The sequence below is a fragment of the Salvelinus alpinus genome, chromosome 11, assembly GCF_045679555.1.
Source record: "Salvelinus alpinus chromosome 11, SLU_Salpinus.1, whole genome shotgun sequence".
NCBI lineage: Eukaryota > Metazoa > Chordata > Actinopteri > Salmoniformes > Salmonidae > Salvelinus > Salvelinus alpinus.
This window is the reverse complement of record NC_092096.1, coordinates 8,308,380-8,452,558: the sequence shown is the minus strand read 5'-3', so window position 1 is coordinate 8,452,558 and position 144,179 is coordinate 8,308,380. Positions and strand designations below refer to the sequence as shown.

The 144,179-nt window shown below is 45.5% G+C and overlaps 3 protein-coding genes across 36 annotated transcripts in view; 2 read left to right on the top strand and 1 right to left on the bottom strand.

The window, feature by feature from the left end:
- wif1 (wnt inhibitory factor 1) overlaps window positions 1-27,498 on the bottom strand; it is a 51,217-nt gene extending 23,719 nt beyond the window's left edge. The window contains exons 1-6 of one of the 2 annotated variants that reach the window (XM_071331655.1): window positions 27,179-27,497; window positions 26,822-26,961; window positions 16,152-16,260; window positions 14,497-14,637; window positions 3,581-3,676; window positions 1,959-2,054 (exon numbers count right to left, since the gene is read on the bottom strand). In XM_071331655.1, the coding sequence (XP_071187756.1) occupies window positions 1,959-2,054; window positions 3,581-3,676; window positions 14,497-14,637; window positions 16,152-16,260; window positions 26,822-26,961; window positions 27,179-27,326 (730 nt within the window). In that variant the 5' untranslated portion in view covers window positions 27,327-27,497. Of the gene's footprint in view, window positions 1-1,958; window positions 2,055-3,580; window positions 3,677-14,496; window positions 14,638-16,151; window positions 16,261-26,821; window positions 26,962-27,178 lie in introns of both variants that reach the window. The other variant, XM_071331656.1, reaches the window with a different exon arrangement.
- A 1,644-nt stretch (window positions 27,499-29,142) lies between these two features.
- Window positions 29,143-65,106, top strand: lemd3 (LEM domain containing 3). The gene is made up of 11 exons (XM_071331654.1): window positions 29,143-30,796; window positions 36,088-36,128; window positions 39,160-39,229; window positions 40,591-40,750; window positions 41,517-41,662; window positions 49,141-49,345; window positions 53,580-53,758; window positions 55,300-55,381; window positions 57,381-57,486; window positions 57,920-57,998; window positions 58,625-65,106. The coding sequence occupies exons 1-11, from the start codon at window positions 29,245-29,247 to the stop codon at window positions 58,801-58,803; spliced, it is 2,799 nt and encodes a 932-aa protein (XP_071187755.1). The 5' UTR covers window positions 29,143-29,244; the 3' UTR covers window positions 58,804-65,106.
- Window positions 65,107-75,653: 10,547 nt separating this feature from the next.
- Window positions 75,654-131,799, top strand: msrb3 (methionine sulfoxide reductase B3). Of its 33 annotated transcripts, none has more exons than XR_011666801.1 (11): window positions 75,658-76,039; window positions 85,209-85,346; window positions 100,013-100,121; window positions 110,919-110,996; window positions 111,708-111,736; window positions 117,284-117,463; window positions 129,053-129,150; window positions 129,413-129,795; window positions 130,193-130,226; window positions 130,260-130,293; window positions 130,360-131,799. XR_011666801.1 is itself a non-coding variant. In XM_071331648.1 (8 exons), the coding sequence occupies exons 2-8, from the start codon at window positions 87,327-87,329 to the stop codon at window positions 129,629-129,631; spliced, it is 789 nt and encodes a 262-aa protein (XP_071187749.1). In that variant the 5' UTR covers window positions 75,657-76,039; window positions 87,212-87,326; the 3' UTR covers window positions 129,632-131,799. The 33 variants fall into 33 exon arrangements, 8 of the variants coding, with proteins under 8 accessions (XP_071187749.1, XP_071187747.1, XP_071187748.1 ...); XR_011666800.1 differs by having other exon boundaries at window positions 129,413-130,159; window positions 130,426-131,799; XR_011666803.1 differs by lacking the exon at window positions 130,193-130,226 and having other exon boundaries at window positions 130,426-131,799.
- The last annotated feature ends 12,380 nt before the right edge of the window (window positions 131,800-144,179 follow it).

Below are 144,179 nucleotides of genomic sequence, written 5' to 3'. Positions count from 1 at the left end.
CACTAGCCACTTTAAACTATGCCACTTTATGTTTACATACCCTACAGTACTCATCTCATATGTATATACCGTACTCTATACCATCTACTGCATCTGCCATGCCGTTCTGTACCACCACTCATCCATATATCTTTATGTACATATTCTTTATCCCTTACACTTGTGTGTGTGTAAGGTAGTAGTGTGGAATTGTTAGGTTAGATTACTGTTGGTTATTACTGCATTGTCGGAACTAGAAGCACAAGCATTTCGCTACACTCGCATTAACATCTGCTAACCATGTGTATGTGACTAATAAAATTTGATTTGATTTGATTTGATTTGAACACCTCCATCATAGGCATTCCTGTCTTTTCTGTAGATGTTATATCCCTGTATTGCTACTGCTGTATTATCAAAGGAATTATCTAAGTGAGTCTCAGAGATGGTTAATATATGAATGTTATCAGATTATTTGTTGCCAGTTATTGATCTCATAAACCTTATTTCTAAGGGTACAGTACATATGATTAATAACATAATAATAATAACATCTCTCTCACTCCTACCCAGTCTTTTGGGAGGGAGGGTGGACAATGATCCTGTTGTAGTGGATGTAAACAATGTCCCCACGCTCTCTGACAGCTTTCACGGCTGCGATAAGTTCTTTTCCGTCTCTGGTGTACAGCTTAGGAGAAGTCCTCGTTAAGAAAGATGTTTTGTTCATCTCAAGTTCTTGGCTCTCTCCAGGACAGCCATCTTGTCCTTATACCTCAGGACCCTGACCACATATCGGCCTGGGTCTGTCTCCTGGGCTGGTTACAGGTGTTCCAGACCTGTGGGCGTGGCTCCACCTCAATCTCCCCATGATCCATCTGCAGCTTTTAAAGTGATCATTTGTCTTCCTTTCTCCTCAGACTTGTCCCAGTGATGTGAAGACTATGGTATGCCATCCACAACGATGTTATTTCTCCTGGATTTGTCCCTCTAGATATTTTCCCCGGCCATCTGTAATAATGATTCCACAGAGAGTGCTGATGTCATCACATGTGAACTTACAGTTTGTTGTCATCTTGCTGCAAGTCTCTTTCAGGACATCCAGCTCTCCCTGCGAGAACTGAAAACTGTTCTTAACGTCCTGGACCTCTCTGGTCAGATCATCTTAACGTCCTGGACCTCTCTGGTCAGATCATCTTAACATCCTGGACCTCTCTGGTCAGATCATCTTAACGTCCTGGACCTCTCTGGTCAGATCATCTTAACGTCCTGGACCTCTCTGGTCAGATCATCTTAATATCCTGGACCTCTCTGGTCAGATCATCTTAACATCCTGGACCTCTCTGGTCAGATCATCTTTTTATTTATTTATCATCTCTGTATTTGGACAAAGTTCTTGGAAGCTATTTTCCTGTTGTTGTAACATCTCTGCTTGATATTTTCGGTCGTTTAAAAGATTCTTCAACCTGTGAAAGAGAGACACTACTGTCCTCGGTGGTACTCTCGCCGGCCTTGGTTTTGGATGCCATGGTAGCAACGTAGGCTAATGTTGGTACTCCACGCAGTTCCAGACAGGACAGTTCGCAAGGCAGATGGAGACGGCAACAAACAGCAGGGATTTAGACAGCCACAAGCCACAAGGGCTAACCACGTCGCGGGCTGTGTTCAAGTTTTCAGGAAACCTTGCTAACTTGCTAGCTAGTTAGCAGCTCGGCTAGCTGCTACGCCAAGCAGCTCTATAGACTTTTGGAGGATCCCTGGACAGATAGTAGTGGTCCCAGACACTGATGCTAACCGCGTTGCGGAATCCCCCTCTCAAAAGGTAGCTAGTAACCAAACTTCATCAATAGAACCCCTTTTCAGAGACTTTCAAAACAACAAACCCGAGCTCGGTTGGAGTTCGTTGGTCCCCAGTGGTGAATGAGGTGTGTTTGTCCGGGGCTACGAAATGTGTACTGTGTCCATGTTTCAGGTGAGTGTACCTTTGTCACAGCTGTCTCCATAGTAACCAGGTGGGCAGATGCACACCCCTGGACTCATACACAGTCCACCATTCAGACACCTGGGAGAGCAGAGGGCTGGGGGGAGAGCGGAGGAGGACAGGAGAGGAGAAAAGTCTATGTCAGAAACCTCAAGTATTTAATTCACTGTCAGCTGCTTGTAAACCTTCACCCTCAACACTACATTCATTTAATTCACTGTCAGCTGCTTGTAACCCTTCACCCTCAACACTACATTCATTTAATTCACCGTCAGCTGCTTGTAACCCTTCACCCCTCCAACACTACATTCATTTAATTCACCTTCAGCTGCTTGTAACCCTTCACCCCTCCAACACTACATTCATTGCGGTAATAAATGTTTCACTTAGCTCTGCCTGTGGAAGGCACTAAAGAGCCTTACTACTGTTGAGTCTTTGCCAAGAATGAATATCGTAATCACAATGTCTCAAGACCCGTCGACACCAAAATAAAACGCAGGCGTTTTCACAGAACACTTCTCTTAAATCCATGGTCTACTCTACGTGCCTCAAAGCCGCTACACGGTCCACATAGCGGACGTTCCTCTGCGTAACTCTCTGCGTAGTCCTACGTACTTTTTTGCGGCTTCATTTTTTGGGGGGGGGGGGGAGCGAGGCAAAAGGAGCTCCGTAGCCCTGTTTGAGTAGACTGTGAAATCCCTGTGGAGAGTCCTTACTGTTCATATGATACCAAGACAACAGAACCAATCATTTTTCTCCACCCCCTCAGTCAGTGTGTAGCTGGACAGTCTCTCTCTAACCTCTTTAAAGCCTTAAAATAGATGGAACACATGTTCGTTGCCACCCAACCAGCCTGCTGACACTGACATGATTGTTTTTCTGTTCTGGAAAACATTTCAAATAAATTTGCTCTCCGTTTAACTAGTCTGGATGGAGCCTGTTTAACCAGTGCTTTGTAAAAAAAAAAAAAATGTTCCATGATGTTTTTTAGTTGTGGTGCCTTGAGGCAACGTTAAGCCTCCACAAACATAACCTTTTACAGATTCGTTAATACATTTAAATGCAATGCGGTGGTTCTGTTGTTGTCTGAAAATTATAGGCCTGCCTGAGCAGGGTTGGTGTGTGTCATAACTGTGAAACAACACACAACCTCTATTCTTATTACTATTATATATATTATATTATTATATATTATTATTATTATTATATTATATTATTATATATATATTATATATTATTATTATATATATTATATTATTATATATATATTATTATTATTATTATATATATTATATTATTATATATATATTATTATTATTATTATTATATTATTATTAACTATATTATTATTTATATTCTCTTTCTCTAGCCATTCATTTCATTAAGGTTGTATCCTTTTTGTTGTTGTTGAGAAATTCCAGGAAATGAAGAAGATATTCCACCCAGCATTGATGTGGGACAAGGAGAAGGAAAAAAACACAAAGAAAATCATTTTAAAATGTCATTCTATAGATTGAGCGACTCAAGCTATTGCGTTGACTGTGTGCCGTGTAGTGTACATCGATATGGTAATGATGGAAGATAGATGGAATGGCTTGGATGTACAGATGAGACTAAACGTACCTTTCTCGCAGTGAGGCCCGTAGAAACCATCCTGACATTCACACACCTGTCTCTCGTTGCAGAACCCACCGTTACGACAACCACCTGGACATTTAGCTGTGGAGAGAGAGAGAGGAGGGGAGAAGAGACAGAGAGACAGAGAGACAGAGAGAGAGAGACAGAGAGAGGAGGGGAGAAGAGAGAGAGAGGGGAGAAGAGAGAGAGAGAGGGGGGAGAGAGAGAGAGACGGGAGAGACAGAAGAGAGAGAGAGAGAGAGAGAGAGAGAGAGAGAGGGAGAGAGAGAGAGAGAGAGAGAGAGAGAGAGAGAGAGAGAGAGAGAGAGAGAGAGAGAGAGAGAGAAAGGGCAAAGAGAGACGGAAGAGAGAGAGAGACGGGAGAGACAGAGAGAGAGAGAGAGAGAGAGAGAGAGAGAGAGAGAGAGAGAGAGAGAGAGAGAGAGAGAGAGAGAGAGAGAGAGAGAAAGGGCAAAGAGAGACGGAAGAGAGAGAGAGACGGGAGAGACAGAGAGAGAGAGAGAGAGAGAGAGAGAGAGGGGGGGGAGAGAGAGAGAGACGGGAGAGACAGAGAGACAGAGAGAGAGAGAGAGAACACGTGAGAAGAGAAAAGGTTGAGGCTAGTGGAGTCCTCCCTCCCTTCTTTCCTTTCTTCCTCCCTTCATTCCTTCCTTCCTTCCTTCTGTTCTTCCGTCCTCCCCCTTCCCCCTCTCTCTGACATTCTCCATAGCCTGCCATCTCAGAAGACCACTTCAAGGGAACCACATTCCACTACAGTGCAGTGAGATGCCATGGACTTGTATCCCAAATCGCACCCTATTAAATCCAAATGGCACCCTTATGGGCTCTGGTCAAAAGTTTACAGTTCCACAACAGGGCCTGGTTCAAAGCAGACAGAAAAGCAGCACTCTACAACAGGGCCTGGTTCAAAGCAGACTGAAAACCATCTCTCTACAACAGGGCCTGGTTCAAAGCAGACTGAATACCATCTCTCTACAACAGGGCCTGGTTCAAAGCAGACTGAATACCATCTCTCTACAACAGGGCCTGGTTCAAAGCAGACTGAAAACCATCTCTCTACAACAGGGCCTGGTTCAAAGCAGACTGAAAACCATCTCTCTACAACAGGGCCTGGTTCAAAGCAGACTGAAAACCATCTCTCTATAACAGGGCCTGGTTCAAAGCAGACTGAAAATCATCTCTCTACAACAGGGCCTGGTTCAAAGCAGACTGAAAACCATCTCTCTATAACAGGGCCTGGTTCAAAGCAGACTGAAAACCATCTCTCTATAACAGGGCCTGGTTCAAAGCAGACTGAAAATCATCTCTCTACAACAGGGCCTGGTTCAAAGCAGACTGAAAATCATCTCTCTATAACAGGGCCTGGTTCAAAGCAGACTGAAAACCATCTCTCTACAACAGGGCCTGGTTCAAAGCAGACTGAAAACCATCTCTCTACAACAGGGCCTGGTTCAAAGCAGACTGAAAACCATCTCTCTATAACAGGGCCTGGTTCAAAGCAGACTGAAAATCATCTCTCTACAACAGGGCCTGGTTCAAAGCAGACTGAAAACCATCTCTCTATAACAGGGCCTGGTTCAAAGCAGACTGAAAACCATCTCTCTATAACAGGGCCTGGTTCAAAGCAGACTGAAAATCATCTCTCTACAACAGGGCCTGGTTCAAAGCAGACTGAAAACCATCTCTCTATAACAGGGCCTGGTTCAAAGCAGACTGAAAACCATCTCTCTATAACAGGGCCTGGTTCAAAGCAGACTGAAAATCATCTCTCTACAACAGGGCCTGGTTCAAAGCAGACTGAAAACCATCTCCCTACAACAGGGCCTGGTTCAAAGCAGACTGAAAACCATCTCTCTACAACAGGGCCTGGTTCAAAGCAGACTGAAAATCATCTCTCTACAACAGGGCCTGGTTCAAAGCAGACTGAAAACCATCTCTCTATAACAGGGCCTGGTTCAAAGCAGACTGAAAACCAGCTCTCTACAACAGGGCCTGGTTCAAAGCAGACTGAAAACCATCTCTCTACAACAGGGTCTGGTTCAAAGCAGACTGAATACCATCTCTCTATAACAGGGCCTGGTTCAAAGCAGACTGAAAACCAGCTCTCTACAACAGGGCCTGGTTCAAAGCAGACTGAAAACCATCTCTCTACAACAGGGCCTGGTTCAAAGCAGACTGAAAACCATCTCCCTATAACAGGGCCTGGTTCAAAGCAGACTGACAACCATCTCTCTACAACAGGGCCTGGTTCAAAGCAGACTGAATACCATCTCTACAACAGGGCCTGGTTCAAAGCAGACTGAAAACCATCTCCCTACAACAGGGCCTGGTTCAAAGCAGACTGAAAACCATCTCTCTATAACAGGGCCTGGTTCAAAGCAGACTGAAAACCAGCTCTCTACAACAGGGCCTGGTTCAAAGCAGACTGAAAACCATCTCTCTACAACAGGGCCTGGTTCAAAGCAGACTGAATACCATCTCTCTACAACAGGACCTGGTTCAAAGCAGACTGAAAACCATCTCTCTACAACAGGGCCTGGTTCAAAGCAGACTGAATACCATCTCCCTACAACAGGGCCTGGTTCAAAGCAGACTGAAAACCATCTCTCTATAACAGGGTCTAGTTCAAAGCAGACTGAATACCATCTCCCTACAACAGGGCCTGGTTCAAAGCAGACTGAATACCATCTCTCTACAACAGGGCCTGGTTCAAAGCAGACTGAAACCCATCTCTCTACAACAGGGCCTGGTTCAAAGCAGACTGAAACCCATCTCCCTACAACACAACATGAAGGAGAAGCCTTTGAGGTGGGAACGGAAGTCAGAGCTGTCAAACGATCCTTCTTAGGTCTGGAGATCCATCGGCGTGTGAGGAACCCTTGGGTGCGTCCATAACGGCACCCCTATTCCATATATATTAAGTGCACTACTTCTGACCAGAGCCCTATATAGGGAATAGGGGAGCCATTTGGGACAGCACCTTAACACGGGCACCCAGACAACATGTGGCCAGAGACACAATAAGAAGACAATATCTGTGGCCCAAATAGCACATGATCCCAATTTAGTGCACTACTTTTGACCAGGTCCTGTAAGACTCTGATTAAAAGTAGTGCACTATAAAGGGAATAGGGTTCCATTTGGTATGTACACAAGTCACACCAAGACTCACTGAGACAACAGTTACAGAACAAAACTGGCACGACTTCTCAGACTTGTCCTTCCTTTGACAATTTCCTTCACTGTGTCGACAAACACAAGTGGGTGTCCAGGGGATTTGTGTTTGGTAAGACTTTTCCCGCGAACGCTGGCAACAATATCGATTCTTGTTTACGTTAAGGGAAAGCGGATGAAATGGCACGGCCTCTAGTCAAAAGTAGTGCTTGTCTCATTCACTTATGCGACGAGACCCATCAGGAGAAAGAGACGGAGGGATGAGTCTGGTTTCAGTTAGCTCAGGATTCACTCTATCCAACACAAGGGGCAGAGGAAGGGATGAGTCTGGCTTCAGTTAGCTAAGGATTCACTGTATCACTCTATCCAACACAAGGGGCAGAGGAAGGGATGAGTCTGGCTTCAGTTAGCTCAGGATTCACTGTATCACTCTATCCAACACAAGGGGCAGAGGAAGGGATGAGTCTGGCTTCAGTTAGCTCAGGATTCACTGTACCACTCTATCCAACACAAGGGGCAGAGGAAGGGATGAGTCTGGCTTCAGTTAGCTCAGGATTCACTCTATCCAACACAAGGGGCAGAGGAAGGGATGAGTCTGGCTTCAGTTAGCTCAGGATTCACTGTATCACTCTATCCAACACAAGGGGCAGAGGAAGGGATGAGTCTGGTTTCAGTTAGCTCAGGAGTCACGGTATCCAACATGAGGAACAGAGGAAGGGATGAGTCTGGTTTCAGTTAACTCAGGATTCACTGTATCCAACATGAGGAACAGAGGAACGGATGAGTCTGGTTTCAGATAGCTCAGGATTCACTGTATCCAACATGAGGAACAGAGGAAGGGATGAGTCTGGTTTCAGATAGCTCAGGATTCACTGTATCCAACATGAGGAACAGAGGAAGGGATGAGTCTGGTTTCAGATAGCTCAGGATTCACTCTATCCAACATGAGGAACAGAGGAAGGGATGAGTCTGGTTTCAGTTAACTCAGGATTCACTGAATCCATTAGGTGAACAATAGGTAAGTAAAGAAATAAAAACAACAGTAAAAAGACAGTGAAAAATAACAGTAGAGAGGCTATATACAGTAGAGAGGCTATATACAGTAGAGAGGCTATATACAGTAGAGAGGCTATATACAGTAGAGAGGCTATATACAGTAGAGAGGTTATATACAGTAGAGAGGCTATATACAGTAGAGAGGCTATATACAGTAGAGAGGCTATATACAGTAGAGAGGCTACATACAGTAGAGAGGCTATATACAGTAGAGAGGCTATAACAGTAGTGAGGCTATATACAGCAGAGAGGCTATATACAGTAGAGAGGCTATATACAGCAGAGAGGCTATATACAGTAGAGAGGCTATATACAGTAGAGAGGCTATATACAGTAGAGAGGCTATATTCAGTAGAGAGGCTATATTCAGTAGAGAGGCTATATACAGTAGAGAGGCTATATACAGTAGAGAGGCTATATACAGTAGACAGGCTATATTCAGTAGAGAGGCTATATACAGTAGAGGCTATATACAGTAGAGAGGCTATATACAGTAGAGAGGCTACATACAGTAGAGAGGCTATATACAGTAGAGGCTATATACAGTAGAGAGCCTATTTACAGTAGAGAGGCTACATACAGTAGAGAGGCGACATACAGTAGAGAGGCTATATACAGTAGAGAGGCTATATACAGTAGACAGGTTATATACAGTAGAGAGGCTATATACAGTAGAGAGGCTACATACAGTAGCGAGGCTACATACAGTAGAGAGGCTATATACAGTAGAGAGGCTATATACAGTAGAGAGGCTATATACAGTAGACAGGTTATATACAGTAGAGAGGCTATATACAGTAGAGAGGCTACATACAGTAGCGAGGCTACATACAGTAGAGAGGCTATATACAGTAGAGAGGCTACATACAGTAGAGAGGCTATATACAGTAGCGAGGCTACATACAGTAGAGAGGCTACATACAGTAGAGAGGCTATATACAGTAGACAGGCTACATACAGTAGAGAGGCTACATACAGTAGAGAGGCTACATACAGTAGAGGCTACATACAGTAGCGAGGCTATATACAGTAGACAGGCTATATACAGTAGAGAGGCTATAGAGAGGCTACATACAGTAGAGAGGCTATATACAGTACAGAGGCTATATACAGTACAGAGGCTATAAAAGTAGCGAGGCTACATACAGTAGCGAGGCTATATACAGTAGCGAGGCTATATACAGTAGAGAGGCTACATACAGTAGAGAGGCTATATACAGTAGAGAGGCTATATACAGTAGAGAGGCTATATACAGTAGAGAGGCTATATACAGTAGAGAGGCTATAAAAGTAGCGAGGCTATATACAGTAGAGAGGCTATATTTATTTATTTTTTATTTATTTAACCGTTATTTTACCAGGTAAGTTGACTGAGAACACGTTCTCATTTGCAGCAACGACCTGGGGAATAGTTACAGGGGAGAGGAGGGGGATGAATGAGCCAATTGTAAACTATACAGTATACAGTAGTAGAGAGGCTACATACAGTAGCGAGGCTACATACAGTAGAGAGGCTATATACAGTAGCGTGGCACTATGTAGGGAATATGGAGCCATTTGGGACACAGTTCACTGCGCCTTAGCTGTCATAAAACCTTTTGGACTAATTTTGATTTAAACAGCTAGATTTGACACCACATCCCACATTGGGAAGGAGGAAAGGTCACGGAACATTACAGCTGGTTTATGAAGTCTGGTTTGGTGTCGCTGCTTCCTGTAACAGATATGAAGTGCCCTAAGCTGGTATAATTCCCTGCTACAGCGGGGCCTGGAGCTGAGGTCCACACCTGGTCTTTGACAGGGCTTGTCTGGTGAAATGGAACCAATTTAACAGTAACTAAACTGCAAACCCCCATCCATGTCTATATAGTACACCAACCCTGTCTATATAGTACCCCAACCCTGTCTATATAGTACCCCAACCCTGTCTATATAGTACCCCAACCCTGTCTATATAGTACCCCAACCCTGTACCCCAACCCTGTCTATATAGTACACCAACCCTGTCTATATAGTACCCCAACCCTGTCTATATAGTACCCCAACCCTGTCTATATAGCGCCCCAACCCTGTCTACATAGTACCCCAACCCTGTCTATATAGTACCCCAACCCTGTCTATATAATACCCCAACCCTGTCTATATAGTACCCCAACCCTGTCTATATAGCGCCCCAACCCTGTCTACATAGTACCCCAACCCTGTCTATATAGTACCCCAACCCTGTCTATATAGCACCCCAACCCTGTCTATATAGCACCCCAACCCTGTCTATATAGCACCCCAACCCTGTCTATATAGTACCCCATCCCTGTCTATATAGTACACCAACCCTGTCTATATAGTACCCCAACCCTGTCTATATAGTACCCCAACCCTGACTATACAGTACCCCAACCCTGTCTATATAGTACCCCAACCCTGTCTATATAGTACCCCAACCCTGTCTATATAGTACACCAACCCTGTCTATATAGTACCCCAACCCTGTCTATATAGTACCCCAACCCTGTCTATATAGTACCCCAACCCTGACTATATAGTACCCCAACCCTGTCTATATAGTACCCCAACCCTGTACACCAACCCTGTCTATATAGTACCCCAACCCTGTCTATATAGTACCCCAACCCTGTACACCAACCCTGACTATATAGTACCCCAACCCTGTCTATATAGTACCCCAACCCTGTACACCAACCCTGTCTATATAGTACCCCAACCCTGTCTATATAGCACCACAACCCTGTCTATATAGTACCCCAACCCTGTCTATATAGTACCCCAACCCTGTCTATATAGTACCCCAACCCTGTACACCAACCCTGTCTATATAGTACCCCAACCCTGTCTATATAGTACCCCAACCCTGTCTATATAGTACCCCAACCCTGTACACCAACCCTGTCTATATATTACCCCAACCCTGTCTATATAGTACCCCAACCATGTACCCCAACCCTGTCTATATAGTACCCCAACCCTGTCTATATAGTACCCCAACCATGTACCCCAACCCTGTCTATATAGTACCCCAACCCTGTCTATATAGTACCCCAACCCTGTCTATATAGTACCCCAACCCTGTCTATATAGTACCCCAACCCTGTCTATATAGTACCCCAACCCTGTCTATATAGTACCCCAACCCTGTCTATATAGTACCCCAACCCTGTCTATATAGCACCCCATCCCTGTCTATATAGCACCCAACCCTGTCTATATAGTACCCCAACCCTGTCTATATAGTACCCCAACCCTGTCTATATAGCACCCCAACCCTGTCTATATAGTACCCCAACCCTGTACACCAACCCTGTCTATATAGTACCACAACCCTGTACCCCAACCCTGTCTATATAGTACCCCAACCCTGTCTATATAGTACCCCAACCCTGACTATACAGTACCCCAACCCTGTCTATATAGTACCCCAACCCTGTCTATATAGTACCCCAACCCTGTCTATATAGTACCCCAACCCTGTCTATATAGTACCCCAACCCTGTCTATATAGTACCCCAACTCTGTCTATATAGTACCCAAACCCTGTACCCCAACCCTGTCCACATAGAACCCGAACCCTGTCTATATAGCAGTCCTGGTTTGTGAACCCAGGGGGTTATGTGCCTGGTCTGTAGTCCTGGTTTGTGAACCCAGGGGGTTATGTGCCTGGCCTGTAGTCCTGGTTTGTGAACCCAGGGGGTTATGTGCCTGGTCTGTAGTCCTGGTTTGTGAACCCAGGGGGTTATGTGCCTGGCCTGTAGTCCTGGTTTGTGAACCCAGGGGTTATGTGCCTGGTCTGTAGTCCTGGTTTGTGAACCCAGGGGTTATGTGCCTGGCCTGTAGTCCTGGTTTGTGAACCCAGGGGTTATGTGCCTGGTCTGTAGTCCTGGTCTGTGAACCCAGGGGTAATGTGCCTGGTCTGTAGTCCTGGTCTGTGAACCCAGGGGTAATGTGCCTGGTCTGTAGTCCTGGTTTGTGAACCCAGGGGGTTATGTGCCTGGTCTGTAGTCCTGGTGTGTGGGGTTATGTGCCTGTGTAGTGGTGGGGGGGTACTGGTGCGTGTGGTGGTGGGGGTACTGGTGTGTGTGGTGGGGGGTACTGGTGTGTGTAGTGGGGGGGTACTGGTGTGTGTGGTGGGGGGGTACTGGTGTGTGTAGTGGGGGGTACTGGTGTGTGTAGTGGGGGGGGGGGGGGTACTGGTGTGTGTAGTGGGGGGGGGGGTACTGGTGTGTGGTGGGGGGGTACTGGTGTGTGTAGTGGGGGGGAGGGTACTGGTGTGTGTGGTGGGGGGGTACTGGTGTGTGTAGTGGGGGGGTACTGGTGTGTGTGGTGGGGGGGTACTGGTGTGTGTAGTGGGGGGGTACTGGTGTGTGTGGTGGGGGGGTACTGGTGTGTGTAGTGGGGGTGGTACTGGTGTGTCTCTCCTGTTCCAGCCTCAATCTGCAGCTGGCAGAGTTCCCATGACATCATGCCCTAGCTATGGCTTTTGTCCTGGACGCTGATTGGCAGGTAACTTCACTCCCCTCTCTCCTCCCCTGGTCACAAAGCCCCTCCCCCCTCTGCCTCCCCCATTAGGACAAGGCTTTAAACATGAGAGCACCAGGAAGACATGACCTCCACACACACACACACACACACACACACACAAACACACACACACACACACACACACACACACACACACACACACACACACACACACACACACACACACACACACACACACACACACACACACACACACACACACACACACACACACACACACACACACTCAAACACAGGAAGTGAGCAGACAGCAGCTAGTAGCCCCTCTCCACTGAGCTCTGATCCATTCCAGCAGGACAGGAACATATGGCCCGTGTCCCAAATGGCATCCTATATCCTATATAGTACACTAACACCCACAGAGTTCAGGTCAACAGTAGTGCACTTTATGGGGAATAGGGTTCCATTTTGGATGTAGACCCTAGTAACATATGGATCTATAGATCTACCATGGGATGTATTTACCCTCCACCCTGATGATGAAGGACCATGATCACTGATCTATACATCCTGCTGTCTCTATACATCCTGCTGTCTCTATACCTCATGCTGTCTCTATACATCCTGCTGTCTCTATACCCCTCTATACATCCTGCTGTCTCTATACATCCTGCTGTCTCTATACCTCATGCTGTCTCGATACATCCTGCTGTCTCTATACATCCTGCTGTCTCTATACATCCTGCTGTCTCTATACATCCTGCTGTCTCTATACCTCTAAGTTCTACCTCTGCTAAATCAGACAGGGTAATGTTATAATATCCAGTCAGCAGCAGAGGTAGAACTAAATCAGACAGGGTAATGTTATAATATCCAGTCAGCAGCAGAGGTAGAACTAAATCAGACAGGGTAATGTTATAATATCTAGTCAGCAGCAGAGGTAGAACTAAATCAGACAGGGTAATGTTATAATATCCAGTCAGCAGCAGCAGAGGTAGAACTAAATCAGACAGGGTAATGTTATAATATCCAGTCAGCAGCAGCAGAGGTAGAACTAAATCAGACAGGGTAATGTTATAATATCCAGTCAGCAGCAGAGGTAGAACTAAATCAGACAGGGTAATGTTATAATATCCAGTCAGCAGCAGAGGTAGAACTAAATCAGACAGGGTAATGTTATAATATCCAGTCAGCAGCAGAGGTAGAACTAAATCAGACAGGGTAATAATATAATATCCAGCCAGCAGCAGAGGTAGAACTAAATCAGACAGGGTAATGTTATAATATCCGGTCAGCAGCAGAGGTAGAACTAAATCAGACAGGGTAATGTTATAATATCCAGTCAGCAGCAGAGGTAGAACTAAATCAGACAGGGTAATGTTATAATATCCAGTCAGCAGCAGAGGTAGAACTAAATCAGACAGGGTAATGTTATAATATCCAGTCAGCAGCAGAGGTAGAACTAAATCAGACAGGGTAATAATATAATATCCAGCCAGCAGCAGAGGTAGAACTAAATCAGACAGGGTAATGTTATAATATCCGGTCAGCAGCAGAGGTAGAACTAAATCAGACAGGGTAATGTTATAATATCCAGTCAGCAGAGGTAGAACTAAATCAGACAGGGTAATGCAGACTGAGAGCTAGCCAATCATCTCTGACGATGCTGAGAGCTAGCCAATCATCTCTGGTGATGCTGAGAGCTAGCCAATCATCTCTGGTGATGCTGAGAGCTAGCCAATCATCTCTGGTGATGCTGAGAGCTAGCCAATCATCTCTGGCGATGCTGAGAGCTAGCCAATCATATCTGGTGATGCTGAGAGCTAGCCAATCATCTCTGGTGGTAATGAGAGCTAGCCAATCATCTCTGGCGATGCTGAGAGCTAGCCAATCATCTCTGGTGATAATGAGAGCCAATATTCTCCACTCCTCTCCTCTCCTCTCCTCTCCTCTCCTCTCCTCTCCTCTCCTCTCCTCTCCTCTCCTCTCCTCTCCACTCCTCTCCCCCACTCTCCTCTCCCCTCCTCTCCACTCCTCTCCCCTTCTCTGCTTTCCTCTTCTCTGATCTCCTCTCCCCCCCCCCCCTCCTCCCCTCTCACCTCCTCTTCTAGTAGACCATTCAAAACAGAGGTAACATGTTCAAAGTGTAAATGAAACTCTGGGAGCTGCATCCTCACCTCTCTGGCAGGTCTTGAAGAAGATGGCGTTGTGAGGTGTCCTCAGGATGATGTTCCCGCCGGCGTCCATGACCAGTATGGTGACCTCAAACGCTGCTACGCCATCCTGGTCTCCTAAACACGGGAAGCCCACCTGCACCACTTAAAACACAGAGAAACATCATATTACAACGCAGTAATCAGTATGCTGAGTATGGCTGCTTTCAGGCTATTATGACTGGTTTCAAGCATTATGACTGATTTCACGCTATTATGACTGATTTCACGCTATTGTGACTGCTTTCAGGCTATTATGACTGCTTTCACGCTATTATGACTGATTTCACGCTATTATGACTGATTTCACGCTATTGTGGCTGCTTTCAGGCTATTATGACTGGTTTCACGCTATTATGACTGCTTTCAGGCTATTATGACTGCTTTCACGCTATTATGACTGATTTCACGCTATTATGACTGATTTCACGCTATTGTGGCTGCTTTCAGGCTATTATGACTGGTTTCAAGCATTATGACTGATTTCACGCTATTATGACTGATTTCACGCTATTGTGACTGCTTTCAGGCTATTATGACTGCTTTCACGCTATTATGACTGATTTCACGCTATTATGACTGATTTCACGCTATTGTGGCTGCTTTCAGGCTATTATGACTGGTTTCACGCTATTATGACTGCTTTCAGGCTATTATGACTGCTTTCACGCTATTATGACTGATTTCACGCTATTATGACTGATTTCACGCTATTGTGGCTGCTTTCAGGCTATTATGACTGGTTTCACGCTATTATGACTGCTTTCAGGCTATTATGACTGCTTTCACGCTATTATGACTGATTTCACGCTATTATGACTGATTTCACGCTATTGTGGCTGCTTTCAGGCTATTATGACTGCTTTCACGCTATTATGACTGCTTTCACGCTATTATGACTGGTTTCACGCTATTATGACTGCTTTCAGGCTATTATGACTGCTTTCACGCTATTATGACTGATTTCACGCTATTATGACTGATTTCACGCTATTGTGGCTGCTTTCAGGCTATTATGACTGGTTTCAAGCATTATGACTGATTTCACGCTATTATGACTGATTTCACGCTATTGTGGCTGATTTCAAGCATTATGACTGGTTTCAAGCATTATGACTGATTTCACGCTATTATGACTGATTTCACGCTATTGTGGCTGATTTCAAGCTATTGTGACTGATTTCAAGCTATTATGACTGATTTCACGCTATTATGGCTGATTTCACGCTATTATGGCTGATTTCAAGCTATTATGACTGATTTCAAGCTATTTTGGCTGATTTCAAGCTATTATGACTGATTTCACGCTATTATGGCTGATTTCAAGCTATTGTGACTGATTTCAAGCTATTATGACTGATTTCAAGCTATTATGACTGATTTCAAGCTATTATGGCTGATTTCAAGCTATTATGACTGATTTCAAGCTATTATGACTGATTTCAAGCTATTATGACTGATTTCAAGCTGTTTGACTGTAGTGGCCTGTGTGGTCTAGTGGTTAGCGCTGGGCTGCTGACTCACTCTCCTCCACTCTTTCCTGCTTGTTGTTCAGTCTCATGTGTTCAATAAACAACACCACTGAGAAGGTAGCATGGATTCACCGGCTCCTGTCTCACCTGAGGGCCGACGTGGTACAGAGCCCAGGAGAGGAACGTTGACCGTGGGGTTGTCCATGATGTCCAGATCCATGGAGCGCAGAGTCTGGAACTCATAGAAGTACTCTGCCTGCAACACACATGAACGGAGAACAGCTGATGTCTCAGAGAAGAACTCTGCCTGCAACACACATGAACGGAGAACAGCTGATGTCTCAGAGAAGAACTCTGCCTGCAACACACATGAACGGAGAACAGCTGATGTCTCAGAGAAGAACTCTGCCTGCAACACACATGAACGGAGAACAGCTGATGTCTCAGAGAAGAACTCTGCCTGCAACACACATGAACGGAGAACAGCTGATGTCTCAGAGAAGAACTCTGCCTGCAACACACATGAACGGAGAACAACAGCTGATGTCTCAGAGAAGAACTCTGCCTGCAACACACATGAACGGAGAACACAGCTGATGTCTCAGAGAAGAACTCTGCCTGCAACACACATGAACGGAGAACAGCTGAACAACTATTGACATGTGGTCTCTCTCTCTAAATGACATGTGGTTTTGCTCTCTAAATGACATGTAGTCTCTCTCTCTAAATGACATGTAGTCTCTCTCTAAATGACATGCGGTCTCTCTCTCTAAATGACATGCGGTCCCTCTCTCTAAATGACATGTGGTCTGTCTCTTTAAATGACATGTGGTCTCTCTCTCTAAATGACATGTGGTCTCTCTCTCTAAATGACATGCGGTCCCTCTCTCTAAATGACATGTGGTCTGTCTCTTTAAATGACATGTGGTCTCTCTCTCTAAATGACATGTGGTCTCTCTCTCTAAATGACATGTGGTCTCTCTCTCTAAATGACATGTGGTCTCTCTCTCTAAATGACATGCGGTCTCTCTCTCTAAATGACATGTGGTCTCTCTCTCTAAATGACATGTGGTCTCTCTCTCTAAATGACATGCGGTCTCTCTCTCTAGATGACATGTGGTCTCTCTCTCTAAATGAGATGTGGTCTCTCTCTCTAAATGACATGCGGTCTCTCTGTCCAGATGACATGTGGTCTCTCTGTCCAGATGACATGCGGTCTCTCTCTCTAAATGACATGCGGTCTCTCTGTCCAGATGACATGTGGTCTCTCTGTCCAGATGACATGCGGTCTCTCTCTCTAAAAGACATGTGGTCTCTCTCTCTAAATGACATGTGGTCTCTCTCTCTAAAAGACATGTGGTCTCTCTCTCTAAATGACATGCGGTCTCTCTGTCCAGATGACATGCGGTCTCTCTCTCTAAATGACATGTGGTCTCTCTCTCTAAAAGACATGTGGTCTCTCTCTCTCTAAAAGACATGTGGTCCCTCTCTCTAAATGACATGTGGTCTCTCTCTCTAAATGACATGCTGTCCCTCTCTCTAAATAACATGTGGTCTCTCTGTCTAGATGACATGTGGTCTCTCTGTCTCTCTTGTCAAGTGATTGGGGAGGCATGGCAGAACACACACAGGGGGGAAAAAAAGAGAGAGCCCAGAACAGAGAGATGAAAGAGGGAGAGAGGAAAGGGGAGACAGCGATGTTCCCTCTATGCAGTGAATGCTTCCCAGTGTTAAAGCGTTTGATGAAGGGAAAGGTACACAAGGCTGGCAGAGGGAGAGTAGGCTAATCCTGCAGCTGAATGGTAATAACCAACACAGATAACTCTCCACCATGCAGCCTTTCATGCCCCAGGCTTTTGTTCCTAAGCCTCGCCGGCTGCCTTTGAAGTACAGGGGTAACAGAACCCAGGAAAGAGAAGGGCCCTCTCTCTGTATCTCTCCCTCTCTCTCTCTCTCTCTCTCATTTGCCGACTCAACATGCCATTACCGGATTACGATCTCTGTATGTTTAGTGTGTGTGTGTGTTTTGTGTGTGGACGTGTTTAACTATTCTTGTGGGGACCAGAAGTCCCTACAAGAATAGTAAACGAACAAAAAGTTGACCAGCTGGGGACATTTTGTTAGTCCCCACAAGGTCAAATGCTATTTCTAGGGGGTATAGGGTTAAGGTTAGAATTAGTGTTCGGGTCAGAATTACGTTAACGGTTAGGAGCTATGGTTAGTTTTAGAGTTATGGGTTAGGGAAAATAGGATTTTGAATGGGACTGAATTGTGTGTCCCCACAAGGTTAGCTGTACAAGACTGTGTGTGTGTGTGTGTGTGTGTGTGTGTGTGTGTGTGTGTGTGTGTGTGTGTGTGTGTGTGTGTGTGTGTGTGTGTGTGTGTGTGTACACAGCGCTGGCTTGGAGGGAGCTGGAAGCTTTGGTCCGTTCCGCTCTCTGCCGTTCTCTGTAATTTGCTGTCACCAGAGATGATCTCATCAGGAAGAGAAATTGGTCATTACTTTGACTAAAATAAGTTTACAGTTTATTATGGATGTCAACACACTTGTTGCAGTCTCCCACAATGGGGATTTCTGTATGTGGATTCCTTGTTTTAACTTATAAGAGAATTCTCCCATCCTCCTCACAAACCACTAGCTCTATCAGAAGAAGAAGATGAAAATGAAGAAGACACAAAGAAGAAGACGAAGAAGGCAAGAATTGAGAAGAAACAATAAGAATCTAAAAGACAAAGAGGAGAAGAAGGGGGAGAAGAAGAAGGCGAAGAGGAGAAGAGGGTGTGCAGAGGAGAAGAAGAAGAGGGTGAACAGGAGGAGGAGAAGAGGGTGAACAGGAGGAGGAGGAGAGGGTGAACAGGAGGAGGAGAAGAGGGTGAACAGGAGGAGGAGGAGAGGGTGAACAGGAGGAGGAGAAGAGGGTGAACAGGAGGAGGAGGAGAGGGTGAACAGGAGGAGGAGGAGAGGGTGAACAGGAGGAGGAGGAGAGGGTGAACAGGAGGAGGAGAAGAGGGTGAACAGGAGGAGGAGGAGAGGGTGAACAGGAGGAGGAGGAGAGGGTGAACAGGAGGAGGAGGAGAGGGTGAACAGGAGGAGGAGGAGAGGGTGAACAGGAGGAGGAGGAGAGGGTGAACAGGAGGAGGAGGAGAGGGTGAACAGGAGGAGGAGGAGAGGGTGAACGGGAGGAGGAGGAGAGGGTGAACAGGAGGAGGAGGAGAGGGTGAACAGGAGGAGGAGAAGAGGGTGAACAGGAGGAGGAGGAGTAGGTGAACAGGAGGAGGAGGAGAGGGTGAACAGGAGGAGGAGGAGAGGGTGAACAGGAGGAGGAGAGGGTGAACAGGAGTAGGAGGAGAGGGTGAACAGGAGGAGGAGGAGAGGGTGAACAGGAGAAGGAGAGGGTGAACATGAGGAGGAGGAGAGGGTGAACAGGAGGAGGAGAAGAGGGTGAACAGGAGGAGGAGAAGAGGGTGAACAGGAGGAGAAGAGGGTGAACAGGAGGAGGAGAAGAGGGTGAACAGGAGGAGGAGGAGGGGGTGAAGGGGAGGAGGAGGAGAGGGTGAACAGGAGGAGGAGGAGAGGGTGAACAGGAGGAGGAGAAGAGGGTGAACAGGAGGAGGAGAAGAGGGTGAACAGGAGGAGGAGGAGAGGGTGAACAGGAGGAGGAGAAGAGGGTGAAGAGAATGAGGAGGAGAGGGTGAAGAGGAGGAGGAGGAGAGGGTGAACAGGAGGAGGAGGAGAGGGTGAACAGGAGGAGGAGAAAAGGGTGAACAGGAGGAGGAGGAGGAGAAAAGGGTGAACAGGAGGAGGAGGAGAGAGTGAACAGGAGGAGGAGGAGGGGGTGAAGAGGAGGAGGAGGAGAGGGTGAACAGGAGGAGGAGGAGAGGGTGAACAGGAGGAGGAGAAGAGGGTGAACAGGAGGAGGAGAAGAGGGTGAACAGGAGGAGAGGGTGAACAGGAGGAGGAGAAGAGGGTGAAGAGAATGAGGAGGAGAGGGTGAAGAGGAGGAGGAGGAGAGGGTGAACAGGAGGAGGAGGAGAGGGTGAACAGGAGGAGGAGAAAGGGGTGAACAGGAGGAGGAGAAAAGGGTGAACAGGAGGAGGAGGAGAGGGTGAAGCGGAGGAGAAGAGGGTAAAGAGGAGAAGAGGGTGAAGCGGAGGAGAAGAGGGAGAAGAGGAGGAGGAGAAGAGGGTAAAGAGGGTAAAGAGGAGAAGAGGTTGAAGAGGAGAAGAGGGTGAAGAGGGTAAAGAGGAGAAGAGGTTGAAGAGGAGAAGAGGGTGAAGCGGAGGAGAAGAGGGTGAAGAGGAGGAGGAGAAGAGGGTATAGAGGAGAAGAGGGTGAAGAGGAGAAGAGGGTGAAGAAGGTAAAGAGGAGAAGAGGGTGAAGGGGAGGAGAAGAGGGAGAAGAACATAAGGGGGTGAAGAGGGTGATCTTTCTAGAAGAATGAATGGCACCGTGGTCCAGGCGCCTCCCACCCAGGGAGCGGTGAGGTCATGGCTCTGTGACCTCATAACAATGTAACGCGTGGCCCCTGGGATTCCTCCTGACAGAGACACCCCCTTCATGTCGCAGGGGAACAATGCACTCTCAACACAAGGGTCTGTGTCCCAAATGACACCCTATTCCTTGCTCTGGTCTAAAGTAGTGCACTATATAGGGAATATGATGCTATGGGCTCTGGTCAAAAGTAGTGCACTATATAGGGAATATGATGCTATGGGCTCTGGTCTAAAGTAGTGCACTATATAGGGAATAGGGTGCCATTATGGACACAGACAATGTTTCCGATCTCACTTCCTATGGATGTAGGTGAAATGCCACAATCCAAACGATGATAGTTATTATTGTCAGACGACAATACTGGTGCCTTAAAACCATTTCAAGATTATCATTCACTCATGATTCAGAAATGATATGTCACGCTGCAGTTTCGCGGGGCCCCTCCGCAGAACAGTGACTCAAATATTTTTCCCGAATAACACAAAATATTGACTCCATCGGTGACTGAGTTGACAACGGTTACTCAAAACAGACATGTTACAAGTTCAAAACAAACATGAGTAAAATATGGAAAATGATTTATTTGAAAATCCCCAATAGAAACAACCGGTCTATCAGATCTTTCAACCCCCTGGTGTTTCTTGGCTAGTTCCATCGTTTTGTTCACATGCTAGGTTCTTCTTCAATATTAGTTTGAGTTTGCTGCAACTCTCTGCTGCTAGCGAAGAGACACGGAGATTCTCATATCTGACACTGACACAGAGTGCTGTTACCACGGTAATGGTCCGTCCATTAATACTTAACAGTCGATTGACGCCGCCGTGTGTCGATCTAATTAACATAATACCAAAAATCCCCATCAAAACCCATCAATTTAAAATAAAGAGATATCTTTTTTTTTGTTGCATTTGATACGTCTCAATCTACCGCATCCGCCGATGTCGCACTTCCGCATCCGCGATGAAAGGTGGCAGAGCTCGAGCGGTGTTTATCAGACAGGACACATCCCCAAAATCAGTCTTCTCACAAACGTCTGTAGTGTCAGAACGGGTTGGCCTACAAAACTAATATGACCACTTTTTTGGAAAGATGAGACTCTCACGAACACGATGGTGTTCACAAGTGACTCGTCTGAAGGAACCTGGTACCGGTTTCAAAAATGAATGGCAGTATGGAGGTAGTTTCATGCCAACAAAAATATATATACTGTATATACTTCGTGATATTTCTTATGTCTCCTAGATATAGGACAGACACTTCAAAACCTTATTCCTTATGATTTATTTTTTGACTGTCTGTTTATGAATGTGTTATGAAATGCATTTATATGGGCTATAGTATTAAAGGCCAAAATTATATATTTTATCAAATAATAATTCATTAATTAATTATACCCCAAGACAAAAGATTGAAGTGCCTTTGAACTGGGGTTTTTCACTCTCAACAGTTTCCCGTGTGTATCAAGAATGGTCCACCAGCCAAAGGACATCCAGCCAACTTGACACAACTGTGGGAATCATTGGAGTCAACATGGGTCAGCATCCCTGTGGAATGCTTTCGACACCTTGTAGAGTCCATGCCCTGACAAATCGAAGCTATTCTGAAAAAAAGGGGTGTAACTCACTATTAAGAAGATGTTTATAATGTTTTGTACTCTCTATGGCAACAAAAAAAATCCGTCCTGTATAAAAAAAATATGAGTGGCTGGCAGATTTAAAAAAAAATCTACCTGCCTCAGAGTCTGCTGGCGTACCGCCGTTTCTCTGGACCCCGTAAGGTATATAGACTACCTGAACCTGCATGACACGAGCCGACCTCGCACTCTCTCCCAGCTTGGGTAGAAAGTTGTGCGTAAAACTAGTCTATTAATGACAAACAGTAGTTAGTCCAGCCTCAACGCACCGGCTCATTATGGATTGTTTCATTATGCAGTGCACTACAGCATCTATAGCTATTTACCATACCGAGATGCTATTTATAAACCTTTTATAAATATTCCACATCAAAAAGCTTAACAATGAGGGAAAAAGTAGCCGGCTTGAGGATAAATTCAGACACTATTTACTGTTGACCTCAGTGGGTTTTGTCTGGCTAATAGCCGACACAAATGGGCTGCAATATTCAAGGTCAATTAAATTAAATCAAATTAAATCCAACTTGAGAGATCTGAAGCCTCCTTTTTTTTGTGTGTGCAAATGTTTTCACCACAGCTTTTAGGTCCAGGTTGTGGACCCGACTGTTTTCTATACTGAGTATTGCCACCCCAGACAGTCTTTCCAGAGGCATTGTGCATTATAGGTCCATTTAAACTTAGTCTTGAATGATGCATGCCAAGATATAACAGAGATAAGGGACTGTTGATATTGTAACCACACAACTCAAACATCGGTTAACCGGATATGAACCAAATCGGGTTTTTTTGTTTGTTGGTTCAGTCCCTCAAGAACTGTTGTCTGCTAAAGATGATAATCTGTGTGCATCTGCCAATGTATTGGCTGTTCAGTATCCAGACGACCTGTCCCCAGAGCTACCTATACACTTCATGTATTTCCATAACGTGTTGAGACCAGCAATTAAGGAGAATGAGAGTCTCAATTATTACCGATGTTACAGAACTGCTGTACTCCAAATCCCTTCTGCCCACTTTCCCCTGATGTTGCTATGACAATCAAGCTGTTTCCTTTCTTCCCCCTCCCTGTAACTGTCGCAGCTGCGGAGAGATCGTTTTCTAAACCGAAACTCATTTAGAACTAGGCTTGTCTAAGAAGCGTTAGGCTCTCGGTCTGATATGGGCTGTAGAACACCTGAGTAAGCTTCCCTCACTGCACTGGCGTCTTCATAGCTTTGATCACGACATTCATCTGATATCCCCTTATACTTTCAATCAGTTTCCTTTTTCACTGTTTCAGTCACATTCCTGAAACAGAAGAAACATACACTTGGCTTCCTAGTACATATGGAAATTAAAAAAGGTATATGAATTACTTTTTCGGAAGGTTACTGTCAAAATGATTTATTAATTTAAAAAAATAAAATAATTAGACCGATAACATTCGAATGGGCCCCCAGAGCTTGTGGGTCCCCTGCCTTGAATAAAAGATGGCTGCCGTTTCATGGGCTCTTAACCAATCGTGTTCTTATGTTTGTTTTTTCGTTGGTTAAGAGCTCGTCAGTAAGCAGTTTCACTGTAAGGTCTACCTACACCTGTTGGTTAAGAGCTCGTCAGTCAGCATTTTCACTGTAAGGTCTACCTACACCTGTTGGTTAAGGGCTTGTCAGTAAGCATTTTCACTGTAAGGTCTACCTACACCTGTTGGTTAAGGGCTCGTCAGTAAGCATTTTCACTGTAAGGTCTACCTACACCTGTTGGTTAAGGGCTCGTCAGTAAGCATTTTCACTGTAAGGTCTACCTACACCTGTTGGTTAAGGGCTCGTCAGTAAGCATTTTTACTGTAAGGTCTACCTACACCTGTTGGTTAAGGGCTCGTCAGTAAGCATTTTCACTGTAAGGTCTACCTAAACCTGTTGGTTAAGAGCTTGTCAGTAAGCATTTTTACTGTAAGGTCTACCTACATCTGTTGTATTCGGCGCACGTGACATTTGATTTGAGGGTGATCCACAGGTGTCTGGTACGCCAGTGAGTGTCTGGTGGACCAAAAAGTATATATATACTGTATATATACTATACAGTACCAGTCAAAAATGTGGACACACCTACTCATTCAAGGGTTTTTCTTTATTTTTTACTATTTTCTACATTGTGGAATAATGGTGAAGACATCAAAACTATGAAATAACACATATAGTAACCAAAGAAGTGTTAAACAAATCAAAATACATTTTATATTCTTCAAAGTAGACACCCTTTGCCTTGATGACAGCTTTGCACACTCTTGGCATTCTCTCAACCAGCTTCATGAGGTAGTCACCTGGAATGCATTTCAATTAACAGGTGTGCCTTCTTAAAGCAAGAACAGCTCAAATAAGGAAAGAGAAACGACAGTCCATCATTACTTTAAGACATGAAGGTCAGTCAATCTGGAAAATGCCAAGAACTTGGAACGTTTCTTCAAGTGCAGTCACAAAAACCATCAAGCACTATGATGAAACTGGCTCTCATGAGGACAGCCAAAGGAGAGGAAGACCCAGGGTTACCTCTGCTGCAGAGGATAAGTTCATTAGCTTTACCTGCACCTCAGATTGGAAAGGAAGATCCAGAGTTACCTCTGCTGCAGAGGATAAGTTCATTAGAGTTAACTGCACCTCAGAAATTGCAGCCCAAACAAATGCTTCACAGAGTTCAAGACACATCTCAACATCAACTGTTCAGAGGAGACTGCGTGAATCAGGCCTTCATGGTCGAATTGCTGCAAAGAAACCATTACTAAAGGACACCAATAAGAAGAAGAGACTTGGTTGGGCCAAGAAACACGAGCAATGGACATTAGACATGGAAATCTGTCCTTTGGTCTGATGAGTCCAAATTTGAGGTTTTTGGTTCCAACTGCCGAGTCGATGAACAGATGATCTCTGCATGAGTGGTTCCCACCGTGAAGCATGGAGGAGGAGGTGTGATGGTGTGGGGGTGCTTTGCTGGTGACACTGTCTCATCTATTTAGAATTCAAGGCACACTTACCAATCATGGCCATCACAGCATTCTGCAGTGATACACCATCCCATCTGGTTTGTGCTGGGACTATCATTTGTTTTTCAACAGGACAATGACCCAAAACAAATCCAGGCTGTGTAAGGGCTATTTGACCAAGAAGGAGAGTGATGGAGTGCTGCATCAGATGACCTGGCCTCCACAATCACCCGACCTCAACTCAATTGAGATAGTTTGGAATGAGTTGGACAGCATAGTGAAGTACTCAGTATATGTGGGAACTCCTTCAAAACTGTTGGAAAAGCATTCCAGGTGAAGCTGGTTGAGAGAATGCGAAGAGTCTACAAAGCTGACATCAAGGCAAAGAATGGCTACTTTGTAGAATCTAAAACATAACATATATTTTGATTTAAAACTTTTTGGGTTACTTATTTCATACTTTTGATGTCTTCACTATTATTCTACAATGTAGAAAATAGTAAAAAAAAAATAAGAAAAACCCTTGAATGAGTAGGTGTGTCCAAAACTTTGACTGGTACTGTATATAAATAAATGAATGAATAAATAAATAAATATATATATGGCTCAATGTATTTGAACATAAAAGTGGGTACATTTGCATCCTCATTACATTATTATCATCAATAGTTTATAACCGTTTTATTTGTGTTATACATAAATGTCAATATTGTCCAATGGCCTCAACAACAGGTTACCAAATCACTTATAGGAGAGAGAAGACTTGTTTGCAAGGCATTTTTTTTGTGTGTGTAGATAAATACAATAATTTTGCCACTGCATTGACTGTTATTGCTAAAGCTGTTCTCGTAACAGAGCTTATGAACAAGGACACCTCATTGCACAAAGCGATTCCAAATGGAACCTTCTTACCCTTCTCAGTTCCAATAAAGAACGCGGGATGGGTCTGGCACGCGTCTGAGAATTTGACCAATGTTTTCAAAAGCGCAGATGGACCAGATGTTTGGCACATGTCCTAGACGCGGCCTAGCGGCGCCCCGGCGCTTTGATCCGTGGCGGCAGGTCCACGACACCGACATGTAAAATACCGCAAGAGATGGGAATTAGAATATTACAAAAAGGAAACTGGTTAGAGAGCTCAAGCTCTTTTAAAATCACTCATCTACTGCTACCGCGCGCATAGGCTTCTTTTTAAACCTCCAAAAATGGCGTAGTTGTTTGATCAGAATTGGGTCTTTGATGTTGGGAAAGCGTGAGAAACAATCGTTCAGAAGAAATGTGGACTCGTTTTTGAATGAAGGCTTAAGTGTGGGGGATAGTCAGTGGCTCTTGCCTAGTTTAGGCTCTTGCCTAGTGTATTGATCTTTACCGAGAAAATAATTTCAAAGACATTCTTCATTTGAAGTTCGTTTTTTAAAATGCATAATGCGGTTAATCAATGCATACTAAACATTGGCTATTAACCTATCGATTCAAAATAATAAGAAAAACAACCTTAATCATTATTTTCTAAAAACAAAATGAATTGCAGCCTTTTCGCCATATAGAATTGCGCCCTAGGCACCGCGTTGCGCACTGGCTACAATTACGCGCATGTTCTCAGATCAATAGCCTTTGATATAGCCTATCGATGATCACTAAAAGTATTACAATAAATGGAATCAAATATACACATTTTCCTCTTTTCAAATGAAAGTAGGCCTATAGGCTACTGTGACCCTATCACCGTCTCCTACCTGTTCAGTCGCTTGCCAAGTGAAGTTGACGTTCTGGATATTGACAGGTATCGCAGGCATCCTCTGCTGGGCCTTTCTGAAGTCAGTTGTGAATGGAGCCATCTTTCCCTCTGACACGATCAAGATATCCTCCTCAAAACCTGCACAGTAACGCACACTGACATTTCAACAAGAGCATTTAAACACATGCGAAAGCGCATGGGTGTCTACAAAAGTTGAACTCAGTCCAATATAATAAGGGGTCACAGTGTATGGAACTCATCCCTTTAAAGTTACAATCCATCTTTTCTATGCACATTTAAACTAATTCAAGTGACACTGTAACATTGGATTCATTAAAAAATAAACGCTACTTACCAATTAGGATTCTGGCTTGGTTGGCATCAATCCACATGTAGAAACTTCCCTGCTGCTCCTGCGCAGCTTTGGACATCAAACCACCCAAAAGTAGAAGAAAGCACGTTTTGATGGGGGACAGAAAAACAGAGTCTGTCTCTGTAGCCATCCTGAGTTGCAGCCTCTCAAATCTAACCCTTTAAATTGTAAATGTATCTCCGTTCGGTCTCCTCGTAGTTAAATTGTGTGTCTGTGCATATGCTGGTTTAGCCACTGTACTCAAGTCTGGTATGCCGTGAGTGAGCCTCTTTCATTGACAGTGAGACGCCTGTGCTACCTCGCAAGCTACTTGTACACAGCGGGCGCTGCAGGGTGGATGTGTGGCCACACGGTGGCGCAGTGGGACATGGGAAGTAAAGAGTTGGTGCGCATTTAGTTAGGCTTTGCCTGCCTATTGATTCATGCGGTAGGAAGTAAATGGCGTAACATTTTGACAAACAACTGGCACTATAAATACATATTTATCGGTCTGAGTAGTGGTGTAATCTTTCCCTGATTAAAAAAATGGTTTTACCCACACATCCGTTTTTCTGATGAATCCCAGTAAAATAAACATAACAATCATTATAAATTATAGCCTACAAAATATTCACATGGTGATGAGAGTTGCATGATGTAGCTGGCGAACCTATTCTCTGAAACAAAAATGTGTTTGTTGCATTGACTCAATTCAAGCCTCCAGAATAGGAAGAGGAAGGGGGGGGGGGGGACCGGGGGGGCGGGGCTTCAAGACAAATCATCTTCCTGTGTGGTCTTTGTCTTATAAGGCCCATAAACTCTCCAAGATAAACACTTCAGATTGTGGTATTTCACCTGGTGCCCATATTCTAAAGGATGGTACTCGTCTGGGATATTAGAGTGGAAACGGGCGAGAAATGCAGAAATGCCAGACATGTGTTATTTTATTGCATTCCAACAGAGTTTTGTCAATGAGAATTGGTGTTATTCATGATTAAATAATTTCAAATCAATGTCATTAGATTACCGAAGAACAAATGCCATAGGCTACACTGAGTATACAATGATTTTTTTTCCATTCGTTTTTATTATATATTTTCATTAATTAATGACTTGCCTAAATGAAGGTTACATAAAAAAAATGTATATATATATTTTTTCCCATAATAAACTCCTACAATAGAATGTTTCAAACCAGTAGCCCTACAACTTGTATTAATCATGAAATTCTTATTTGTGAACTTCAAATGAATTTAGACTATCTTTCCTACAACCCTATTCCACACATAATCATACCCTCACCTGGTCTAAAGGTGACATGACATGCATACAGTATGTAAGGTGACAAGACAGTCTCATACAGTATGTATGCACACATTATATATAGACGTTTTATATTGTATTATTGACTGTATGTTTATTTATTCTATGTGTAACTCGGTGTTGTTTGTGTCGCACTGCTTTGCTTTATCTTGGCCAGGTCACCGTTGTAAATGAGAACTTGTTCTCAGCTAGCCTACCTGGTTAAATAAAGGTGAAAAAAAAATAAAAAAATGTACTAGGCCTTTTACCATACCGTTAGGTGGTTTATGCAAAAACAGTCTAGAGTACTCACAATAGACAATAAACAATACACTATAGATTCCTATAGACTATTACAGGAATTATGCACCGTTGGAGCTCGGCGCTTAAGTATTTCACTGTACATTGCAACTGCATCTGCGACCCTGAGTACGTGACTAAACACAAATCGAATCTACAGTAGCTAGATGCGGCTATCACCAACCATGTATTTGATTGGATCAACCTTTAGACTCCCCTACGAGGTAAACCTCCAAAATCAATATTCATGTAAAACAATGTGTTTGTAAAACGACGCATTTACAATTCTGTCAGACACTAGTTATAACCTACTATTTAGACGTGACTGTTCTTATAGCAGGTCATTGAGACGCCTGCCCCCTGCCTGTAGACAGCTTTACTTACTCAGGATACGGTTTTAATTTTTTCTGTCTGGGTCTACTATTTGTTCGTCACTTCCGTCACAGCTTTGAGTTTTTCGAGCAAAGATGGCGACGGCGCAGCTAACGGACGATGAGCTTTTCTCTGAGTTAAAGAGCTTTGGATTCATTCCAGGCCCGGTTTCCGAGAACACGAGACCGGTTTATTTGAAAAAACTAAAGAAACTACGCGAGGAACAACAACAGAAAGGAACCAGGGCGGGGAAAAACCGAAACAGTGGCAGCATCATCAACAACAGTAGCGGCGGTGGCAACGGCAGCTACACAGCGGCGGGAGCTTCGGGATTCGAAGCCAGGCCAGCTAGCCGTGACGTCAAGCACCTGAGCCCTAGCAGTCGGAGCCCCGGTGGTCGACCGGTCCTGAACGAAAAGCGAACTGGTGGAGCGGGGAAGTTCGTATTGGGCTTTAGCTCGGACGAATCGGACGTGGACGACCCGAAGAAAAAACGAGGAGCGAACCACAGCGGTAGGAGAGACCGAGGCTCCGCGTACCAACAACAACAGCAGATCAGGCCTACAACGGGAGCTGACTCCGCCACTCGAAAGAGCCTGGGAGTCGCTGTGAGTACCAGCAGCAACAACTCCTCTCCCACTGGGCTGCTGGAGGGGAGGAGAAGCGGACCCGGTTCTCTCGGCTGGGTGGACCGGGGAAAATCGAGCCTCGAGGTCTCGCGGGCCGCGGAAGTGAAGGATTACGACGAAGAGCCCGAAGAGGAAGGCGATTTTCAGGGGGAGACGGAGAGAGACAGTCGGTCTCTGAATGGGAACAGGGCGTCTTACTCACTGAACACCAGTAGTAAGCTAGTCGGAGGTTACTCGGATTCGGAAGAGGAGGAAGAAGGGGAGATATTATATGGGCAGGACCGTCAACGAGACCGGCGTTTACAGCAACACTACTCCAGACGGAGTCACTCCTCCAAGCCGTCTCCCCACAGAAGTGCCAGGGGGTCAGAGAGCGGCCAGGAAACGACTTTAGGCATGGAAATCAGGCAAAATGACACGCCTGGCGCTAGTAGGAGTCGACTAGACATGATGGGAGGCCGGGGGGAGGAGGATGATGAAGAGGAAGAGGGAAAGAAGCGAGGCCCCGGCGAATCGTCCCTGAGCGGGAGCTTGCTGCGACGCCATTACCCCAGGGGGGCCATCTACGTGTCGGCTGTGACGGGGGAGAGCGACCGCGGGAGCCCCGGGGAAAGCAGCGGCAACAATTCCCCGTCCTCCGCCTACAACAAAAACCACATCGACAGCGGGGATGGCGCCACTAGCAGCAGCAGTAGTAGCCGATTCAGCATCGGCCTGAGACCGCGATTCTCCAACTACAACAGTCTATCCGCTACTTACCGATCCAACCATTCAAATCATAGCGGTCCCAACCATGCCTACAGCCAGGCGAGTCTCAAGCAGAAGCACACGGTGCCGGAGGATGAGCTGCTCCAGCAATTCAAGCGGGAGGAGGTGGGGTCGTCCACCGGTGGTTGGGGGTTCAGCGCCCACTACCTGTCCATGTTCTTGCTCATGGCCGCCTGCCTGTTCTTCCTCCTGCTCGGCCTCATGTATCTCCGGATGAGGGGGTCTGGAGCCTCTGAGGTCGATGTTGTCAGTAAGTATCCAGCCTAGTAAATGCAACTTCCTAAACATAGCTAGCTAGTAGTGTTTTGTCTCTCAATCCAATCCATCATTCTGTAGTTAGGTTTACTGTGCAATTGTAGCATTCTATAACGATACAATTTGCTTCCAAATTGGAGTATAATATCAATATTTAAAACGGATTGATAACCAGCCCAGGTATTTTGTAATATTAGTGACTGACTGTCTAGATTCTGCTTTATACATTGCATGGCCAGACTTTTGCCTTGTGCCATGGACGTAATATGAAAACAATCTTAACAGAAGTTTTAAATTGCTACTCACATATTTTGAAATTGCTACATTTTAATTCAGGTTTGGAGACAATAAGAAGAGATGTAAAATCTATACCCTCCAGAAATGATTTTCCATAGTTTATACTACAGTACATGTGTTTTTAGTATTCTGCACAGAGTCACTCGTTGTCTGACATCAAAATCAGTTATTTGCCTCTTAATAGAAAATCGCCACAGGGAACCTAAACGTTTAGGCCTAAAAACGATGATTTCATAGGACTAATTTGGTGTGTAAAGAAGCAGGCTTAGCAGTTGTGTCCCCCCCCCCTTCAGCCATTCACACCTTCAGAGACAGGAAGTCCTACATCATCATTCTACAGCGAGGGACTCTTCTTCTTTATGGAGGGTACAGCAGACATTTTAGCATGTCAGCATAGACAGCTACCTCCATCCGTTGGCTTCCATAGCGAACTATCGGCCACTAGCCCGTTCAACCCCGCTGTGTGTGTGCTTCAGAGTATGCTCATTAGAAATGACTCGATTTAAAACCTTTTAATACAGATACTGTAGTATTGACTGTGAGCTATTAAACCTATAGACCTAAGCAAATGACTAGCATTAGCCAAATCAGCAGGTAAGATGCCTATGCCTGAAGGGAAAAGGAAACCGCACACTGCTCTTGATAGTATCACCGATATTTAATAAGATTGGTCAGATGTGCGAGTGCCTTTTTGAAAGAGTCCTATGCCTGCCTGGACACTGCAGCTACACTCTTATGCTTCCTCACAACTGCACCAGTAAGTGCTGTCAAAGCCACAAAACACATGAAATATTCAATAACCCATTCAGAAGCATTTTACAGTGCAGTTAGTTTCTCAGTTCACCTTCTCGGATAAAAAAAGAATAGGGTCCTGACTTGTTGTGGTTTGAAGGGATCGGCTACATACATGCATATATACCCCCAACCATTGTGTATTTTAGACAAATTCATGCCTACAGCTTTTCATTCACTAAAGTTAAACCGTTCACTACAGGCTCTCTGTATGGGAAGCATTTCATGTGGGGAGAGCAAGTGAGGAAGTGTTGAATAATGGAAGGTGTCTGAGATAGATAGTGGTGGTGTCAGGTCACAGCAGAGACTGGGGCAGGCCGGGGGGGAGCAGAGACTGGGGCAGGCCGGGGGGGAGCAGAGACTGGGGCAGGCCGGGGGGGAGGAGCAGAGACTGGGGCAGGCCGGGGGGGAGCAGAGACCTGGGCAGGCCGGGGGGGGAGCAGAGACTGGGTCAGGCCAGAGCAGGGAGCTGGGATTGCTTCCAAATGTCACACTATTCCCTACCGGCCCTGGTCTAACATAGGGAATAGGGTGCCAGCGGCAGGTAGCCTAGCGGTTAAGAGCATTGGGCCAGTAAGCGAAAGGTCGCTGGTTTGAATCCCCAAGCCAACTAGGTGGAAAAATCTGTCTGTGCCCTTGAGCAAGTCACTTAACCCGAATTGCTCCTGTAAGTCTCTCTGGATAAGAGCGTCTGCTAAATGACTCAAATGTTTGTAAAAATGTACATTTTAGATGCAGATGAGGAGCAGAGCAGGGAGTACAGAGTGACCGGTGATTTCCCTGTATAGGACACACACCCCAACCACACTTACTGCTGTGTTAGTAGGTGCAGCAGGCGGTAGACACAAGCTAGGTTCCTCCAGCTCCCTCTGTCTCTGTTGGATTAGACACTAGCTAGGTTGCTCCCTCTGTCCCTGTTGGATTAGACACTAGCTGGGTTCCTCCCTCTGTCCCTGTTGGATTAGACACTAGCTAGGTTCCTCCAGCTCCTGTCCCTGTTGGATTAGACACTAGCTAGGTTCCTCCAGCTCCCTCTGTCCCTGTTGGATTAGACACTAGCTAGGTTGCTCCCTCTGTCCCTGTTGGATTAGACACTAGCTAGGTTCCTCCAGCTCCTGTCCCTGTTGGATTAGACACCAGCTAGGTTCCTCCAGCTCCTGTCCCTGTTGGATTAGACACTAGCTAGGTTGCTCCAGCTCCCTCTGTCCCTGTTGGATTAGACACTAGCTAGGTTCCTCCAGCTCCTGTCCCTGTTGGATTAGACACTAGCTAGGTTGCTGCAGCTCCCTCTGTCCCTGTTGGATTAGACACTAGCTAGGTTGCTCCCTCTGTCCCTGTTGGATTAGACACTAGCTAGGTTGCTCCCTCTGTCCCTGTTGGATTAGACACTAGCTAGGTTGCTCCAGCTCCTGTCCGTGTCCTGCAGCCTGGTAAATAGAAGCTCTTCACTTCAGCAGACCGGACCAGGCTGCTGGTAGTCGGCTGATGAATGTATTGTAAGCCATGCAAATCATCCACAGAGTGAAGGGCGCTGCCAAGGAAATAGATAGAACACAATGCAAATTGCGAAATGGTGTTTGAACTGCAGACGCCCAGAGCTCTCAGTTGACCCCATTGAAATTAAATGGGTCGAACTCATGTATGAATCATATGAGTCATATAGGGGGCCGTGTCCCCAACGGGGCCCCTGTTCTAAAGTAGTGCGCTACGTAGGGAATAGAGGGCCATTATGGACGGACCCCATTGGTTCACCGGCTGTAACGTTGTTAATGTGTTAATCATAGACTGTATTAATGTAACACCCACTACTTTAATGAATGTTTTAAGATAATAATACGTCTGTGGCTGTGTGCCAAGCAGGCAGCTCATCGTGTGTGTGTGTGTGTGTGTGTGTGTGTGTGTGTGTGTGTGTGTGTGTGTGTGTGTGTGTGTGTGTGTGTGTGTGTGTGTGTGTGTGTGTGTGTGTGTGTGTGTGTGTGTGTGTGTGTGTACAATGCTCACACTCACGAGCTCACCACAGCCCTGCTAATGTTGGTCTGCATCCAGCCTCGTGTTCAGACAGTGACTCACGTGTGACTCGACCGTCTGCTCTTCTCCCTCCTCCACCCTCACTGTGACCTTCTGCTCTTCTCCCTCCTCCACCCTCACTGTGACCGTCTGCTCTCCTCAACCCTCACTGTGACCGTCTGCTCTTCTCTCTCCTCATCCCTCACTGTGACCGTCTGCTCTTCTCTCTCCTCAACCCTCACTGTGACCGTCTGCTCTTCTCTCTCCTCAACCCTCACTGTGACCGTCTGCTCTTCTCCCTCCTCCTCTCTCCTCAACCCTCACTGTGACCGTCTGCTCTCCTCTCTCCTCAACCCTCACTGTGACGTCTGCTCTCCTCAACCCTCACTGTGACCGTCTGCTCTCCTCAACCCTCACTGTGACCGTCTGCTCTTCTCCCTCCTCAACCCTCACTGTGACCGTCTGCTCTTCTCAACCCTCACTGTGACCGTCTGCTCTTCTCTCTCCTCAAGCCTCACTGTGACCGTCTGCTCTCCTCTCTCCTCACTGTGACCGTCTGCTCTTCTCTCTCCTCAACCCTCACTGTGACCGTCTGCTCTTCTCCCTCCTCCTCTCTCCTCAACCCTCACTGTGACCGTCTGCTCTCCTCAACCCTCACTGTGACGTCTGCTCTCCTCAACCCTCACTGTGACCGTCTGCTCTCCTCAACCCTCACTGTGACCGTCTGCTCTTCTCCCTCCTCAACCCTCACTGTGACCGTCTGCTCTTCTCAACCCTCACTGTGACCGTCTGCTCTTCTCTCTCCTCAACCCTCACTGTGACCGTCTGCTCTCCTCTCTCCTCACTGTGACCGTCTGCTCTTCTCCCTCCTCAACCCTCACTGTGACCGTCTGCTCTTCTCAACCCTCACTGTGACTGTCTGCTCTTCTCAACCCTCACTGTGACCGTCTGCTCTTCTCCCTCCTCAACCCTCACTGTGACCGTCTGCTCTTCTCCCTCCTCAACCCTCACTGTGACCGTCTGCTCTTCTCCCTCAACCCTCACTGTGACCGTCTGCTCTTCTCAACCCTCACTGTGACCGTCTGCTCTTCTCTCTCCTCAACCCTCACTGTGACCGTCTGCTCTCCTCAACCCTCACTGTGACCGTCTGCTCTTCTCTCTCCTCATCCCTCACTGTGACCGTCTGCGCTTCTCCCTCCTTAACCCTCACTGTGACCGTCTGCTCTTCTCTCTCCTCAACCCTCACTGTGACCGTCTGCTCTCCTCAACCCTCACTGTGACCGTCTGCTCTTCTCTCTCCTCATCCCTCACTGTGACCGTCTGCTCTTCTCCCTCCTTAACCCTCACTGTGACCGTCTGCTTTTCTCCCTCCTCAACCCTCACTGTGACTGTCTGCTCTTCTCATCCCTCACTGTGACCGTCTGCTCTTCTCTCTCCTCAACCCTCACTGTGACCATCTGCTCTTCTCATCCCTCACTGTGACCGTCTGCTCTCCTCTCTTCTCATCCCTCACTGTGACCGTCTGCTCTTCTCATCCCTCACTGTGACCGTCTGCTCTTCTCTCTCCTCAACCCTCACTGTGACCGTCTGCTCTCCTCTCTCCTCAACCCTCACTGTGACCGTCTGCTCTTCTCTCTCCTCAACCCTCACTGTGACCGTCTGCTCTTCTCATCCCTCACTGTGACCGTCTGCTCTCCTCTCTCCTCATCCCTCACTGTGACCGTCTGCTCTTCTCTCTCCTCAACCCTCACTGTGACCGTCTGCTCTTCTCTCTCCTCAACCCTCACTGTGACCGTCTGCTCTTCTCTCTCCTCAACCCTCACTATTTTTTATTTAACCTTTATTTAACTAGGCAAGTCAGTTAAGAACAAATTCTTATTTACAATGGCGGCCTACACTAGGGTAACTACACTAGGGTAACTACACTAGGGTATCTACACTAGGGTATCTACACTAGGGTATCTACACTAGGGTATCTACACTAGGGTAACTACACTAGGGTAACTACACTAGGGTAACTACACTAGGGTAACTACACTAGGGTAACTACACTGGGTTATGAAAGACCATATTTCTGTGATGTATTAATTTACTGTCTGTCATTATTGTCCCCATAGCCCCCATGTTTCAAATGTTGGATTAAAGGGGCGTGGTTGGATTATAATGTCTGTATTTTTGTTCTTTCCTCAGTTAAGAACCACCCGTTTGGCAGCGAGTTTGACAGTTCTTATGTAAGTATATTTTCTTATAATTTTGGCCCTAGTTTAAAGACCGAGTTTGTGTCGCAGTCTAGCAATCAGGACTGAACATGAACATCTGCAGACCGCCCACTGCATTCTGGGCCCTTACGAAACGGTGCTCCCTCCCACCTACACGGTGCTCCCTCCCACTACACGGTGCTCCCTCCCACCTACACAGTTCTCCCTCCCACTACACGGCGCTCCCTCCCACCTACACGGCGCTCCCTCCCACCTACACGGCGCTCCCTCCCACCTACACAGTTCTCCCTCCCACTACACGGCGCTCCCTCCCACCTACACGGCGCTCCCTCCCACCTACACGGCGCTCCCTCCCACCTACACGGCGCTCCCTCCCACCTACACGGTGCTCCCTCCCACCTACACGGTGCTCCCTCCCACCTACACGGTGCTCCCTCCACTACACGGCGCTCCCTCCCTCCCACTACACGGTGCTCCCTCCCTCCCACCTACACGGTGCTCCCTCCCTCCCACCTACACGGTGCTCCCTCCCTCCCACCTACACGGTGCTCCCTCCCTCCCACCTACACGGTGTTCCCTCCCTCCCACCTACACGGTGCTCCCTCCCTCCCACCTACACGGTGCTCCCTCCCACCTACACGGTGCTCCCTCCCTCCCACTACACGGTGCTCCCTCCCACCTACACGGTGCTCCCTCCCTCCCACTACACGGTGCTCCCTCCCTCCCACCTACACGGCGCTCCCTCCCACTACACGGCGCTCCCTCCCACTACACGGCGCTCCCTCCCACCACACGGCGCTCCCTCCCACCACACGGTGCTCCCTCCCACTACACGGCGCTCCCTCCCACTACACGGCGCTCCCTCCCACTACACGGCGCTCCCTCCCACCTACACGGCGCTCCCTCCCACTACACGGCGCTCCCTCCCACCTACACGGCGCCCCCCCCACTACACGGCGCTCCCTCCCACTACACGGCGCTCCCTCCCACTACACGGCGCTCCCTCCCACCTACACGGCGCTCCCTCCCACCTACACGGCGCTCCCTCCCACTACACGGCGCTCCCTCCCTCCCACCTACACGGGGCTCCCTCCCTCCCACCTACACGGGGCTCCCTCCCACCTACACGGGGCTCCCTCCCACTACACGGGGCTCCCTCCCACCTACACGGCGCTCCCTCCCACCTACACGGTGCTCCCTCCCACTACACGGTGCTCCCTCCCTCCCACTACACGGTGCTCCCTCCCTCCCACTACACGGTGCTCCCTCCCTCCCACCTACACGGTGCTCCCTCCCTCCCACTACACGGTGCTCCCTCCCTCCCACCACACGGCGCTCCCTCCCACTACACGGCGCTCCCTCCCACTACACGGCGCTCCCTCCCACTACACGGGGCTCCCTCCCACCTACACGGGGCTCCCTCCCACCTACACGGCGCTCCCTCCCACTACACGGCGCTCCCTCCCACTACACGGCGCTCCCTCCCACTACACGGCGCTCCCTCCCACTACACGGTGCTCCCTCCCACTGACATTAAGGTTGCTAGGTAGCTAGGCACACACTGTCCTTCGCCCCTGCCCGCGGAGCACTGCTTTCCCCCAGTTATTTTAACATTACGGCGAGGGTAATCACTACCCGGTAGGGCCACGCAAGAGTCGGGTTGGCGACACTAGCTAGTGACTTCCCAACCCATAAAGTTGATGGGAAAAGGAAACCGCACACAGCTCATACGTAAAGCTTATTAAAGAGCAGTGATACTATCAAGAGCAGTGAGCGGTTTCCTTGTTCCTTCATCTTGTTCAACTGTTACCAGGCACCTGCCTAAAAGATTGCTCCCATAAAGTTAACAGCACTGTGGGAAAGCAGTGCTCGGCAGGCGGGGTCGAAGGACCCTGTGTACCGGTGTCCCCTAGTCTAGCTCGTTAGCAGCCTCCTTCGGTGGGGTTTTTTCCCCCGGCGGTTGGCATCCAACGTTGGTGCATTAGCGCCACCTGCTGTGCTGGAGTGTGGGCCAGAGGGGGAGCTAACAGCCTCAATGGCAGTGGGCACAGCATTTTAATAAGTGAGGCGTAGTGGGCGCGTCGTGTAGTAACTGCGGTCTGCAGAGAGACATTATTGATTAGGTTTTGGCGTTGGCGGGTAAGAAGTCGTCTCTCTCACCAGCCACGTTGGCAGGTGGGTCAGGACTTCACAGTGCAAACAATATAAATAGTAAAATATGATCACATTTATAGCTAAATAAAATGCTGCAGTAGCATTCGGTCAAATTAACTTTAAAATTAAAGTCTACTTAAGTCAGACTTTGTCCTTGTATTTCTTGTCTGTTTTACATTTGTTTTGTTCACAAGCTTAGGTTGTTGTTTTCTATGTTTGAGTTTCAAGACAAGGTGCTAGTCAGACTCTCTCAATCTCACTGGCAACCAACATGACGTGGTGGCGTTACTGCGGTAACCTCCCACCCTTAAAGGGGCATCGTATTTTAGTAAAGTCACAAACTATTTCATGAAATTAAGCAACACACCACTGTCTGATTAGTAATATATTTATTGTTTAATGAACTTTAAAGCTGATCTGGGTTTTTTTGTTTGTAATTTTGGCAGAAAATCTGAGTGGCTGGTAGATATTTTGTTTGAAATCTACCTGCCACAGAGACTGGTTGACCAAAAAGTTAGTTTGAGGCTCTGCTAGCAAATACAGTGATATTGTTTATTTTTATTTAATTTAACCTTTTATTTAACTAGGCAAGTCAGTTAAGAATATATTCTTATTTATAATGACGGCCTACCAGAAGACAAAAGGCCCTCCTACGAGGGCTGGGGGTATATTGTAATGTAAAAGACTGAAAGATATATAGATTATATATAGTAGTCTACATGAAACGATGTCTTTTATACTGCCATACATGAGCATTTACCTGAAGAACATTTAATTATCTGTTTTACATTTAAATTAATTAATATATGTTTTAGCACTACATATTGTATTGACAGATGTCTGTTTTACTGAGACTAAAATCTTGACTTTATATTTTTCTGGATTTCAGAACAAGATGGAGAAAGACACCATTCTGAAACTGCTGCTCAACCTTCACGACCACCTGGCTCATATTGCTGGTACGTTTAAGAAAGGAACTTTTCGGTAGCCAGAAGAGGACAGGCAACCTCTCAGAGCCTGGTTCCTCTCTAGGTTTATAATCTCCACCTGGTACAACCAGAAGAGGACAGGCCACCCCTCAGAGCCTGGTTCCTCTCTCTAGGTTTATAACCTCCACCTGGTACAGCCAGAAGAGGACAGGTCACCCCTCAGTCTGGTTCCTCTCTAGGTTTCTTCCTAGATTCCTGCCTTTCTAGGGAGTTTTTCCTAGCCACCGTGCTTCTCCATCTGCATTGCTTGCTGTTTGGGGTTTTAGGCTCGGTTTCTGTAAAGGAATTTGTGACATGGTCTGATGTAAAAAGGGCTTTATAAATACATTTGATTGAGACTCTTCCATCCTACAGCCTTGGTTGTATGCTATGCTTAATTAGTTAGAATGTGGTGTTTTCAAATGAAGACCTCAGGGTGTATACACAGTGTTTAAACCTCTTTCCATGACTGACTGACCAGGTGAAAGCTATGATCACTTATTAAATCCACTTCAATCTGTGTAGATGAAGAGGAGACAGGTTAAATAAGGATTTTGAAGCTTTGAGACATGGATTGTGTATGTGTGCCATTCAGAGGGTGAATGGGTAAGACAGAAGATTTTACGTGCCTTTGAACGGGGTATGGTAGTAGGCGCCAGGCGCACCGGTTTGTGTCAAGAACTGCAACGCTGCTGGGTTTTTCACACTCAACAGTTTTCCTGTGTGTGTCAAGAATGGCAACCACCCAAAGGACGTCCAGCCAACTTGACACAACTGTGGGAAGCATTGGAGTCAACATGGACTTTCGACACCTTGTAGAGTCCATGCCCCAAAGAATTGAGGCTGTTCTGTGGGAAAATGGGGGGGGGGTTTAACTCAGTATTAGGAAGGTGTTCTTAATGTTTGGTCCACTCAGTGGGTGTTGTCTGATGACAAACACCTTTTTTACCTGTAATGACACTAACTGCTCAAGGATAGTTTGAAATCTCAGTGGATTACTGTTGAAATGAGGTCTGTCTCTCTTTGCCCCTCGCCCGTCTGTCTGTCTCCGTCTGTCCGCCCGTCTGTCTGTCTCCGCCCGTCTGTCTGTCTCCGCCCGTCTGTCTGTCTCCGCCCGTCTGTCTGTCTCCGCCCGTCTGTCTGTCTCCGCCCGTCTGTCTGTCTCCGCCCGTCTGTCTGTCTCCGCCCGTCTGTCTGTCTCCGCCCGTCCGTCTGTCCCCGCCCGCCCGTCCGTCTGTCTCCGCCCGTCCGTCTGTCTGTCTGTCTCCGCCCGTCTGTCTCCGTCCGTCTGTCTCCGCCCGTCTAATAACAGGTGGTTTATCTGCAGCTCACGTTAATGTTGTCCCCATCAGGCCAACATGACTGTACAGACCCGGAGCAGCAGCAGGCCAACAGGAGCCTGTCTCTGGAGGAAGCCTCTGACTATCTGGCGCAGCAGAATGAACAGTACCGTGACTGGGTTCTCCTCTCTCTGGAGTGGATCATACGGACAGGGGAGGATGTTGGCATACGGTAAATATTGTTTCTCTTCTCAGCTTCTCTGAAGTGAAGAGCATATCGGGTCGTGGTCATTAGGACACGCAGCAGAAAACAGAGATGGACATTTCATATTGACCAGGTAGTTCCTCCCTGTTTGTCTGTGTTCTTGTGTTTGGTGCCTAACCCTGTTATCAACTCCCCCCCCCCCCCCCCCACCTTTCGCTCCCCTCCCTCTCCTCTATCCCCCCTTCCTTTCACCCCCCCCTCTCTCCTCTCCCCCTGCTCTCTCTCCCTCCTCCCCCTCCTCCCTATCCCCTTCCTTTTGCTCCCCCCCTCCTCCCTCCTCCCCCTCCTCCCTATCCCCTTCCTTTCGCTCCTCTCTCCTCTCTCTCCCTCCTCCCCCTCCTCATCCCCTTCATTTCGCTCCTCCCCCTCTCAATTTCAATTCAAGGGGTTTTATTCAAGTGGTTTTATGTTAACATTGCCAAAGCAAGTGAAGTAAACAATAAAAAAATAACAGTAAACATTACTCTCACAGAAGTTCCTACAGAATAGACATTTCAAATGTCATATGTCTATATACGGTGTTGTAATAATGTGCCTCTCTCTCCTCCACCTCTCCTCTCCCTCTTCTCTCGCCCTCCTCCCCCTCCTCTCTTCTCTCCCTCTCCTCTCCTCTCTTCTCCTCTCTCTTCTCTCCCTCTCCTTTCATCTCGCCCTCTCCTTTCATCTCGCCCTCTCCTTTCATCTCGCCCTCTCCTCCCTCTCCCTCTTCTCTCCCTCTTCTCTCCTCTCCCAGGCTGATCGGGGATAACCCAGAGGAGACAGTAGCGGAGGTGAGTGAGGTGACTCGTCTGGAGTCGACCCACCCCAAGATGTCCTTCTCCTGCCGCTTCAGAAGAGCCTTCTTTACAGTCATCCACAGGGTGCTGCTCATCCTATCAGGTTAGACATGTCTCCTCTTCTTTACAGTCATCCACAGGGTGCTGCTCATCCTAACAGGTTAGACATGTCTCCTCTTCTTTACAGTCATCCACAGGGTGCTGCTCATCCTAACAGGTTAGACATGTCTCCTCTTTACAGTCATCCACAGGGTGCTGCTCATCCTAACAGGTTAGACATGTCTCCTCTTCTTTACAGTCATCCACAGGGTGCTGCTCATCCTAACAGGTTAGACATGTCTCCTCTTCTTTACAGTCATCCACAGGGTGCTGCTCATCCTATCAGGTTAGACATGTCTCCTCTTCTTTACAGTCATCCACAGGGTGCTGCTCATCCTAACAGGTTAGACATGTCTCCTCTTCTTTACAGTCATCCACAGGGTGCTGCTCATCCTAACAGGTTAGACATGTCTCCTCCTCTTCTTTACAGTCATCCACAGGGTGCTGCTCATCCTAACAGGTTAGACATGTCTCCTCCTCTTCTTTACAGTCATCCACAGGGTGCTGCTCATCCTAACAGGTTAGACATGTCTCCTCCTCTTTACAGTCATCCACAGGGTGCTGCTCATCCTAACAGGTTAGACATGTCTCCTCCTCTTCTTTACAGTCATCCACAGGGTGCTGCTCATCCTAACAGGTTAGACATGTCTTCTCTTCTTTACAGTCATCCACAGGGTGCTGCTCATCCTAACAGGTTAGACATGTCTCCTCCTCTTCTTTACAGTCATCCACAGGGTGCTGCTCATCCTAACAGGTTAGACATGTCTCCTCTTCTTTACAGTCATCCACAGGGTGCTGCTCATCCTAACAGGTTAGACATGTCTTCTGTCCTCTTCTTTACAGTCATCCACAGGGTGCTGCTCATCCTAACAGGTTAGACATGTCTCCTCCTCTTTACAGTCATCCACAGGGTGCTGCTCATCCTAACAGGTTAGACATGTCTCCTCTTCTTTACAGTCATCCACAGGGTGCTGCTCATCCTAACAGGTTAGACATGTCTCCTCTTCTTTACAGTCATCCACAGGGTGCTGCTCATCCTAACAGGTTAGACATGTCTCCTCTTCTTTACAGTCATCCACAGGGTGCTGCTCATCCTAACAGGTTAGACATGTCTCCTCTTCTTTACAGTCATCCACAGGGTGCTGCTCATCCTAACAGGTTAGACATGTCTCCTCTTCTTTACAGTCATCCACAGGGTGCTGCTCATCCTAACAGGTTAGACATGTCTCCTCTTCTTTACAGTCATCCACAGGGTGCTGCTCATCCTAACAGGTTAGACATGTCTCCTCTTCTTTACAGTCATCCACAGGGTGCTGCTCATCCTAACAGGTTAGACATGTCTCCTCTTCTTTACAGTCATCCACAGGGTGCTGCTCATCCTAACAGGTTAGACATGTCTCCTCTTCTTTACAGTCATCCACAGGGTGCTGCTCATCCTAACAGGTTAGACATGTCTTCTGTCCTCTTCTTTACAGTCATCCACAGGGTGCTGCTCATCCTAACAGGTTAGACATGTCTTCTCTTCTTTACAGTCATCCACAGGGTGCTGCTCATCCTAACAGGTTAGACATGTCTTCTCTTCTTTACAGTCATCCACAGGGTGCTGCTCATCCTAACAGGTTAGACATGTCTTCTCTTCTTTACAGTCATCCACAGGGTGCTGCTCATCCTAACAGGTTAGACATGTCTCCTCTTCTTTACAGTCATCCACAGGGTGCTGCTCATCCTAACAGGTTAGACATGTCTTCTCTTCTTTACAGTCATCCACAGGGTGCTGCTCATCCTAACAGGTTAGACATGTCTCCTCTTCTTTACAGTCATCCACAGGGTGCTGCTCATCCTAACAGGTTAGACATGTCTCCTCTTCTTTACAGTCATCCACAGGGTGCTGCTCATCCTAACAGGTTAGACATGTCTTCTGTCCTCTTCTTTACAGTCATCCACAGGGTGCTGCTCATCCTAACAGGTTAGACATGTCTCCTCTTCTTTACAGTCATCCACAGGGTGCTGCTCATCCTAACAGGTTAGACATGTCTCCTCTTCTTTACAGTCATCCACAGGGTGCTGCTCATCCTAACAGGTTAGACATGTCTTCTTTACAGTCATCCACAGGGTGCTGCTCATCCTAACAGGTTAGACATGTCTCCTCCTCTTTACAGTCATCCACAGGGTGCTGCTCATCCTAACAGGTTAGACATGTCTCCTCTTCTTTACAGTCATCCACAGGGTGCTGCTCATCCTAACAGGTTAGACATGTCTTCTGTCCTCTTCTTTACAGTCATCCACAGGGTGCTGCTCATCCTAACAGGTTAGACATGTCTCCTCCTCTTTACAGTCATCCACAGGGTGCTGCTCATCCTAACAGGTTAGACATGTCTCCTCCTCTTCTTTACAGTCATCCACAGGGTGCTGCTCATCCTAACAGGTTAGACATGTCTCCTCTTCTTTACAGTCATCCACAGGGTGCTGCTCATCCTAACAGGTTAGACATGTCTTCTGTCCTCTTCTTTACAGTCATCCACAGGGTGCTGCTCATCCTAACAGGTTAGACATGTCTCCTCCTCTTTACAGTCATCCACAGGGTGCTGCTCATCCTAACAGGTTAGACATGTCTCCTCCTCTTTACAGTCATCCACAGGGTGCTGCTCATCCTAACAGGTTAGACATGTCTTCTCTTCTTTACAGTCATCCACAGGGTGCTGCTCATCCTAACAGGTTAGACATGTCTCCTCTTCTTTACAGTCATCCACAGGGTGCTGCTCATCCTAACAGGTTAGACATGTCTCCTCCTCTTTACAGTCATCCACAGGGTGCTGCTCATCCTAACAGGTTAGACATGTCTCCTCTTCTTTACAGTCATCCACAGGGTGCTGCTCATCCTAACAGGTTAGACATGTCTCCTCTTCTTTACAGTCATCCACAGGGTGCTGCTCATCCTAACAGGTTAGACATGTCTCCTCCTCTTTACAGTCATCCACAGGGTGCTGCTCATCCTAACAGGTTAGACATGTCTCCTCTTCTTTACAGTCATCCACAGGGTGCTGCTCATCCTAACAGGTTAGACATGTCTCCTCTTCTTTACAGTCATCCACAGGGTGCTGCTCATCCTAACAGGTTAGACATGTCTCCTCCTCTTTACAGTCATCCACAGGGTGCTGCTCATCCTAACAGGTTAGACATGTCTCCTCTTCTTTACAGTCATCCACAGGGTGCTGCTCATCCTAACAGGTTAGACATGTCTCCTCTTCTTTACAGTCATCCACAGGGTGCTGCTCATCCTAACAGGTTAGACATGTCTCCTCCTCTTTACAGTCATCCACAGGGTGCTGCTCATCCTAACAGGTTAGACATGTCTCCTCTTCTTTACAGTCATCCACAGGGTGCTGCTCATCCTAACAGGTTAGACATGTCTCCTCCTCTTCTTTACAGTCATCCACAGGGTGCTGCTCATCCTAACAGGTTAGACATGTCTCCTCCTCTTCTTTACAGTCATCCACAGGGTGCTGCTCATCCTAATAGGTTAGACATGTCTCCTCTTCTTTACAGTCATCCACAGGGTGCTGCTCATCCTAACAGGTTAGACATGTCTTCTGTCCTCTTCTTTACAGTCATCCACAGGGTGCTGCTCATCCTAACAGGTTAGACATGTCTTCTGTCCTCTTCTTTACAGTCATCCACAGGGTGCTGCTCATCCTAACAGGTTAGACATGTCTCCTCTTCTTTACAGTCATCCACAGGGTGCTGCTCATCCTAACAGGTTAGACATGTCTCCTCTTCTTTACAGTCATCCACAGGGTGCTGCTCATCCTAACAGGTTAGACATGTCTCCTCTTCTTTACAGTCATCCACAGGGTGCTGCTCATCCTAACAGGTTAGACATGTCTCCTCTTCTTTACAGTCATCCACAGGGTGCTGCTCATCCTAACAGGTTAGACATGTCTTCTGTCCTCTTCTTTACAGTCATCCACAGGGTGCTGCTCATCCTAACAGGTTAGACATGTCTCCTCTTCTTTACAGTCATCCACAGGGTGCTGCTCATCCTAACAGGTTAGACATGTCTTCTGTCCTCTTCTTTACAGTCATCCACAGGGTGCTGCTCATCCTAACAGGTTAGACATGTCTTCTGTCCTCCTCTTTACAGTCATCCACAGGGTGCTGCTCATCCTAACAGGTTAGACATGTCTCCTCTTCTTTACAGTCATCCACAGGGTGCTGCTCATCCTAACAGGTTAGACATGTCTCCTCTTCTTTACAGTCATCCACAGGGTGCTGCTCATCCTAACAGGTTAGACATGTCTCCTCTTCTTTACAGTCATCCACAGGGTGCTGCTCATCCTAACAGGTTAGACATGTCTCCTCTTCTTTACAGTCATCCACAGGGTGCTGCTCATCCTAACAGGTTAGACATGTCTTCTGTCCTCCTCTTTACAGTCATCCACAGGGTGCTGCTCATCCTAACAGGTTAGACATGTCTCCTCTTCTTTACAGTCATCCACAGGGTGCTGCTCATCCTAACAGGTTAGACATGTCTTCTGTCCTCTTCTTTACAGTCATCCACAGGGTGCTGCTCATCCTAACAGGTTAGACATGTCTTCTGTCCTCCTCTTTACAGTCATCCACAGGGTGCTGCTCATCCTAACAGGTTAGACATGTCTTCCACTCTAGGAATCAACTAGAAAGGGGACTTGTTGAAAGTAAAGATCTGGTGTATTTGAGGCATCAGGTAGCCTAGTGGTTAGAGTGTAGGGGCGGTAGGTAGTCTAGTTGTTAGAGTGTAGGGGCGGCAGGTAGCCTAGTGGTTAGAGTGTAGGGGCGGCAGGTAGCCTAGTGGTTAGAGTGTAGGGGCGGCAGGTAGCCTAGTGGTTAGAGTGTAGGGGCGGCAGGTAGCCTAGTGGTTAGAGTGTAGGGGCGGCAGGTAGCCTAGTGGTTAGAGTGTAGGGGCGGCAGGTAGCCTAGTGGTTAGAGTGTAGGGGCGGTAGGTAGTCTAGTTGTTAGAGCGTTGGGCCAGTAACTGAAAGGTTGCTAGATCGAATCCCCGAGCTGACATGGTAAAAATCTGTCGTTCTGCCCCTGAACAAGGCAGTTAACCCACTGTTCCTAGGCCGTCATAGAAAATAAGAATTTGTTCTTCACTGACTTGCCTAAAAATAATGTATTCAGTTTTTTTAATGACAACCAGATAATCTCTTCCTGTAAGTATTCGTCTCTCTAGTGATTGGTCTGGTGTGGGGTGTATTCTACTATATGAAGTATCTAATCTAACCCTCTCTCTCTCTAGTGATTGGTCTGGTGTGAGGTGTATTCTACTATATGAAGTATCTAATCTAACCTTCTCTCTCTCTAGTGTTTGGTCTGGTGTGAGGTGTATTCTACTATATGAAGTATCTAATCTAACCTCTCTCTCTCTAGTGTTTGGTCTGGTGTGAGGTGTATTCTACTATATGAAGTATCTAATCTAACCCTCTCTCTCTCTAGTGATTGGTCTGGTGTGGGGTGTATTCTACTATATGAAGTATCTAATCTAACCTCTCTCTCTAGTGATTGGTCTGGTGTGGGGTGTATTGTACTATATGAAGTATCTAATCTAACCCTCTCTCTCTCTAGTGATTGGTCTGGTGTGAGGTGTATTCTACTATATGAAGTATCTAATCTAACCTCTCTCTTTCTCTAGTGATTGGTCTGGTGTGAGGTGTATTCTACTATATGAAGTATCTAATCTAACCTCTCTCTCTCTAGTGATTGGTCTGGTGTGAGGTGTATTCTACTATATGAAGTATCTAATCTAACCTTCTCTCTCCAGTGATTGGTCTGGTGTGAGGTGTATTCTACTATATGAAGTATCTAATCTAACCTTCTCTCTCTCTAGTGTTTGGTCTGGTGTGAGGTGTATTCTACTATATGAAGTATCTAATCTAACCTCTCTCTCTCTAGTGTTTGGTCTGGTGTGAGGTGTATTCTACTATATGAAGTATCTAATCTAACCTCTCTCTCTCTAGTGATTGGTCTGGTGTGAGGTGTATTCTACTATATGAAGTATCTAATCTAACCTCTCTCTCTCTAGTGTTTGGTCTGGTGTGAGGTGTATTCTACTATATGAAGTATCTAATCTAACCTCTCTCTCTCTAGTGATTGGTCTGGTGTGAGGTGTATTCTACTATATGAAGTATCTAATCTAACCTCTCTCTCTCTAGTGATTGGTCTGGTGTGAGGTGTATTCTACTATATGAAGTATCTAATCTAACCTCTCTCTCTCTAGTGTTTGGTCTGGTGTGGGGTGTATTCTACTATATGAAGTATCTAATCTAACCTCTCTCTCTATAGTGATTGGTCTGGTGTGAGGTGTATTCTACTATATGAAGTATCTAATCTAACCTCTCTCTCTCTAGTGATTGGTCTGGTGTGAGGTGTATTCTACTATATGAAGTATCTAATCTAACCTCTCTCTCTCTAGTGATTGGTCTGGTGTGAGGTGTATTCTACTATATGAAGTATCTAATCTAACCTCTCTCTCTCTAGTGTTTGGTCTGGTGTGAGGTGTATTCTACTATATGAAGTATCTAATCTAACCTCTCTCTCTCTAGTGATTGGTCTGGTGTGAGGTGTATTCTACTATATGAAGTATCTAATCTAACCTTCTCTCTCTCTAGTGATTGGTCTGGTGTGAGGTGTATTCTACTATATGAAGTATCCAATCTAACCTTCTCTCTCTCTAGTGATTGGTCTGGTGTGAGGTGTATTCTACTATATGAAGTATCTAATCTAACCTCTCTCTCTAGTGATTGGTCTGGTGTGAGGTGTATTCTACTATATGAAGTATCTAATCTAACCTCTCTCTCTCTAGTGATTGGTCTGGTGTGGGGTGTATTCTACTATATGAAGTATCTAATCTAACCTTCTCTCTCTCTAGTGATTGGTCTGGTGTGGGGTGTATTCTACTATATGAAGTATCTAATCTAACCTCTCTCTCTAGTGATTGGTCTGGTGTGGGGTGTATTCTACTATATGAAGTATCTAATCTAACCTTCTCTCTCCAGTGATTGGTCTGGTGTGAGGTGTATTCTACTATATGAAGTATCTAATCTAACCTTCTCTCTCCAGTGATTGGTCTGGTGTGAGGTGTATTCTACTATATGAAGTATCTAATCTAACCTTCTCTCTCTCTAGTGATTGGTCTGGTGTGAGGTGTATTCTACTATATGAAGTATCTAATCTAACCTTTCTCTCTAGTGACTGGTCTGGTGTGGGGTGTATTCTACTATATGAAGTATCTAATCTAACCTTCTCTCTCTAGTGTTTGGTCTGGTGTGAGGTGTATTCTACTATATGAAGTATCTAATCTAACCTTTCTCTCTAGTGATTGGTCTGGTGTGGGGTGTATTCTACTATATGAAGTATCTAATCTAACCTTCTCTCTCTAGTGTTTGGTTTGGTGTGAGGTGTATTCTACTATATGAAGTATCTAATCTAACCTTTTCTCTCTAGTGATTGGTCTGGTGTGGGGTGTATTCTACTATATGAAGTATCGTTGGAGGAGAGAGGAAGAGGAGACCAGGCAGATGTATGACATGGTGGAGAGAATCATAGGTGCTCTGAGGATCCACAACGCGTCGTGTCAGGAGAACAATGACCTCCAGCCCTACCTGCCCATCCCTCACGTCAGAGACTCCCTGGTCCAACCCCAGGACAGGTCAGTACTAACCTCCTACCTGCCCATCCCTCACGTCAGAGACTCCCTGGTCCAACCCCAGGACAGGTCAGTACTAACCTCCTACCTGCCCATCCCTCACGTCAGAGACTCCCTGGTCCAACCCCAGGACAGGTCAGTACTAACCTCCTACCTGCCCATCCCTCACGTCAGAGACTCCCTGGTCCAACCCCAGGACAGGTCAGTACTAACCTCCTACCTGCCCATCCCTCACGTCAGAGACTCCCTGGTCCAACCCCAGGACAGGTCAGTACTAACCTCCTACCTGCCCATCCCTCACGTCAGAGACTCCCTGGTCCAACCCCCGGACAGGTCAGTACTAACCTCTATACCTGCCCATCCCTCACGTCAGAGACTTCCTGGTCCAACCCCAGGACAGGTCAGTACTAACCTCCTACCTGCCCATCCCTCACGTCAGAGACTCCCTGGTCCAACCCCAGGACAGGTCAGTACTAACCTCCTACCTGCCCATCCCTCACGTCAGAGACTTCCTGGTCCAACCCCAGGACAGGTCAGTACTAACCTCCTACCTGCCCATCCCTCACGTCAGAGACTCCCTGGTCCAACCCCGGGACAGGTCAGTACTAACCTCCTACCTGCCCATCCCTCACGTCAGAGACTCCCTGGTCCAACCCCGGGACAGGTCAGTACTAACCTCCTACCTGCCCATCCCTCACGTCAGAGACTCCCTGGTCCAACCCCGGGACAGGTCAGTACTAGGGCCCTATAAAATCTGCGTTGTGGAGAAGTTGGACGGAATCATGGAATCCAGACATTAAAACGGAATTCAACAATATTCAAAAATCGATTGATCTTTAGTAGGGAATCAACTAAATGTATCGAACTCAGTAGGGAATCAACTAAATGTATTGAACTCAGTAGAAAATGCATACATTTGCCCAAGTTTATCACAAGACATGAACAAAATGCATCAATGTTTACGTGCACACTAATAATTCCATATTAAACTGATTTTATGGCAGTAATAATTCCATATTAAACTGATTTTATGGCAGTACCGAGTATGGCAACAGTGATGTAAACACCTAACTCTGCTTATCGTAATCGGCGTAAGATCAAAACTTATCCTATCTGTCCGGGTAAGCCTACGCAGATTTTTAAACCAACTGGTTTTCTGAGCAATCTTTCAAATGATCAGGACATTTCATCGGCGTTCCAGCGGTGTATTTGATGTGATCATATGCCAAGCAGCGTTACGACAAGCCTCTCTCTTACGAGCGAGTGGAGCGAATTAGGAACAACTGAACGTATGCATGTTAGAAATAGGTTTCACATACCAAACTTTGTGTCCGAACTCAGTGTTAAAAAAAAATAACATGGTCACTGCGGTAGAACGACAATTCTGATTTGGTTCTGCATTTTTTAAAGTCCCCATCAGGAAGCCTGATTTTCAGATGTGTCCATGGAAACAGGATTATTAAGGAAATCGTCCTTCTGGCAAAGCATGTGAACGTTTTTAAACTATTATATTAACCTGACTATGCACAATACTTGTATTGTGTGCGTGTAACCGTACTCAGTGACGTTTTGTATTTTCAGGCAACGGCACAGGAAGGACCCTGTCTGTGTGTGCGCGTGTTTGTCTACCACTAAGTGTAGCCGTTAGCGATGATGCTAATAATGACAACAGTCTTCTGGTAGATGGAAAGGCTTTCACAAAAAAAATTCTCAATTAAAATGTTAACTACAAAGTAGCCTATTGCCTTCCTGGCAGAATGACATCATCATTTATTAGCATCAGTCCAGTGGCCATTTTGTTTTGCAAACTGTGCCGTCACATGAGAGCGCTACACAAACATCGCTGACCAAACGATGTTCTCTGGCTGGTTCACAGGTGAATTAAAGGGTAACTACACCAAAATATCTACATTTCCCAGACTTCAAAAATGGACTCCTGATGTGATTTTTTAAAGCACTGTTTTGGACTTAGAACATCCAATATTGTTGTTTTTCTATAAATATAAATAGTGTGATCTTAGAACACTGGGAAAACTAAACCGAACAAAATGGAATTTGGGGAAGGAAACAAAATGGAATTTGGAAGGAAACACAAGTTTACAGATTTTATAGGCCCCTACAGTACAGAACCACCCTCAACTTCCAACAGAACTATCACCACACTTCATTGTTTGTGTCGATTAGCTAAGTGGTTACAGAAATGGACATGGCTTCTTGAAGTCTCTAAACTGTATGGATCTCACAGACTTTAAGAAGCCGTGGCCATTTAAACTGTATGGATCTCAGACTTAAAATGGCCACGGCTTCTAAAACTAAACTACTTTGTTGTGTTTAGGGCAGATTCTGTTGTTTAGCCCCCCGAGGAGCAATGTCAGAGAGACAAGCTATGTTAGTTTCTATTCTACCATTCAGAGAGACCAGCTATGTTAGTTTCTATTCTACCATTTAGAGAGACCAGCTATGTTAGTTTCTATTCTACCATTCAGAGAGACCAGCTATGTTAGTTTCTATTCTACCATTTAGAGAGACCAGCTATGTTAGTTTCTATTCTACCATTTAGAGAGACTAGCTATGTTAGTTTCTATTCAGAGGGACCAGCTATGTTAGTTTCTATTCTACCATTCAGAGAGACCAGCTATGTTAGTTTCTATTCTACCATTCAGAGAGACCAGCTATGTTAGTTTCTATTCTACCATTCAGAGAGACCAGCTATGTTAGTTTCTATTCTACCATTCAGAGAGACCAGCTATGTTAGTTTCTATTCTACCATCCAGAGAGACCAGCTATGTTAGTTTATATTCTACCATTCAGAGAGACCAGCTATGTTAGTTTCTATTCTACCATTCAGAGAGACCAGCTATGTTAGTTTCTATTCAGAGAGACCAGCTATGTTAGTTTCTATTCTACCATTCAGAGAGACCAGCTATGTTAGTTTCTATTCAGAGAGACCAGCTATGTTAGTTTCTATTCTACCATTCAGAGAGACCAGCTATGTTAGTTTCTATTCTACCATTTAGAGAGACCAGCTATGTTAGTTTCTATTCTACCATTTAGAGAGACCCGCTATGTTAGTTTCTATTCTACCATTCAGAGAGACCAGCTATGTTAGTTTATATTCTACCATTTAGAGAGACCCGCTATGTTAGTTTCTATTCTACCATTCAGAGAGACCAGCTATGTTAGTTTCTATTCTACCATTCAGAGAGACCAGCTATGTTAGTTTCTATTCTACCATTCAGAGAGACCAGCTATGTTAGTTTCTATTCTACCATTCAGAGAGACAAGACAGTCATAACAACGGTTTGTTTCCATTCTACCATTCAGAGAGACAAGACAGTCATAACAACTGTTAGTTTCTATTCTACCATTCAGAGAGACCAGCTATGTTAGTTTCTATTCTACCATTCAGAGAGACCAGCTATGTTAGTTTATATTCTACCATTCAGAGAGACCAGCTATGTTAGTTTCTATTCTACCATTCAGAGAGACCAGCTATGTTAGTTTCTATTCAGAGAGACCAGCTATGTTAGTTTCTATTCTACCATTCAGAGAGACCAGCTATGTTAGTTTCTATTCAGAGAGACCAGCTATGTTAGTTTCTATTCTACCATTCAGAGAGACCAGCTATGTTAGTTTCTATTCTACCATTTAGAGAGACCAGCTATGTTAGTTTCTATTCTACCATTTAGAGAGACCCGCTATGTTAGTTTCTATTCTACCATTCAGAGAGACCAGCTATGTTAGTTTCTATTCTACCATTCAGAGAGACCAGCTATGTTAGTTTCTATTCTACCATTCAGAGAGACCAGCTATGTTAGTTTCTATTCTACCATTTAGAGAGACCCGCTATGTTAGTTTCTATTCTACCATTCAGAGAGACCAGCTATGTTAGTTTCTATTCTACCATTCAGAGACCAGCTATGTTAGTTTCTATTCTACCATTTAGAGAGACCAGCTATGTTAGTTTCTATTCTACCATTTAGAGAGACCAGCTATGTTAGTTTCTATTCTACCATTCAGAGAGACCAGCTATGTTAGTTTCTATTCTACCATTCAGAGAGACCAGCTATGTTAGTTTCTATTCTACCATTCAGAGAGACAAGACAGTCATAACAACGGTTTGTTTCCATTCTACCATTCAGAGAGACAAGACAGTCATAACAACTGTTAGTTTCTATTCTACCATTCAGAGAGACAAGACAGTCATAACAACTTAGTTTCTATTCTACCATTCCAGAAAGAAGCTGAAGAAAGTTTGGGACCGGGCCGTGACCTTCCTCTCAGCCAATGAGAGCCGTATCAGGACAGAGTCTCAGCGGATTGGCGGAGCTGACTTCCTGGTGTGGAGGTGGCTCCAGCCCTCTCTGAGCTGCGACCAGATCTCACTCATCCCCTCCAAAGTCTGGCAGGGCAAAGGTAACTAACCTGTCCCCATTCCTAGCGTGCTCCCAAAGTCTGGCAGGGCAAAGGTAACTAACCTGTCCCCGTTCCTAGCGTGCTCCCAAAGTCTGGCAGGGCAAAGGTAACTAACCTGTCCCCGTTCCTAGCGTGCTCCCAAATGGTACCCTGTTCCCTATGTAGGGCACTACCTTTGACCCCAGAGCCCTGCCATTTGGGACGCAGGCCTAGTCTCTCTTAACTGGTAAAGAGTTGGTTATGGATTACAAGAGGGATGTAGCTTGCTTTTATGTGCAGCATGTAGGTTGTACATGGAGTTTGGTCTATATCAAAGTGTATTGTATTAGATTGACCAAACAACATGTACTGTAATATACTAATTATACAAAAGTATGTGGACATCCTTTCAAATGAGTGGATTCGGCTATATATATATATAAAATCGAGCACACAGCCATGCAATCTCCATAGACAAACTTTGGCAGCAGAATGTGGCACCGTCATAGGATGCCACCTTTCCAACAAGTAAGTTCGTCAAATTTCTGCCCTGCTAGAGCGACCCCGGTCAACTGTAAGTGCTGTTATTGTGAAGTGGAAACGTCTAGGAGCAACAACGGCTCAGCTGGGAACTGGTAGCCCACACAAGCTCACAAAACAGGACTGCCGAGTGCTGAAGCGTGTTAAAAAAAAATCGTCTGTCCTTGGTTGCAACACTCACTACCGAGTTCCAAACTGCCTCTGGAAGCAACGTCAGGACCAGAACTGTTCGTCGGGAGCTTCATGAAATGGGTTTCCAGGGCCGAGCCATTGGACTCTGGAGCAGTGGGAACGCTTTCTCTGGAGTGATGAATCACGCTTCACTGTCTGGCAGTCCGATAGACTAATCTGGATTTGGCAGATGCCAAGAGAACGCTACCTACCCCAAATGCATAGTGCCAACTGTAAAGTTTGGTGGAGGAGGAATAATGGTCTGGAGCTGTTTTTCATGGTTCGGGCTTCTTAGTTCCCACGAAGGGACATCTTAACAGCATACAACGACATTCTAGACGATTCTATGCTTCCTACTTTGTGGCAACAGTTTGTGGCAACAGTGAGGTCCGTACAGAAATGGTTTGTCGAGATTGGTGTGGAAGAACTTGACTGGACTGCACAGAGCCCTGACCTCAACCCCATCGAACACCTTTTGGGATGATTTGGAATGCCGACTGCGAACCACGAGCCAGGCCTAATCGCCCAACATCAGTGCCCGACCTCACTAATGCTCTTGTGGCTGAATGGAAGCAAGTCCCCCTGCAGCAATGTTCCAACATCTATGGGAAAGCCTTCCCAGAAGAGTGGAGGCTGTTATAGCAGCAAAGCGGGGACCAACTCCATATTAATGCTCATGATTTTAGAACGTGATGTTGGCTGAGCAGGTGTCCACATACTTTTGGTCATGGTAGCTTATGTCAAAAATAAGAATGTTTCTCCTGTCCCTCCTGTTACTGTCCACCTAACGTCTCTTGTCTGTCTCTGTCCATCTAACACATTTCCTGTCTCTCTCCTGTCTGTCCTCCCAGCGTTCCCTCTGGACAGGAGGAACTCTCCTCCCAACAGTTTAACACCGTGTCTGAAGATCAGAAACATGTTTGATCCAGTCATGTGAGTACCAGAGGGTATTACTAAGTCACTGTGTTCACCAGCAATCTTTAGGCTTCTGTTGGGGTTAGGGATGAGCATGCACTTGTCAGGGGACTAAAACGTTCTCTTTGTATGTCGGTATCAGCAGCTGCATAGATGTGGATGTCGACGTCGACAGACTCTCTCAGATGTGGATCACGGGCGTGGCCAAAAGTTGAAAATGACACAAATATTAATTTCCACAAAGTTTGCTGCTTCAGTGTCTTTAGATATTTTTGTCAGATGTTACTATGGAATACTGAAGTATAATTACAAGCATTTCATAAGTGTCAATGGCTTTTATTGACAATAACATGAAGTTGATGCAAAGAGTCAATATTTGCAGTGTTGACCCTTCTTTTTTCAAGACCTCTGCAATCCGCCCTGGCATGCTGTCAATTAACTTCTGGGCCACATCCTGACTGATGGCAGCCCATTCTTGCATAATCAACGTTTGGAGTTTGTCAGAATTTGTGGGGTTTTGTTTGTCCACCCGCCTCTTGAGGATTGACCACAGGGTCTCAATGGGATTAAGGTCTGGGGAGTTTCCTGGCCATGGACCCAAAATATTGATGTTTTGTTCCCTGACCCACTTAGTTATCACTTTTGCCTTATTGCAAAGGTGCTCCATCATGCTGGAAAAGGCATTGTTCGTCACCAAACTGTTCCTGGATGGTTGGGAGAAGTTGGTCTCGGAGGATGTGTTGGTACCATTCTTTATTCATGGCTGTGTTCTTAGGCAGAATTGTGAGTGAGCCCACTCCCTTGGCTGAGAAGCAACCCCACACATGAATGGTCTCATGGATGCTTTATTGTTGGTATGACACAGGACTGATGGAAGCGCTCACCTTGTCTTCTCCGGACAAGCTTTTTTCCGGATGCCCCAAACAATCGGAAAGGGGATTCATCAGAGAAAATGACTTTACCCCAGTCCTCAGCAGTCCAATCCCTGTACCTTTTGCAGAATATCAGTCTGTCCCTGATGTTTTTCCTGGAGAGAAGTGGCTTCTTTGCTGCTCTTCTAGACACCAGGCCATCCTCCAAAAGTCTTTGCCTCACTGTGCGTGCAGATGCACTCACACCTGCCTGCTGCCATTCCTGAGCAAGCTCTGTACTGGTGGTGCCCCGATCCCGCAACTGAATCAACTTTAGGAGACGGTCCTGGCGGTCCCGGACGGTCCCGGACTTTCTTGGGCGCCCTGAAGCCTTTTTCACAACAATTGAACCGCTCTTCTTGATGATCTGATAAATGGTTGATTTAGGTGCAATCTTACTGGCAGCAATATCCTTGCCTGTGAAGCCCTTTTTGTGCAAAGCAATGATGACGGCACGTGTTTCCTTGCAGGTAACCATGGTTGACAGAGGAAGAACAATGATTCCAAGCACCACCCTCCTTTTGAAGCTTCCAGTCTGTTATTCGAACTCAATCAGCATGACAGAGTGATCTCCCGCCTTGTCCTCGTCAACACTCACACCTGTGTTAACGAGATAATCACTGACATGATGTCAGCTGGTCATTTTGTGGCAGGGCTGAAATGCAGTTGAATTTTTTTTGGGGGGGGGGGATTCCGTTCATTTGCATGGCAAAGAGGGACTTTGCAATTAATTGCAATCCATCTGATCACTCTTCATAACATTTTGGAGTATATGCAAATTGCCATCATACAAACTGAGGCAGCAGACTTTGTGAAAATTAATATTTGTCATTCTCAAAACTTTTGGCCACGACTGTACATTGTATCAAGTGTTTTCCCTGGGCTAGAAGTGTCTGTCTGCATGTGATGGAACACCTATTCCAGTGGAATGACACCTGTATGTGCCACATGTACTGTCCCATCCTACCTGTGTGTTCCCGACTACCAGGTTAGAGGTGGGTTAGGACTTCTAGATGACATCTGACCCCTTTACGTGTGTGTGTGTGTGTGTGTGTGTGTGTGTGTGTGTGTGTGTGTGTGTGTGTGTGTGTGTGTGTGTGTAACAGGGAGGTTGGTGAAAACTGGCATCTGGCCATCCACGAGGCCATCTTGGAGAAGTGTTGTGACAACGACGGTATCGTCCACATCGCTGTCGACAAGAACTCCAGAGAGGTGAGTGTCTGTCACAGCGGTTATATCAAACAATGGCTGTGTTCCAAGTGGCTCCCTATTATTTTGTATACCACCCCTACCTGATCACAACACAACTGATTGGCTCAAACCCACTAAGAAGGAAAGAAATTCCACAAATTAACAAGGCACACCTGTTAATTGAAATGCATTCCAGGTGACTACCTCATGAAGCTGGTTGAGAGAATGCCAAGAGTGTGCAAAGCTGTCATCAAGGCAAAGGGTGCCTACTTTGAAGAATCTCAAATATAACGTTTTTGATTTAACACTTTAACAGCCATCTGGTTATATATCCACTGAGCAGGTGGAACATCTGGTTATATATTGCAGTGAGTCACCCTACAGACAGACTGATGTGGCTGTGTTATAACCTGTGATAGAAGAGCTCGTTAACCTCTCTCTCCTCTCTCTCTAGGGCTGTGTCTATGTGAAGTGTCTGTCAGCAGAACACTCGGGGAAAGCCTTCAAGGCGCTACATGGCTCCTGGTTCGATGGTAAATCACTATAGCAACAACACACTTGTCTTTGCCCTTCGTTGTCCTTCCATCCTCTAATGAACCTTGTTGTTACCTGCTGACTTCCCTACTGTTGACCATTTTTATCTAACCAACTGGAACAAAATCAATAGCCCTTGTTTGCTAACTTTGAGCCGATCATTGATACCGGATAAAATAGGAAGGATTTAAGAGATTTAGTCACATGGTTGGTCTTCATTGTTTCTCTCTCTCCCTACCTACCGTCTCTCCCTACCTACCGTTGTTCCCTACCTACCTACCGTCCCCCCCCTACCTACCTACCTACCGTCCCTCCCTACCGTCCCTCCCTACCTACCTACCGTCCCTCCCTACCTACCTACCTACCTACCGTCTCTCCCTACCTACCTACCGTCTCTCCCTACCTACCTACCGTCTCTCCCTACCTACCTACCCTACCTACCTACCTACCGTCTCTCCCTACCTACCTACCTACCGTCCCTACCTACCTACCTACCTACCGTCTCTCCCTACCTACCTACCGTCTCTCCCTACCTACCGTTGTTCCCTACCTACCTACCGTCCCCCCCCTACCTACCGTCCCTCTCTATCTACCGTCTCTCCCTACCTACTGTCCCCCCTCCCAGGTAAGCTGGTGACGGTGAAGTACCTGCGTCTGGACCGCTACCACCAGCGTTTTCCTCAGGCCCAGGGCTGTACCACCTCCCTGAAGCCCTCGAACACCTACATGAACACCATGTCCAGACTACGCCACCACACCAGCCCTGATAGCAGCTCTAACTCTAACTCTCTAGGCTTCTCCTGAGGGGGGAGGCAGATTACCCCAGCCTCCTCTCTCTCCCTCACAGATACCACCGCTACCAACCCAACCAGCTCCTTCTTACCCCTGTGTCACGGTCTCACCTCAACACAGGCCCCCTTCCTTCAGTCTCCCCTTAACAAGCCTCTACTGGAGGTGATGGCAGCTGGGTGGAACCGTCTGTCTCAACTCACAGGGCTGGGTGGAACCGTCTGTCTCGACTCACAGGGCTGGGTGGAACCGTCTGTCTCCACTCACAGGGCTGGGTGGAACCGTCTGTCTCGACTCACAGGGCTGGGTGGAACCGTCTGTCTCGACTCACAGGGCTGGGTGACCCGTCTGTCTCGACTCACAGGGCTGGGTGACCCGTCTGTCTCGACTCACAGGGCTGGGTGACCCGTCTGTCTCGACTCACAGGGCTGGGTGACCCGTCTGTCTCAACTCACAGGGCTGGGTGACCCGTCTGTCTCAACTCACAGGGCTGGGTGGAACCGTCTCAACAAACAGGGCTTTTTTTTCTCTTTTAAATGGGACTGACTTTTGGTTGTCCACAACCTGTCTGGACCACAGGAGTGGTGGGAGGCTTTAGACTGACAGTCCTGCAGTGTTTTTTGTTGTAAAGACCAAATCAGAGTTTTGAAAACAAAACGATGAGCTAAACTTTGGAAGACCACTTGAACAACCAATGGGCTGGGAGATTGGAGACTAGGGGGAGGTGGTCTGAGCTTTTGTACGAGGAAGCTGGAGATGTGTGATTCGCCGGAGCCGTAGACACTATTTAATTTTTGTTATTTTTGTATTACAAACTTAGCGGATTTAACAAGGAAACAAAACTTCCATTTCGTTCTAATGGCATATTTAAACAGATATGAGAGAGAAACAACCCCTTCTTTTCTCTTGTCTCCCCATCCTCTCCTCCCTCCATCCTCTCCTCCCTCCATCCATCCTCTCCTCCCTCCATCCTCTCCTCCCTCCATCCTCTCCTCCCTCCATCCATCCTCTCCTCCCTCCATCCTCTCCTCCCTCCATCCATCCTCTCCTCCCTCCATCCATCCTCTCCTCCATCCATCCTCTCCTCCCTCCATCCATCCTCTCCTCCCTCCATCCTCTCCTCCCTCCCTCCATCCTCTCCTCCCTCCCTCCATCCTCTCCTCCCTCCCTCCATCCTCTCCTCCCTCCATCCTCTCCTCCCTCCCTCCATCCTCTCCTCCCTCCCTCTATCCTCTCCTCCCTCCATCCATCCTCTCCTCCCTCCATCTATCCTCTCCTCCCTCCATCCATCCTCTCCTCCCTCCATCCATCCTCTCCTCCCTCCATCCATCCTCTCCTCCCTCCATCCATCCTCTCCTCCCTCCATCCATCCTCTCCTCCCTCCATCCATCCTCTCCTCCCTCCATCCTCTCCTCCCTCCATCCTCTCCTCCCTCCATCCATCCTCTCCTCCATCCATCCTCTCCTCCCTCCATCCATCCTCTCCTCCCTCCATCCCTTTTTTTAATGAGACTGGCTCCATGATTTTTCAAGGAGTTGAGTCGGGCTTTACATTGAAATTGCTGCATGTGTTGGTTAAAGTTAAAGCCTCTATTTAAGCTTTTGAATTTATAACATAATCTGGATTTTTATTTCCTGGAGAATGTAATCCCTTTTCTTTCTTTTGTAGTTTTTAGTCGAGCGGCGGAGGAAAGGCAGACATAAACATTTAGCCGACTGAAGGGTGGGAGTGGGTGCTTAGCTGTCAGCCTGAAATACATGTTGACTGGTTGGCTGGTGACGGTGGCTTCCTTTTGAATGAGCCGTATTCATTAAGCAAAAACCATAAGCTGTCATTTTTGTCCTGCCCACCGCTACAATACTCTTTAACATACGGACGGCATCTGATTCTGTATTCAGAAGTGGAAGCGTTTGTGAGAGATTGGGAGGATAACTTGTGATTTTGGCAGGTGGTGTTGGTGCACCCCCCCCGGGCCTACGTCTTGGATAGAAAGACTCCCTCGCTGTGGAGTTTAGAGAAGAGGGGGGGGGGCTAATAACGTGGGCGATCAGTCAGTCGTCCATTTTGTATTTTTTGGGCTTCTTTGCTTTTCTGTCTTTTTAACTCAATATTGGTGGCCGTTTTATAAGTATCTTTCCTCCCTCAAGCAGCTGAAAGCGATTCTCCCGTCAGTCAGAATAGATTCCAATGTTATATTGTTTTGAGTTCCCGTTTTTAATTAATAACTTTTTGATTGATACTGGTTCATTCTCTTATTGTTCCCGTCGCAGAGACTTCTGCTGGAACATGGGATTCTATACACACCTAGGCTTCCTTTTCCTGCATCTCATTTAGTTTCTAGTGCACTACTTTTGACCAGGGCCCATAGGGGTAGTGCACTACTTTTGACCAGAGCCCATAGGGGTAGTGCACTACTTTAGACCAGGACCCATAGGGTAGTGCACTACTTTAGACCAGGACCCATAGGGTAGTGCACTACTTTTGACCAGAGCCCATAGGGGTAGTGCACTACTTTTGACCAGAGCCCACTATATAAGGATTAAATAGGGTCCTGTTTAGAATACGTCCGTGGACAAAACATTAGGAACACCTGCTCTTTCCATGGCATGGACTGACCAGGTGAATCCAAGTGAAAAGCTATGATCCCTTATTGATGTCACACGTTAAATCCACTTCAAACGGATGTAGATGACGGGGAGGAGACGGGTTAAAGAAAGAGATTTGAGACATGGATTGTGTGTGTGTGCCATTCAGAGTGTGTGAATGGATTCCCAGTAAGACACTGGTTTAATACGTTTTGTATATATTCATGGAGGTATAGATGGAATGGAAGGTGTGTGTGTGTGTGTGTGTGTGTGTGTAGCTGTTCCATGATCCCTGCTATACAGCCCTGTGTTTCTGCTGCGTGGTAAAATGGCACACTATTCCCTACATAGTGCACTACCCCTATGGGCCCTGGTCTAAAGTAGTGCACTAACCCTATGGGTCCTGGTCTAAAGTAGTGCACTAGCCCTATGGGCCCTGTTCTAAAGTAGTGCACTACCCCTTTGGGCCCTGTTCTAAAGTAGTGCACTACCCCTATGGGCCCTGGTCTAAAGTAGTGCCCTATCCCTATGAGCCCTGGTCTAAAGTAGTGCCCTATCCCTATGAGCCCTGGTCTAAAGTAGTGCCCTATCCCTATGAGCCCTGGTCTAAAGTAGTGCCCTATCCCTATGAGCCCTGGTCTAAAGTAGTGCCCTATCCCTATGAGCCCTGGTCTAAAGTAGTGCCCTGTCCCTCTGAGCCCTGGTCTAAAGTAGTGCACTACCCCTATGGGCCTTGGTCTAAAGTAGTGCACTAACCCTATGGGCCTTGGTCTAAAGTAGTGCACTACCCCTATGGGCCCTGGTCTAAAGTAGTGCACTACCCCTATGGGCCCTGGTCTAAAGTAGTGCACTACCCCTATGGGCCCTGGTCTAAAGTAGTGCACTACCCCTATGGGCCTTGGTCTAAAGTAGTGCACTACCCCTATGGGCCCTGGTCTAAAGTAGTGCACTACCCCTATGGGCCCTGGTCTAAAGTAGTGCCCTACCCCTATGGGCCCTGGTCTAAAGTAGTGCACTAGCCCTATGGGCCCTGGTCTAAAGTAGTGCACTACCCTATGGGCCCTGGTCTAAAGTAGTGCACTACCCCTATGGGCCCTGGTCTAAAGTAGTGCCCTATCCCTATAGGCCCTGGTCTAAAGTAGTGCACTAGCCCTATGGGCCCTGGTCTAAAGTAGTGCACTACCCTATGGGCCCTGGTCTAAAGTAGTGCACTACCCCTATGGGCCCTGGTCTAAAGTAGTGCCCTACAAAGTGATGTGGGTGTCATGTCAGGTGCAGCCGGTCCTGTGTGTACAGGACCAGAGTTCAGCTGGTTTCATCTGTGAAGCTCCAGATTCCCTTTATTGGACGTTTTATACCCGTTTTATTACTACTTTGTGAGAGAGAAATCATCTGTGTCCCCAAAATGGCACCTTATTCCCTATATATAGTGCACTAATCCTATAGGACCCTGGTCAAAAGTAGTGCACTAATCCTATAGGACCCTGGTCAAAAGTAGTGCACTACCCCTATGGGCCCTGGTCTAAAGTAGTGCACTAAATAGGGAATAGGGTTCCATTTTTGGATGCGAGCAAAACCGTTTTCTTGCCATGTTGAAAAGTCATTTGACTTCTCTTTGTTTATTGTGGTTCTTTAATTGTATCCAGCCATTGTTGTTGATAAACGCAGACCTAATGTAATATTATTATAGTCGTGTCAGATATGATGCAGAGAGAGAGAGAGAAAACGCAAACCCGTTGTTTTTAGATGGAAAACGGAAATAAAATGGTGTTTAACGTTGATGCAGAAATAAGCTGATTTAAAAAAATATATATATATGTTTTTTTTGTTTAAAGTACAAGCTCCATGTGTCCTTGTCCCAAACGCCACCCTCTTTCAACCCAAAGTAGTGCTCTATTTAGGGAATAGGGTGCCAAACGCCACCCTCTTTCAACCCAAAGTAGTGCTCTATTTAGGGAATAGGGTCCCAAACGCCACCCTCTTTCAACCCAAAGTAGTGCTCTATTTAGGGAATAGGGTGCCAAACGCCACCCTCTTTCAACCCAAAGTAGTGTACTATTTAGGGAATAGGGTGCCAATACTTGCACACCCCAAGTATTCCAAGCACCTCTCGTGTCTAAATGGAGACTGTAAAGTCCTGAATGATTGCATGTGAGCTAGACCTATTAACACGTTCATGATGCTTCACGATCAAAGGATTCCACACCATTAACATTAGTTGTATTTTTGGGGGGGAGGGGGGATGCAGTGTGAAGTTGAAAGTGGGGGTGCAGTAAGTTGTACAAAACAATGCACATTTAAAAAAATATATATGTTTTTACCGTGGTGCAGTCCTGTCCCCCTGCAGCAGTTGTTGACCTGGTTGTGCCTTAACTTTGTGCTTTAAAACAAAAAAACCAGCTGGCACTGCATTACTGGAGAAAGTCTTGGGTTTATTATAGTGGTACAGTCATTGTTTAAAGGGAACGTGAGGTCAGCAAGAAAGAGCTTTATTACACATGGTGTTTTGGAAAGTTATTACTTTTTCCCCGGTCGGCCGACACCTCGAACGGGGTGTTTGTGTCCAACAATATGCTTTCCTGCACCCCCCCACCAGAGTGCGTCCTCTCATGGCACCCTATTCCCCATATAGTGCACTACTTTTGACTAGTGCACTACTTTTGACTAGTGCACTACTTTTGACTCGAGCCCTATGTAGTGCACTACTTTTGACTCGAGCCCTATGTAGTGCACTACTTTTGACTCGAGCCCTATGTAGTGCACTATTTTTGACTCGAGCCCTATGTAGTGCACTACTTTTGACTCGAGCCCTATGTAGTGCACTACTTTTGACTCGAGACCTATGGTGAATGGGGTGCCATTTGGGACTTCAGTATTTTTTTTTTTTTTTTTTTTCAAGTCATGTTGTTGTTTGGGTAGTCATTTTTAATGTTTAGATACTTTATGTGCTTACTCTCCTTCCCATTTACAGAATGACCTTTACATTCACTTTAAACAATTGTATTCCACTGCACAGAGCTGAATATGTACAAAATAAACAACGTTCAAAATGGAGGCCAGTTGTTTTTTGCTGACTGTACTTTCCTACGTGGTGCATCATGGGTAATGATCATCTTTTTATATTTTTGTAATATTGTCAACGACCGGATGTTGAATACCAGTGATGTTACCGAAGGTTGTTTTTCTTATAAGAAATTATTTTAATTGTGAGACTGTATATAGTGAGTGAGTGAATGTATATGTTAGTTTGGTCTGTGTGCGGCTTACAAAAAACACTTACGTTTTCTAGAAATACCGGTTGGAGGATTTTGGTATTTTCTGCTTATTCCCTCATAATTCCGGGTATCTTCCAACCGGCATTTCTGGGAATCTGGTTAAAAAGTTTCCCGAATTTTCTAAACCTATCTGTGTGGCTCTTCTCTACGGTTCACGGTGACGCTTGCTGCTTCGACTATCAGCTTCTCCCTCTAAATGATGTTTCTTTCTCTGATTTTTATGTATTTTATGTAAACATTGTACATTTTATACCTGTAATATGTATTATATGCAGAAGCCGTTTAATTTCTATTGTAACATTCAGATTGACCTATCACGACCTCCCCGCCTCAAGCCAGATGAAGCTAAAGTTGTCCAATAATGCCCAGATATTTAAAAGTTTCAGATGTAATTTGTCACTTAATTGTCTTGTAAAAATGGCTCTGATTAAAGTTTTTTTCATCACTGCTCTACATAATTAGACTTGTTTTATAATCAGTTGTGCAGTGAAGACTGCTGATGGTGTTGAAGTTTTGTTCCACAGCTTTCTCTCTATATCTTCTCCTATATGGAAATGGAATGTGTCCTCGCCTGTCTCTACCTCAGCCCAACGTGTCCTCGCCTGTCTCTACCTCAGCCCAACGTCTCCTCGCCTGTCTCTACCTCAGCCCAACGTGTCCTCGCCTGTCTCTACCTCAGCCCAACGTGTCCTCGCCTGTCTCTACCTCAGCCCAACGTGTCCTCGCCTGTCTCTACCTCAGCCCAACGTGTCCTCGCCTGTCTCTACCTCAGCCCAACGTGTCCTCGCCTGTCTCTACCTCAGCCCAACGTGTCCTCGCCTGTCTCTACCTCAGCCCAACGTGTCCTCGCCACCTCAGCGCCACCTCAGCCCAACGTGTCCTCGCCTGTCTCCACCTCAGCCCAACGTGTCCCTCAGTGCAGAACCTGTCCAGCAGCTGTGCCTGTGTCCACTATGCTTCCTGACCCACCAATTGAGGTATCTAAGTCGACCTACCATAAGTGGTGGGGAAAGAAGACAAAAAAAACTCGGACCAAAATGTTCCTCAAAAACAGACGATGTAGATTTGAGTCTGGGCTCCGGTGACCCATTTGAAGAATTGTACTGTATAATAATGAAATGATGTGTAATACCACAAACCATAGGGGGTCCAGACACACAGTCTGGGAAATACTGCTCTAATGAGTGGAGATGCATGGACAGTGTTGGAACCAGGGAAGGAACCAGGCTGTCCAACATGAGTCTACAGCAGTATGCTGTCCAACATGAGTCTACAGCAGTCTGCTGTCCAACATGAGTCTACAGCAGTCTGCTGTCCAACATGAGTTTACAGCAGTATGCTGTCCAACATGAGTCTACAGCAGTATGCTGTCCAACATGAGTCTACAGCAGTATGCTGTCCAACATGAGTCTACAGCAGTATGCTGTCCAACATGAGTCTACAGCAGTATGCTGTCCAACATGAGTCTACAGCAGTATGCTGTCCAACATGAGTTTACAGCAGTATGCTGTCCAACATGAGTTTACAGCAGTATGCTGTCCAACATGGGTTTACAGCAGTATGCTGTCCAACATGAGTTTACAGCAGTATGCTGTCCAACATGAGTCTACAGCAGTCTGCTGTCCAACATGAGTCTACAGCAGTATGCTGTCCAACATGAGTCTACAGCAGTATGCTGTCCAACATGAGTCTACAGCAGTATGCTGTTCAACATGAGTCTACAGCAGTATGCTGTCCAACATGAGTCTACAGCAGTATGCTGTCCAACATGAGTTTACAGCAGTATGCTGTCCAACATGAGATTACAGCAGTATGCTGTCCAACATGAGTTTACAGCAGTATGCTGTCCAACATGAGTTTACAGCAGTATGCTGTCCAACATGAGATTACAGCAGTATGCTGTCCAACATGAGTTTACAGCAGTATGCTGTCCAACATGAGTCTACAGCAGTATGCTGTCCAACATGAGTCTACAGCAGTATGCTGTCCAACATGAGTCTACAGCAGTATGCTGTCCAACATGAGTCTACAGCAGTATGCTGTCCAACATGAGTCTACAGCAGTATGCTGTCCAACATGAGTTTACAGCAGTATGCTGTCCAACATGAGTCTACAGCAGTATGCTGTCCAACATGAGTACAGCAGTATGCTGTCCAACATGAGTCTACAGCAGTATGCTGTTCAACATGAGTCTACAGCAGTATGCTGTCCAACATGAGATTACAGCAGTATGCTGTCCAACATGAGTCTACAGCAGTATGCTGTCCAACATGAGTTTACAGCAGTATGCTGTCCAACATGAGTTTACAGCAGTATGCTGTCCAACATGAGTTCACAGCAGTATGCTGTCCAACATGAGTTCACAGCAGTATGCTGTCCAACATGAGTCTACAGCAGTATGCTGTCCAACATGAGATTACAGCAGTATGCTGTCCAACATGAGTTTACAGCAGTATGCTGTCCAACATGAGATTACAGCAGTATGCAGCAGTATGCTGTCCAACATGAGTCTGCAGCAGTATGCTGTCCAACATGAGTCTGCAGCAGTATGCTGTCCAACATGAGTCTACAGCAGTATGCAGCAGTATGCTGTCATATTTCAGTCATTCAAGGAGTTGGGGTGAACACATTGATCATCTATTGTCATTGGATTGGGCCTCTTCTTCACCTCCAGAATCAAACCGTAGGAATAGAGATTATTCTAACTCTGGGCCTCTTCTTCACCTCCAGAACCAAACTGTAGGAATAGAGATTATTCTAACTCTGGGCCTCTTCTTCACCTCCAGAATCAAACAGTAGGAATAGAGATTATTCTAACTCTGGGCCTCTTCTTCACCTCCAGAACCAAACTGTAGGAAGAGAGATTATTCTAACTCTGGACCTCTTCTTCACCTCCAGAATCAAACAGTAGGAATAGAGATTATTCTAACTCTGGGCCTCTTCTTCACCTCCAGAACCAAACTGTAGGAAGAGAGATTATTCTAACTCTGGACCTCTTCTTCACCTCCAGAACCAAACTGTAGGAATAGAGATTATTCTAACTCTGGGCCTCCTCTTCACCTCCAGAACCAAACAGTAGGAAGAGAGATTATTCTAACTCTGGGCCTCTTCACCTCCAGAACCAAACAGTAGGAATATAGATTATTCTAACTCTGGGCCTCCTCTTCACCTCCAGAATCAAACAGTAGGAATAGAGATTATTCTAACTCTGGGCCTCTTCTTCACCTCCAGAACCAAACTGTAGGAATAGAGATTATTCTAACTCTGGGCCTCTTCTTCACCTCCAGAATCAAACAGTAGGAATATAGATTATTCTAACTCTGGGCCTCTTCTTCACCTCCAGAACCAAACCGTAGGAATAGAGATTATTCTAACTCTGGGCCTCTTCTTCACCTCCAGAACCAAACCGTAGGAATAGAGATTATTCTAACTCTGGGCCTCTTCTTCACCTCCAGAACCAAACCGTAGGAACAGAGGTTATTCTAACTCTGGGCCTCTTCTTCACCTCCAGAACCAAACCGTAGGAATAGAGATTATTCTAACTCTGGGCCTCTTCTTCACCTCCAGAACCAAACTGTAGGAATAGAGATTATTCTAACTCTGGGCCTCTTCTTCACCTCCAGAACCAAACCGTAGGAATAGAGATTATTCTAACTCTGGGCCTCTTCTTCACCTCCAGAACCAAACAGTAGGAATAGAGATTATTCTAACTCTGGGCCTCTTCTTCACCTCCAGAACCAAACAGTAGGAATAGAGATTATTCTAACTCTGGGCCTCTTCTTCACCTCCAGAACCAAACTGTAGGAATAGAGATTATTCTAACTCTGGGCCTCTTCTTCACCTCCAGAACCAAACAGTAGGAATAGAGATTATTCTAACTCTGGGCCTCTTCTTGACCTCCAGAACCAAACAGTAGGAATAGAGATTATTCTAACTCTGGGCCTCTTCTTCACCTCCAGAACCAAACTGTAGGAATAGAGATTATTCTAACTCTGGGCCTCTTCTTCACCTCCAGAATCAAATCTATTCTAACAGTGCTATGCTGTTCTAACTCGCTATTCTAACAGTGCTGTTCTAACTCACTATTCTAACAGTGCTATGCTGTTCTAACTCACTATTCTAACAGTGCTATTCTGTTCTAACTCGCTATTCTAACAGTGCTATTCTGTTCTAACTCACTATTCTAACTCACTATTCTAACAGTGCTATGCTATTCTAACTCACTATTCTAACAGTGCTATGCTATTCTAACTCACTATTCTAACAATTCTAACAGTGCTGTTCTAACTCACTATTCTAACAGTGCTATGCTGTTCTAACTCACTATTCTAACAGTGCTATGCTGTTCTAACTCACTATTCTAACAGTGCTATGCTGTTCTAACTCACTATTCTAACAGTGCTATGCTGTTCTAACTCACTATTCTAACAGTGCTATGCTATTCTAACTCACTATTCTAACAGTGCTATGCTATTCTAACTCACTATTCTAACAGTGCTATGCTATTCTAACTCACTATTCTAACAGTGCTATGCTGTTCTAACTCACTATTCTAACAGTGCTATGCTGTTCTAACTCACTATTCTAACAGTGCTATGCTGTTCTAACTCACTATTCTAACAGTGCTATTCTAACTCACTATTCTAACAGTGCTATTCTGTTCTAACTCACTATTCTAACAGTGCTATGCTGTTCTAACTCACTATTCTAACAGTGCTATTCTGTTCTAACTCACTATTCTAACAGTGCTATGCTATTCTAACTCACTATTCTAACAGTGCTATGCTGTTCTAACTCACTATTCTAACAGTGCTATGCTGTTCTAACTCACTATTCTAACAGTGCTATGCTGTTCTAACTCACTATTCTAACAGTGCTATGCTGTTCTAACTCACTATTCTAACAGTGCTATTCTGTTCTAACTCACTATTCTAACAGTGCTATGCTGTTCTAACTCACTATTCTAACAGTGCTATGCTATTCTAACTCACTATTCTAACAGTGCTATGCTGTTCTAACTCACTATTCTAACAGTGCTATGCTGTTCTAACTCACTATTCTAACAGTGCTATGCTGTTCTAACTCACTATTCTAACAGTGCTATGCTGTTCTAACTCACTATTCTAACAGTGCTATGCTATTCTAACTATATTCTAACAGTGCTATGCTGTTCTAACTCACTATTCTAACAGTGCTATGCTGTTCTAACTCACTATTCTAACAGTGCTATGCTGTTCTAACTCACTATTCTAACAGTGCTATGCTGTTCTAACTCACTATTCTAACAGTGCTATGCTATTCTAACTATATTCTAACAGTGCTATGCTATTCTAACTCACTATTCTAACAGTGCTATTCTAACTCACTATTCTAACAGTGCTATGCTATTCTAACTCACTATTCTAACAGTGCTATGCTGTTCTAACTCACTATTCTAACAGTGCTATGCTGTTCTAACTCACTATTCTAACAGTGCTATGCTGTTCTAACTCACTATTCTAACAGTGCTATGCTATTCTAACTCACTATTCTAACAGTGCTATGCTATTCTAACTCACTATTCTAACAGTGCTATGCTATTCTAACTCACTATTCTAACAGTGCTATTCTATTCTAACAGTGCTATGCTATTCTAACAGTGCTATGCTATTCTAACTATTCTAACAGTGCTATGCTATTCTAACTCACTATTCTAACAGTGCTATGCTATTCTAACTCACTATTCTAACAGTGCTATGCTATTCTAACTCACTATTCTAACAGTGCTATGCTATTCTAACTCACTATTCTAACAGTGCTATGCTGTTCTAACTCACTATTCTAACAGTGCTATGCTATTCTAACTATATTCTAACAGTGCTATGCTATTCTAACTCACTATTCTAACAGTGCTATTCTAACTCACTATTCTAACAGTGCTATGCTATTCTAACTCACTATTCTAACAGTGCTATGCTGTTCTAACTCACTATTCTAACAGTGCTATGCTGTTCTAACTCACTATTCTAACAGTGCTATGCTGTTCTAACTCACTATTCTAACAGTGCTATGCTATTCTAACTCACTATTCTAACAGTGCTATGCTATTCTAACTCACTATTCTAACAGTGCTATGCTATTCTAACTCACTATTCTAACAGTGCTATTCTATTCTAACAGTGCTATGCTATTCTAACAGTGCTATGCTATTCTAACTATTCTAACAGTGCTATGCTATTCTAACTCACTATTCTAACAGTGCTATGCTATTCTAACTCACTATTCTAACAGTGCTATTCTATTCTAACAGTGCTATGCTATTCTAACTCACTATTCTAACAGTGCTATTCTATTCTAACAGTGCTATTTTAACTCTATTCTAACAGTGCTATGCTATTCCAACTCACTATTCTAACAGTGCTATTCTATTCTAACAGTGCTATGCTATTCTAACAGTGCTATGCTATTCTAACTCACTATTCTAACAGTGCTATTCTATTCTAACAGTGCTATTCTAACTCTATTCTAACAGTGCTATGCTATTCCAACTCACTATTCTAACAGTGCTATTCTATTCTAACAGTGCTATGCTATTCTAACAGTGCTATGCTATTCTAACTCACTATTCTAACAGTGCTATGCTGTTCTAACTCACTATTCTAACAGTGCTATGCTGTTCTAACTCACTATTCTAACAGTGCTATGCTGTTCTAAATCTATTCTAACAGTGCTATGCTGTTCTAACTCACTATTCTAACAGTGCTATGCTAACTCTATTCTAACAGTGCTGTTCTGTTCTAACTATATTCTAACAGTGCTATGCTATTCTAACTCACTATTCTAACAGTGCTATGCTGTTCTAACTCACTATTCTAACAGTGCTATTCTATTCTAACAGTGCTATGCTATTCTAACTCTATTCTAACAGTGCTATGCTATTCTAACTCTATTCTAACAGTGCTATGCTATTGTAACTCACTATTCTAACAGTGCTATGCTATTCTAACTCACTATTCTAACAGTGCTATGCTATTCTAACTCACTATTCTAACAGTGCTATTCTATTCTAACAGTGCTATGCTATTCTAACAGTGCTATGCTATTCTAACTATTCTAACAGTGCTATGCTATTCTAACTCACTATTCTAACAGTGCTATGCTATTCTAACTCACTATTCTAACAGTGCTATGCTATTCTAACTCACTATTCTAACAGTGCTATGCTATTCTAACTCACTATTCTAACAGTGCTATGCTGTTCTAACTCACTATTCTAACAGTGCTATGCTATTCTAACTATATTCTAACAGTGCTATGCTATTCTAACTCACTATTCTAACAGTGCTATTCTAACTCACTATTCTAACAGTGCTATGCTATTCTAACTCACTATTCTAACAGTGCTATGCTGTTCTAACTCACTATTCTAACAGTGCTATGCTGTTCTAACTCACTATTCTAACAGTGCTATGCTGTTCTAACTCACTATTCTAACAGTGCTATGCTATTCTAACTCACTATTCTAACAGTGCTATGCTATTCTAACTCACTATTCTAACAGTGCTATGCTATTCTAACTCACTATTCTAACAGTGCTATTCTATTCTAACAGTGCTATGCTATTCTAACAGTGCTATGCTATTCTAACTATTCTAACAGTGCTATGCTATTCTAACTCACTATTCTAACAGTGCTATGCTATTCTAACTCACTATTCTAACAGTGCTATTCTATTCTAACAGTGCTATGCTATTCTAACTCACTATTCTAACAGTGCTATTCTATTCTAACAGTGCTATTTTAACTCTATTCTAACAGTGCTATGCTATTCCAACTCACTATTCTAACAGTGCTATTCTATTCTAACAGTGCTATGCTATTCTAACTCACTATTCTAACAGTGCTATTCTATTCTAACAGTGCTATTCTAACTCTATTCTAACAGTGCTATGCTATTCCAACTCACTATTCTAACAGTGCTATTCTATTCTAACAGTGCTATGCTATTCTAACTCACTATTCTAACAGTGCTATGCTGTTCTAACTCACTATTCTAACAGTGCTATGCTGTTCTAACTCACTATTCTAACAGTGCTATGCTGTTCTAAATCTATTCTAACAGTGCTATGCTGTTCTAACTCACTATTCTAACAGTGCTATGCTGTTCTAAATCTATTCTAACAGTGCTATTCTATTCTAACAGTGCTATGCTATTCTAACAGTGCTATGCTATTCTAACAGTGCTATGCTATTCTAACTCACTATTCTAACAGTGCTATGCTAACTCTATTCTAACAGTGCTGTTCTGTTCTAACTATATTCTAACAGTGCTATGCTATTCTAACTCACTATTCTAACAGTGCTATGCTGTTCTAACTCACTATTCTAACAGTGCTATTCTATTCTAACAGTGCTATGCTATTCTAACTCTATTCTAACAGTGCTATGCTATTCTAACTCTATTCTAACAGTGCTATGCTATTGTAACTCACTATTCTAACAGTGCTATGCTATTCTAACTCACTATTCTAACAGTGCTATGCTATTCTAACTCCCTATTCTAACAGTGCTATGCTATTCTAACAGTGCTATGCTGTTCTAACTCACTATTCTAACAGTGCTATGCTGTTCTAACTCACTATTCTAACAGTGCTATGCTGTTCTAACTCACTATTCTAACAGTGCTATGCTATTCTAACTCACTATTCTAACAGTGCTATGCTATTCTAACTCACTATTCTAACAGTGCTATGCTATTCTAACTCACTATTCTAACAGTGCTATGCTGTTCTAACTCACTATTCTAACAGTGCTATGCTGTTCTAACTCACTATTCTAACAGTGCTATGCTGTTCTAACTCACTATTCTAACAGTGCTATGCTGTTCTAACTCACTATTCTAACAGTGCTATTCTAACTCACTATTCTAACAGTGCTATTCTGTTCTAACTCACTATTCTAACAGTGCTATGCTGTTCTAACTCACTATTCTAACAGTGCTATGCTATTCTAACTCACTATTCTAACAGTGCTATGCTGTTCTAACTCACTATTCTAACAGTGCTATGCTGTTCTAACTCACTATTCTAACAGTGCTATGCTGTTCTAACTCACTATTCTAACAGTGCTATGCTATTCTAACTATATTCTAACAGTGCTATGCTGTTCTAACTCACTATTCTAACAGTGCTATGCTGTTCTAACTCACTATTCTAACAGTGCTATGCTGTTCTAACTCACTATTCTAACAGTGCTATGCTGTTCTAACTCACTATTCTAACAGTGCTATGCTATTCTAACTATATTCTAACAGTGCTATGCTATTCTAACTCACTATTCTAACAGTGCTATTCTAACTCACTATTCTAACAGTGCTATGCTATTCTAACTCACTATTCTAACAGTGCTATGCTATTCTAACTCACTATTCTAACAGTGCTATGCTGTTCTAACTCACTATTCTAACAGTGCTATGCTGTTCTAACTCACTATTCTAACAGTGCTATGCTGTTCTAACTCACTATTCTAACAGTGCTATGCTATTCTAACTCACTATTCTAACAGTGCTATGCTATTCTAACTCACTATTCTAACAGTGCTATGCTATTCTAACTCACTATTCTAACAGTGCTATTCTATTCTAACAGTGCTATGCTATTCTAACAGTGCTATGCTATTCTAACAGTGCTATGCTATTCTAACTCACTATTCTAACAGTGCTATGCTATTCTAACTCACTATTCTAACAGTGCTATTCTATTCTAACAGTGCTATTTTAACTCTATTCTAACAGTGCTATGCTATTCCAACTCACTATTCTAACAGTGCTATTCTATTCTAACAGTGCTATGCTATTCTAACAGTGCTATGCTATTCTAACTCACTATTCTAACAGTGCTATTCTATTCTAACAGTGCTATTCTAACTCTATTCTAACAGTGCTATGCTATTCCAACTCACTATTCTAACAGTGCTATTCTATTCTAACAGTGCTATGCTATTCTAACAGTGCTATGCTATTCTAACTCACTATTCTAACAGTGCTATGCTGTTCTAACTCACTATTCTAACAGTGCTATGCTGTTCTAACTCACTATTCTAACAGTGCTATGCTGTTCTAAATCTATTCTAACAGTGCTATGCTGTTCTAACTCACTATTCTAACAGTGCTATGCTAACTCTATTCTAACAGTGCTGTTCTGTTCTAACTATATTCTAACAGTGCTATGCTATTCTAACTCACTATTCTAACAGTGCTATCACTATTCTAACTCACTATTCTAACAGTGCTATGCTATTCTAACTCTATTCTAACAGTGCTATGCTATTCTAACTCTATTCTAACAGTGCTATGCTATTCTAACTCACTATTCTAACAGTGCTATGCTATTCTAACTCACTATTCTAACAGTGCTATGCTATTCTAACTCCCTATTCTAACAGTGCTATGCTATTCTAACAGTGCTATGCTGTTCTAACTCACTATTCTAACAGTGCTATGCTATTCTAACTCTATTCTAACAGTGCTATGCTATTCTAACAGTGCTATGCTATTCTAACTCACTATTCTAACAGTGCTATTCTATTCTAACAGTGCTATGCTATTCTAACTATTCTAACAGTGCTATGCTATTCTAACTCACTATTCTAACAGTGCTATTCTATTCTAACAGTGCTATGCTATTCTAACTCTATTCTAACAGTGCTATGCTATTCTAACTATATTCTATTCTAACGTGCTATTCTAACTATATTCTATTCTAACTCACTATTCTAACAGTGCTATGCTATTCTATTTCTCTCATTGGACTCGCATTCCAATCTGCTGTAGTAACAATCCATTGTAATAGTCCATCATGTTTCCAGGAATGAGAGCCAGTAGTAAAATAACTCATTTAAATAGACTGCTAGTTTGATTTGATCCTACTGTATGGACTCAATTTCGCGTAATCTGATTTTGTTCTTGTTCATATTTGGAGATATGTGCCTGTGGCGCTGGAATCTATCCCACAATGCACCAGTCATTACCTAACTAAGAAGTCCACAGTAGACAGCTCCCACTATAGTGCCAAGCTGCAAAGTCGAAATTGGAATAAAACGTGAAAATGTATGAAGACGTCAATTCGCTTTTTGCTCGTCATTTAAGCGTAGGTCAGGCACACGTTTAGGAGTATGGTTAATATTAGCGTTAGTTTTGAAATCCGATTTTTAAAGAAGATAAATTGTAGAACTTCCGGGTTTTGCAGCTTGGCCAGATAGTGACAACCCCTCAGACAGGCCAGCGGTGTGTTCTCCGTTTCTCTAGTCTCACTGAGTTGTGTTCACAGCTGATGCACGGACACGGGACGGACCGCAGGTCTGCCAGTGGGTTGACGATCTGCGTTACTTTGTTGTCCCTGCTACTTTTTACAGGTATGTGAACGACATTTCGATTCGTAGTTTATTTATTAACTGTTGCAATGGCATGATAAATATTGGAGTCTGTGTAAAGATTGTCGTGTTGTTTTTAAATGTCATTTTGTTTCCAGAGTTTTCTGCTCGGGAAAGTGGCGCTTGTTGACCGTCCACTGTCCATAACAAACAATGTCCTTGTCATTTGATAGCTAACAATACAGGGTAGTTTTGAGTGAGACACCAGTTGCTGAAATAGCCTATTTAGTTCTAATACACAGTCATGCACGTGCAGGCTACAATGTTATCTTTGCTGTAACGACATTCTCACTTAAACGTGGCAACAGTTCTTGGCGGATACATTATATTAAAAAGGTGAACAAATGTTGTATCCAGCGTCAGTGTAATCGGATACAGTAGCAACATAGCTAGTTATGTTACTAGACCAAACGTTACAGAAGAGCTGACCACTTGACTGTAGTCTATAATGACTGTAACCGATCGCATTTTTAACATGACGCACTTGTCAGCCTTTGCTTATGAAGGCTAAACGGTACTAGGAATAGCTCGAACCAGGGTTAATGTCAGTTCATTCACTACAGCCTCCGTTATAAGCATAGTTGGTAATATGGCATGGGCATTTAAAACATAATAGAACGGAATCTGGAACATAATAGAACGGAATCTGGAACATAATAGAACAGAATCTGGAACATAATAGAACGGAATCTAGAACATAATAGAACGGAATCTAGAACATAATAGAACGGAATCTGGAACATAATAGAACGGAATCTGGAACATACGCCTACTGTATTCTATTCGTATTATTGACTGGCTGAGAGTTAATTCATCATGTGTAAGTGGTGGTTCACCTTGAGTTGGATGTCAGTCAAACCCATAATAAATATTCACACAAATTCTAGAATGAGAATTATTCTATGGTCAGACCATCCATGAGATGTCTGATAAGGATCGACCTTACCGACCTACATAGTTAACGTTACTAGGTTATCCGTAGGGTGTTGAGGTTGGCTGAGGGGAAACTATAATTTCCACGCTGTGTTTTAACATTTAGAAACGTCAGTAAACATTGCTTGTGAAACATTTTTCCAATCATATGCTAATATGCCCCTTATCTTTTATATCAGCGTAACATCTACTTACTGTGGCAGTGTAGCCCAGATCCATAAGCTGTCTCCAGGTGACTGCACTTCCTCCTCAGTTAGTTTACGCACAGGTGTTTAAAGCATGCTAATTATCCCAGGTGGTCACCGCTGTCTTCCCTAAACAAGCGCTGTAACATGGATATATGGCCGTGTGGGAACACTGACCCTAACCCTATAAAAGCGTGTAGTAATTTAACCATTAACAAAAACAAAGGATTTTTCCCAGTTTAGAAAACTGTACCTCAATTTTTATTTTTTTAATATTTAACGAGGCAAGTCAGTTAAGAGTAAATTCTTATTTACAATGACTCCTACACCGGCCAAGGCCAAACCCGAACCACGCTGGGCCAATTGTCCGCCGCCCAATGGGACTCCCAATCACGGCCGGATGTGATGCAGACTGGATTTGAACCAGGTACTGCAGTGATCCCTCTTGCACTAAGATCCAGTGTCACTCGGGAGCCCGAGTGGTGTTTAACCGTTCAGAACGAGCGTCGGGGCTCATAAAAAACCCCCCGACCAGAAGATACTATCGTCAATAGGCGCTAAAGCAGTTGGAGTCCATGAATGGAATACAGTAATCCCTCGTTTATCGCGGGGGTTACGTTCCGAAAATGACCCGCGATAAGTGAAATCCGCGAAATAGAAAACTTTTTTTTTTTTTACAATTAGCAACTATTACATGTATACAAATACAGTGACTCACGTGTAGGCCGTTTCGTCGACATTATGGGTTTAGGAGATGTTCGAAATTACAAGATAATTTGGCCAACTTAATGTAAATTTGCCAAGCTGTTTTATGTACGTACACATAACTGCACGAGACGACAAAATGATAGCACAATTCGTAGCATGTTTTGATACAAGAAGCGGGAGTGAGTTTTTAGCGAATCAGAATGCAGAGCACAATGCACCAAAAAAAAAAAAAATGCATTATGAAAATCCGCGAAATAGCGAATCCGCGATAAGTGAACCGCGAAGTGGCGAGGGATCACTGTACACAGTTGCCTACCTACCCAGTTACCTGTTAGGCCACCCAATTCTAACCGGTCTGTAATGTCACTCATTTACATTAATATAGTAGTAACAAAGCCATTAAAACATCATAAAATCACCACTAATCAACTAACAAAATGTGCAGCATCATTCACCACTAACACAAGGTTGCTGTTTGGTTGGCTTTGGCTGTGGTCTGTCGTCTCTGTCATTATTTGGCAGCACATCCTACCCATTAGAGGGCTTGGATAGCCCAGTCCTTCTTAAGAGGGTTGGGATTGTTAGCTTGGATAGCCCAGTTCTTAAGAGGGTTGGGATTGTTAGCTTGGATAGCCCAGTCTTTCTTAAGAGGGTTGGGATTGTTAGCTTGGATAGCCCAGTCCTCCTTAAGAGGGTTGGGATTGTTAGCTTGGATAGCCCAGTCCTCCTTAAGAGGGTTGGGATTGTTAGCTTGGATAGCCCAGTCCTTCTTAAGAGGGTTGGGATTGTTAGCTTGGATAGCCCAGTCCTTCTTAAGAGGGTTGGGATTGTTAGCTTGGATAGCCCAGTCCTTCTTAAGAGGGTTGGGATTGTTAGCTTGGATAGCCCAGTCCTCCTTAAGAGGGTTGGGATTGTTAGCTTGGATAGCCCAGCCCTTCTTAAGAGGGTTGGGATTGTTAGCTTGGATAGCCCAGTCCTCCTTAAGAGGGTTGGGATTGTTAGCTTGGATAGCCCAGCCCTTCTTAAGAGGGTTGGGATTGTTAGCTTGGATAGCACAGTCCTTCTTAAGAGGGTTGGGATTGTTAGCTTGGATAGCCCAGCCCTTCTTAAGAGGGTTGGGATTGTTAGCTTGGATAGCCTAGTCCTCCTTAAGAGGGTTTGGATTGTTAGCTTGGATAGCCCAGTCCTTCTTAAGAGGGTTGCAATTGTTAGCTTGGATAGCCTAGTCCTCCTTAAGAGGGTTGCAATTGTTAGCTTGGATAGCCCAGTCCTTCTTAAGAGGGTTTGGATTGTTAGCTTGGATAGCCCAGTCCTTCTTAAGAGGGTTGGGATTGTTAGCTTGGTTAGCCCAGTCCTTCTTAAGAGGGTTTGGATTGTTAGCTTGGATAGCACAGGCCTTCTTAATTAAGAGGATAGGATGGCCCTCTCCTTAAGCAGTTATTGTAAATTGTGTCCAAAACAAAGGCTACTTAGCACAATAATCACTGCTTGCCTGCCTGCTGTGCTCAGTCCCAATGCTGCCATACTGCTACTGCATCAACAAACTGTACCCGTTAGCCATGTCGACGTACTGTAGCCGTTAGCCATGTTGACATACTGTAGCCGTTAGCCATGTCGACATACTGTAGCCGTTAGCCATGTCTACATATTGTAGCAATGTCTACATACTGTAGCCATGTGGACATACTGTAGTCGTTAGCCATGTTGACATACTGTAGTCGTTAGCCATGTTGACACTGTAGCCGTTAGCCATGTCAACATACTGTAGCCGTTAGCCATGTCTAGATATTGTAGCCATGTCTACATACTGTAGCCGTGTGGACATACTGTAGCCGTGTGGACATACTGTAGCCGTTAGCCATGTCGACATACTGTAGCCGTTAGCCATGTCGACATACTGTAGCCGTTAGCCATGTCTACATACTGTAGCCGTGTGGACATACTGTAGCCGTTAGCCGTGTGGACATACTGTAGCCGTTAGCCGTGTGGACATACTGTAGCCGTGTGGACATACTGTAGCCGTGTGGACATACTGTAGCCGTGTCGACATACTGTAGCCGTGTGGACATACTGTAGCCGTTAGCCATGTCGACATACTGTAGCCGTTAGCCATGTCTACATACTGTAGCCGTGTGGACATACTGTAGCCGTTAGCCGTGTGGACATACTGTAGCCGTTAGCCGTGTGGACATACTGTAGCCGTGTGGACATACTGTAGCCGTGTGGACATACTGTAGCCGTGTGGACATACTGTAGCCGTGTGGACATACTGTAGCCGTGTGGACATACTGTAGCCGTGTGGACATACTGTAGCCGTTAGCCGTGTCGACATACTGTAGCCGTGTGGACATACTGTAGCCATGTGGACATACTGTAGCCGTGTGGACATGCTGTAGCTCTATCCTAATAGTAGAATAGTAGACTACAGTATTCCATCAGTCTAATAGTAGGCTACAGTATTCTATCAGTCTAATAGTAGAATAGTAGACTACAGTATTCTATCAGTCTAATAGTAGACTACAGTATTCTATCAGTCTAATAGTAGACTACAGTATTCTATCAGTCTAACAGTAGACTACAGTATTCTATCAGTCTAATAGTAGAATAGTAGACTACAGTATTCTATCAGTCTAATAGTAGACTACAGTATTCTATCAGTCTAATAGTAGACTACAGTATTCTATCAGTCTAATAGTAGACTACAGTATTCTATCAGTCTAATAGTAGGCTACAGTATTCTATCAGTCTAATAGTAGAATAGTAGACTACAGTATTTTATCAGTCTAATAGTAGACTACAGTATTTTATCAGTCTAATAGTAGACTACAGTATTCTATCAGTCTAATAGTAGAATAGTAGACTACAGTATTCTATCAGTCTAATAGTATTCTATCAGTCTAATAGTAGACTACAGTATGCTATCAGTCTAATAGTAGACTACAGTATGCTATCAGTCTAATAGTAGACTACAGTATGCTATCAGTCTAATAGTAGACTACAGTATTCTATCAGTCTAATAGTAGACTACAGTATTCTATCAGTCTAATAGTAGGCTACAGTATTCTATCAGTCTAATAGTAGGCTACAGTATTCTATCAGTCTAATAGTAGAATAGTAGGCTACAGTATTCTATCAGTCTAATAGTAGAATAGTAGACTACAGTATTCTATCAGTCTAATAGTAGAATAGTAGACTACAGTATTCTATCAGTCTAATAGTAGAATAGTAGACTACAGTATTCTATCAGTCTAATAGTAGACTACAGTATTCTATCAGTCTAATAGTAGAATAGTAGGCTACAGTATTCTATCAGTCTAATAGTAGACTACAGTATTCTATCAGTCTAATAGTAGAATAGTAGACTACAGTATTCTATCAGTCTATTAGTAGGCTACAGTATTCTATCAGTCTAATAGTAGACTACAGTATTCTATCAGTCTAATAGTAGAATAGTAGACTACAGTATTCTATCAGTCTATTAGTAGGCTACAGTATTCTATCAGTCTAATAGTAGACTACAGTATTCTATCAGTCTAATAGTAGGCTACAGTATTCTATCAGTCTAATAGTAGACTACAGTATTCTATCAGTCTAATAGTAGGCTACAGTATTCTATCAGTCTAATAGTAGACTACAGTATTCTATCAGTCTATTAGTAGGCTACAGTATTCTATCAGTCTAATAGTAGACTACAGTATTCTATCAGTCTAATAGTAGACTACAGTATTCTATCAGTCTATTAGTAGGCTACAGTATTCTATCAGTCTAATAGTAGACTACAGTATTCTAATAGTAGACTACAGTATTCTATCAGTCTATTAGTAGGCTACAGTATTCTATCAGTCTAATAGTAGACTACAGTATTCTATCAGTCTAATAGTAGGCTACAGTATTCTATCAGTCTAATAGTAGACTACAGTATTCTATCAGTCTAATAGTAGACTACAGTATTCTATCAGTCTAATAGTAGACTACAGTATTCTATCAGTCTAATAGTAGACTACAGTATTCTATCAGTCTAATAGTAGACTACAGTATTCTATCAGTCTAATAGTAGACTACAGTATTCTATCAGTCTAATAGTAGACTACAGTATTCTATCAGTCTAATAGTAGGCTACAGTATTCTATCAGTCTAATAGTAGACTACAGTATTCTATCAGTCTAATAGTAGACTACAGTATTCTATCAGTCTAATAGTAGACTACAGTATTCTATCAGTCTAATAGTAGACTACAGTATTCTATCAGTCTAATAGTAGACTACAGTATTCTATCAGTCTAATAGTAGACTACAGTATTCTATCAGTCTAATAGTAGACTACAGTATTCTATCAGTCTAATAGTAGACTACAGTATTCTATCAGTCTAATAGTAGAATAGTAGACTACAGTATTCTATCAGTCTAATAGTAGACTACAGTATTCTATCAGTCTAATAGTAGACTACAGTATTCTATCAGTCTAATAGTAGACTACAGTATTCTATCAGTCTAATAGTAGACTACAGTATTCTATCAGTCTAATAGTAGACTACAGTATTCTATCAGTCTAATAGTAGACTACAGTATTCTATCAGTCTAATAGTAGACTACAGTATTCTATCAGTCTAATAGTACCAGTAGGCTTGTCTTTCTATTGTGCCAGGAGAGCTGCTGTGCTGGGAGCATTATACACTGTTTGCTGAGCTGAAGGTTCTCTGGGTCCCTTGGGACTGTTTCTCTCTTATGCGAGAGAGGGAGAGAGAGAGAGAGAGAGCACTCAGCTTTAGTCCAGCCGCAGAGCTCAGCCTCAGCTCTATATAAGGCCATACTAGTTCTATATTAGTTCCAGAAGCAGCCAGATGGCTGGGCTAACTTGTGTTTATCACGTTCCACCTCCTCACACATTTTTGTGAAGTTCAGCTTCATTCAGTGTAGTTTGCAGCTACTGTGAGGTCTTTGAACTGGTATTTCGGCTTGTTTTGGTCTTGTCTCAACAACGATGGTCCTGTTAGCCTACGTCAGGGTTTCCCCATACTTGGTCCTCAGGAACCAAAGGGGTGCACGTTTTGGTTTGTGTCCCAGCACTACACAGCTGATTCAAATAATCAACTAATCATCAAAAACCATCAAAAATCAAAACGAGCACCTCTTGGGGTCCTGAGGACGGAGTTTGGGGAAACACTGGCCCACTGAGCCCTCTCCTGTACTCCCTGTTCACCCACGACTGCGTGGCCATGCACGCCTCCAACTCAATCATCAAGTTTGCGGATGACACTACAGTGGTAGGCTTGATTACCAACAACGACGAGACGGCCTACAGGGAGGAGGTGAGGGCCCTCGGAGTGTGGTGTCAGGAAAATAACCTCACACTCAACGTCAACAAAACAAAGGAGATGATTGTGGACTTCAGGAAACAGCAGAGGGAGCACCCCCCTATCCACATCGACGGGTCAGTAGTGGAGAAGGTGGAAAGTTTTAAGTTCCTCGGTGTACACATCACGGACAAACTGAATTGGTCCACCCACACAGACAGCGTTGTGAAGAAGGCGCAGCAGCGCCTCTTCAACCTCAGGAGGCTGAAGAAATTCGGCTTGTCACCAAAAGCACTCACAAACTTCTACAGATGCACAATCGAGAGCATCCTGTCGGGCTGTATCACCGCCTGGTACGGCAACTGCTCCGCCCACAACCGTAAGGCTCTCCAGAGGGTAGTGAGGTCTGCAGAACGCATCACCAGGGGCAAACTACCTGCCCTCCAGGACACCTACACCACCCGATGTCACAGGAAGGCCATAAAGATCATCAAGGACAACAACCACCCAAGCCACTGCCTGTTCACCCCGCTATCATCCAGAAGGCGAGGTCAGTACAGGTGCATCAAAGCAGGGACCGAGAGACTGAAAAACAGCTTCTATCTCAAGGCCATCAGACTGTTAAACAGCCACCACTAACATTTAGCGGCCGCTGCCAACATACTGACTCAACTCCAGCCACTTTAAAAATGGGAATTGATGGAAATTATGTAAAAATGTACCACTAGCCACTTTAAACAATGCCACTTAATACAATGTTTACATACCCTACATTACCCATCTCATATGTATATACTGTACTCTATATCATCTACTGCATCTTGCCATCTTTATGTAATACATGTACCACTAGCCACTTTAAACTATGCCACTTTATGTTTACATACCCTACAGTACTCATCTCATATGTATATACCGTACTCTATACCATCTACTGCATCTGCCATGCCGTTCTGTACCACCACTCATTCATATATCTTTATGTACATATTCTTTATCCCTTTACACTTGTGTGTGTGTGTAAGGTAGTAGTTGTGGAATTGTTAGGTTAGATTACTGTTGGTTATTACTGCATTGTCGGAACTAGAAGCACAAGCATTTCGCTACACTCGCATTAACATCTGCTAACCATGTGTATGTGACTAATAAAATTTGATTTGATTTGATTTGTATATTCACCTAAATCAGAACATTTAAAGATGGCAAATGTGTTTTAAAATTAATTAATTAAGGACAGCTTTATAAATAAATATACATGTCAGGCTCACGTTTTGACCCAGTGTCAGCGAGCGTCTTTTGTGGACCTCTCGATAATGCTGTGAACCTTTGAAAGGTTGTCTGGTTTTCTTCTCTAGTTCTGCCACCCTGTGGTGGATGTTGGTACTGCAGTTAGACTGCTGAGTTCAACTGCCACCCTGTGGTAGATGTTGGTACTGCAGTTACACTGCTGAGTTCAACTGCCAACCTGAGGTAGATGTTGGTACTTCAGTTTTGACGGCTGAGTTCATCCTAGGAATGTTATCTCCTTATCCGAGCAACAACAATTCAAAGTAAACCAGCAAGCCCTTTTAGTCATGGCTAATATACTGAAGATATCAACATGTATACCGAAAATAACAGATCTACAACTCTAGTGTTCCTGAACATGTCAAGGCTGCTTGGTTTGTACTAACCATCTATGCATATCTCTCTCTCGGTCACACACACACCACACCACACCACACACACACCACACCACACCACACCACACCACACCACACCACACACACACACACACACACACACACACCACAAACACACAGCAGGTAAAGCCTTGCTTAAGAATCACATCTCCAGATTCACCACTAGATGTCTCTCCCTCCACACACTAACTCACTGTACCCTCACACACACACACACTATCAATCTCTCTGTGTATCGCCACGACAGCTTGCTTTGTAGCCTGTGGGGTCCTGAAATGTGTGGCACTGTCCAACATCACACACCACGCTCCTACTCAGCCACAACCCCTCCCCTCTCTCTCTCCTTGTAGCTTGCTCTGTCTGTCTCTGATTGTGTGCCTGTCCTGCCATGGCTGTCCTGCTAAGGCGTGTGGGCCGTGTGTCTCTACAGTTGTCCCTGAGACAGACCAGGACCCCCCAGAAGGCCCCGCTGCTAGCCACTCTTCTAGGTAGAGTAACCACCACCTGACTATGTCATAACCCCAGGTTAGGGGGACTGTGTGGGAGTAGGATTAGATGCTGTCAGTCTCGTCACACTCCAGTCTCTCCCCGTGCTACAGCCAGCGCAAATAGAGCCCCACAAAGTCATAATACCCAGAAATCCTAGCGGTCAAACAGGGAAAAGGTTCCAATTGTTTTGAAAAATGTAATTGTCCGAGAGAGAGATTTACATGGTTATCAAACCATCACATCAGGGTAAGGCTACACGAAACACAGCCATTATTTTAAGGGTTTCTAAGATCCCAGATGGGGGGAAAATAAATGGGGGGGAAACAATTGGAACCATTTCCCTGTTTGACCTCTAGGTTTTCTGGGTATTATATGACTCATACTGCAGTCCTCTATAACCAGGCAGTGTCCAGAGGTTAAAGACAGCCATGCAGTACATTATATGTTACTTAACCAGGCAGTGTCCAGAGTGTAAAGACAGTCATGCAGTACGTTATATGTTACTTAACCAGGCAGTGTCCAGAGGGTAAAGACAGTCATGCAGTACGTTATATGTTACTTAACCAGGCAGTGTCCAGAGGGTAAAGACAGTCATGCATCACGTTATATGTTACTTAACCAGGCAGTGTCCAGAGGGTAAAGACAGTCATGCATCACGTTATATGTTACTTAACCAGGCAGTGTCCAGAGGGTAAAGACAGTCATGCAGTACGTTATATGTTACTTAACCAGGCAGTGTCCAGAGGGTAAAGACAGTCATGCATCACGTTATATGTTACTTAACCAGGCAGTGTCCAGAGGGTAAAGACAGTCATGCATCACGTTATATGTTACTCAACCAGGCAGTGTCCAGAGGGTAAAGACAGTCATGCATCACGTTATATGTTACTTAACCAGGCAGTGTCCAGAGGGTAAAGACAGTCATGCATCACGTTATATGTTACTTATTGTAAATAATCTACCAATAATAATGACATGTATCTATAATCCTGTAGTAATAATGAACCCTCACATTCTGATGTCGTCCTATACCTGTCTCATCCTGACCTCCTGGGTCAATGTCGTCCTATAACTGTCTCATCCTCACCTCCTGGGTCAATGTCGTCCTATAACTGTCTCATCCTGACCTCCTGGGTCAATGTCGTCCTATAACTGTCTCATCCTCACCTCCTGGGTCAATGTCGTCCTATAACTGTCTCATCCTGACCTCCTGGGTCAATGTCGTCCTATAACTGTCTCATCCTCACCTCCTGGGTCAATGTCGTCCTATAACTGTCTCATCCTCACCTCCTGGGTCAATGTCGTCCTATAACTGTCTCATCCTCACCTCCTGGGTCAATGTCGTCCTATAACTGCCTCATCCTCACCTCCTGGGTCAACTTCAAATGCCTTAAACAGGAGGGGAATACTGCATTCTGGATCAATGTCGTCCTATAGCTGTCTCATCCTCACCTCCTGGGTCAACTTCTAATGCCTTAAACAGGAGGGGAATATTGCATTCTGGATCAATGTCTTCCACATGGCCTCTGGCCTTCAAGGCTCTCTGTGTCCGTCTGTCCATTCTCCTCTTGTCTGTTAACCAATCGTCCTACAGCATCAGCCCTGTTAACCAATCGTCCTACAGCATCAGCCCTGTTAACCAATCGTCCTACAGCATCAGCCCTGTTAACCAATCGTCCTACAGCATCAGCCCTGTTAACCAATCGTCCTACAGCATCAGCCGTGCATGAAAAATGGGGACGTCGGTCGGTGGATGGATCAGACCCGTCTGTCTGTCTAACAGTGTACAGTGATTGAACTGTGACCTTTGACCTATGTGTTGTTTCTCTCTCTCCCTCTCTCCCTCCCTGCCCCTCTCTCTCAGCCTGAGTAGCATAGCCCTCCCCCATCCCTCCCTTACATCCCTCCCTCCTAGACAGGGTGTGTCCTCTCTCTCTCTCCTCCAATCAGCAGACAGGAGCAGCCAATCAGAAGCAGCCATGTCGGGGTTCAATCTGCTACACCTGATCACCAATGCCAAGCCTGTTACTCTGAAGCCGTGTGGGGTTCCTTCAGGTTGAGCTGGGCGCTGTGTGGTGTGGTGTGGCGTGGTGTGGTGTGGCATGGTGTGGCGTGGCGTGCCTGTCTGCTCTGCCCTCTTCTGGCTTTTCATCTCCTTGAGATGTGATGTTTTTATGAAGGGTGTGTGTGATGATTTTTTTGTCTCCTGCAGAAAAAAACACCACCTACAATAGTATTTATTAAGTTAATGTTTTATCATTATTGTAATTATTGTACCATTTAAAGTCCTTTTTTCATAGGATGTTTACAGCTGGCAGGTTTATTTGCCATATGTAATAAATACATTGGAAATATGAAAATATAGAGATACAAAGTTATTTATTTGAAAGCTTTGTGATTGTGGTGTTTTACTGCAGTAGGCAATAACAACCCTTCTGACATTCTGCCGTCTCTTCTCAGCTACGAACCCGCTGCCTTTTCAGTTGGTCATGGAATAACCAGTAACTCACTGCTTGCCTTCCTGTTTTAGCATCTAACACACTGTGTGTTCTTCTTTTTAATGCTGTTTCTGCTTGACTAATATCAACTTCTTTTATCTGGAGAGATCTGGGTTTTAGACGTGTAGAAAACCAGCATCTTACATTCTTCACGTCACTCCTGTACTCGTCTAATGTCGGAGGGTTTAATATGGCGCTATTAGATTATCATTATTAGTTTATTGTTCATACATTAGACATGTTTCAGAAGCCAATTACCTGGTTAATTCCTCTGTGACCTGACGTTGACCTGACGTCATTTAGTTCACTGTTTTGTGGCTACAATACCCTTAAAGGATTGCTCACAGTCATCGATGAAATACCACACTGAAGCTCTGCTCGGTCTGGCTCAACACAGACTGATTGGGTTGGGAGAACCACCTAGAGGGAGGGAGGAATGGAAGGAGGGGGAGAGAGAGACAGACAGACGGAGGGAGGAAGGGAGAGATGGAAGGAGGGGGAGAGAGAGACAGACAGACAGACGGAGGGAGGGAGAGATGGAAGGAGGGGGAGAGAGAGACAGACAGACAGACGGAGGGAGGGAGAGATGGAAGGAGGGTGAGAGAGAGAGACAGACGGAGAGAGGGAGGGAGAGATGGAAGTAGGGGGAGAGAGGGAGAGATGGAAGGAGGGGGAGAGAGACAGACAGACAGACGGAGGGAGAGATGGAAGGAGGGGGAGAGAGAGAGACAGACAGACGGAGGGAGGGAGAGATGGAAGGAGGGGGGGAGACAGAGAGACAGATGGTGGAAAAGGAGGTAGAGACAGACAGACAGACGGACGGAGGGAGGGAGAGATGGAAGGAGGGGGAGAGAGAGACAGACAGACGGAGGGAGGGAGAGACAGACGGAGGGAGGGAGGGAGAGATGGAAGGAGGGGGAGAGAGAGAGAGACAGACAGACAGACGGAGGGAGGGAGGGAGGGAGAGATGGAAGGAGGGGGAGAGAGAGAGAGACAGACAGACAGACGGAGGGAGGGAGGGAGAGATGGAAGGAGGGGGAGAGAGAGACATACAGACAGACGGAGGGAGGGAGAGATGGAAGGAGGGGGAGAGAGAGAGACAGACAGACGGTGGAAAAGGAGGGAGAGACGGACGGACGGACGGAGGGAGGGACGGACGGAGGGAGGGAGGGACGGACGGAGGGAGGGAGGGAGGGAGAGACGGACGGACGGACGGACGGAGGGAGGGAGGGAGGGAGGGAGGGAGGGAGGGAGAGACAGACAGACAGACGGTGGAAAAGGAGGGAGAGACAGACAGACGGATGGACGGAGGGAGGGAGAGATGGGAGGGAGGGAGGGAGAGATGGAAGGAGGGGGAGAGAGAGAGAGACAGACAGACAGACGGAGGGAGGGAGGGAGAGATGGAAGGAGGGGGAGAGAGAGACATACAGACAGACGGAGGGAGGGAGAGATGGAAGGAGGGGGAGAGAGAGAGACAGACAGACGGTGGAAAAGGAGGGAGAGACGGACGGACGGACGGACGGAGGGAGGGAGGGAGGGAGAGACGGACGGACGGACGGAGGGAGGGAGGGAGGGAGGGAGGGAGGGAGGGAGAGACAGACAGACAGACGGTGGAAAAGGAGGGAGAGACAGACAGACGGATGGACGGAGGGAGGGAGAGATGGGAGGGAGGGAGGGAGAGATGGAAGGAGGGGGAGAGAGAGATGGAAGGAGGGGGAGAGAGAGAGACGGAGGGAGGGAGAGATGGAAGGAGGGGGAGAGAGAGAGGGAGAGATGGAAGGAGGGGGAGAGAGAGAGACAGACAGATGGTGGAAAAGGAGGGAGAGACAGACTGACGGACGGAGGGAGGGACGGACGGAGGGAGGGAGGGACGGACGGAGGGAGGGAGGGAGGGAGAGACGGACGGACGGACGGAGGGAGGGAGGGAGGGAGGGAGGGAGAGACAGACAGACAGACGGTGGAAAAGGAGGGAGAGACAGACAGACGGATGGACGGAGGGAGGGAGAGATGGGAGGGGGAGAGAGAGAGACAGACGGATGGAGGGAGAGAGAGAGAGACAGACGGAGGGAGGGAGGGAGGGAAGGAAGGAGGGAAGGAGATAAAAAGAAGGTGGGGGGATGAAAAGCCATAAGTTTGACAAGTTAAAATAAGCAGGCGGGGGCAGCAGAGAACAAACCTTGCTTACAATTAGGAAACAATATTTACACTTGAGGTTAAAAAGCCAGGATGTCTGAGAAATGTGCTAATTTGGAGGGTTGACCCCCAGCTACATCAGAGCATGGACCAGGCTACAGTCACAGGGGACGCATTCCAAGGGCTCTTCCCTAATGGCACCCTATTCCCTATATAGTGCACTACGTTTGACCAGAACGCTATGGTCGTTAGGGGCCACATTCCAAGATGAGTTCTTTATTGGCTCTCAGAAAACAGTGGTAGTTTCCCTCATTCACTTTCATCTCGGTAGGACCTCGTCCTTTGGGGCGGCAGGTAGCCTAGTGGTCAGAGCCAGTAACCAAAAGGTTGCTAGATCGAATCCCCGTAAAAATCTGTCGTTCTGCCCCTGAACAAGGCAGTTAACACACTGTTCCTAGACCAGTTAACCCACTGTTCCTAGACCAGTTAACCCACTGTTCCTAGGCAGTTAACCCACTGTTCCTAGAGCAGTTAACCCACTGTTCCTAGAGCAGTTAACCCACTGTTCCTAGGCAGTTAACCCACTGTTCCTAGAGCAGTTAACACACTGTTCCTAGACCAGTTAACCCACTGTTCCTAGGCAGTTAACCCACTGTTCCTAGAGCAGTTAACACACTGTTCCTAGACCAGTTAACCCACTGTTCCTAGACCAGTTAACCCACTGTTCCTAGGCAGTTAACCCACTGTTCCTAGAGCAGTTAACACACTGTTCCTAGACCAGTTAACCCACTGTTCCTAGACCAGTTAACCCACTGTTCCTAGGCAGTTAACCCACTGTTCCTAGAGCAGTTAACACACTGTTCCTAGACCAGTTAACCCACTGTTCCTAGACCAGTTAACCCACTGTTCCTAGGCAGTTAACCCACTGTTCCTAGAGCAGTTAACCCACTGTTCCTAGAGCAGTTAACCCACTGTTCCTAGACCAGTTAACCCACTGTTCCTAGACCAGTTAACCCACTGTTCCTAGACCAGTTAACCCACTGTTCCTAGACCAGTTAACCCACTGTTCCTAGACCAGTTAACCCACTGTTCCTAGACCAGTTAACCCACTGTTCCTAGACCAGTTAACCCACTGTTCCTAGACCAGTTAACCCACTGTTCCTAGACCAGTTAACCCACTGTTCCTAGACCAGTTAACCCACTGTTCCTAGACCAGTTAACCCACTGTTCCTAGACCAGTTAACCCACTGTTCCTAGACCAGTTAACCCACTGTTCCTAGGCAGTTAACCCACTGTTCCTAGACCAGTTAACCCACTGTTCCTAGACCAGTTAACCCACTGTTCCTAGACCAGTTAACCCACTGTTCCTAGACCAGTTAACCCACTGTTCCTAGACCAGTTAACCCACTGTTCCTAGACCAGTTAACCCACTGTTCCTAGGCAGTTAACCCACTGTTCCTAGACCAGTTAACCCACTGTTCCTAGACCAGTTAACCCACTGTTCCTAGACCAGTTAACCCACTGTTCCTAGACCAGTTAACCCACTGTTCCTAGACCAGTTAACCCACTGTTCCTAGACCAGTTAACCCACTGTTCCTAGACCAGTTAACCCACTGTTCCTAGACCAGTTAACCCACTGTTCCTAGACCAGTTAACCCACTGTTCCTAGACCAGTTAACCCACTGTTCCTAGACCAGTTAACCCACTGTTCCTAGACCAGTTAACCCACTGTTCCTAGACCAGTTAACCCACTGTTCCTAGGCAGTTAACCCACTGTTCCTAGACCAGTTAACCCACTGTTCCTAGACCAGTTAACCCACTGTTCCTAGACCAGTTAACCCACTGTTCCTAGACCAGTTAACCCACTGTTCCTAGACCAGTTAACCCACTGTTCCTAGGCAGTTAACCCACTGTTCCTAGACCAGTTAACCCACTGTTCCCCGGTAGGCCGTCATTGTAAATAACAATTTGTTCTTAACTGACTTTCCATAGTTAAATAAAGGTTAAAAAAAAATATTCACTACACCCCTTCCCCCCCAAAAAGAGGGAGTACACCCCCTTACCTCACACAGTCAGTCAGTAGGAGAGTACCCTATACCATCCCCCTTACCTCACACAGTCAGTCAGTAGTGGAAGAACATGGAGGCAGTCCTGTTTCAGTTAAACCACCATTACACACACACACACTCCAAACCCCTTCGTAGTTCACCCCCTCGTGCGTAAAAAGTAACTTTCCCCCCACAGGACATAGAAACGGGGGCATCAATGGATTCCATTCACTTCCCAGCCCTTTAACGTTCCCTGTATTTTCTCCATTCATATGGTTTCAATCTAACAGGGAGGAATTCTCCACATAGTCCACATGAGAAGAGAGAGAAGAACCCCCCTCCCCAACCACACACACACACACCTCCTCCCCAAAACCTGAAACGGGAACGACCTCACCGGCAGCCAGATTCCTACTTCGTACTGGGAAAATCCCAACGTTCCAGAAAAGGAAAAACAAAGTTACTTCCTTAAAGAAACAATAATGGCATACTGATCCCTGTGTAGTGCCCATAAAGGCTGTATTCAGAATGGCATACTGTTCCCTGTGTAGTGCCCATAAAGGCTGTATTCAGAATGACATACTGATCCCTGTGTAGTGCCCATAAAGGCTGTATTCAGAATGACATACTGATCCCTGTGTAGTGCCCATAAAGGCTGTATTCAGAATGACATACTGATCCCTGTGTAGTGTCCATAAAGGCTGTATTCAGAATGGCATACTGATCCCTGTGTAGTGCCCATAAAGGCTGTATTCAGAATGGCATACTGATCCCTGTGTAGTGTCCATAAAGGCTCCATTCAGAATGGCATACTGATCCCTGTGTAGTGCCCATAAAGGCTGCATTCAGAATGGCATACTGATCCCTGTGTAGTGCCCATAAAGGCTACATTCAGAATGGCATACTGATCCCTGTGTAGTGCCCATAAAGGCTGTATTCAGAATGGCATACTGATCCCTGTGTAGTGCCCATAAAGGCTGTATTCAGAATGGCATACTGATCCCTGTGTAGTGCCCATAAAGGCTGTATTCAGAATGGCATACTGATCCCTGTGTAGTGCCCATAAAGGCTGTATTCAGAATGGCATACTGATCCCTGTGTAGTGCCCATAAAGGCTGTATTCAGAATGACATACTGATCCCTGTGTAGTGCCCATAAAGGCTGTATTCAGAATGACATACTGATCCCTGTGTAGTGCCCATAAAGGCTGTATTCAGAATGACATACTGATCCCTGTGTAGTGCCCATAAAGGCGTCATCATGCTTCCCATTCGAAAAAGTTCAGGAAAGTTTGTGCTCATGTTACGACAATGATTGTGTGACGTTTTTTGTTGTTATTGGGTCTTCGTCAAGGGTTGTTTCGGGCTGTTCGTTCACACTTCATTTTTTTTCTTTCTTGAAGTTCAGGAGCTGGAGTCTCCACCCCTTCGTCATGTCATTGGTCAACAGTACAGATTCTTCAATTAAGTGTTTGTCATTCAACAATTAGACAAATTGTTTTCATGCTCATTTTTTTTTTCACTTGAGAAAATACTGCAGCAAACAGTTTTAGATATAAAATTGTGCGACTAAGATCTCCTCGTTAAAATGAATGACATTTCTTGTTACTCTACATGACCAAAAGTATGTGGACACCTGCTCGTCCAACATCTCATTCCAAAATCATGGGCATTAATATGGAGTTGGTCCCCCCCATTTTGCTGCTGTAACAGCCTCCACTCTTCTGGGAAGGCTTTCCACTAGATGTTGGAACATTGCTGCTGTAACAGCCTCCCCTCTTCTGGGAAGGCTTTCCACTAGATGTTGGAACATTGCTGTAGGGACTTGCTTCCATTCAGCCACAAGAGCATTAGTGAGGTCGGGCGCTGATGTTGGACGATTTAGGCCTGGTTCGCAGTCGGCGTTCCAAATCATCCCATAGGTGTTCGGTGGGGTTGAGGTCAGGGTTCTGTGCAGGCCAGTCAAGTTCTTCCACACCGATCTCGAAAAAATTATTTCTATATGGACCTCGCTTTGTGCTGAAACAGGAAAGGACCTTCCCCAAACTGTTGCCACAAAGTTGGAAGCACAGAATTGTCTAGAATGTCATTGTATGCTGTAGGGTTAAGATTTCCCTTCACTGGAACTAAGGGGCCTAACCCGAACCATGAAAATCAGCCCCAGACCATTATTCCTCCTCCACCAAACTTTACAGTTGGCACTATGCATTGGGGCAGGTAGCGTTCTCCTGGTATCCGTCAAACCCTGATTTGTCTGTAGGACTGCCAGATGGTGAAGCGTGACTCATCACTCCGGAGAATAAACTGCTCCAGAGTCCAATGGCGGCGACTTTTACACCACTCCAGCTGATGCTTGGCGTTGCGCATGGTGATCTTAGGCTTGTGTGCGGCTGCTCGGCCATGGAAACTCATTTCATGAAGCTCCCGACGAACAGTTCTTGTGCTGAAGTTGCTTCCAGAGGCAGTTTGGAACTCGGTAGTGAGTGTTGCAACCGAGGACAGATGATTTTTATGCAATACGCGCTTCAGCACTCGGCGGTCCCGTTCTGTGAGCTTGTGTGTCCTACCACTGAGCCGTTGTTGCTCCTAGACGTTTCCACTTCACAATAACAGCACTTACAGTTGACCGGGGGCAGCTCTAGCAGGGCAGAAATTTGACAAACGGACTTATTGGAAAGTTGGCATCCTATGATGGTGCCACGTTGAAAGTCACTAAGCTCTTCAGTAAGGCCATTCTACTGCCAATGTTTGTCCATGGAGATTGCATGGCTGTGTGCTCGATTTTAAACACCTGTCAGTAACCCATGTGGCTGAAATATTCAAATCCACTCATTTGAAGGGTTGTCCACATACACTATACACAAAAGTATCTTAGTCAATTATTCTATATTGAGGAAGTATATATTGGCTAATGCGTGTCAAGATGGACAAACCGTACTATTTCCGCTTTTTCTCGTTTTTCAAGCGAAGGTCTTTTTAAGGGAGTATGGCGAGCACACTGGTTTGGTTGGGCGCCAGCCGAACCGAAGCACACGGAAGCCTTAAGGCTCTGGTCAAAAGTAGTGCACTTTGTAGGGAATAGGTCCCTGGGCTAGGCGCCAGCCGAACCGGAGGGTTCCAACGGAGTCCCTATTCTGGTGTATTAGCACCCTGCTCTACCAACTGAGGGTCCCTATTCTGGTGTATTAGGACCATGCTCTACCAACTGAGGGTCCCTATTCTGGTGTATTAGCACCCTGCTCTACCAACTGAGGGTCCTTATTCTGGTGTATTAGCACCATGCTCTACCAACTGAGGGTCCCTATTCTGGTGTATTAGCACCCTGCTCTACCAACTGAGGGTCCCTATTCTGGTGTATTAGCACCCTGCTCTACCAACTGAGGGTCCCTATTCTGGTGTATTAGCACCCTGCTCTACCAACTGAGGGTCCCTATTCTGCTGTATTAGCACCATGCTCTACCAACTGAGGGTCCCTATTCTGGTGTATTAGCACCATGCTCTACCAACTGAGGGTCCCTATTCTGGTGTATTAGCACCCTGCTCTACCAACTGAGGGTCCCTATTCTGGTGTATTAGCACCCTGCTCTACCAACTGAGGGTCCCTATTCTGCTGTATTAGCACCATGCTCTACCAACTGAGGGTCCCTATTCTGGTGTATTAGCACCCTGCTCTACCAACTGAGGGTGCCTATTCTGGTGTATTAGCACCCTGCTCTACCAACTGAGGGTCCCTATTCTGGTGTATTAGCACCATGCTCTACCAACTGAGGGTCCCTATTCTGGTGTATTAGCACCCTGCTCTACCAACTGAGGGTCCCTATTCTGCTGTATTAGCACCATGCTCTACCAACTGAGGGTCCCTATTCTGGTGTATTAGCACCATGCTCTACCAACTGAGGGTCCCTATTCTGGTGTATTAGCACCCTGCTCTACCAACTGAGGGTCCCTATTCTGGTGTATTAGCACCCTGCTCTACCAACTGAGGGTCCCTATTCTGGTGTATTATCCAACGGAGCATAGTATACGCTCTGTTCCATTTGAGCCACGCACCGCTCCGTCGCTGCGTTTGCGTTGTTTGCGAGGGTGTGTGTAGCGGCCTTAAAGGGATGCTAGACATAGACTTCCAGTCATTGTGCTAACGCTAGTTAGCATTGGCTTGTCAAATGGTATCGATGAGTTTATCTGACTCTGGGGAAGTAGATCAAGGACTTTGCCAAAATCCTAAAGTAATTCTTTAAGGGGTGTAATAGCTTTTGGCTAAATAACCATCCATGAACACTGACATCTTCACTGTAGACTGACTAGTTCTACTGCCTACCAAGCAAGAGTAACCATCCATGGACACCATGACATCTTCACTGTAGACTGACTAGTTCTACTGCCTACCAACCAAGAGTAACCATCCATGAACACTGACATATTTCCTGTAGACTGACTAGTTCTACTGCCTACCAAGCAAGAGTAACCATCCATGGACACCATGACATCTTCCTGTAGACTGACTAGTTCTACTGCCTACCAACCAAGAGTAACCATCCATGGACACCATGACATCTTCACTGTAGACTGACTAGTTCTACTGCCTACCAACCAAGAGTAACCATCCATGGACAGTATGACATCTTCACTGTAGACTGACTAGTTCTACTGCCTACCAAGCAAGAGTAACCATCCATGGACAGTATGACATCTTCACTGTAGACTGACTAGTTCTACTGCCTACCAACCAAGAGTAACCATCCATGGACAGTATGACATCTTCACTGTAGACTGACTAGTTCTACTGCCTACCAAGCAGCAGCAGTAACCATCCATGGACACCATGACATCTTCACTGTAGACTGACTAGTTCTGCTGCCTACCAAGCAAGAGTAACCATCCATGGACACCATGACATCTTCACTGTAGACTGACTAGTTCTACTGCCTACCAAGCAAGAGTAACCATCCATGAACACTGACATATTTCCTGTAGACTGACTAGTTCTGCTGCCTACCAAGCAGCAGCAGCAGTGTGTTTGAGAATATTCTCCATGTATTTCTAGCATGTTGTCAAAATGGCCGAACATTGAACCTAATGTTTTACGCTAGAATCACCTAGACTTCATCTCAGTTAACCCAGAACTGAAATCTTGAGTAAATTTGGGTCACGTTGCTTTGATGTTTACATATTCTGTCCACTAGAGATTTTTTCCTAGACTATATTTGAGTTGTTAGCTTTGTGGAATCAGTCTGGTCTGCTCCAGCACATGCTTTTGGCTGTAGCACCCCCCCCCCCCCCACACACACACACTAACTGTGGAGAATAATGGTCAGTTCCAGGCAAGAGTCAAGTAATTACCATCTAAAACCATAGTTTCCATGCAAACCTCTCCACTCAGTCCCCTATACTGAATTGTATGACATTTAGTTTAATATTGATGAAGTGATGACCGTGGGCTCATCTTGCCTGGAACCTGAGTCCTATCAGAGCAGTGCCTGAGCATCTTGTTATAACAGGGAGTGTGATGAGTAGCTAGGGTCCTGAGTTTCTACTGACCTGGGGGGAAAACTCCTGGTCCTAGTGATGATGATTTATAAATAATGATGAGGGACTAGTAAAGGCAGAGGGGGTCAGGGGGGAGACAGAACGGAGGAGATGCACCGTCCCTCACCTCCCTCCCCCTGACTACAGTAGTGGTTCTGAGACCTTCCCCCTGACTACAGTAGTGGTTCTGAGACCTTCCCCCTGACTACAGTAGTGGTTCTGAGACCCTCCCCCTGACTACAGTAGTAGCTGAGACCCTCCCCCTGACTACAGTAGCTGAGACCCTCCCCCTGACTACAGTAGTGGTTCTGAGACCCTCCCCCTGACTACAGTAGTGGTTCTGAGACCCTCCCCCTGACTACAGTAGCTGAGACCCTCCCCCTGACGACAGTAGCGGAGACCCTCCCCCTGACTACAGTAGCTGAGACCCTCCCCCTGACTACAGTAGCTGAGACGCTCCCCCTGACTACAGTAGCTGAGACCCCCCCCCTGACTACAGTAGCTGAGACCCTCCCCCTGACTACAGTAGCTGAGACCCTCCCCCTGACTACAGTAGCTGAGACCCTCCACCTGACTACAGTAGCTGAGACCCTCCACCTGACTACAGTAGCTGAGACCCTCCACCTGACTACAGTAGCTGAGACCCTCCACCTGACTACAGTAGCTGAGACCCTCCACCTGACTACAGTAGCTGAGACCCTCCCCCTGACTACAGTAGCTGAGACCCTCCCCCTGACTACAGTAGCTGAGACCCTCCCCCTGACTACAGTAGCTGAGACCCTCCCCCTGACTACAGTAGCTGAGACCCTCCCCCTGACTACAGTAGCTGAGACCCTCCCCCTGACTACAGTAGCTGAGACCCTCCCCCTGACTACAGTAGCTGAGACCCTCCCCCTGACTACAGTAGCTGAGACCCTCCCCCTGACTACAGTAGCTGAGACCCTCCCCCTGACTACAGTAGCTGAGACCCTCCCCCTGACTACAGTAGCTGAGACCCTCCCCCTGACTACAGTAGCTGAGACCCTCCCCCTGACTACAGTAGCTGAGACCCTCCCCCTGACTACAGTAGCTGAGACCCTCCCCCTGACTACAGTAGCTGAGACCCTCCCCCTGACTACAGTAGCTGAGACCCTCCCCCTGACTACAGTAGCTGAGACCCTCCCCCTGACTACAGTAGCTGAGACCCTCCCCCTGACTACAGTAGCTGAGACCCTCCCCCTGACTACAGTAGCTGAGACCCTCCCCCTGACTACAGTAGCTGAGACCCTCCCCCTGACTACAGAAGCTGAGACCCTCCCCCTGACTACAGAAGCTGAGACCCTCCCCCTGACTACAGAAGCTGAGACCCTCCCCCTGACTACAGTAGCTGAGACCCTCCCCCTGACTACAGTAGCTGAGACCCTCCCCCTGACTACAGTAGCTGAGACCCTCCCCCTGACTACAGTAGCTGAGACCCTCCCCCTGACTACAGTAGCTGAGACCCTCCCCCTGACTACAGTAGCTGAGACCCTCCCCCTGACTACGGTAGTGGTTCTGAGACCCTCCCCCTGACTACGGTAGTGGTTCTGAGACCTTCCCCCTGACTACGGTAGTGGTTCTGAGGACCTCCCCCTGACTACGGTAGTGGTTCTGAGACCTTCCCCGTGACTACGGTAGTGGTTCTGAGGACCTCCCCCTGACTACGGTAGTGGTTCTGAGACCTTCCCCCTGACTACGGTAGTGGTTCTGAGACCCTCCCCCTGACTACGGTAGTGGTTCTGAGACCTTCCCCCTGACTACGGTAGTGGTTCTGAGACCCTCCCCCTGACTACGGTAGTGGTTCTGAGACCCTCCCCCTGACTACAGTAGTGGTTCTGAGACCTTCCCCCTGACTACGGTAGTGGTTCTGAGACCTTCCCCCTGACCACGGTAGTGGTTCTGAGACCCTCCCCCTGACTACAGTAGTGGTTCTGAGACCCTCCCCCTGACTACAGTAGTGGTTCTGAGACCCTCCCCCTGACTACAGTAGTGGTTCTGAGACCCTCCCCCTGACTACAGTAGTGGTTCTGAGACCCTCCCCCTGACTACGGTAGTGGTTCTGAGACCCTCCCCCTGACTACGGTAGTGGTTCTGAGACCCTCCCCCTGACTACGGTAGTGATTCTGAGACCCTCCCCCTGACTACGGTAGTGATTCTGAGACCCTCCCCCTGACTACGGTAGTGGTTCTGAGACCCTCCCCCTGACTACGGTAGTGGTTCTGAGACCTTCCCCCTGACTACGGTAGTGGTTCTGAGACCTTCCCCCTGACCACGGTAGTGGTTCTGAGACCTTCCCCCTGACCACGGTAGTGGTTCTGAGACCTTCCCCCTGACTACAGTAGTGGTTCTGAGACCCTCCCCCTGACTAGTAGTAGTTCTGAGACCTTCCCCCTGACCACAGTAGTGGTTCTGAGACCTTAACTCTTCCCCTCTCCTCCTACAGGAACCTGCCGGACCAAGAAGACATGGCCCAAGTCCTTCTCTCAGGAGGAGCTGAAGAAACGTCTCTCCCCCATTCAGTTCCATGTCACCCAGGAGAGAGGAACAGAGAGGTAAGCCTACAGTATAGAAACCCCCAAAGCCTACAGTATAGAAACCCCCAAAGCCTACAGTATAGAAACCCCCAAAGCCTACAGTATGGGAACCCCCCCAAAGCCTACAGTATAGAAACCCCCAAAGCCTACAGTATGGGAACCCCCAAAGCCTACAGTATGGGACCCCCCAAAGCCTACAGTATGGGACCCCCCAAAGCCTACAGTATGGGACCCCCAAAGCCTACAGTATGGGAACCCCCCCAAAGCCTACAGTATGGGACCCCCCCCCCCAAAGCCTACAGTATGGGACCCCCAAAGCCTACAGTATGGGACCCCCCCAAAGCCTACAGTATGGGACCCCCCCAAAGCCTACAGTATGGAACCCCCCAAGCCTACACCCCCCCAAGCCTACAGTATGGGACCCCCAAAGCCTACAGTATGGGACCCCCAAAGCCTACAGTATAGAAACCCCCAAAGCCTACACTATAGGGACACCCCTTGACACTTTCCACATTTTGTTATGTTACAGCCTTATTCTAAAATTGATTAAATAGTTGTTTTCCCTCATTAATCTACACACAATACCCCATAATGACAAAGCAAAAACAGGTTTGTAGAAATGTCTGCAAATGTATTAAAAATAAACTGAAATATCATATTTACATAAGTATTCAGACTCTTTACTCATAGGGAAACACCTTTGGCAGCGATTACAGCCTCAAGTCTTCTTGGGTATGATGCTACAAGCTTGGCACACCTGTATTTGGGGAGTTTCTCCCATTCTTCTCTGCAGATCCTCTGAGGTCCTGAGCACTCTGGAGCAGGTTTTCATCAAGAATCTCTCTGTACTCTGCTCCGTTCATGTTTCCCTCGATCCTGACTGGTCTCCCCATCCCTGCCGATGAAAAACATCCCCACCAGCATGATGCTGCCACCACCATGCTTCACCATAGGGATGCTGCCACCACCATGCTTCACCATAGGGATGCTGCCACCACCATGCTTCACCATAGGGATGCTGCCACCACAATCCTTCACCGTAGGGATGCTGCCACCACAATGCTTCACCATAGGGATGCTGCCACCACCATGCTTCACCATAGGGATGCTGCCACCACCATGCTTCACCGTAGGGATGCTGCCACCACAATCCTTCACCGTAGGGATGCTGCCACCACAATGCTTCACCTCAGGGATGCTGCCACCACCATGCTTCACCATAGGGATGCTGCCACCACCATGCTTCACCATAGGGATGCTGCCACCACAATGCTTCACCATAGGGATGCTGCCACCACCATGCTTCACCATAGGGATGCTGCCACCACCATGCTTCACCATAGGGATGCTGCCACCACCATGCTTCACCATAGGGATGCTGCCACCACCATGCTTCACCGTAGGGATGCTGCCACCACCATGCTTCACCAATGCTTCACCATAGGGATGGTGGCAGGGTTCCTCCAAACGTGGCGCTTGGCATTCAGGCCAAAGAGTTCAATCTTGGTTTCGTCAGACAAGAGAATCTTGTTTCTCATAGTCTGAGAGTCTTTAGGTGCCTTTTGGTAAACTCCAAGCGGGCTGTCATGTGCCTTTTTACTGAGGTGCTGCAGAGATGGTTGTCCTTCTGGAAGATTCTCCCATCTCCACAGAGGAACCAAGGCCCTTCTCCCCCGATTGCTCAGTTTAGCCGGGCAGCCAGCTCTAGGAAGAGTCTTGGTGGTTCCAAACTTCTTCCATTTTAGAACGAGGGAGGCCACTGTGTTCTTGGGTACCTTCAATGCTGCAGAAATGTTTTGGTACCCTTCCCCAGATCTGTGCCTCGACACAATCCTGTCTCTGAGCTCGCTCAAGGCTTGATTTTTGCTTGTGACATGCACTGTCAACGGTGGGACCTTTTAAATAGACAGGTGTGTGCCTTTCCAAATTACGTCCAATCAATAGAATTAACCACAGGTAGACTCCAATCAAGTTGTAGAAACATCTGAAGGATGATCAATGGAAACAGGATGCACCTGAGCAAAATTTACAGTCTCGTAGCAAAGAGTCTGAATACTTATGTAAATAAGGTATTTCTGTTTTTAATTTTGCAAAGATTTCTAAAAACCTGTGTTGTGCTTTGTCATTATGGGGTATTGTGATGTCATTATGGGTTATTGTGTGTAGATTGATGAGGAAATTGTTTTATTTAATCCAATTTTAGAATAAGGCTGTAACGTAACAAAATGTGGAAAAAGTCAAGGGGTCTGAATACTTTCCAAATGCACTGTACAGTAAAGGGACCCCCAAAGCCTACAATATACTGTCCAATTACCCCAGTAGTTGGAAGAGGGATGAAAGTCTTGTCACAAAATGTCTATAATACTGCTACTGCACCATCGAGTCAGTTCATTTAGGGGGGTTATATAGACAAGTGTATAACAATAAGAATTTCTGTAGACACCAATGCAAGGAAAAAGATGTGTAATAATAATTATTGCGTAATTATAGTTGAGATACGTTTATTTAGTTTTTTTTGCAGTTCATTGTTATTTTTCTGCTCTGATTGGTCAGTCACATTTCACAAGCTGTCATTTTTCCAACGCAACATTCCAGAACATTCCTGTGTCACATCGACATTAAAGCTTGACTGGCTTATTCTAAAGGTCCTAGCTGGGTCCGCACTAACCCGCCTTTAGAGGCTGCAGCGTGTCTAGTCAGTCGGCAGCAAAACAGTTGTTTGCTGGAAAATAAGGGGGATGTCTCAAATGGGACCATATTCCCATAATGGGCTCTAGTCAAAAACAGTGCTCTATATAGGGAATAGGGTGTCATTTGGGACACACAGAAGAAACTCAGTGACACTAGTCTCTATACTCCCCTCCCCTCCCCTCCCCTCCCCTCCCCTCCCCTCCCTGCCCTGCCCTGTCCCCCTCCCTCCCCTCCCTGCCCCCCTCCCTCCCTGCCCTGCCCCCCTCCCTCCCTGCCCTGTCCCCCTCCCTGCCCCCCTCCCTCCCTGCCCTGCCCCCCTCCCTCCCTGCCCTGCCACCCTCCCTCCCTCCCTGCCCCCCTCCCTCCCTGGCAGGGCACACGTGGGGAAAGTGTTTGTCGGCCCATTTTGATGGAGGAATGTGAAAAATGCCCTGGATGGTGGTTGGAGGCAGAGGATTCATCCCAAACGGAACCCTATTCCCTATTTAGTACACTACTTTTGTCCAGGATCTCAATGCACCCTGGTCAGAACAGGTGTACTATATAAGGAAGTGGCATTTGGGATGCATGCAGGGAAACGAGGCGGCAGGGGGATACTGGGGTGTGTTGGTAAGTCTCCTCTCCAACCGGGTTAGTTTCTGGCCAGGTTTAAAGCTTGTGGTCCCAGCCATAGCCCCTGTTGCCATAGCCCCTGTTGCCATAGCCCCTGTTGCCATAGCCTCTGTTGCCATAGCCCCTGTTGCCATAGCCCCTGTTGCCATAGCCCCTGTTGCCATAGCCCCTGTTGCCATGCTGTTCTAAGCTGGTGTGGCTGTAATTTACACTAGTTTATATACTGTTGGTCTGTGGCTCTCCACCACGAGACACTTCCCCATTTCTGTGGCTCCCGAACCAAACGACCAGAGCCCTGTTTTAGACACACAACTGTTGTTAGTAGCACAGATGCCTATAAACAGCTGGTCCATAACTAAGCAGTAAGACACAAGAGTCTGGTGCTGCTGTATCATGACTACAGTCACAGGTAAATGGCTTTGTTTTGCAGTGAACCCATTTACCTGTGACTGTCTTCACGATGCAACACTGCCTCTCGTGCCTCATTACTTTTATAAAACTGTTACCGACATATTCAAATAACAATTCATTACATATGTTCATTCAAATGTTATTTTGATAAGTCAATTCATACAATTTAATTATTCCACAAGAAGATATAGTCCGGACAGAAATCAGGTTGTTAGTTATTTTGGTTCATGTTGCTACAGACAGGACTCAGTCATTAATTATTATTTTTTTGCATAGTTGCTATGCAAAAGGACTGGTCATCTGTTCTAAACAAAATGGTTGCTATGCAGGCTGGATAACGTTTTTTGTGACTTGCTAGCTACAGTAGCTAGCTGACCAACTTCAGCTAACTAAATCAGTCACGTCAAACCTAGAATGACAGTACAGAAGATACAATTTCGTTTAGATTTTTTTTTCTATTGGCACATTTACTTGGATATGTCCACTTTTATTTTTTTTAATCTTTATTTAACTTGGCAAATCAGTTCTTATTTTCAATGACGGCCGAGGAACAGTAGGTTAACTGCCTTGTTCAGGGGCAGAACGACATATTTTTACCTTGTCAGCTCAGGGATTCGATCCAGCAACCTTTTGGTTACTAGTCCAACGCTCTAACCACTAGGCTACCTATAACCACGTTAATTCGTGATTTCGACTGGCTCAGAAAAAGTTGTCTCATCTAGTCTGGTTAACGGTTAATTCATATGTATGGTACTACAGAGATCAACATTCAAAAGGGAAACATTGTTTCCACGGTCGGACTGGCAGACTGCGAGGCTTATATTAACCCCCGCTGTACCAAACTAAATGCTAGGTTTATATTAACCCCCACTGTACCAAACTAAATGCTAGGTTTATATTAACCCCCGTTGTACCAAACTAAATGCTAGGTTTATATTAACCCCCGCTGTACCAAACTAAATGCTAGGTTTATATTAACCCCCGCTGTACCAAACTAAATGCTAGGTTTATATTAACCCCCGCTGTACCAAACTAAATGCTAGGTTTATATTAACCCCCGTTGTACCAAACTAAATGCTAGTCTTATATTAACCCCCCTGTACCAAACTAAATGCTAGGTTTATATTAACCCCCGCTGTACCAAACTAAATGCTAGGCTTATATTAACCCCCGCTGTACCAAACTAAATGCTAGGTTTATATTAACCCCCGCTGTACCAAACTAAATGCTTATATTAAACCCCGCTGTACCAAACTAAATGCTAGGTTTATATTAACCCCCGCTGTACCAAACTAAATGCTAGGCTTATATTAACCCCCGCTGTACCAAACTAAATGCTAGGTTTATATTAACCCCCACTGTACCAAACTAAATGCTAGGCTTATATTAACCCCCGCTGTACCAAACTAAATGCTTATATTAAACCCCGCTGTACCAAACTAAATGCTAGGTTTATATTAACCCCCGCTGTACCAAACTAAATGCTAGGTTTATATTAACCCTGCTGTACCAAACTAAATGCTAGGTTTATATTAACCCCCGCTGTACCAAACTAAAGGCTTATATTAACCCCCGCTGTACCAAACTAAATGCTAGGTTTATATTAACCCCCCACTGTACCAAACTAAATGCTAGATTTATATTAACCCCCGCTGTACCAAACTAAATGCTAGGTTTATATTAACCCCCGCTGTACCAAACTAAATGCTAGGCTTATATTAACCCCCGCTGTACCAAACTAAATGCTTATATTAACCCCCGCTGTACCAAACTAAATGCTAGGCTTATATTAACCCCCGCTGTACCAAACTAAATGCTTATATTAACCCCCGCTGTACCAAACTAAATGCTAGGTTTATATTAACCCCCGCTGTACCAAACTAAATGCTAGGATTATATTAACCCCTGCTGTACCAAACTAAATGCTAGGTTTATATTAACCCCCGCTGTACCAAACTAAATGCTAGGTTTATATTAACCCCCGCTGTACCAAACTAAATGCTAGGATTATATTAACCCCCGCTGTACCAAACTAAATGCTAGGTTTATATTAACCCCCGCTGTACCAAACTAAATGCTTATATTTACCCCGCTGTTCCAAACTAAATGCGTATATTAACCCCCGCTGTACCAAACTAAATGCTAGGCTTATATTAACCCCCGCTGTACCAAACTAAATGCTTATATTAACCCCCGCTGTACCAAACTAAATGCTTATAATAACCACTGCTGTACCAAACTAAATGCTAGGTTTATATTAACCCCCGCTGTACCAAACTAAATGCTTATATTAACCCCCGCTGTGCCAAACTAAATGCTTATATTAACCCCTGCTGTACCAAACTAAATGCTAGGTTTATATTAACCCCCGCTGTACCAAACTAAATGCTAGGTTTATATTAACCCCCGCTGTACCAAACTAAATGCTAGGTTTATATTAACCCCCGCTGTACCAAACTAAATGCTTATATTAACCCCTGCTGTACCAAACTAAATGCTAGGATTATATTAACCCCTGCTGTACCAAACTAAATGCTAGGTTTATATTAACCCCCGCTGTACCAAACTAAATGCTAGGTTTATATTAACCCCCACTGTACCAAACTAAATGCTAGGCTTATATTAACCCCCGCTGTACCAAACTAAATGCTAGGTTTATATTAACCCCCACTGTACCAAACTAAATGCTAGGCTTATATTAACCCCCGCTGTACCAAACTAAATGCTAGGTTTATATTAACCCCCGCTGTACCAAACTAAATGCTAGGTTTATATTAACCCCCGCTGTACCAAACTAAATGCTTATATTAACCCCCGCTGTACCAAACTAAATGCTTATATTAACCCCCGCTGTACCAAACTAAATGCTAGGTTTATATTAACCCCCGCTGTACCAAACTAAATGCTAGGCTTATATTAACCCCCGCTGTACCAAACTAAATGCTTATATTTACCCCGCTGTACCAAACTAAATGCTAGGTTTATATTAACCCCCGCTGTACCAAACTAAATGCTTATCTTAACCCCCGCTGTACCAAACTAAATGCTTATATTGACCCCGCTGTACCAAACTAAATGCTAGGTTTATATTTACCCCCGCTGTACCAAACTAAATGCTAGGCTTATATTAACCCCCACTGTACCAAACTAAATGCTTATATTAACCCCCGCTGTACCAAACTAAATGCTAGGCTTATATTAACCCCCACTGTACCAAACTAAATGCTAGGCTTATATTAACCCCCGCTGTACCAAACTAAATGCTTATATTAACCCCCGCTGTACCAAACTAAATGCTTATATTAACCCCCGCTGTACCAAACTAAATGCTAGGCTTATATTAACCCCCGCTGTACCAAACTAAATGCTAGGTTTATATTAACCCCTGCTGTACCAAACTAAATGCTTATATTAACCCCCGCTGTACCAAACTAAATGCTAGGTTTATATTAACCCCCACTGTACCAAACTAAATGCTTATATTAACCCCCGCTGTACCAAACTAAATGCTAGGCTTATATTAACCCCCGCTGTACCAAACTAAATGCTAGGCTTATATTAACCCCCGCTGTACCAAACTAAATGCTTATATTAACCCCCGCTGTACCAAACTAAATGCTTATATTAACCCCCGCTGTACCAAACTAAATGCTAGGCTTATATTAACCCCCGCTGTACCAAACTAAATGCTTATATTAACCCCCGCTGTACCAAACTAAATGCTAGGTTTATATTAACCCCCGCTGTACCAAACTAAATGCTAGGTTTATATTAACCCCCGCTGTACCAAACTAAATGCTAGGTTTATATTAACCCCCGCTGTACCAAACTAAATGCTTATATTAACCCCCGCTGTACCAAACTAAATGCTTATATTTACCCCGCTGTACCAAACTAAATGCTAGGTTTATATTTACCCCCGCTGTACCAAACTAAATGCTAGGCTTATATTAACCCCCGCTGTACCAAACTAAATGCTTATATTAACCCCCGCTGTACCAAACTAAATGCTTATATTAACCCCCGCTGTACCAAACTAAATGCTAGGTTTATATTAACCCCCGCTGTACCAAACTAAATGCTAGGCTTATATTAACCCCCGCTGTACCAAACTAAATGCTAGGCTTATATTAACCCCCGCTGTACCAAACTAAATGCTTATATTTACCCCGCTGTACCAAACTAAATGCTAGGTTTATATTAACCCCCGCTGTACCAAACTAAATGCTTATATTAACCCCCGCTGTACCAAACTAAATGCTTATATTTACCCCGCTGTACCAAACTAAATGCTAGGTTTATATTTACCCCCGCTGTACCAAACTAAATGCTAGGCTTATATTAACCCCCACTGTACCAAACTAAATGCTTATATTAACCCCCGCTGTACCAAACTAAATGCTAGGCTTATATTAACCCCCACTGTACCAAACTAAATGCTAGGCTTATATTAACCCCCGCTGTACCAAACTAAATGCTTATATTAACCCCCGCTGTACCAAACTAAATGCTTATATTAACCCCCGCTGTACCAAACTAAATGCTAGGCTTATATTAACCCCCGCTGTACCAAACTAAATGCTAGGTTTATATTAACCCCTGCTGTACCAAACTAAATGCTTATATTAACCCCCGCTGTACCAAACTAAATGCTAGGTTTATATTAACCCCCACTGTACCAAACTAAATGCTTATATTAACCCCCGCTGTACCAAACTAAATGCTAGGCTTATATTAACCCCCGCTGTACCAAACTAAATGCTAGGCTTATATTAACCCCCGTTGTACCAAACTAAATGCTTATATTAACCCCCGCTGTACCAAACTAAATGCTTATATTAACCCCCGCTGTACCAAACTAAATGCTAGGCTTATATTAACCCCCGCTGTACCAAACTAAATGCTTATTTTAACCCCCGCTGTACCAAACTAAATGCTAGGTTTATATTAACCCCCGCTGTACCAAACTAAATGCTAGGTTTATATTAACCCCCGCTGTACCAAACTAAATGCTTATATTAACCCCCGCTGTACCAAACTAAATGCTTATATTTACCCCGCTGTACCAAACTAAATGCTAGGTTTATATTTACCCCCGCTGTACCAAACTAAATGCTAGGCTTATATTAACCCCCACTGTACCAAACTAAATGCTTATATTAACCCCCGCTGTACCAAACTAAATGCTAGGCTTATATTAACCCCCACTGTACCAAACTAAATGCTAGGCTTATATTAACCCCCGCTGTACCAAACTAAATGCTTATATTAACCCCCGCTGTACCAAACTAAATGCTTATATTAACCCCCGCTGTACCAAACTAAATGCTAGGCTTATATTAACCCCCGCTGTACCAAACTAAATGCTAGGTTTATATTAACCCCTGCTGTACCAAACTAAATGCTTATATTAACCCCCGCTGTACCAAACTAAATGCTAGGTTTATATTAACCCCCACTGTACCAAACTAAATGCTTATATTAACCCCCGCTGTACCAAACTAAATGCTAGGCTTATATTAACCCCCGCTGTACCAAACTAAATGCTAGGCTTATATTAACCCCCGTTGTACCAAACTAAATGCTTATATTAACCCCCGCTGTACCAAACTAAATGCTTATATTAACCCCCGCTGTACCAAACTAAATGCTAGGCTTATATTAACCCCCGCTGTACCAAACTAAATGCTTATATTAACCCCCGCTGTACCAAACTAAATGCTAGGTTTATATTAACCCCCGCTGTACCAAACTAAATGCTAGGTTTATATTAACCCCCGCTGTACCAAACTAAATGCTTATATTAACCCCCGCTGTACCAAACTAAATACTAGGTTTATATTAACCCCCGCTGTACCAAACTAAATGCTTATATTAACCCCCGCTGTACCAAACTAAATGCTAGGTTTATATTAACCCCCGCTGTACCAAACGAAATGCTTATATTAACCCCCGCTGTACCAAACTAAATGCTTATATTAACCCCCGCTGTACCAAACTAAATGCTAGGCTTATATTAACCCCCGCTGTACCAAACTAAATGCTTATATTAACCCCCGCTGTACCAAACTAAATGCTAGGTTTATATTAACCCCCGCTGTACCAAACTAAATGCTAGGTTTATATTAACCCCCGCTGTACCAAACTAAATGCTTATATTAACCCCCGCTGTACCAAACTAAATGCTAGGTTTATATTAACCCCCGCTGTACCAAACTAAATGCTTATATTAACCCCCGCTGTACCAAACTAAATGCTAGGTTTATATTAACCCCCGCTGTACCAAACGAAATGCTTATATTAACCCCCGCTGTACCAAACTAAATGCTTATATTAACCCCTGCTGTACCAAACTAAATGCTTATATTAACCCCCGCTGTACCAAACTAAATGCTTATATTAACCCCCGCTGTACCAAACTAAATGCTTATATTAAACCCCGCTGTACCAAACTAAATGCTTATATTAACCCCCGCTGTACCAAACTAAATGCTTATATTAACCCCCGCTGTACCAAACTAAATGCTTATATTAACCCCCGCTGTACCAAACTAAATGCTTATATTAACCCCCGCTGTACCAAACTAAATGCTTATATTAACCCCCGCTGTACCAAACTAAATGCTAGGTTTATATTAACCCCCACTGTACCAAACTAAATGCTAGGTTTATATTAACCCCCGCTGTACCAAACTAAATGCTTATATTAACCCCCGCTGTACCAAACTAAATGCTTATATTAACCCCCGCTGTACCAAACTAAATGCTTATATTAACCCCCGCTGTACCAAACTAAATGCTAGGCTTATATTAACCCCCGCTGTACCAGACTAAATGCTAGGCTTATATTAACCCCCGCTGTACCAGACTAAATGCTAGGTTGGAAGCCAGGGGAAATAATGTGTGAGTTGAGATAAATACAAGAGAGGATTCAGACAGAAACGTGAACATGATGTTCTTATTGAGGAGCATTGGCTCACTATGACTGTGATTATGTGGTTGTCTTAAGTTGACTGCACTGACCCGTAAGTCGCTCTGGATAAATGACTTGCCTGGACTGTACTAGTGTAACTAGCGTGTTGATCCCCCCCCCCCTCACAGTGCCTTCAGAGGGGAATACACTGAATATAAAGAGGATGGGACCTACTCCTGTGTCGTCTGCGGCGCCCCGCTGTTCAAGTAAGTTTCAGAATGTCGGTGACATCATTACTGTATCTCCACTTCCGATCTCCTTCTGACTGGTCTAACCTTCCTCTCCTCAGAAGCCAATGTCCCCTGTTTTAGTCCCTTCTAGTCTCTCTCTGATTTGGTTCAAGAGCCACTGTCCCTCCTCTTAGTCCCTAGTCTCTCTCTAATTGGTTCAAGAGCCACTGTCCCTCCTCTTAGTCCCTAGTCTCTCTCTGATTGGTTAAAGAGTCCCTGGCTTGTCTGGCAGCGGCCTGCCTGACCCAGTAAAGGTGAACTGTAGCTGCCAGGCGGACAGAGTCATCCTCCGAGCCTCGTTACCAGGTCGCCTGTTTCCATCCGCAACACACAGAGCTTTAAAGACAACCGGACAGGATTTACAGCTAGGTAGCCTTACACAGAGAGAGAGAGAGAGAGAGAGAGAGAGACACACACACACACACACACACACACACACACACACACACACACACACACACACACACACAGCCTCATAGCTTAGACCCTATGTTCCCATTGGAGACGGATTGGGAAGAATATCCCATGAATATCAAGGAGAGGAGAAAACACCATTTTCATTTATCTTTATTTATTTATTTAGTCTTTTTTTTGTTGCACTTTTGAAGTGCCTGCTGCTTGTTGTAAAGCTGTATTTAGGTGAGAGAAAAGAGACATTGTCTAAAATCCTCTGTCTCCTTTTTGCAGGTCAGAGACAAAGTTTGACTCTGGATCAGGTAGGTTTGATACAGCGACATGCACACGTTATTCCATGACTTCATCTGGCACCGACCAACCCGCTCACAAGGCAACACCGAGGAGCTCTGGGTCACGTTGTCTTGTTTCACTTCACTTGCTTCATGTCATAATACATGGTAGAATATACCCTGTATTGAGTCCTAAATGGAACCCTATAGTCACTACTTTAGACCAGGACCCATAGGGGTAGTGCACTACTTTAGACCAGGGCCCATAGGGGTAGTGCACTACTTTAGAACAGGGCCCATAGGGGTAGGGCACTACTTTTAGACCAGGGCCCATAGGGGTAGTGCACTACTTTAGACCAGGGCCCATAGGGGTAGTGCACTACTTTAGACCAGGGCCCATAGGGGTAGTGCACTACTTTAGACCAGGGCCCATAGGGGTAGTGCACTACTTTAGAACAGGGCCCATAGGGGTAGGGCACTACTTTTAGACCAGGGCCCATAGGGGTAGTGCACTACTTTAGACCAGGGCCCATAGGGGTAGTGCACTACTTTAGACCAGGGCCCATAGGGGTAGGGCACTACTTTAGACCAGGGCCCATAGGGGTAGTGCACTACTTTAGACCAGGGCCCATAGGGGTAGTGCACTACTTTAGAACAGGGCCCATAGGGGTAGGGCACTACTTTAGACCAGGGCCCATAGGGGTAGTGCACTACTTTAGACCAGGGCCCATAGGGGTAGTGCACTACTTTAGAACAGGGCCCATAGGGGTAGGGCACTACTTTAGACCAGGGCCCATAGGGGTAGTGCACTACTTTAGACCAGGGCCCATAGGGGTAGTGCACTACTTTAGAACAGGGCCCATAGGGGTAGTGTACTACTTTAGACCAGGGCCCTATAGGGGTAGTGCACTACTTTAGACCAGGCCCCATAGGGTAGTGCACTACTTTAGACCAGGGCCCATAGGGGTAGGGCACTACTTTAGACCAGGGCCCCATAGGGTAGTGCACTACTTTAGACCAGGGCCCATAGCGTAGTGCACTACTTTAGACCAGGGCCCATAGCGTAGTGCACTACTTTAGACCAGGGCCCCATAGGGTAGTGCACTACTTTAGACCAGGACCCATAGGGTAGTGCACTACTTTAGACCAGGGCCCCATAGGGTAGTGCACTACTTTAGACCAGGGCCCATAGGGGTAGTGCACTACTTTAGACCAGGGCCCATAGGGGTAGTGCACTACTTTAGACCAGGGCCCATAGGGGTAGTGCACTACTTTAGACCAGGACCCATAGGGGTAGTGCACTACTTTAGAACAGGACCCATAGGGGTAGTGCACTACTTTAGAGCAGGGCCCATAGGGGTAGTGCACTACTTTAGATCAGGGCCCATAGGGGTAGTGCACTACTTTAGACCAGGGCCCATAGGGTAGTGCACTACTTTAGATCAGGGCCCATAGGGGTAGTGCACTACTTTAGACCAGGGCCCATAGGGTAGTGCACTACTTTAGACCAGGGCCCATAGGGGTAGTGCACTACTTTAGACCAGGGCCCATAGGGGTAGTGCACTACTTTAGACCAGGGCCCATAGGGGTAGTGCACTACTTTAGACCAGGGCCCATAGGGGTAGTGCACTACTTTAGAACAGGGCCCATAGGGTAGTGCACTTCTTTAGACCAGGACCCATAGGGTAGTGCACTACTTTAGACCAGGGCCCCATAGGGAACACAGAGAATAGGGCCCCATTTGGGAAGTACTCCTTGTTCCACTCAACATAATGTAAAGCTGCCATCCCAAGGCCTCATATCAACAGGAGGTGCAGATTAGAGAAGTTGAGGTCATATTTCTCTCTTTATCTGTTCTTTTTTACACCAGTGGAGCCACAGCTTCACCCTGCTGGTTAATTAACCTTCTTTACAATGACGTGTGTGTCGAGGCGGGTGTGTGTCTAGGCGGGTGTGTGTCTAGGCGGGTGTGTGTCTAGGCGAGTGTGTGTCGAGGCGGGTGTGTGTCGAGGCGGGTGTGTGTCGAGGCGGGTGTGTGTCGAGGCGGGTGTGTGTCGAGGCGGGTGTGTGTCGAGGCGGGTGTGTGTCGAGGCGGGTGTGTGTCGAGGCGGGTGTGTGTCGAGGCGGGTGTGTGTCGAGGCGGGTGTGTGTCTAGGCGGGTGTGTGTCTAGGCGGGTGTGTGTCTAGGCGGGTGTGTGTCTAGGCGAGTGTGTGTCTAGACGGGTGTATGTCTGTTTTGTCACATGCTTGGTAAAGAGAAGGTGTAGTCTGACAGTGTGTCTAGGTGTGTGTGTACACTCTTCAAGGTTATTAATGTTTGTGATTTTAAAGACTGAAACACACTGAGCATCTCACTGCTGATAGGTCGTTATCACAGTGGGAGGCCCTTCCTTCTCTAGCTAGAACACTGAGCATCTCACTGCTGATAGGTCGTTATCACAGTGGGAGGCCCTTCATTCTCTAGCTAGAACACTGAGCATCTCACTGCTGATAGGTCGTTATCACAGTGGGAGGCCCTTCCTTCTCTAGCTAGAACACTGAGAATCTCACTGCCGATAGGTCGTTATCACAGTGGGAGGCCCTTCTTCTCTAGCTAGAACACTGAGCATCTCACTGCCGATAGGTCGTTATCACAGTGGGAGGCCCTTCCTTCTCTAGCTAGAACACTGAGCATCTCACTGCTGATAGGTCGTTATCACAGTGGGAGGCCCTTCCTTCTCTAGCTAGAACACTGAGAATCTCACTGCCGATAGGTCGTTATCACAGTGGGAGGCCCTTCATTCTCTAGCTAGAACACTGAGCATCTCACTGCCGATAGGTCGTTATCACAGTGGGAGGCCCTTCCTTCTCTAGCTAGAACACTGAGTATCTCACTGCCGATAGGTCGTTATCACAGTGGGAGGCCCTTCCTTCTCTAGCTAGAACACTGAGCATCTCACTGCCGATAGGTCGTTATCACAGTGTGAGGCCCTTCATTCTCTAGCTAGAACACTGAGCATCTCACTGCTGATAGGTTGTTATCACAGTGGGAGGCCCTTCCTTCTCTAGCTAGAACACTGAGAATCTCACTGCCGATAGGTCGTTATCACAGTGGGAGGCCCTTCATTCTCTAGCTAGAACACTGAGCATCTCACTGCCGATAGGTCGTTATCACAGTGGGAGGCCCTTCCTTCTCTAGCTAGAACACTGAGTATCTCACTGCCGATAGGTCCTTATCACAGTGGGAGGCCCTTCCTTCTCTAGCTAGAACACTGAGCATCTCACTGCCGATAGGTCGTTATCACAGTGTGAGGCCCTTCATTCTCTAGCTAGAACACTGAGCATCTCACTGCCGATAGGTCGTTATCACAGTGGGAGGCCCTTCCTTCTCCAGCTAGAACACTGAGCATCTCACTGCCGATAGGTCGTTATCACAGTGGGAGGCCCTTCCTTCTCTAGCTAGAACACTGAGCATCTCACTGCCGATAGGTCGTTATCACAGTGGGAGGCCCTTCCTTCTCTAGCTAGAACACTGAGCATCTCACTGCCGATAGGTCGTTATCACAGTGTGAGGCCCTTCATTCTCTAGCTAGAACACTGAGCATCTCACTGCCGATAGGTCGTTATCACAGTGGGAGGCCCTTCCTTCTCCAGCTAGAACACTGAGCATCTCACTGCCGATAGGTCGTTATCACAGTGGGAGGCCCTTCCTTCTCTAGCTAGAACACTGAGCATCTCACTGCCGATAGGTCGTTATCACAGTGGGAGGCCCTTCCTTCTCTAGCTAGAACACTGAGCATCTCACTGCCGATAGGTCGTTATCACAGTGGGAGGCCCTTCCTTCTCTTGCTAGAACACTGAGCATCTCACTGCCGATAGGTCGTTATCACAGTGGGAGGCCCTTCCTTCTCTAGCTAGAACACTGAGCATCTCACTGCTGATAGGTCGTTATCACATTGGGAGGCCCTTCCTTCTCTAGCTAGAACACTGAGCATCTCACTGCTGATAGGTCGTTATCACAGTGGGAGGCCCTTCCTTCTCTAGCTAGAACACTGAGCATCTCACTGCCGATAGGTCGTTATCACAGTGGGAGGCCCTTCCTTCTCTAGCTAGAACACTGAGAATCTCACTGCCGATAGGTCGTTATCACAGTGGGAGGCCCTTCCTTCTCTAGCTAGAACAATGAGCATCTCAATGCCGATAGGTCGTTATCACAGTGGGAGGCCCTTCCTTCTCTAGCTAGAACACTGAGCATCTCACTGCCGATAGGTCGTTATCACGGTGGGAGGCCCTTCCTTCTCTAGCTAGAACACTGAGCATCTCACTGCCGATAGGTCGTTATCACGGTGGGAGGCCCTTCATTCTCTAGCTAGAACACTGAGAATCTCACTGCCGATAGGTCGTTATCACAGTGGGAGGCCCTTCCTTCTCTAGCTAGAACACTGAGCATCTCACTGCCGATAGGTCGTTATCACAGTGGGAGGCCCTTCCTTCTCTAGCTAGAACACTGAGCATCTCACTGCCGATAGGTCGTTATCACAGTGTGAGGCCCTTCATTCTCTAGCTAGAACACTGAGCATCTCACTGCCGATAGGTCGTTATCACAGTGGGAGGCCCTTCATTCTCTAGCTAGAACACTGAGCATCTCACTGCTGATAGGTCGTTATCACAGTGGGAGGCCCTTCCTTCTCTAGCTAGAACAAAAGTACTACCTGCTGTATGTCGACCCGGTAGCGACGAACCTGAATCGCAATGCTCGTCAGTGGCCAAAAACGTCACTTTGAGCCAATCAGAGAGCATGAACCCCTACGTGGGAGCCAACAATTTTATATTTTTCTTATGTCCGTATAGCCATGGATGAGCCAGTCACACTTCATATGCAATGCAGGCTAAGGGATGGTAGCTAGCTAAATTCACAGATGCAATGCACACAACACTAATTCCTCCAAGCTAGCTAGCCACTGTGGCTAGTATTGACATTTATAATTAAATCACAATGGATTAGCTAGTTTCCATGAAACAGCGACCTGTGTTAGCTGCCTAGTTAGTGCAGTGTCCTTAACTAGCTAGCTGTATTGAGCTATCTACTGAATATGCTAAGGTTAGCTAGCTAGCTAAACATACGGCTATGGTCTGGCACTTGGCAGTATGGGATTATCAAGAGTGAATTCAATTCAGAATATGCTAATGCTAGCTAACTAGCTGTGTTGTGCTAGCTACTGAATATGCTAAGGTTAGCTAGCTAGCTAAACATACGTCTATGCTCTGGCACTGGCAGTATGGGATTATCAAGAGTGAATTAAATTGAGAATATGCTAATGCTAGCTAACTAGCTGTGTTGTGAACTATGCTAAGGTTAGCTAGCTAGCTAAACATACGTCTATGCTCTGGCACTGGCAGTATGGGATTATGGAGAGTGAATTAAATTGTCTTCGTAATCTTGCTAGGTAGTTATCTAGCTGTTGCTTTCTACAAAATAGCAGCATTAGCGCAGATAGCTGGGAATCTAGACCAGAAGCAATTCACACAGATTTGATTTATTTAACCTTTATTTTACTAGGCAAGTCAGTTAAGAAAAAAATATTATTTACAACACAGCATGGCGACAGCACAGCATGGCGGCAGCACAGCATGGCGACAGCACAGCATGGCGACAGCACGGCATGGCGACAACACAGCATGGCGACAACACAGCATGGCGACAACAGAACATGGTAGCAGCACAAAACATGGTAGCTCAACATTATTGGGCACAGACAACAGCACACAGGGCAAGAAGTAAGAGCAGTGCATTACATAGAGGATACAATTTAGGACACAGTCTAAGACACTTCCAGAGAGGCGTTTTTTAAATGAAAGCTATCTGGGAGTCTGTCATAGCTAATCCTTTAGGAATTCCTGTTGGGTTTAATTGCAGTCTCTCTCTCTCTCTCTCTGACCAGCGATTTGTCTGAGGCTGTAATTAGGAAATACCCGAGAGGGGAGATCGGCCGCTGTGTCACTGGAGACCGAGGAGGAGCTGTGATGAATGTTACGATTATTTTACGAAAGGGTTTCAGGGAAATTATTTTGAATGAGGTACATTCTCAGAAACAACCCTCCTTCTGGAAAGCTATGTGGGCAGGCTTTTGCTCCAGCCCTACTAGAAGACACCTGTTTTCAGCTAACCAAGGTCCTGAGGAGCAGTGGCCTAGTGGTGACGTTGAGATGAACAATAGGGGGCGACAGAGAGGTGTGTGTGTGGGTTGGGAGATGGAGAGACATGTTGTGTGTCCACAAGCACTAAAAAATTTGCAGAATTTTCTACAAAATGTTAAAGTCCCTCAAATCAACGTTTCCTTCAACATCTTAACAGATGGTGAAATACAGAAGTGCTGCTCAGCTCGCTACCCTGTTCCCTTAACAGTGGACTACTGTTGTCCAAACCAGGGCTGTGTACTGAATGCTACCCTGTTCCCTTAACAGTGGACTACTGTTGTCCAAACCAGGCTGTGTACTAAATTCTACCCTGTTCCCTTAACAGTGGACTGCTGTTGTCCAAACCAGGGCTGTGTACTGAATGCTACCCTATTCCCTTAACAGTGGACTACTGTTGTCCAAACCAGGCTGTGTACTAAATGCTACCCTATTCCCTTAACAGTGGACTACTGTTGTCCAAACCAGGGCTGTGTACTAAATGCTACCCTATTCCCTTAACAGTGGACTACTGTTGTCCAAACCAGGCTGTGTACTAAATGCTACCCTATTCCCTTAACAGTGGACTACTGTTGTCCAAACCAGGCTGTGTACTAAATGCTACCCTGTTCCCTTAAGTGGACTACTGTTGTCCAAACCAGGGCTGTGTACTAAATGCTACCCTATTCCCTTAACAGTGGACTACTGTTGTCCAAACCAGGGCTGTGTACTAAATGCTACCCTATTCCCTTAACAGTGGACTACTGTTGTCCAAACCAGGCTGTGTACTAAATTCTACCCTGTTCCCTTAACAGTGGACTACTGTTGTCCAAACCAGGCTGTGTACTAAATGCTACCCTATTCCCTTAACAGTGGACTACTGTTGTCCAAACCAGGCTGTGTACTAAATTCTACCCTGTTCCCTTAACAGTGGACTACTGTTGTCCAAACCAGGGCTGTGTACTAAATTCTACCCGGTTCCCTTAAGTGGACTACTGTTGTCCAAACCAGGGCTGTGTACTAAATGCTACCCTATTCCCTTAACAGTGGACTGCTGTTGTCCAAACCAGGGCTGTGTACTAAATGCTACCCTGTTCCCTTAACAGTGGACTACTGTTGTCCAAACCAGGGCTGTGTACTAAATGCTACCCTGTTCCCTTAACAGTGGACTACTGTTGTCCAAACCAGGGCTGTGTACTAAATTCTACCCTGTTCCCTTAACAGTGGACTGCTGTTGTCCAAACCAGGGCTGTGTACTAAATTCTACCCGGTTCCCTTAACAGTGGACTGCTGTTGTCCAAACCAGGGCTGTGTACTAAATTCTACCCTGTTCCCTTAACAGTGGACTACTGTTGTCCAAACCAGGGCTGTGTACTAAATGCTACCCTGTTCCCTTAACAGTGGACTACTGTTGTCCAAACCAGGGCTGTGTACTAAATGCTACCCTGTTCCCTTAACAGTGGACTACTGTTGTCCAAACCAGGGCTATGTACTAAATGCTACCCTATTCCCTTAACAGTGGACTACTTTTGTCCAAACCAGGGCTGTGTACTAAATGCTACCCTGTTCCCTTAACAGTGGACTACTGTTGTCCAAACCAGGGCTGTGTACTAAATGCTACCCTGTTCCCTTAACAGTGGACTACTGTTGCCCAAACCAGGGCTGTGTACTAAATGCTACCCTGTTCCCTTAACAGTGGACTGCTCTTGTCCAAACCAGGGCTGTGTACTAAATGCTACCCTATTCCCTTAACAGTGGACTACTGTTGTCCAAACCAGGGCTGTGTACTAAATGCTACCCTGTTCCCTTAACAGTGGACTGCTGTTGTCCAAACCAGGGCTGTGTACTAAATGCTACCCTGTTCCCTTAACAGTGGACTGCTGTTGTCCAAACCAGGGCTGTGTACTAAATTCTACCCTATTCCCTTAACAGTGGACTACTGTTGTCCAAACCAGGGCTGTGTACTAAATGCTACCCTATTCCCTTAACAGTGGACTACTGTTGTCCAAACCAGGGCTGTGTACTAAATGCTACCCTATTCCCTTAACAGTGGACTACTGTTGTCCAAACCAGGGCTGTGTACTAAATGCTACCCTATTCCCTTAACAGGCTACACTGCTCCATTCACTGAGGCTCTAACCAGTGGTAATAACACACACACACACACACACACACACACACACACACACACACTCCAGTGTGTGGAGTTGGAGTTTGGGATTCTCCTCTTCTGACTCATAGATTCCTCTATTCCCCAGTGTGTTTCCTGTGTTGCTGTGGAATTTCATGGCTTTGTAGTTGTGGGCCAAAGCCGTCCCCTCCCCTAACTCCTCAGGGGTAGACGGTTAACAGCTTGAGGGGGATGGGGGAGTGTGGTTGTTGATGACCTACCACAGGGAGACCATGGTTTTGGAGCTGTAGCTGGTGGTCCAGGGTGATGGACAGGGGGGGGGCTTGTTCCAGGGAGCAGGAGGCTCCAGGGGTAGACTGATAAGACCCGAAGAGGAGGAACATGGAATAGAGTCTGGTTGTTGATGACCTACCACATGGAGATGGAAGAAGGGAGAGTTGTAGGAAGAAGGGAGAGTTGTAGGAAGGAGAGGGAGGGAGGGATGGGGAGGAGAGTGTGGTTGTTGATGGTCTACCACAGGGAGATGAAAGGAGGGAGAGTTGTAGGAAGGAGAGGGAGGGAGGGATGGGGGAGGAGAGTCTGGTTGTTGATGACCTACCACAGGGACCAGGAGGGAGAGTTGTAGGAAGGAGAGGGAGGGAGGGATGGGGAGGAGAGTCTGGTTGTTGATGACCTACCACAGGGAGAGTTGTAGGAAGGAGAGGGAGGGAGGGATGGGGAGGAGAGTCTGGTTGTTGATGACCTACCACAGGGAGAGTTGTAGGAAGGGAGCTGATGGGTCCAGGAGGTAGACGGTTAGGGGCTTGAGGAGCATGGTGGAGGATGGATGGGAGGTTTAGGGTCTGGTTGTTGTACTACAGAGAGCTCTGTGGGGTCCAGGGTGGAGAGGGGTGGTGTAGGATGGATGGGAGGTTTAGGGTCTGGTTGTTGTACCACAGAGAGCTCTGTGGGGTCCAGGGTGGAGAGGGGTGGTGGAGGGCTGTAGGATCTGGTTGGTGTACCGTAGGGGGCTGACGGTTCATGGAGGGTCCAGGGTGGAGGAATGGGAGGGGTCTGCTTGTAGTAATACAGGAAGCTTGGTTGCGCCCAATGACTCTAGTCACATCCAATGGTGACTGCTGTTTTCCACCGCAGATAGAGGTATGATCTCCCCAGTGGTTTCATAACCTCACCTCTAAACCTATCAGTCTCAAGTATCTGATGCTGTCTTCTGTTGGAGCACTTGTCACGGTGTATATTAATACACAGCTGCTCCTCCTCTCCTCTATCCCTCTCCTTCCTGCCCTCCCTTCCCTTCCCTTCTCCCTCCATCCCCTTCGCCCTCCTGCCCTCCCTTCCCTTCACCCTCCCTTCCCTTTTCCCTCCTGCCCTCCCTCCCCTTTACCCTCCTGCCCTCCCTCCCCTTTACCCTCCTGCCCTCCCTCCCCTTTTCCCTCCTGCCCTCCCTCCCCTTTACCCTCCTGCCCTCCCTCCCCTTTTCCCTCCTGCCCTCCCTCCCCTTTTCCCTCCTGCCCTCCCTCCCCTTTTCCCTCCTGCCCTCCCTCCCCTTTTCCTTCCTGCCCTCCCTCCCCTTTTCCTTCCTGCCCTCCCTCCCTCCCCTTTTCCTTCCTGCCCTCCCTCTCCTCCTCTCGCCCTCTAATACTCAACCCGATAACTCATTAAACTGGAGTAGGCTTGGATCTGAGAAACAGGCAGGCAGAGTGAAAGCTCCCTTCCTGTCACAGACTGAGACAGTGCCCAGGGATCCCTGAACGGGGTGGACCACCCTGTGAGGAGGCCCTGTAGTACTGCAGCGCCTCGACCCTCCAGAACAAACCAACGAGAGAGAGAGAGAGAGAGAGAGAGAGAGAGTGTTCCTTTAATTAGCTTGATGGTCAGAAACTGCACCAAGCCTACTGCTCAGTGTTAAAGGTTGATTCAGAATATTCCTACCTCTCTCTCTATATATATATGAAGAAGTTAATTCACAGCTGTTCTATTGGGATCTAATGCCCTACATTTAAGAAGTGGATGGAAACAGGTTCTAATTTCAGACTGATGTCATCAACACTTCCATTAGAGGACGCCATCCTCTGTTCCTCATGACAACCTGAAACAAACCTATTTGGAGAGGGGGAGGAGGAGGGAGGGAAAGAAGAAGAGGAGGAGGGAGGGAAAGAAGAGGAGGGGGGAGGGAAAGAAGAGGAGGGGGGAGGGAAAGGAGAGGAGGAGGAAGGAGGGGGAGAGGGAAAGGAGAGGAGGAGGAAGGAGGGAGGGAAAGAGGAGAGAGGAGGGAGAGGAGGAGGAGGAGAGGGAGGAGGGAAGGGAGAGGAGGGAGGGAGGGAGGAGGGAAAGGAGAGAAGGGGGGAGGAGAGAGGGGAGAAGGGAGAGAGAACCCAGCCAAGGGGTAGTATGGGGAATCCTCTGGTTGACTGGGAAGATACACACAGGCGTGCACGAATGCAAGCAGGGAGGCATGCTGGGCAGGCACACACACACACACAGCTGTGCGACCTGCACTTTTGTTTTGGGAGCACCCGTGTGAAAACACTATACAAATGAATTGCGTAACAATATTTAGTCCTGACACTCTTCTCTACGCTGCTCAAACAAGTCAGACTACCTCCTGCGGCCCACCGTTCCTCCACGCTGTTTAATCTCTAAGCTGTCAATTCATGCACTCAACGTATTCTTCCAGAACAAAGAACACTGCTGCTTTCCACGTTGCTTCTAAAATATGAATCCACATGTTTCTCTTTTTCTACTATTAGTTTGATGTATCTTGCTCTCTGCAAAACGCTAGTTAGTTAGGAGGATGGCATGTGCTTAAATAACGCTAATCGCTAGCTGGCTAGTAAAATGCCATTTAGCTAAATGCTCTATCTAGGGCAAAGCCAACGTTAGCTCTAATGCATGTAGTTACCAGTGGTGGTGTATAGATCAGTACGTTGTTTGTGCAACGTCCCCTGGGAGAAACTGATCAACACTTTGGTTCCTACCCTGTCATTAACTCCTACCTGGCTTTTTCCCATTTGTTGTGGTGTAAACACCAACAATAGAATTACAATAGTCATTGTGTTTGTATGATTCCAACAGTTCAGATGATTGGATCTCAGGCAGGTCAAAACCTGAAGTCATCTAGAGACGTTCAGTCTCCGTCTTCATTCAAATGTGTTTGTTTTGCTCCAGGCACCTAAGGAACCACAATGGAAATAAGTCAGACTTTTTATTTTGTTATCGCCCTCACTTAAAAAAATAAAATAAAAACTGGTAAATAAAAATCAATCTATATCGTAATATTTTGTTGAAAAATTGAAATTATATATTTTTTCCCATATGGTGCAGCCGTACTAACATCCTGGTAACTTTAGCAGCATATGAAAACACTTGATGGCACAGAAAGAAAGGAAAAGTCTTGTACAGGTGATGTGCTTCAAAAGTCAGTAGGATTCAAAGGCTGCATTTAGACAGGCAGCACAATTCAGAGTTTTTTTGTTCCACTAATTGGTATTTTTGTCAGATCAGCTCTGAAAAAGATCTAATGTGAAAAGACCAATGTAATAGAAAAATAGATCAGAATTAGTCTGCCTGTCTAAATGCAGCCATATGGCCCCAATGTAGGCTAGTTCTCAATCAATTAAAAATATATATTATTCTGGTAATTTAGAGCTCCACACACACACACACACACACACACACACACACACACACACACACACACACACACACAGTTACACTTTGCACTACTTTGAACAACATTAGGTTCTCAGACAGTAATACATTCTAAAACTGGCAACACAAAGAGCCAGCAGGCATTCTGTCTATAAATAGCTCTGTAACACATTTCCACCCAGCCGAGCAGTCTTAGTACAGTAGAGCTGGCTGGGACTGATTGGCTAGGCTGAGCATTACGAGGTAGAGAGGCAGACTGAACTATGACAGTCTGGACACTTTAACTAGTCCCTACTAACCTGGTTGGACCAAAACACATGTCCTGGACTAAAAAGCCGCTTTGTCAGATGAATGTAGGCTCAAATATTTATTCCAGACCTCTCCAGTAACATGATACAGTTCACTCAGAAAGTATTCATACCCCTTGACTTTTTCCACATTTTGTTACGTTACAGCCTTATTCTAAAATGGATTAAATTGTCCCCCCCCCTCATCAATCTACACACAATAGCCCATAATAACAAAGCAAAAACTGGTTTTTATAAATTTTTGCTAAGTTATTAAAAATAAATAGCTGAAATAACATTTACATAAGTATTCTGACCCTTTACTTTGTTGAAGCACCTTTGGCAGCGATTACAGCCTTGAGTCTTCTTGGGTGTGACGCTACAAGCTTGGCACACCTGTATTTGGGGAGTTTCTCCCATTCTTCTCTGCAGATCCTCTGAGTTCCTGAGCACTCTGGAGCAGGTTTTCATCAAGGATCTCTCTGTACTTTGCTCCATTCATCTTTCCCTCAATCCTGACTAGTCTTCCCGTCCCTGCTGCTGAAAAACATCCCCACAGCATGATGCTGCCACCACCATGCTTCACCGTAGGGATGCTGCCAGGTTTCCTCCAGACTTGACGCTTGGCATTCAGGCCAAAGAGTTCAATCTTGGTTTCATCAGTCTAGGTGCCTTTTGGCAAACTACAAGCGGTCTGTCATGTGCCTTTTACTGAGGAGTGGCTTCCGTCTGGCTACTCGACCATAAAGGCCTGATTGGTGGAGTGCTGCAGAGATGGTTGTCCTTCTGGAAGGTTCTCCCATCTCCACAGAGGAACGCTGGAGCTCCTTCAGAGTGACCATCGGGTTCTTGGTCACCTTCCTGGCCAAGGCCCTTCTCCCCCGATTGCTCAGTTTGGCCGGGCGGCCAGCTCTAGGAAGAGTCTTGGTGGTTCCAAACTTCTTCCATTTAAGAATGATGGAGGCCACTGTGTTCTTGGGGACCTTCAATGCTGCAGACATTTGTTGGTGTTCTTTCTCAGATCTGTGCCTCGACACAATCCTGTCTCGGAGCTCTACGGACAATTCCTTTGTCCTCATGGCTTGGTTTATGCTCTGACATGCACTGTCAACTGTGGGACCTTTATATAGACAGGTGTGTGCCTTTCCAAATATATGTCCAATCAATTGAATTTACCACAGGTGGACTCCAATCAAGTTGTAGAAACACCTGAAGGATGATCAATGGAAACAGGATGTACCTGAGATACATTTTCGAGTGTCATAGCAAAAGGTCTGAATACTTACAGTACCAGTCTAAAGTTTGGACACACCTACTCATTCAAGGGTTTTAATTTTTATTTAAAAAAATTAGTTTTTGCTTTGTCATTATGGGGTATTGTGATGTCATTATGGGGTATTGTGATGTCATTATGGGGTATTGTGATGTCATTATGGGGTATTGTGTGTAGATTGAGGAGGAAAAATATTTATTTAATCCATTTTAGAATAAGGCTGTAACGAAAAAAATTGTGGAAAAGGTAAAAGGGTCTGAATACTTTCCGAATGCACTGTATTGTAAATACTATTTAGTTCTATATAACATACCATGTTATATACTGTATTGTAAATACTATTTAGTTCTATATAACATACCATGTTATATACTGTATTGTAAATACTATTTAGTTCTATATAACATACTATGTTATTAAACACTGTATTGTAAATACTATTTAGTTCTATATAACATACTATGTTATACACTGTATTGTAAATACTATTTAGTTCTATATAACACACTGTATTGTAAATACTATTTAGTTCTATATAACATACTATGTTATACACTGTATTGTAAATACTATTTAGTTATATTTAACATATGTTGCACACTGAGTACTGTTTCCATTACATAGAATAGACTGACCAGGTGAATCCAGGGGAAAGCTATGATCCCTTATTGATGTCACTTGTTAAATCCACTTCAATCAGTGTAGATGAAGGGTAGGAGACAGGTTTAAAGAAGGATTTTTAAGGCTTGAGACAATTTGAGACATGGATTGTGTATGTGTGCCATTCAAGATTGTAAAGGGGCAAGACAACAGATGTAAGTGCCTTTGAACAGGGTATGGCAGTAGGTGCCATGCGCACCGGTTTGTGTGTCAAGAACTGCAAAGCTGCTGGTTATTTCACACTCAACAGTTTTCCTGTGTGTGTCAAGAATGGTCCACCACCCAAAGGACATCCAGACAAATTGTCACAACTGTGGGAAGCATTGGAGTCAACGTGGGCCAGCATCCCTGTGGAACGCTTTCCACACCTTGTAGAGTCCATGACCCGACGAGTTGAGGCTGTTCTGAGGGAAAGGAGGGGGGGGGGGCAACTCAATATTAAGAATGTATTCTTAATGTTTTGTACACTCTCAGTGTAGATAACCTTCCTCCTATTGGATATCTTCCCTGTATCGAAGGCAACCGTGTAGATCCAATTCCAGTAATAGGATGTGTTGTTTCTGTGTTCCAGTAACAGGATGTGTTGTTTCTGTGTTCCAGTAATAGGATGTGTTGTTTCTGTGTTCCTGTAACAGGATGTGTTGTTTCTGTGTTCCTGTAACAGGATGTGTTGTTTCTGTGTTCCAGTTTCAGTATTAGGATGTGTTGTTTCTGTGTTCCAGTTCCAGTATTAGGATGTGTTGTTTCTGTGTTCCTGTAACAGGATGTGTTGTTTCTGTGTTCCAGTAACAGGATGTGTTGTTTCTGTGTTCCAGTAATAGGATGTGTTGTTTCTGTGTTCCAGTAACAGGATGTGTTGTTTCTGTGTTCCAGTAACAGGATGTGTTGTTTCTGTGTTCCAGTAATAGGATGTGTTGTTTCTGTGTTCCTGTAACAGGATGTGTTGTTTCTGTGTTCCTGTAACAGGATGTGTTGTTTCTGTGTTCCTGTAACAGGATGTGTTGTTTCTGTGTTCCTGTAACAGGATGTGTTGTTTCTGTGTTCCTGTAACAGGATGTGTTGTTTCTGTGTTCCTGTAACAGGATGTGTTGTTTCTGTGTTCCAGTAACAGGATGTGTTGTTTCTGTGTTCCTGTAACAGGATGTGTTGTTTCTGTGTTCCTGTAACAGGATGTGTTGTTTCTGTGTTCCAGTAACAGGATGTGTTGTTTCTGTGTTCCTGTAACAGGATGTGTTGTTTCTGTGTTCCTGTAACAGGATGTGTTGTTTCTGTGTTCTTGTAACAGGATGTGTTGTTTCTGTGTTCCTGTAACAGGATGTGGTGTTTCTGTGTTCCAGTTTCAGTATTAGGATGTGTTGTTTCTGTGTTCCAGTTCCAGTATTAGGATGTGTTGTTTCTGTGTTCCAGTAACAGGATGTGTTGTTTCTGTGTTCCAGTAACAGGATGTGTTGTTTCTGTGTTCCAGTATTAGGATGTGTTGTTTCTGTGTTCCAGTATTAGGATGTGTTGTGTCTGTGTTCCAGTATTAGGATGTGTTGTTTCTGTGTTCCAGTATTAGGATGTGTTGTGTCTGTGTTCCAGTATTAGGATGTGTTGTTTCTGTGTTCCAGTAATAGGATGTGTTGTTTCTGTGTTCCAGTTTCAGGATGTGGTGTTTCTGTGTTCCAGTATTAGGATGTGTTGTTTCTGTGTTCCAGTAACAGGATGTGTTGTTTCTGTGTTCCAGTAACAGGATGTGTTGTTTCTGTGTTCCTGTATTAGGATGTGGTGTTTCTGTGTTCCAGTAACAGGATGTGTTGTTTCTGTGTTCCAGTAACAGGATGTGTTGTTTCTGTGTTCCAGTAACAGGATGTGTTGTTTCTGTGTTCCTGTATTAGGATGTGGTGTTTCTGTGTTCCAGTAACAGGATGTGTTGTTTCTGTGTTCCAGTAACAGGATGTGTTGTTTCTGTGTTCCAGTATTAGGATGTGTTGTTTCTGTGTTCCAGTAACAGGATGTGGTGTTTCTGTGTTCCAGTATTAGGATGTGGTGTTTCTGTGTTCCAGTAACAGGATGTGTTGTTTCTGTGTTCCTGTATTAGGATGTGTTGTTTCTGTGTTCCAGTAACAGGATGTGTTGTTTCTGTGTTCCAGTAATAGGATGTGGTGTTTCTGTGTTCCAGTAACAGGATGTGTTGTTTCTGTGTTCCAGTTCCAGTATTAGGATGTGTTGTTTCTGTGTTCCTGTTCCAGTATTAGGATGTGGTGTTTCTGTGTTCCAGTAACAGGATGTGTTGTTTCTGTGTGTTCCAGTATTAGGATGTGGTGTTTCTGTGTTCCAGTAACAGGATGTGTTGTTTCTGTGTTCCAGTTCCAGTATTAGGATGTGTTGTTTCTGTGTTCCAGTAATAGGATGTGGTGTTTCTGTGTTCCAGTAACAGGATGTGTTGTTTCTGTGTTCCAGTTCCAGTATTAGGATGTGTTGTTTCTGTGTTCCAGTAACAGGATGTGTTGTTTCTGTGTTCCAGTAATAGGATGTGGTGTTTCTGTGTTCCAGTAACAGGATGTGTTGTTTCTGTGTTCCAGTTCCAGTAATAGGATGTGTTGTTTCTGTGTTCCAGTAACAGGATGTGTTGTTTCTGTGTTCCAGTAACAGGATGTGTTGTTTCTGTGTTCCAGTATTAGGATGTGTTGTTTCTGTGTTCCAGTAACAGGATGTGTTGTTTCTGTGTTCCAGTAATAGGATGTGTTGTTTCTGTGTTCCAGTATTAGGATGTGTTGTTTCTGTGTTCCAGTATTAGGATGTGGTGTTTCTGTGTTCCAGTAATAGGATGTGTTGTTTCTGTGTTCCAGTAACAGGATGTGTTGTTTCTGTGTTCCAGTAACAGGATGTGTTGTTTCTGTGTTCCAGTAACAGGATGTGTTGTTTCTGTGTTCCAGTAACAGGATGTGTTGTTTCTGTGTTCCAGTAACAGGATGTGTTGTTTCTGTGTTCCAGTAATAGGATGTGTTGTTTCTGTGTTCCAGTAATAGGATGTGTTGTTTCTGTGTTCCAGTATTAGGATGTGTTGTTTCTGTGTTCCAGTAATAGGATGTGTTGTTTCTGTGTTCCAGTATTAGGATGTGTTGTTTCTGTGTTCCAGTTTCAGTATTAGGATGTGTTGTTTCTGTGTTCCAGTTTCAGTATTAGGATGTGTTGTTTCTGTGTTCCAGGTTGGCCTTCCTTCTATGACCTGGTAAAGGAGGAGTCAGTCACTGTAACAGACGATTTCGCCTACGGGATGCACAGAGTTGAGACCAGCTGTAGTCAGGTAAAACTGGTTCACCTTATTTCACCTTTATTTGAAGTCATTGATAACCAATTCTCTGTTACAATAACGACCTGGTTAGATATGAGGTCTACCTAGAGGGTGAAGAGTAGCAGAGATAGGATCTCTGTTTGGTGGAGCAGAAGTAGAGACTAGATTATTGGTTCTCCTTGGTAGGGTGCCAGATTTTAGTTTTTATATTTACAACACAACAAAATGTTGCTTGGATATTGCCGAGTAACCCGTCCTTTCTGTGTGTTTTCAGTGTGGTTCTCACCTCGGACACCTGTTTGATGACGGGCCCAGACCCACAGGGAAACGATACTGCATCAACTCTGCCTCTCTGGGCTTCCAGTCTGCCTCAGCCTCTAGCCCACCCAGCAACGGAGATGGGACAGGGGCTGGAGCTGGGGCTGGGGCAGGGGCAGGAGCTGGAGCTGGGGCTGGGCCAGGTGGTGCGGTCGGGGGCAAGACTGAGCTCTGAGTAGGGTCTCCTTGGTCTTGGACAGATTTCAGGAATACAGGAAGTACAGGCACGGTCACTCACTCCTTATCCAAACTGGTAGCCTCGTTCCTGGTCGAAATGTTACAAACAGAACAGCTGGAGAATATAGGTTACACAGATTCAGAAAACAGTCAGTCAACTAGGTTAAACAGATATGAAAACAGTCAGTCAACTAGGTTACACAGATATGAAAACAGTCAGCCAACTAGGTTACACAGATATGAAAACAGTCAGCCAACTAGGTTACACAGATCCGAAAACAGTCAGCCAACTAGGTTACACAGATCCGAAAACAGTCAGCCAACTAGGTTACACAGATCCGAAAACAGTCAGCCAACTAGGTTACACAGATCCGAAAACAGTCAGCCAACTAGGTTACGCAGATCCGAAAACAGTCAGCCAACTAGGTTACGCAGATCCGAAAACAGTCAGCCAACTAGGTTACGCAGATCCGAAAACAGTCAGCCAACTAGGTTACGCAGATCCAGAAAACAGTCAGCCAACTAGGTTACACAGATCCCAAAACAGTCAGCCAACTAGGTTACACAGATCCAGAAAACAGTCAGCCAACTAGGTTACACAGATCCGAAAACAGTCAGCCAACTAGGTTACACAGATCCAGAAAACAGTCAGACAACTAGGTTACACAGATCCGAAAACAGTCAGACAACTAGGTTACGCAGATCCGAAAACAGTCAGCCAACTAGGTTACGCAGATCTGAAAACAGTCAGCCAACTAGGTTACACAGATCCGAAAACAGTCAGACAACTAGGTTACGCAGATCCAGAAAACAGTCAGCCAACTACAGTCAGCTCAATAAGGGGCCATCAGCGCCCCTTAGAAACATGTGGAACATGATGCCTCATCTGTGGCTTTGTAGGTTACACACACCCAAATACAGTCGGTCAAATAGAGTCAGACCAAATGACCACAGTGGCCACGTACCAAGCTGGCCAACCACTGGCTGCCTGCCTTAATAAAGTCCCAGGCCTCTACTGTACTATACAACTGTCTGAGGAGGCAAATATTGGATGCAATATCACGTTGCTCACATTTTGCTTTTGACCGTTACACGTTTTGATCATATTTAAAGTATATCAACTGTTATATTTTTCTTTCTAGTATATTTAAAGCCTTTTGCTTTTGGGGAAAAAGTGAATGAATTATATATTATTATTATGATTGTTTGGACTTGACTTTGAAGAACAATGTGTGTTGTAAAAAAAATAAAAAGGTGATATTTGATACCGAGGAGTTGACAGTTTAAGGACGACGCTCCTATGAGCTGTAAAATACACACCAAGACGATAAATAACCATTCTGTCCAATAAGAAAGACACACACACACACACACACACACACACATACACACACACACACCAATAAGACAGACCTTGTGTTTAGTGTGAATACAACATTAACCTGTCTTCTCAAAGGTTTCTTCTTCTCCTGCTGCCCCGCTACTTCCTGTGTTGGTCAGTCTATTCTTCTTCTCCTGCTGCCCCGCTACTTCCTGTTGTGGGTCAGTCTATTCTTCTTCTCCTGCTGCCCCGCTACTTCCTGTTGTGGGTCAGTCTATTCTTCTTCTCCTGCTGCCCCGCTACTTCCTGTTGTGGGTCAGTCTATTCTTCTTCTCCTGTTGCCTCGCTACTTCCTGTTGTGGGTCAGTCTATTCTTCTTCTCCTGTTGCCTCGCTACTTCCTGTTGTGGGTCAGTCTATTCTTCTTCTCCTGCTGCCCCGCTACTTCCTGTTGTGGGTCAGTCTATTCTTCTTCTCCTGCTGCCCCGCTACTTCCTGTTGTGGGTCAGTCTATTCTTCTTCTCCTGCTGCCCCGCTACTTCCTGTTGTGGGTCAGTCTATTCTTCTTCTCCTGCTGCCCCGCTACTTCCTGCTGTGGGTCAGTCTATTCTTCTTCTCCTGCTGCCCCGCTACTTCCTGTTGTGGGTCAGTCTATTCTTCTTCTCCTGCTGCCCCGCTACTTCCTGTTGTGGGTCAGTCTATTCTTCTTCTCCTGCTGCCCCGCTACTTCCTGCTGTTGGTCAGTCTATTCTTGCCTCTAGTTGAATATGTTTTTTTTTTGCGTTTTTTTTTATTCCCAGACTTGTATTGACAGAATGTTATATTAAAATAAAACTTGACACAGCAGTGTTGATGTTTACTTGAGTTATTTGGATGTTTTTTTTGACCATGTTACTTTTAAAATGCCATATTTGTTTGAGAGAAGAGTTGAAGACTAGTTTACATTGTAGCAAACAGACCAAAAAGGAGACAGTGAATGACGTGCCACGCCAACAGGACCTCTGTACACTGTGAGGAACATTTCTCCTGTGTTAACCTGGGAGTGGACAGAACCTGCTGTAAGGGACATTTCTCCTGTGTTAACCTGGGAGTGGACAGAACCTGCTGTAAGGAACATTTCTCCTGTGTTAACCTGGGAGTGGACAGAACCTGCTGTAAGGGACATTTCTCCTGTGTTAACCTGGGAGTGGACAGAACCTGTTGTAAGGAACATTTCTCCTGTGTTAACCTGGGAGTGGACAGAACCTGTTGTAAGGAACATTTCTCCTGTGTTAACCTGGGGAGTGGACAGAACCTGCCTGCTATAAGGAACATTTCTCCTGTGTTAACCTGGGAGTGGACAGAACCTGTTGTAAGGAACATTTCTCCTGTGTTAACCTGGGGAGTGGACAGAACCTGCCTGCTATAAGGAACATTTCTCCTGTGTTAACCTGGGAGTGGACAGAACCTGTTGTAAGGGACATTTCTCCTGTGTTAACCTGGGAGTGGACAGAACCTGTTGTAAGGAACATTTCTCCTGTGTTAACCTGGGGAGTGGACAGAACCTGTTGTAAGGAACATTCCTCCTGTGTTAACCTGGGAGTGGACAGAACCTGCTGTAAGGAACATTTCTCCTGTGTTAACCTGGGAGTGGACCGAACCTGCTGTAAGGGACATTTCTCCTGTGTTAACCTGGGAGTGGACAGAACCTGCTGTAAGGAACATTTCTCCTGTGTTAACCTGGGAGTGGACAGAACCTGTTGTAAGGAACATTTCTCCTGTGTTAACCTGGGAGTGGACAGAACCTGCTGTAAGGAACATTTCTCCTGTGTTAACCTGGGAGTGGACAGAACCTGTTGTAAGGAACATTTCTCCTGTGTTAACCTGGGGAGTGGACAGAACCTGTTGTAAGGAACATTTCTCCTGTGTTAACCTGGGAGTGGACAGAACCTGCTGTAAGGAACATTTCTCCTGTGTTAACCTGGGAGTGGACAGAACCTGTTGTAAGGAACATTTCTCCTGTGTTAACCTGGGGAGTGGACAGAACCTGTTGTAAGGAACATTTCTCCTGTGTTAACCTGGGAGTGGACAGAACCTGCTGTAAGGAACATTTCTCCTGTGTTAACCTGGGAGTGGACCGAACCTGCTGTAAGGGACATTTCTCCTGTGTTAACCTGGGAGTGGACAGAACCTGCTGTAAGGAACATTTCTCCTGTGTTAACCTGGGAGTGGACAGAACCTGTTGTAAGGAACATTTCTCCTGTGTTAACCTGGGAGTGGACAGAACCTGCTGTAAGGAACATTTCTCCTGTGTTAACCTGGGAGTGGACAGAACCTGTTGTAAGGAACATTTCTCCTGTGTTAACCTGGGAGTGGGCAGAACCTGCTGTAAGGAACATTTCTCCTGTGTTACAACCTGGAAGTGGACAGAACCTGCTGTAAGGAACATTTCTCCTGTGTTAACCTGGGAGTGGACCGAACCTGCTGTATGGAACATTTCTCCTGTGTTAACCTGGGAGTGGACAGAACCTGCCTGCTATAAGGGACATTTCTCCTGTGTTAACCTGGGAGTGGACAGAACCTGTTGTAAGGAACATTTCTCCTGTGTTAACCTGGGAGTGGACAGAACCTGCTGTAAGGGACATTTCTCCTGTGTTAACCTGGGAGTGGAAATCAAATGTATTTATAAAGCCCTTCCTACATCAGCTGATATCTCAAATTGCTGTACAGAAACCCAGCCTAAAACCCCAAACAGCAAGCAATGCAGGTGTAGAAGCACAAACTAGCCTGTGGTAAAAGTCTGGAGACCCAGTTAAATAACAGGTCATCTTCAGGTCAGCAAATCTGTTTAGAAGAGATCCATAGACTCAGAATACAGCCATGATAAATGGAGCTTTGTCCTATTCGTAGACCATGTACCTGCTGCTGGTATAGGGGTTTCTTGTCTCTACATAGGAGGACATGGCTCAAATAAGGTCATTCATCGTTCCCGGCAGAGTATCAAGCACCTGGGAACCCCTTGTCTGTCTGTTGGTGACACTTTGTTGTAGCTAGATGCACCATGGCAACCTAATCATCCCCAGCTTCCAATTGATTAATTCATCCCCCTCTCCTCTCCCCCCTGTAACTATTCCCCAGGTTGTTGCTGTAAATGACAATGTGTTCTCAGTCAACTTACACTGGTAAAATAAGGTAACAACACAACACCAGTCTGGATCTACAGTATCCTGCTGCCGTCCCTGCTGTGAAGCCAGGCGAGGTAGAGACTGGCACGTTGTGGTGTGTGTGTGTTGGGGGGGGGGCAGTCTTGTGCAGTGTTTCCTGGGAAACAGCCTCAGAATGCAGCTTTGTGTCCACAGATTATTCCTCTTTCATAGATCAACTTCCTTCACACACTCCACCCAAATCATTTGGATTTCTGGATCCTTTCACAGCATTATAAGGCTGCGTTGAGACAATGACTTATCAATGACCCAAATCCAGCTCTGTTAATCCCTACCGTTGTGTCGCTGAGTCATCATAATGCTTTAGAAAATGTACATTATACCAGGGGCATTGGTAGACACAGTGTAAGTAAGCTAATTTATGTCCGTCTAACTGAGCCTGAATGGCTCTGCTGATCCTACAGCTAATGTATGCAGAAATCATGTGCCTATGAACCAGAGTTATACTGTTAGCACTGAAGCGGTGTGCCCTAGTAGGAAGTCCACTGTGTGCAGCTCACCCTGCACTAACATAAATAACCTGAGCATGTCTACCTCTGCTAAGCTTCCCAGTAAAGCAATGAAAACAAGCAAGCATCCCAGAAAAGTGCTCAAAATAGCCCACGTTAACATATGTCGCTTAAGAAACAAGGTTCATGAAATGAATAACTTGCTAGTAACAGATGACATTCATATGCTGACTATCTCTGAAACTCACTTAGACAAACACATGTTGATGATACAGTGGTAGGAATACAAGGTTATAACATTTACAAAAAAAGACAGAAATGCCAATGGTGGAGGTGTTGCTGTTTATATTCAGAGCCACATTCCTGTAAAGCTTAGAGAGGATCTCATGTTAAATACTGTTGAAGTAATATGGCTACAGGTTCATCTGCCTCACCTAAAGCCCATTCTGGTGGGAAGCTGCTGTAGACCACCAAGTGTTAACAGTCAGCATCTGGATAACATGTGTGAAATGCTTGGTAATGTGATTATCAACAGAGAGGTATATTTTCTGGGTTATTTCAATATTGACTGGCTTTCATCAAGCTGCCCACTCAATAAAAAGCTTAAAACTGTAACCAGTGCCTGCAACCTGGTTCAGGTTATCAGTCAACCTACCAGGGTTAGAAACAGCACAGGAATGAAATCATCAACATGTATTGATCACATCTTTACTAACGCTGCAGAGATCAGCTTGAAAGCAGTATCCAGATCCATAGGATGTAGTGATCACAATATAGTAGCCATATCTAGGAAAACCAAAGATCCAAAGACTGGGCCTAATATAGTGTATAAGAGGTCATACAATACGTTATTGTAGTGACTCCGATGTTGTTGATGTAAAGAATATTTGCTGGTCCGTGGTGTGTAATGAGGAGCAACCAGACGCTGCACTTGACACATTTATGAAATTGCTTATTCCAGTTACTAACAAGCATGTACCCATTAAGAAAATGACTGTAAAAATTGTTAAATCGCCGTGGATTGATGAGGAATTGAAAAATTAAATGGTTGAGATGGATGAGGCAAAAGGAATGGCAAATACAGTATTCAGACCCCTTGACTTTATGCACATTTTGTTATGTTACTGTCTTACTTTAAAATAGATCAAATTGCTTTTTCCATCATCAATCTACACCCAATACCCCATAATGACATCACAATACCCCATAATGACATCACAATACCCCATAATGACAAAGCAAAAACAGGTTTTTAGAATGTTTTGCAAATGTATATATTTTTTGAAACTGAAATACCTTATTTACATAAGTATTCAGAGCCCGATCGAAACATCTCTGGAGAGACCTGAAAATAGCTGTGAAGCGACGCTCCTCATCCAACCTGACAGAGCTTGAGAGGATCTGCAGAGAAGAATGTTAGAAACTCCCCAAATGCAGGTGTGCCAAGCTTGTAGAGTCATACCCAAGAAGACTCGAGGATGTAATTGCTGCCAAAGGTGCTTCAACAAAGTACTTACAGTGGGGAGAACAAGTATTTGATACACTGCCGATTTTGCAGGTTTTCCTACTTACAAAGCATGTAGAGGTCTGTAATATTTATCATAGGTACACTTCAACTGTGAGAGACGGAATCTAAAACAAAAATCCAGAAAATCACATTGTATGATTTTTAAGTAATTAATTTGCATTTTATTGCATGACATAAGTATTTGATACATCAGAAAAGCAGAACTTAATATTTGGTACAGAAACCTTTGTTTGCAATTACAGAGATCATACGTTTCCTGGAGTTCTTGACCAGGTTTGCACACACTGCAGCAGGGATTTTGTCCCACTCCTCCATACAGACCTTCTCCAGATCCTTCAGGTTTCGGGGCTGTCGCTGGGCAATACGGACTTTCAGCGCCCTCCAAAGATTTTCTATTGGCTTCAGGTCTGGAGACTGGCTAGGCCACTCCAGGACCTTGAGATGCTTCTTACGGAGCCACTCCTTAGTTTCCCTGGCTGTGTGTTTCGGGTCGTTGTCATGCTGGAAGACCCAGCCACGACCCATCTTCAATGCTCTTACTGAGGGAAGGAGATTGTTGGCCAAGATCTCGCGATACATGGCCCCATCCATCCTCCCCTCAATACGGTGCAGTCGTCCTGTCCCCTTTGCAGAAAAGCATCCCCAAAGAATGATGTTTCCACCTCCATGCTTCACGGTTGGGATGGTGTTCTTGGGGTTGTACTCATCCTTCTTCTTCCTCCAAACACGTCGAGTGGAGTTTAGACCAAAAAGCTCAATTTTTGTCTCATCAGACCACATGACCTTCTCCCATTCTTCCTCTGGATCATCCAGATGGTCATTGGCAAACTTCAGACGGGCCTGGACATGCCCTGGCTTGAGCAGGGGGACCTTGCGTGCGCTGCAGTATTTTAATCCATGACGGCATAGTGTGTTACTAATGGTTTTCTTTGAGACTGTGGTCCCAGCTCTCTTCAGGTCATTGACCAGGTCCTGCCGTGTAGTTCTGGGCTGATCCCTCACCTTCCTCATGATCATTGATGCCCCACGAGGTGAGATCTTGCATGGAGCCCCAGACCGAGGATGATTGACAGTCATCTTGAACTTCTTCCATTTTCTAATAATTGCGCCAACAGTTGTTGCCTTCTCACCAAGCTGCTTGCCTATTGTCCTGTAGCCCATCCCAGCCTTGTGCAGGTCTACAATTTTATCCCTGATGTCCTTACACAGCTCTCTGGTCTTGGCCATTGTGGAGAGGTTGGAGTCTGTTTGATTGAGTGTGTGGACAGGTGTCTTTTATACAGGTAACGAGTTCAAACAGGTGCAGTTAATACAGGTAATGAGTGGAGAACAGGAGGGCTTCTTAAAGAAAAACTAACAGGTCTGTGAGAACCGGAATTCTTACTGGTTGGAAGGTGATCAAATACTTATGTCTTGCAATAAAATGCAAATTAATTACTTAAAAATCATACAATGTGATTTTCTGGATTTTTGTTTTAGATTCCGTCTCTCACAGTTGAAGTGTACCTATGATAAAAATTACAGACCTCTACATGCTTTGTAAGTAGGAAAACCTGCAAAATCGGCAGTGTATCAAATACTTGTTCTCCCCACTGTATGTAAAAGTGATATTTCAGATTTTTTATAAATTTGCTAAATTCCTGTTTTTGCTTTGTGATTATGGGGTATTGTATGTATATTGATGATGTAAAAAACAACAACAATTAAATCCATTTTAGAATAAGGCTTTAACGTAACAAAATGTGAAAAAGTCAAGGGGTCTGAATATTTTCCGAATGCACTGTACACTGGCTGCACAACCGATTGGCAAACGTATTGCAAATTGAGAAATCATGTGACTAAACGGATTAAAAAGAAGAAGAAACAATACTAAGAAACAAAGATAAATGACGTAAAGAATGACAGTAAAAAGCTTGGGAGCACCTTTAATAAAATGTGGGGGAAAAGAGGCAAACTCAGCTCAGTCATTCATTGAATCAGACGGCTCATTCATTACAAAAACCGACTGATATTGCCAACTACTTTAATGATTTTTTCATTGGCAAGATTAACAAACTTAGGCATAACATGCCAGGCAGAAATGCTGACACTACACATCCAAGGATATCTGACCAAATTATGAAAGACAAGAATTGTAATTTTGAATTCTGTAAAGTGAGTGTGGAAGAGGTGAAAGAATTATTGTTGCCTATCAACAATGACAAGCCACCGGGGTCTGACAACTTGGATGGGAAATGACTGAGAATAATAGCAGATCATTTCCACTCCTATTTGCCATATCTTCAATTTAAGCCTACTAGAAAGTGTGTGCCCTCAGGCCTGGAGGGAAGAAAAAGTCATTCTGCTACCTAAGAATAGTAAAACCCCAATTACTGTCTTAAATAGCAGACCAATCAGCCTGTTACCAACCCCTAGTAAAGTTTTGAAAAAAATTGTGTTTTACCAGATGCAATGTCATTTTACAGTGAACAAAATGACTACAGACATTCAGCACGCTTATAGGGAAGGACATTCAACAATCACAGCGCAAATGACTGATGATTGGCTAAGAGAATTTGATGATACAAATATTTTTTTGTTTGACTTCAGACTTTTGACATTATCGATAATAGTCTGCTGCTGGAAAAACATATGTGTTATTGCTTTACACCCCCTGCTATATTGTGGATAAAGAGTTAGCTGTCTAACAGAACACAGTTCTTTAATGAAAGCCTCTCCAACATAATCCAGGTAGAATCAGGAGTTCCCCAGGGCAGCTGTCTAGGCCCCTTACTCTTTTCAATCTTTACTAACGAGTAAAGCCAGTGTGTCTATGTATGCGGATGACTCAACACTATACACGTCAGCTACTACAGTGACTGAAATGACTGCAACACTTAACAAAGAGCTGCAGTTAGTTTCAGAGTGGGTGGCAAGGAATAAATTAGTCCTAAATATTTTTACAAACTTAAAGCATTGTGTTTAGGACAAATCATTCACTGAACCTCAACTAAATCTTGTAATAAATAATGTGGTAATTGAGCAAGTCTAGGTGTCTAAACTGCTTGGAATAACCCTGGATTGTAAACAGTCATGGTTATAACATATTGATACAACAGTAGCTAAGATGGGGAGAAGTCTGTCCATAATAAAGCGCTGCTCTACTTTCTTAACAGCACCATCAACAAGGCAGGTCCTACATGCTCTAGTTTTGTCGCACCTAAACTCCTGTTTAGTCGTGTGGTCAGGTGCCACAGAGGGACTTAGGAAAATTGCAATTGGCTTAGAACAGGACGGCACGGCTGGCCCTTGGATGTACACAGAGAGTTAACATTAATAATATGCATGTTATTTTCCGGCTCAAAGGAGAGGAGAGATTGACTTCATCACTACTTGTATTTATGAGAGTTATTGACATGTTGGATGCACCGAGCTGTCTGTCTAAACTACTGGCACACAGCTCAGACACCCATGCATGCCCCACAAGACATGCCACCAGAGGTCTCTTCACAGTCCCCAGAACAGACTATGGGAGGCACACAGTACTACATAGAGCCATGACTCCATGGAACTCTATTCCACATCAGGTAACTGACACAGCAGGAGAATCAGATATAAAAAACAGATATATATACACCTTATGGAACAGCGGGGACTGTAGAGCAACACAAACATAGGCACACACACATGCATACACACACATGATAACATACCCACTATACACACACGTACATATGGATTTAGTACTGTAGATATGTGGTAGTGGAGTAGGGGCCTGAGGGAACTCACTCAGTGTGTTGTAAAATCTGTGAGTGTAGTTTAATGTTTTTTAAATTGTATAAATGCCTTAATTTTGTTGGTCCCCAGGAAGAGTAGCTGCTGCCTTGGCACCATTGAATGGGGATCCATAATAAACCCCAGGAAGAGTAGCTGCTGCCTTGGCACCATCTAATGGGGATCCATAATAAACCCCAGGAAGAGTAGCTGCTGCCTTGGCACCATCGAATGGGGATCCATAATAAACCCCAGGAAGAGTAGCTGCTGCCTTGGCACCATCTAATGGGGATCCATAATAAACCCCAGGAAGAGTAGCTGCTGCCTTGACACCATCGAATGGGGATCCATAATAAACCCCAGGAAGAGTAGCTGCTGCCTTGGCACCATCGAATGGGGATCCATAATAAACCCCAGGAAGAGTAGCTGCTGCCTTGGCACCATCGAATGGGGATCCATAATAAACCCCAGGAAGAGTAGCTGCTGCCTTGGCACCATCGAATGGGGATCCATAATAAACCCCAGGAAGAGTAGCTGCTGCCTTGGCACCATCGAATGGGGATCCATAATAAACCCCAGGAAGAGTAGCTGCTGCTTTGGCACCATCGAATGGGGATCCATAATAAACCCCAGGAAGAGTAGCTGCTGCCTTGGCACCATCGAATGGGGATCCATAATAAACCCCAGGAAGAGTAGCTGCTGCCTTGGCACCATCGAATGGGGATCCATAATAAACCCCAGGAAGAGTAGCTGCTGCCTTGGCACCATCGAATGGGGATCCATAATAAACCCCAGGAAGAGTAGCTGCTGCCTTGGCACCATCGAATGGGGATCCATAATAAACCCCAGGAAGAGTAGCTGCTGCCTTGGCACCATCGAATGGGGATCCATAATAAACCCCAGGAAGAGTAGCTGCTGCCTTGGCACCATCGAATGGGGATCCATAATAAACCCCAGGAAGAGTAGCTGCTGCCTTTGCACCATCGAATGGGGATCCATAATAAACCCCAGGAAGAGTAGCTGCTGCCTTGGCACCATCGAATGGGGATCCATAATAAACCCCGGGAAGAGTAGCTGCTGCCTTGGCACCATCGAATGGGGATCCATAATAAACCCCAGGAAGAGTAGCTGCTGCCTTGGCACCATCGAATGGGGATCCATAATAAACCCCAGGAAGAGTAGCTGCTGCCTTGACACCATCGAATGGGGATCCATAATAAACCCCAGGAAGAGTAGCTGCTGCCTTGGCACCATCGAATGGGGATCCATAATAAACCCCAGGAAGAGTAGCTGCTGCCTTGGCACCATCGAATGGGGATCCATAATAAACCCCAGGAAGAGTAGCTGCTGCCTTGGCACCATCGAATGGGGATCCATAATAAACCCCAGGAAGAGTAGCTGCTGCCTTGACACCATCGAATGGGGATCCATAATAAACCCCAGGAAGAGTAGCTGCTGCCTTGGCACCATCGAATGGGGATCCATAATAAACCCCAGGAAGAGTAGCTGCTGCCTTGACACCATCGAATGGGGATCCATAATAAACCCCAGGAAGAGTAGCTGCTGCCTTGGCACCATCGAAGGGGGATCCATAATAAACCCCAGGAAGAGTAGCTGCTGCCTTGGCACCATCGAATGGGGATCCATAATAAACCCCAGGAAGAGTAGCTGCTGCCTTGGCACCATCGAATGGGGATCCATAATAAACCCCAGGAAGAGTAGCTGCTGCCTTGACACCATCGAATGGGGATCCATAATAAACCCCAGGAAGAGTAGCTGCTGCCTTGGCACCATCGAATGGGGATCCATAATAAACTCCAGGAAGAGTAGCTGCTGCCTTGACACCATCGAATGGGGATCCATAATAAACCCCAGGAAGAGTAGCTGCTGCCTTGACACCATCGAATGGGGATCCATAATAAACCCCAGGAAGAGTAGCTGCTGCCTTGACACCATCGAATGGGGATCCATAATAAACCCCAGGAAGAGTAGCAGCTGCCTTGGCAGGAACTAATGGGGATCCATAATAAACCCCAGGAAGAGTAGCTGCTGCCTTGGCATGAACTAATGGGGATCCATAATAAACCCCAGGAAGAGTAGCTGCTGCCTTGGCACCATCGAATGGGGATCCATAATAAACCCCAGGAAGAGTAGCTGCTGCCTTGGCAGGAACTAATGGGGATCCATAATAAATACAAATACACACAGTCCTCCCGACTGTCTTCCATCTTTGAAGACATGTATTTTCATTGTTAGAGTGGCCAGTACAGGTTCTGGTCAATACAGTGGCTTGCGAAAGTATTCACCCCCTTGGCATTTTTCTTATTTTGTTGCCTCACACCCTGGAATTAAAATAGATTTTGACATTTAAACGTTTCCCCTTAAACCACTTGAGTGTTGCTTTGGCAGTATGCTTAGCGTCATTGTCCTGCTGGAAGGTGAACCTCCGTCCCTGTCGCAAATCTCTGGAAGACTGAAACAGGTTTCCTCAAAAATGTCCCTGCATTTAGTGCTATCCATCATTCCTTCAATTCTGACCGGTTTCCCAGCCCCTGCCGATAAAAAAACATCCCCACAGCATGATGCTGCCACCACCATGGGATGGTGTTCTCGGGGTGATGAGAGGTGTTGGGTTGCGCCAGACATAGCATTTTCCTTGATGGCCAAAAAGCTACATTTTAGTCTCATCTGACCAGAGTACCTTCTTCCATATGTTTGGGGAGTCTCCCACATGCCTTTTGGCGAACACCAAACATGTTTGCTTATTCTTTTCTGGCCACTCTTCCGTAAAGCCCAGCTCTGTGGAGTGTACGGCTTAAAGTGGTCCTATGGACAGATACTCCAATCTCCGCTGTGGAGCTTTGCAGCTCCTTCAGGGTTATCTTTGGTCTCTTTGTTGCCTCGCTGATTAATGCCCTCCTTGCCTGGTCCGTGAGTTTTGTTGGGCGGCCCTCTCATGGCAGGTTTGTTGTGGTGACATTTTCTTTCCATTTTTTAATAATGGCTTTTTTGGAGGTCCATGAGATGTTCAAAGTTTCTGATATTTTCTAAGAACCCAACCCTGATCTGTAAATCTCCACAACTTTGTCCCTGACCTGTTTGGAGAGCTCCTTGGTCTTCATAGTGCTGCTAGCTTGGTGGTGCCCCTTGCTTAGTGGTGTTGCAGACTCTGGGGCCTTTCAGAACAGGTGTATATAGTGTATATATATATAGTGTATATATACACCTGTATATATATATACTGAGATCATGTGACATATCATGTGACACTTAGATTGCACACAGGTGGACTTAATTTTACTAATTATATGACTTCTGAAGGTAATTGGTTCCCCCAGATCTTATTTAGGGGCTTCATAGCAAAGGGGGTGAATACATATGCACGCACAACTTCCTTTTTGAATTTTTTGAAACAGTAATTTTTTTTCATTTCACTTCACCAATTTGGACTGTTTTGTGTATGTCCATTACATTAAATCAAAATAATAATATATTTAAATTACAGGTTGTAATGCAACAAAACAGGAAAAATGCCAAGGGCACTTTTGCAAGGCACTGTATAATCCCTCCCTCCCTCCCTCCCTCCCTCCCTCCCTCCCTCCCTCCCTGGAAGGGAAACCAGTGATCTCATTCTACTCTGTAAACTCAAGCCCCTAATACCCCTACATTATGTTATCACCCAAACATGGCCACCCCTCCCTCCCTCCCTCCCTCCCTCCCTCCCTCCCTCCCTCCCTCCCTCCCCCAGTCCCAGTTTAGTTGTTTACAGTGCTAGTGACTGGGGCGACAGGGCTCAGTGTTAGGGTCTGGTCTCGACAGAGAGGAGTGTGGGAAAGTCCTGGGCCGGGCTCAGCGCTGAGAGCGTTTACGTTATGAACGCAATAAAGAATATTTACAAGTCAGGTGTGTTTAGACTGGTGGGATGGTCTGGGGGGGGGTGTGGAGTTAGTGGGAACAGTGTGGACTGTCTAGAGAGGGTTGGGGTTGGTGTAGACTGTCTAGAGAGGATTGGGGTTGGTGTGGACTGTCTAGAGAGGGTTGGGGTTGGTGTGGACTGTCTAGAGAGGGTTGGGGTTGGTGTGGACTGTCTAGAGAGGGTTGGGGTTGGTGTGGACTGTCTAGAGAGGGTTGGGGTTGGTGTAGACTGTCTAAGAGAGGATTGGGGTTGGTGTGGACTGTCTAGGAGAGGGTTGGGGTTGGTGTGGACTGTCTAGAGAGGGTTGGGGTTGGTGTGGACTGTCTAGAGAGGGTTGGGGTTGGTGTGGACTGTCTAGAGAGGGTTGGGGTTGGTGT

Excerpts from the sequence above, each read along its gene's own strand:
- lemd3 (XM_071331654.1), top strand. The coding sequence starts at position 29,245 with ATGGCGACGGCGCAGCTAACGGACGATGAGCTTTTCTCTGAGTTAAAG. Across the intron at positions 41,663-49,140 it reads GGTGCTGCTCATCCTATCAG|TGATTGGTCTGGTGTGGGGT; the intron begins GTTAGACATGTC and ends TTTTCTCTCTAG. Across the intron at positions 53,759-55,299 it reads CAAAGTCTGGCAGGGCAAAG|CGTTCCCTCTGGACAGGAGG; the intron begins GTAACTAACCTG and ends CTGTCCTCCCAG.
- msrb3 (XM_071331646.1), top strand. The coding sequence starts at position 85,247 with ATGGCTGTCCTGCTAAGGCGTGTGGGCCGTGTGTCTCTACAGTTGTCC. Across the intron at positions 85,347-100,012 it reads GCTGCTAGCCACTCTTCTAG|GAACCTGCCGGACCAAGAAG; the intron begins GTAGAGTAACCA and ends CTCCTCCTACAG. Across the intron at positions 110,997-111,707 it reads TGCGGCGCCCCGCTGTTCAA|GTCAGAGACAAAGTTTGACT; the intron begins GTAAGTTTCAGA and ends TCCTTTTTGCAG.